We start from the raw sequence: 120,068 nt of genomic DNA, 5'->3' as shown, positions 1-120,068 counted from the left end.
CAACTCTTAAAAACAGAAAAGTGTGGGAATTGAATTTTGAACAATTTAACACTTGAAGTTACAATTTAAGAAAAAAAGTGATTTATTCCTATGTTATTGTAAATTTATTTAACACATGCACCAAACACTAAACAACTTGGGGTTTTTGCACTGGGTGATGTAACAACGAACAAAATGGTTGCTTTTGAAATAGCTGTGTCACGATGACTGCTGACCAACAAAGATTACAAAGGTAGTCAAACAATATTGCAATAGATCTTACAGATATAGGCTTTTGTTTGATATAAATAACATGACTAAACATATTTTATATTGCATATAGAAATAGAGACATCATTTTGAAAATCTTGTTACATTATAACTATACCTCTTACATAAAAACACGATCAATTGATAATAGCAGCTCCAGAAATGGATTTTTACATTAGTGATACTCTGAATTCTACAAAAAATAATATCCGCTATGGAATTTTTCATAGTTGGTGAATTCCATCGGTGTAACTGGTCAACTGCTGTAAATCTTGACTATAAAATATTGTAGTTTTTCTTTTACTATTCATAGTCAAGCAAAGATCACTCAGATGTTTTATAAATTAATAAGTTTAGCACATAATAAGTTTAGGGTGCATTCACAAAGAAAGCTGGTTACAAGCGCTTGCAAGCTCCAACCGGTGTGAGAAAAGTCTACGTTGTATCAAGCGTGTGCGTTCACAGACAAAGCCTGTCCCGGCTAGCAAGCGCTTGCTACAAGTTCTGACAAACACGCAAGAACGTTTTGTACTTGTTTTCCGGCTCTTGTTGACCAAACCAGTCAGTGACAAACATCTGTGCAGTATGGATGTCGATGAACTGACATCTCAAGTCTTTAGAAGAGGGGCTATTTGGGACAAACGCTTAAATAAAATATAAAATAACTAGCCCTTCTTCGTTATGGATAGGTTGTTAATGTCAATTTCCCCAAAACTTGACTAAAACGCTTTCAATTTTCTTGAGGATGTAACTAAACATGGTAACTCCATTCTCATATAAGAAAAAACCTCACTTTGTCAAATTTCAATTGAGGAAATAGATGGTGGTATTCCCCAAACCTACCTCTTTCGCGGTTAATTGCATGAACACTGATTTTCCTTCTACGAATTTTTAATTCGACCTTTTCAAGTAAAAATAACTCTTCATCACTTGATGAAGACATCGACTCAACGAGAGCTGAAAAAATACTAAGCTTGAAATGCAAGCGTTGTGTATACACAACAAAATTCTCAAGCGCTGAAAATAAGTACTTGTTCTTTGTGAACGCACCCTTACTCTGAAAAAACTGACAGTTTCCTAGAATGTCAAAAATATGAGACCACCAGTATAAGGTGAGTCAGAGAAAATGTGTTCACAGCGTAAACGAGCCATACTCTTTTCACTTGAAAATATTTGGTGTTATTAGTCGCTATGTGGTTGGCAATACAGCCTTTGAGCTTCTTCTTCCTCAAACATCAAGTCTAACCTCTCTCTTTGTAACGTATGATATTGAAGCATGTTCATTTCTCTTATCACTTTTTAACAAAGCAAAACTGTGAAAAGAGGGAAAAATCAATCAGGTTGAAATCGATTCTGATGAAGAAAATGATCACTTCTCACTGCAAGACAGTGACAATGACGACAACTTTTTAAGCAATCTTGATGAAGATGAGAAAAATGAAGAGGACCAATCTACTCAAGTCGCACTTAAAGAAGGAGAGTATTGCATCGTTAAAGTGTTTGGTAAAAAACCAGAAAACTCTAGGATGTACATAGCCAAAGTAACTGATCTGTGTAGCAATGGATATGAGGTTCAGTTTTACAAAAGATTCCTTCAAACGAAGAAATTAAAACTGAAGTATCATTTGTAAAAGCAGAAGAAATTGTTCAAAACTTACCAAAGCCTTTCAAACACAGTTTTAGTAGGTTTCAAAACATGATAAGCTTCAACACTGATATCTCTGAGCTGTGTGTCAATATTTATTAGAAAAAAAATTAAATTAAAAGAAAGCATTAGTTTCTTTGAAAGAATTTTTTTAAGTATTACAAAAATTCTTTTATGGAGTTGTGTGTTTATGAATTTTTGTTTATGTTAAGCAAAAATAAATTAGACCTCAATGTTTAAAAGAGGAAACTGGAACTATGTTACACTGACAGGGAGAATTTTTTATAACTTCTCTTAAATATTTTGTTACTTTTTTTAGATGAATAAGGCGTAACTTAATTTTATTTTTAGGCTATGAAGATCAAACTTTTCTTGATTTTCCCCTAATTACATTTTTATAAATAAAAATGAATTTAAGCAAATATAATGTTCAGTTTTGTGTAATAACAAAAAGTTTTCTTAGTACAGTATCAAGGCTGTTTACTAACTTCAATATATTAATAAAAAAATAAGTGATAGTGTACATTTTTGAAACTAAGTAGGCTACATTAGGGTTTACACCCATTTGCCCCAGACTGCAGAGTACTAGCTTTTAAGATATATTGAATACCCTGGTCCAGTTACCCCTTTTTCACGGGTAACTGGACCCACGTCTGTTTATAAAAATATATAAATTTTTAAATATATTCAAGATTTTATAAATTGCTTGGATCCTCACATATGTAAAGTTTATATTTGTAAGTACCAATTAAACATAGTTAGAAGTCTTAAATCCAAAATTAACAAGGAAAATAGGGTAAATACTTAACTCTTACTTAGACATGTTGTAAAATTATAGCCCATTGGTCCCAACTATCCTTAACACTTGTAAAATAAATGTTGATATTTTCACATAGCAGTGCTTGTATTTCATTATAGAAAAATTATCATTATGCCTTATCATAGTGAACGCATATAATGTAATATGACGAGAGTCTTGTGACAATTTTGAATGAGGTAGATATGTTTAAGGCACATATTATTTCAGTGTTCACTGTAAAAGAGGGTCAAAAGTTAAACAAAATTGCCACTGGCTCTTATTTCAGGTTTATTGTGTGACAAAATGTTTCTGGTTTGATTTAATAGTAAATTTCACATGACATGTAGTTTGCATTATTTTCATAAAAAAATACACATTTGATCTAAGAAGCTTGCTTTAACCAAAGATAATCTTCTGGTGTAACTTTTTCCCACTGCCCTAGTAGGTTTTACTTTGTTGCCCTGATCAAGAAAGTATATATGTACATTCGTTAGTCTGAAAAGTCTACTGCGATAAAAAAACAATTACTTCCTGTCTATGGTATTTCTGGTGCCGGTAGTCTGTTGAGAGCATAATATACATGTGCGTAAAGTTTCACCTTTATAGGACATTGACAAGTTGAAAACAAAATATAGTTCTTCTAATGGTTGCAACCCTCATATGAAATGGTTTGATCCTAATGAAAATGATTTTGTTTTTCTATTTAAGTCATAAAGCATACATGTGCTAAATTTCAACTTTCAGACATGTCACGAAAATTCAGCACCTTGCCTTTTATGTATATAGATTCTCTACAACACATTTTGGTTACATTCCTTTTTAGAAATGTCATCTATTAAATACATTTTTGATGAAAGAATGAAGTACCATATTTTTATGGTAACAATAATTTTTTAACATCACCAAACATGGCATGAAATTATACTGTCATATATTAGACCTCATTCTGTTTCTTGTATAAATGTAAAATGTGTTGATACCACTACTTTAATGGATTCATATTATGTAACAAATTACAATGAATATACTTATGAGACAAAAGTTGCAGAGAGATGTTTTTTATCATTCTATTAAAATTAAATTAAAATGAATTTAATTAAAAATTTACAATTTAATAGAACTCTAAAAAATCTTCAGTTCAATGTTATTAACATTGACTTTTTATTGTACAAATTAAATTTGTATGTTTTTAAATGTACAATTTTAAAATCTTTTGGCACAACATAACAAGAAAGTGACAGGCATTATAAATGATCTACTCAAGATGGAAGTCTCTGAATTATTTCTTTATTTTATAAATGATAAATCAAATTAACAATCCAAATTATAAAATAATATATGGTTTATTTTAGACATTTTGTATATTTTAAAACAATCAATGACTTCAAACTGGGTGTATATAGATAATCCTTCCCATAGGGATTCTTGACTGAAAATGATTTAAATAAACCAAAACTTATCTTAAATACTCATAACTACATTTGATGTTTAAGGTGAGTAATCATTTATATGTTTAATTATGAAAATGAAATGTCTCTGTTTAACAAAATTAAATCTGTAAAATCAAGGTTAGTAAAACAGGAAAAGATCAGAATAACACTTTACTGACTTTGAACCATGTATCAATCACAGTTATAACTAAGGCTATCACTTATAACAATAAAATAAACTAAAATTAACTAACAATGAAAATAATTATTCTTTAGAACTAATTAAATGTAATAACAAATAAACTTTCTATCTTTGGCAAAAAAATGCTTACTCAATCACAGTTGAAATAATTATAAATGGCACAGTACATATTGGAATTATAATGGCACTGATTTAAAAATAGCTTTTGTGTATACATATATATATATATATATATATATATATATATATATATATATATATATATATATACAGTAATGTCTTTTACCTCTCAACATATCATAATAAAATAGTAGGCTACTACACCATTAGATCAAACATTGCATTTCACAATGTTTATATTTACAAGCTAAAAAATCAAGTTACAAAGTTCTTCTAAATTTAACACAACAAGGTGTTTCAATAGATGTCAAAACTCTGGAAATTGATAATCAACATGGTAACGCATAAACAAGACCTTATAGACAGGTACAATATATAAGACCTAGGTAGAAAATTTAATAACTTATTATTAATAGTTTAAAGTGACAGAAGTATAATTTTGTATGGTTATTAACATTGATTAGGGCCTAACTTGTATAAAAGATTTAAAAAATATTTAAACTATTTTCAAAATGCCCTTTAAGACTTTGATGGCACACTTTATAAAAACCAAATACTGCTCAAAAATAAATGATGTGTAGAAAGGAAAAGTTTAAACCCTCATTTATGAGACTCGATTGAAAAATAACTGAGGAAATAAACATGAACTATGTGAATTTTACTTGAAGATTTTTTACATAATCAGATTATGAGATTAGAATTTTTAACAAAAACAAAAATAAAGTAAGATAGAGGGCATATGAAACATTATTCTTATTCTTCCGTCACATTAACTTTCAAATTTCTCATTTTACACTCTGTACATAATATTTTAAGCTCTTTTATATTACTCAAGAGAAAAGAGTTGTTTGGGATTTGTGTTTTGACAATGTTTGCTATAACATACCCTCAGGACGTTTACAAGAGTTAATCACCCCTAATCACTTCTGCCTGGCTTTCACTTTGACACTTTCTATCTTAATGAAGGTCTCAGGAGGGATGAATATCAAACTGAATGTTTCAGTAAGGTGACAAAGTCAGAACTGTCAATACTCAAGGTAAGCTTTTAAATTAAACTGGCAATATTTCACACAGTGCAAAATAAAATTTGCAAATAATTTTATTAACTTTAATAATTATTTTTGGCATGCTCTAATATTTAAATCTTCAACATGTAAATTATTCTCATCTTAAATAAAATCATATGTTTCCTTACATTTTTAAAGAAAACAGACATTTTCTAATACATCTCATATCAGCAATATTAAAACCCACTATAACTATTACCTGCTGATGGTAATTAACTAAAAGACAATTAACAAAAAAAGCAATAAATCAACACAATTTACTGAACTATAGGAACCACTTGATAAAACTAAATATATTTTAATAAACATATGAAAAACCAACAGAAAATTAATAACAATCTTGTTAAAATAAATCTTCTATACTTAAAACTAATAGTAATTTATTATTAAATGAACATGGTTTTGTTTCTTGTTTTTGCTCTAATTTGTACTTAATGGTGTTGTGCTTGTTTTCTTTGTATTTTTCCACCCTCTGTGTCTTGCCAGATGGCACTGCAGTGAATCCTTCCTTTGGGTCCTGAAAACGCAGAAAGAACACTTGAGTGGCTTTTCCATCAAATGTTTCAATGAGTGCCGCCTGAGACGGGCTTTATTTACTGTAGTAAACTTGCAGTCTTTGCACTTAAATGCTCTCTCTTTGGTGTGATGCATGGCAATGTGGTATTTTAGGTTGATTTTGAGCCGTGCCTCATACGCGCACTCTGTGCACTTGAAACGTTTCTCAGTTTTGGTGTGTGTCTCAATATGTGTCTTCAAACGTCCTTTTGTGAGAGATGTGTGGTCACAAAAAGGGCACCTGTAGAGATTCTCATATTTGTGGATCAACATATGAATCTTCAAGCTAAAGTTGTTTTTGCCGCTGTAGCTACAAACTGAACACTGGAATGGCCTTTCATCTGTGTGCTTGAACATGTGATTGATGAGGCGTTGTTTACTAATAGCACGATAACCACATGTTGAGCAGATGAAGGACTCCTGTCTTGCATGAGTTCTCAAATGGACCTCTATTTCAGATTTCGATTTAGCTCTGTATTCACAAATGGAACAGTGGAATGGGCGTATGTTTGTGTGAACCAGCATGTGCTTCTTAAGTCCCGCTTTTGTGAGAGTGCCAAAGCTGCACTTAGAACATTTGAATGGTTTGCCATCGCTAACATGCAGTAGAAGGTGGCTCCTGAGGTTGGTTTTCTGCCTGCAACGATAATCACAATGAGAACACTTAAGAGGTGCATCACCAGTGTGCGTAAATATATGCTGTTTCAGTAAAAATTTAGTGTAAGCACCATACTCGCAATGGGGACACTTAAAAGGCCTTTCTCTTTTTCCAGTATGGGTTGTCATGTGTAAAGTCAAGTAGCATTTACGGATTCCACTGTAATCACATAAAGAGCACTTGAACTTCCTGTTGTTATTGTGACGATTCATATGCTTCATCAATTCATTCTTCACCTTAGCCTTGTAATCACAGAGAGTACAGGTGAATGGCCTTTCATCACTGTGGTACGCCACGTGATTCGATAAGTTTTGACGAGTTGCTGCTCGAAAGTCACACATGGGACATTTGAACGGACGGTAGCCTGTGTGTCGCATCATGTGCGGCTTCAATTTGCACTTCTGTTTGCACCGATAATCACACACTGGACATTTGAAAGGTTTGTAATCACTATGTGTGAACATGTGAGCTCTCAGAGCAGAGTTGAAATTGGAACTGTAAGCACACAATTTACATTGGTAAGGCCTTTTTCCTTGATGTAACAAGACATGCTGCTGAAGCAACTGTCTGTTTACAGTGCTGTAGTCGCAAGTGTCACACTTCAGTGGACGTTGGCCGGCATGAGTCAACAAATGCATTCTCAAACTCTTCTTTTGCTTGGCAGAGTAATCGCAAATAATGCATTGAAACCTAGGAGGCCCTATGTGTTTTTTCATATGAGATACCAAATTCTTTTTCAATGAGGTTGCATAAGAGCAGTCATTGCATTTGAATGGAAGCTTCTCAATTGGATTACCTTTGGACTTACAAAAGTATTTCATGTGACATATCAAATTTTTTTCTACTGTGGTACCATAAACGCAATTCCTACATCTGAAGGGAAAGTTTTCCATTGGGTTTCTTTTAACAGCTTTTTGTGAGTTGTTTTCATGAGATGCAATTTCTTCAGCATCATCAACTATAATGCTACCAATCATGGTTTCCAATGAAATTTGAGCATCTTCATTCTCTAATTCTATTTTGACAGCTGTAAAATTATTTTCAATATTTTCTTTTCTTCTTACCTCAAAAGCTTCTATATTTTTGGCAGTGTCAACAAGATTTCCTTCTTCTCTAACAGTATGTACGTTACCATTTTTATAAGCCTCTTCTCCCTTAAAGGTTCCTCCTTGGTTTGAGTTATTACTGTTGCGCTCTTGTTTAACAATTGAATTTTTCAAATCATGTTCTTCCTCCTTGATTTCTCTTTTTAATGAATTGCTATAATCTATTTCTTCTTTTGATATAATTGGTAAAGGCCACTGAATTTCATCATCTTTTTCTTTCTTGATATTAATAACTGTCTCCATTTTTCTTTGGTATTCAATTAATAAATTATTTATATGAAGAAATATTTTACTTCAAATTGGGTAACTATATTTATCATAAGAGTAAAGAGTAATGATTACATTTTTAAATAAAATATCTTTGTCTATAGTTTGTACTATCTATTTACAGTGATCAGTTGCATCAAATTCATAACTTGCTACTTGATATAATATGTAATTTAATTCAATACTTATTTCATAATTTATAGTTTTCTTCTAAGTTACCTTGAAAACTTGCTAAATTTCATAGAACCAGGATCTGAAAACAAATTTAAAATAAGATTAGACCTGTATTAAAAATAAATGTGAAACATTTGTTTTTCAAAGTAGTAGCAAAAACAAATTAGTACTAACATTTTCCCAAAATATTTAGAATAACCCTGATTAATGCAGGCTAACTTGAATAAATTGTTTATAAACGGATGCTCAATGAATGTTAATAATGGGTTAATGTTTTTGAATTATAAAGCTTTGATCAACTTTGATACTCATATAACAAAAAATGAATAGGTTCAGATTGCTTTCTCTAAAAAGTGGTGATGAGATTAATGACTATAATCACTAGATATCAGAAATACTAAATACATTGACATTTTCACAAACACTCATCTTAGCTTATAAGTGACTATTAAGGAACAGTTTCACAAGGAACAGTGAGAGGGTTTGATTTTTGTATGTTTGCTTGGCAGCAATGAATATCAATATAATCAGTTACTATTAATGTCAACACTGTGTGAAATGTAAATATTTAAATTAATAGAAGATCAATCCGACTAACCCTTGGCATATGAGACCTTCTCGCCACCAAGTAGTTTGTTGTTTACTCACAAGATATCAAAGTGTACTTAGTCTTAACTTCATTTCTGTGTTCCATAAAATGATGAGAATGGAATAATTTTACTTTGCAGACTGGGAACACTGCAGTTGAGAATGGGGAAAATAAACAGATATAATCAGTTTAATGACAGCTGACTAAAGTAAACGAACAGTTAGTGTGTAAAATTCTTATAATATTGTGTGACTACTGTACATAATGTTTTCAGCTGAAGATATTCTTTTAGGAGTAAAAAGTTTATTTTCTCAATTTTCAGTATAGTAATTTGTCAAAAATATAAACATTATGATTTGTCAACAAAAACAGCATTTATTTAGAAACTAACACAAAATTAACAATACTATGTATTTCTAAGAAACTCCCATAATATATTTCAAAGCATACAACTGAAGAAACAAATATTTTTTGCTAAGAAATTGATTTTTATTTTAAAATTAACATTATTTTTCCATTTTTAAGTTGTTACTAATTGTATATTTAAAAACTATAACTAAGTTTATATTATTTGTGTTCTTACAGGTCTATGGTGTATTTTATTACATTTTCAGTTTATTTTACATAAAATTCGATTAATTTAACACTTAATGCCATGAAAACATCAGTTTCGCTTTTTTTCAGTCCTTTCCCCGAAAATCGGATGAAATCTTTTGCTAGCCGTAGTTCACAATGGGCATATGTTTAAATGCAACTTTTTCATTATTTTATTGAGAGGAAACAACCTGAGAAGTTGGTTGAGTTACTTGTTGGACACCCTGTATTATAATAGTGTATATTACAACAGTTTAACCCAAATTGTCCAACTGGTACCTATATAGGATAGTAACTAAGGATATAAATTTCTTTATTGTTTCATAAAAGCAGTGCAAATACATTTTCTTAGTTATTTTTCATGTGATCTCAACAAAATAGGACATCAAAAATTGTCTTTTATGGATGATTTTATAATTAATATTTTGTGTTATATCTTTTTTATATTTGTAGCACTTGCTGTGACATTGTTAAATATGAAGTTATAAATGGCCTTTTAAATGTTCCTACCAATATTACAAACATGGATGGATGGGTAGATGTTTGTTTCTTCTTCCATTATGCAAACACTACTTTTAAAACCTGTCAAGTTGAAATTGTGAATGAACTCTTTATGTAACATAGATATACTACACAGCTCATAGACCTCTGTCACAATGGCATTTAGATGCTTGGAGGTGTAAAAGAAGCAAGAAAAAGACCTAAAACATTTGTTAAATTTTAGGATTTAAAAAAATACTTGTTTCCCCCCCCCCCTTTATGACATGAACATGAAGTACAGTAATAGTGTCATACAAAATTCAAAGAGAGTATGTTATTACACAAGTAAAAATGTTAATATATTTTAAGTCATTCAATATTAGTGCAGTTCTTTCTCAGCTTGGCGTTGTCAGGAACTCTTCAAGGGTGTATATTGGTCTTTTCACTACGTAGTCTTGAAGTCCTTTCTTGAGTCGATTTCCTGAAGGTTTCTGATGTTTTCTGGGAGCATATTTTTGAGTTTTCTACCAATGTATGATAGTTTTTTTTACCAAAAAGAGCAGTGTGGTGTTGAGGCAATATGTATCTGGAAGCATTACAGGTATGGTAGATGTGGACGTCACTGTTGGTCTGGAGGTTCAGTCTGTCAACATGTATGATTGTTTCAAATATGTAGAGAGCCGTCACTGTTAGTATACCCAGAGACTGGAAGGTGTCGGCACCTTTGAAGTGGTTCCAGTCCAGCTAGAGTCTTAACTGCTTTCTTTTGTAAAATGAGTACTCTATTAAGGTTTCCAGCAGAGCTGTCCCAGACAACCAGTCCATATCTGATATGTGATTCCACTAATGTGTAATAGGCAATTTTTGCAGCTTCTAAAGTTCCAATCCATTTGATACGTTTTACTACGTAGAGTCCTGTGCTAATTTTTTTGCAGGTGTTATTTACTTATTCTGTCCATGAAAGCTTGTTATCTATTGTGATACCCAACAACTTGACCTGATTACCTACTGATGTATTGGGTAGACTTGGTGTTTGGTCTTTTTCCTACTGAAATGCACTTGAGTTGTTTTGTCGGGGTTTAGTGCTTGGTCATTAAGTTTGCTATACATGAGAGCATTTTGCAGTGATGTTAAAGAGTTTAAATAAAGTTCTTCTGGATGATTTATTTTTTTAGACTGCACATTACAGATTTTACCTCATTTATAGTTGTGGGAGTCAAATGAAATGGTTGTGTTATAAGAAAAACTGTGAGAGCTTGTTCTTCTTGTAGTCTGTTATCTCTCTGTTGTTGATTGTTCTTCTGTAGAGTAATTTCTGCTATCTGGGCAAAGTATGAATTTAGATATTCAGCTACTTCCACTGGGTTGTTTACAGTTTTATTGTTAATGTTAAGTTTAAGACAGAATTGGCTCGGTTGTCTGGATTGTTTCTCTGAATTGATTAGGTTCCATAATGCTTTAGACTTATTATTAGATGTTTCTATAAGCTGAGCATTTGAATTTTGTTGTAGGCTCTGTAGTTTTTGGTCATACAATTTTTTTCTGCTCACCATTGTAACTTTGTCTTGTACACTTCCTGTAGCTTCATGTTTTTTAGGGCATTTAAATAGGAGGATTTTAAGTCAGATGTTTCCTTGTCATAATAATTTCTTGGTCTGCTTTTATTCTTTTTCTTGGTCGTTCTTTGTGGGCAGGAAATGTCTAAGGTTATCTGTAATACTTCTTGAAATGTGGTAAAAGCTGTTTCCGTATCCACTGCATGATATACAGCATCCCAGTTTTTGATCGAGAGCAAGGACTTGAGAGTATCGAGGTTTTTTCTGCTCAGTTGTTGTATAAGGGTTTGGGTCAAGTTTTTATCTGTGTTGCAGCTAAGCTTGCACGTTTGAGCCATATGGTCTGAGAGACCAGACTGTATAACTGTTGCAGTAATGTCTGGGTCAATAAAATTAGTGCAAACACAGTCAATAGACGTTGATGTCTCAGATGTAATACGGGTTGGAGGGAGGCGTAATCTTCTCATATTATGTGTAGCTAGTTCAGTGTTAAAAATCAGGCTCTCTGGGCTATTTTATTTTAGATTGTCAATATTTATATCCCCAATACGTATAAATAATTTATTGTGAGCTTGATTATAATCCAGGATGTGTGATAATATGTCCATACTAGTTTCCTCCAGGTGGTCGATAAACTCCAAGTATGTGAAAGCGTTTTCCTTCAGTTTTAATGCGAACCATAGCTGCCTCCAGTAGAAGTTCTTCGCAGAGGTGAGCTATTTCTATAGCTTCTATGTCATTCAGGAGACTTTCCCTGCAGTAAATGGCAACACCTCCCAGCCTGTGATTTTTTCGGCAATATTCAGTCACCAGTGTATATCCTTGAATTGCTGTAATTTTAACTTCTTCTTGTTTGAGACCATGTTCTGTTAATACTATAAGGCTGGGGCACACTTCATGCAGTAAATGATTTAGCCTGTCAACTTTTTGTGCCAGTCCTCTTATGTTTGTTAAATTGTTTGCTTTTCCTGTTTCTTGGGGCTGAGATCTAAAAAAGTGCTCATGTCTGTAGAGATGTCAGAGTATATTTGTGGATTTGTGCTTTGAGAGGTGTAGTTCCCATCTAAGTGTGACTGATGGCTATCGGCCTGGTTGTGTTGAACACTAACGGGGATATCAGGATAGTTGTCATTTTCTGTATTGGAGTTGGAGTTTTCAGCTGTTGTAGACAGGTGGGCCTTTCCTGGGCAATGTTCTTGTCCTGATGTAGCCTCATGTTTAGGCTGGGTTCCCAAAGAAATTATTTTGTACTCTTCTATGTACCAGTTGAAAAACTCCTGAACACCCTTCCTCTCGGATCTTGGCCCAGGCTGGTGGAGATCTTGGAAAGCCGAGAAGCAACTTTATTTGCGTGTTTTGGCCCAACTGAGGATATACTGGGTGTGTTATGTTAACTTCCAGTACTGGAGGGATTGGCACCTCCGCTGAGTATACTTGCGCTTTACTTTTGGCAACCTGCAGTGACACGCTGAACATTTTATCCCTCCTCATTTTGTTAGCGTTTGTGTTTGTAAATGAAGCAGTGGGGTTTGTTAACATGTTTTTAGAGTTTTCCAGTTTTTAGTCGGAGTTTGTCTGACTCTCCCTGTTTGTAATGAGTTCAGTTTTTTTTATGGAGTTTGACTGACATTCCCGGTCAAGTCCTCATTGGGGTTTTTAGTATGATCTTGTACTAAGTGGTGTGGGATAGTTTCTCCACTACTATGGAATTTATCAGTCTCAGATTTGGCCAGGCACAATGAATTTTAAACCATACCATAATATTTCTGTTGTGAGCAGAATTTGCCAGAATTGCACCAAAATTATTAAATAGTTTCAAAATTAAGATATATATATATATATATATATATATATATATATATATATATATATATATATAAATGACTTAAACAGGATAACAACTAAGCAGGTTATAAGGGGAACGGGTATCAAGGTCTTTTTGGATATCTGATCAACATTCACAAGACGATTTGAGCTGAAAGAATATGTTTACCAATTACATTTGAAGGCGAGTTTTTCAGCACTTTTTCCTGTTTTTTATCATTTTGGTCACAGTTTCTACCTCCACAGTGAAGATAATTGATCAATTTTCTTTTTATTTTAATCATGTTACTGCTTAACTTCTTTGGGTATCTTAACATTGCTCTTCCTGATTGGTTAGATATTGTTGTGTAGTCATTCACAGTAATAGTCATTGTTATTCTTGTCAGTGCATTTTAAAATACATTAGGCCTCCTTATTATTGTGTCAGAATAGACAAAAATACGTTTTGTTGTTTTCATTTGATAACTTGTTTGTCATTTGATTTGTTCAGCAGACGTCAGTACTTACGTGGTTACGACTTCTATGGTCCACTTATGAGAATGATGAGGTTGGGAAACAGTTTCTGCCATACAATTGATTTCTTCAATGAAAGTACCTCATCAACTTGGAGAATAGTACTAGCTGTCTGCAAATATGCTGCTGAATAAAAATTTATATTATATTTAAGTCAAATTATGTTATATGTAATTGGTTGTAGGTCGCTGATTCCCACTGTTTTCTTTGTATGTCTTTTTCAATTAACATTGTTTGTAGTTTTTACTTTTCACCCATACAATTCATTTAAGTATTTATGTACAATTTGCTACATATTTCTGTATATTCTTATTAGATTTTTATTTATTTGTTCTTAGTTAATCAAATGTTAGTGTTTAGTTTTATTATTAGTAATTTGAATTTTTTTTACTTTTATTGTAGCTGGTAATGAACATTGTTGACCATAGCCCTGATACGTAGAATAATATGGTTAGGTGATGTAATATTTTTAGTTCTCAAGCATTATTTCTCAGCCTTTAGGAATTTTATATTATTTTACTGATCGGTACTATCTCAAGGGATATTTTTATTTGTTACCATCTGTTCGATTGCCGAAAGCATTACTATCAGCCTTTTACAATATAAAAATAATTTCAGCTTTTCCAAAATTTCAGTAGGCTAAATTGATTCAGATAACTTATTTGATCAAATTTTAACAAATGGCAATGTGTAGAATCCTCCTTGCTATAATATTGTATAGTTCTAGGGCAGAGCTTGATAAGAGGGCTCAGTTTTTATATCTCTTATTACAGTCATATATTATTGATACTTTATATATCGAGTAAAAGAACCATCAATCCACATTAATATATCTAAAATACTAAATTAAAGTCACATGTTTAAAATTAAGGGTAGGGTACGATAAGCGGACCCGGTTTTTTATATTGAAGAATATAGTCATCGATACCTAGGCCTAATTTCGCATCTCAAATCCTAGACCATCAATCAGTATAAAAGTACATATAGTCCTCAATAACAATCATATGTTTTAAATTAAAATATGAATTTAACCCTCCGAGTGGTGAAAGACGCTGCAGCGTCTATTAAATCTCGTTCGCGAGAGGCAAAGACGCTCTAGCGTCTATTAACGCAAGCCTCTCTTGTTCCGGTATTTCCGATGTTATGCCGCGACTTAAACGCTATATATTAGGTATGGTTAGAAAGACCAGATTCTAAACTTTAATTTTATATAGTATTTAGATATGCTGGTACTATTGGAACTCTTACAAACGGTTCATCCACCTACTGTACTACCTCCTGGACCAAGTGTAGGTCTTCTTCACGGGATTGCTTATTTAGGCCTACCAGACTTTGTGCAGTGTGTGTACACACCAAAAAAGGGGGTAAAAGTCACTTCTGGTGCCCAACTTGTAATTTTGGGGTTCATAGAGAGTGTTTCCCTTACCTGGAACATTATTGGAGGCCTCTCAAACCAGGAAGAATGATGAGGAATGAGGTTGGCTCTGATACTGACTAAAATGCAGTAAGAAACGTGTACATAAAAGTTTTGATCAGCAAATAGTGCGTTGTTTTTAGGAATAATACATATAACGGATACATATTTTTGTTCAGAATTAAATTTTAAACAAAATGGCTATTAATTTTGGATTTGTGTTAAAAAATTAAGTTTAGGAACATTTACTCAGCCTAATATAAAACAAAAAAATTTGAATTTTTATTTTTGGAATTCAACCCATTGGTTTTTTACACCAATCCAAGGTAAGTGTTTCATATTATTACCATTCTACTCTGTGTGTTATGAAGTTTAAATCGATGTATGATATGTCATACTTATATAATATGCAGGATTTTATATAAATTTTCTTTTGCGAACATACAAAATCAGTAAAAATGTCCCGCCACTTGGAGAAAAAAGTACCGCCACTCGGAGGGTTAATATTTACAGTGATCAAACAAATTATTATAACCAAAATTAGGAAAACTGAAGGACCATATTTGCTCCTCTCACAGTTAAAGTTGTTTCTTTCCTACAAATTTCACATAATATGGGTTTTTCGGTACGAGTCCAACATGTTGAAGTTACAAAAAACATTTCTTATCATCTTTCAAAGCAATGTAGTTTAGTTTTCTAAAATTGACTGTCATTTTTAATAATAAAATGTTATTATAAATAATTGAAATATTACATTAGGAGTATTACTTGAAAGTGTTTACAGCTGTTGATGTAGATTATTATTATTTAAAGCTAATGGTTCAAAATAATTAATCAGTATGATTGATTATATCGATGGTTATGATTAAGTAATATCGTTTGCCAATTTCAATATAAAAAACTGGGTCCGCTTATCGTACCCTACCCAAATGAATATTGATGTGTATGATAATTAAATATCATTTGATAATTTTGATTTAAATACCGGACACACTTATCATACTCTTCTATAGTTCTATACATTACAGTTCATATTTTGGTGCTTACCCATTTGCATTAAACATTCATTTGCAATAATCTAGTTTAGCCTGCCTAGGCCTAATAAATCAAATTGAATACAATATATATTTTAACTACAAACTGATAAGTATACTATAAGATTGTATATCAAAGGTAAACATTATCTACAAGCTAGTTTAAGGTTAATCGATTTTTGGTTTAGCATAAAAACATTTTAAGGTAGTTTATCTATGCTTTAACACACCTTACTGCATACTTGGAGAATATCACTGTCCACTTCATCATTACACTTCATTATCTTATCTACATAAAGCAAGAAACCAAAGTTGGCAGAGAGCACTACTCCGTTATCACTTTAATTTATGTAAATATAGGGTAAACTTGTTTTAGTTGGATAATTTATAGTACCTGTAAAATACGTACTCCGCTTCTTCTATATCAAGTATCAATAAGCCAATCACATTAATAATACACGTTTACTACCCTTACTACCAGTCGGTATTGTAATTTATCTGACCACTTCCATCAAATTTCATATTTTACTTTTATATGATTGACATAGAGTAAGTACTAGTAGTAGTAAGTGATAATAAGCTCATTCATACTGTACCACTTGATAACGATTTAGTTGTAAGAAAAATAAATTTAGTAACTGCATACAATTTGAAATTATTGCAATTAGCAATTTCACAATTAGTTAATTGCACGTCTTGTATATTAACAATACAAATTTTTAATAACAATAACGTTTTAACAATGAATAAAGGATGGAGAAAGACAACAGTTTCCAATGTAAAATGTCATGAACATTCAGTGTTAAAGCCTATTTCCTTACTCTATGCGTAACGCACGCTTTCCTATCAATTGACAAACAACCAACCGTCAAGAATTAAATCAACAATCAGCTGTTTCTGTTTGATTCCGATTGAGTTTTCCATCAGCTGTAACTGAACATGATAAAATTGAAACGATGACTTGTGTCAAATTGAATTTGTATGACGGTTCGTTCAGTGTAGGCTTGTTATTGTGACGGAGTGTATTTTTTTGTGTTGTCATGAATCCACTCTAGAGTATAATAATTCTTTTAGTTACAAATTAAATAGAAATAAAATCAAGTTAAAGAAATGAACGGCTGAAAATTTAAGTAGTTAGGGGGTATAGTCCTTGAACCTTTCGGAACCGGTGACTTACAACAAAAACAATTTGGGTGAGTTATTAATATAATGAACTCTGTACTTTTCAAGATAGGCTAATAACCTTGTACATAATTAAGGTTTTGTATGATGTAGAGCTGCATTATTAATTGAAGCACTTTTAATTATAAAGTTTTTTATTTAAGTTATTGTTATCACTCTTAGATATATTTTATTTCAACTTATTTGGTCCTATACTCCATATAGGATTCCAGTAGGGTACAATAACCAATCCGGTTTTTTATATCGAAGAATGTAGTCATCAGTCATCGATACCTAATATTCGCATCTCAAATCCTAGACTATCAATCGATATAAAAGTATAGTACTCAATAATAATCATATGTTTTAAATTAAAATATGAATTTAATATTTACAGTGATCAAACAAATTATTATAACAAAAATTAAGAAAACTGAAGACAACCACATTTGCTCCTCTGACAGATACAGTTGTTTCTTTCCCACAAATTTCACATAATGGGTTTTCGGTACAAGTCCCAACACGTTGAAGCCACAAAAATAATATATTTTATTTATGTCTTATCATCTTTCAAAGCAATGTCGTGTAGTTTTCTAAAATTGACTGCCATTTTTAATAATCAAAATTATTTATGTAAAATTGAAATATTACCCTACGTGTATTATTTTAAAGTGTTTACATCTGTTGATATAAGTAGACTATTTAAGTTAATAGTTCAAAATAATTAATCAGTATCGATTGATTTCATCGATGGTTATGATTAAGTAATATCGTTTTGCCAATTTCGATATAAAAAACCGGGTCCGCTTATTAGGGGATAGGGTACGATTTTAATTTAAAACATATGATTGTTATTGAGTACTATACTTTTATATCGATTGATAGTCTAGGATTTGAGATGCGAATATTAGGTATCGATGACTACATTCTTCGATTTAAAAAACTGGGTCCGCTTATCGTACCCTACCCCAGGTAGGCTATATTCTGTAAATCTTTATTATAATTCGATAGAGTATAGTTTTTTTTTCTTCTTAGTGCTGTATTACTTGTTGTTGTTTTTCGGTAGGCCTATACTTTTTTATGTTACTTTAATGTTTGCAAAATTAAATGTAAAAATGATACTTGCCAAGTTTCTCATCACATGATTTGTGTTGATTTTTTTTAGTGGAAAGTACTCTAAGTGTTAAGGATTGCAATTTTAACCCTTGCGATGTGTGAGGCGCATCTGTAATGCACTTAGAAAAAGTTTGTGTTGTAAGGAAGTGCATCATTAATGAGGAAAATGTAATAAAACCTTTAGAGTTGTATAGATTTAAATTAAAAAAATCTATTCAAAGATGAAGATGTAATACATCGAAAGAATTGTCAAAAAGGTATTTTATGTTGCGGGGTCAGCAACAGTTTAAAAGTGAAGTTGGAGGCAATTTCTCTCTCCCACAACAGGAATCAAGTCATTTTGCCTCTTATGATTCTGGTGTTATTTATATTTAAGTTATGTTATATTATTGTTCTTAAGGAAAATAATGAATGGCATATAGGTCACTAAAGACATATACATGTAAATACTAACTTCATTTCATTAGTTATAAATTGCTTTTTCTCTTTCCAGAAAAAGAACTCTTTATGTTTAGGTTTCATATTATATCATGTATTTTTATTTTTAACCACATCACAACATATATTGTATTAATTTATTCACAGATATGTGTTCCAACAAAATGCAGCAAAAAATAAAATTTTTTAATAATTTGTTTTTACAAAAAGTGTATAAAATGTTTTAGTGAAATGTCCATGAGCTTATATATTGTGTTATATTTAGTTTATTACTCATAGTATTTTGGTTTTCTAATTATTTCCACTGCCTAATTAGTTTCCTATGTGGAATATACATGTCAATAAAAATATAAAAATATAAAGTATTGGCCGTAATCTGTAGCTTGTTTTCGGGGTTTTACTAAAAATTTGTGTTTGCATAGTATTTTTATTGGGCAGAGTACGATAAGCGGACTCGGTTTTTTATATCGCTTATTACAATCAACAATACTTTATAGATTGAATAACAGAACCATCAATCGATATCAATGTACTTAAAATACTTAATTAAAGTCACATGTTTCAAATTGATAGAAATAGTTTAATCAATTACGTAATGTCATATATAGTAAAATAAACCCGTAACCATTAATCAAATGAAATATTGAGACAGGTGACAGGAATGGCCCTGTTTACTGGCATGTAAGTCTCCCAATCTTACACTACTAATATTTTTCTTTTGGTGCTACTTTAATGATTGATTTACAAGACATCAGTAAATAGAGTTCGAAACACTCATGGTGTGTGTTGTAGCTGCAACAGTAGAAGCAGGAGAAAAGCCCTGATTCTTTCAAAATGTAAGTCTGTCATGAAGAGCTAAGCTATACATCGACACAAACAGGAGAAATTTTGAACATTTACTGTAAATAATAATTAGTTTTACATTCTTGTTCACTTTTTGCGGTTATTTTTGTGTTACTATGAAGGAAATAAAGTTCAGTTTCAGCAGCTTTGCGTTTTTTAGGGGGGATTAAAAGGGATAAACGTGATTACTAACGTTTTCACAAAATTAGTTACAAACGACAGTAAATCAACAAGAACTTAAAATTTAAAGAAGAATAAAATAATATTACATCATTAAAAAAGGCAACATGAAACAAAAATGAAAAACTAAGTTTTTTAAGCAGCTTCTTCTGAAGTAGTTGATATTGTTTTTGAAGTTGAAGTTAATATATTCCGATCAAGAATTTGGCTGATTGACACATTTAATTTACAGGACATTTTCAATTTTTGGACTTCAATGTAAATTTTTCATTCTAGATAAAATCTAGACTAAATTTATTTTTATAGATCTATTATAGATATTGCTTCATACAGATTGGTTTTTATGTTTGTTCAATGCTTAACTATCTGTGTAAGTATAGTAAACACGAAATTGTTGTTGGTGTGTAGGATGGCTCACAGAGAAGGTTGGGTGGTTGTGAACCAGGTGCCCACGCGTGTACAGACTTGGGGCGGCTGGATTGAGGATCCCCTCCCTGATGGGGACTCTGTCATCGTCTGCATCCCTGGGAATCCTGGGCTGACCTCGTTCTACAGGACTTTCCTAGCCTCCCTCCACCAGCAGCTGGGTATTCCTGTGTGGATTTGTTGTCAAGCTGGTGAGTCTCTTTTCACTTTCTTCTTCCATTAATAGTGGTGTAATTAATTTTTTCATTGTTACTATTGAAATGTGATATTGATTAGAAGATCCAATTGAACTTCTATATTAAACGATGTTGGTAAAGAAACATGTTCTTACTCAGTATGTTTCAGTTACATTTAAAATTTACCCATATAATACCATACCATACCATTCAAAATAAAACTTTCTGTCAAGAATCAAAAACTAGAACTTTCATATAGCTAAGTATGGAATATTGGAGAACCTAATTCTTTTACAACTTTTAAATTCTAACTAGAATTGGAAAGAAGTTGAGTTAGAGTATGGATATGTTATAAATAGATTGTTTGATTAACTTCGTATAGAATTAAGAGCATTGTAGCAAATTTTGTTATGATTTCAGAAATGTTGAATATAATATTATAAGATTTTCTGTGTAATATAGTATAATTGTAATAGTATAACAATGTCAACTGATGATACCAACAAATGATGTTTATAAAGATATACCCGTTCATTACTATAAATTTTGAGTTTTATTGTTCTCTTAGGACAAGAAAATTGCACTTAGTCCTGAAAGGACAGGGAGGCTTCCAGATTGACAGGATATTCTGGATGGGTAAGGGTGGGGGAGGGGCACCTCCTGTCAAGATCTATGAGGAAGGATTTGGGGCATTAATATCAGTCATATATCCTTGGAAGAAGGGGAAGCTTGCTCTATAGCAGCCTCTCCAGTTAAAGCAGGCAGGGGGCTGGCACGGCTAGCAACAGCCCTTAGGTTGAGTTTGCGTCAGTACCACAAACTCTGACCGCTAGATCGCATGGACAACATTATTTCCTGTTTATACCGTCCCTACGAGATAACGCAGTCCTGCTGGCCTATTCCCCCTCCACTCCAAGTACCAGGAATTAGTTATCTGTCCCAACTGCTTATCTTTCTCTGTCTCGAACCCTGAAACCTAGATTTGGCAGTTACTAAAATAGCAGGATACTTTTCTTGTTTTGCATACAGTCTTTTAGAAATTCATAACAAATACTTTTATACTCAATACATCAATTAATTGGTATTGCTCTCTTCATAAAATTCTGAAGTTTATTTATGTAGGTACCAATAAACGTACACTTGTCTTTTATATATTATTTTTATCAGGTTGAACGTACAAATGTAACATTTGTAAACAAAAAATGTTGGTTTGGCAAAACAATGTTAGATAGCAAAATGTTGCAAAAATTGGGTTTAGAACTTAAGAATAAAACCCGAACAAAACTTGTGTATGTATATATAAAATAAACCATTCCTATTCTAAATTGTGTGTATGGCGTAAGAGTTATCGAAAAGTGTAAGTGTAATAAAACTTCAATGTAAATTATTACCTAATATTAATGTGTATTAACACTTTAATATTGTGTCTGTATTGGTAAATAATTTAATTAAAACTGTGCAGTTATGAATAATATACAGTAATTTTGCGGAAATAGTAGTGAAATGTCATAATTTATAGCCAATTCAAACTAAATTAGTACTAAGACAATACACACACGGATAAGTTACAACACATTACTCGGATAAGTTCTCTACCAATAAGTCTCTCAACCAATAGAAATTTTGAAAATCCTTATTATCTACATTGTACAAAATCACGAAATAATTAAATTTTATGAACATGCATTCTATAAAACATTAAGTTTATATTAGTATCTAGACAAATGACTAGTTAAAAGCATCAAAATCTTATTATCCTTTCAAATCTTCCATTGACCATTGTCAATCATAAATTTGAAACAAACCGTTTATATGCTTATTTTATATGTTTTATATGGTTACGCATATATGTTTTATATGCGTATTTGTATGTTTCAAGATGATTAAGTAATAAATATGAACTATTTTACCAGATTAATCCAATATATTGAAAATTATTGTAATGACAGCCGTAATACAATTTTTGAAACATGGTAAGAGGTCTAATTTCCCTTCTGGCTTAGTTGAAAGAACAGTACATTTCACACGTGCTGTTATCTCGAATTAATATAAAGATTGAATTTTGAACTTTTGAACATCCGCTTTTATAGAAAAAATATTAAGAGTAACAGGAGGTTTAAATTGCTTAAAAATGTTATCTCAATTCTAATTTATGTTGTAAAATATCTCAGGCCGAAATTTCGTATAATTGCGAATGATAGCCAACCCAAAACTTTTGTATCGGTTTAAACTAGCCTGAGAAATTATCCAAACATTACAAGGTGCGACAATAAAGTAATGAGACTGGCGTGAAAAAGATTTTGCTTATCGTTATTGTCAAGTTTAGTGTTGTCTCCTTCAAAGTAGTTCCCTCCTGATTGCACAAACTTTTTCCAGCGCTTCTGCCATTGATAGTAACATTTTTGAAACTCATCTTCTGTAATATTCTCGAAGCTCCTTGTCACAGCTTTTTGGACATCTTGTGTTTGAAAATGGTATTCCTTCACGGCCGTTTTGACTCTTGAAATAGAAAAAAGTCGCATGGAGCAATATCTGGTGAATAAGGTGGCTGTGGTAGTACTGAAATTTGTTTTGAAGTTAAAAATTGCTATACTTACAGAGCAACATGGGATAGATCGTGATGCAGAGTCCAATTATTAGCAATGTTGGCACGGTCACGCAAGAACTCTTTTACAAAGCTATTACTAGACGAACCGTTTATCGTTTGGTGTTCAGTTCTTCTGCAATAATTTTCACGGACAATCTTCAATCAGATCGTACGAGTTCACGCACCCTGGTTAAGTTGACATCCGTCCATGAGGTTGATGGTCGTCCACTGTGGTCTTCATCTTCAAAATTCATTCTGCCTTACTAAACATTTTATGCCAACGAAAAACTTGAGCTCTTAACATAAACTCCTCTCCAAAAGCCTTCTTAAGGTTACCATAAGTTTTTGTTGAATTTTCACCCAATGTAACGTAAGAAGAAATAGCATACCGTTGCACAATATTATGCGGTTTGATTTCCGTGATGACAGACACAAACATGTGTTAACTTTTTACAGCACAACTCACAACTGAGCAGTTGCATCGATGTGCCGCTTGGACTAGAAGATATTGTACCTATGCAAGCCTGCAGGGTTGCTACATCTTGCAAAGGAAATCAGTCTCATTACTTTATTGTCGGACCTCGTATATTAATTCAGTTTGTATTGGCTATAAAATAATGCCAATCATGTGTTCAATATTATTCTCGTAATTATACTGTATATTAATCAAAAGTTTGTACCGTCGCAAAGTTATTTTATAAACTTTACAACAGAATAAAACACGTAACAAACATTGTAAATTACCTGAGAATAAATTGTAAGAGTCTTGTTTGTGTTTTTACGATGAAAAAACTTAAATATAACATTCCTTTGGAAGAATACAAAGTATCTATTTATCTAGACTACAGAATGTAACACAGTGCTATATTCTACAGCAAATCTTTTTACTGTTCTTTTGGTTTGTCTAATATAAATTTTATCACAGTCATCACACCCAATTTCATAAATTCCTGATTTATTATCATTTGAATAATAACCTCTTTTTGTCTTCAGAGTTTCCTAAAATTTGGGAGTTTGTTGCTTATTCTGGGAGTGACAGTTTTATTTGTATGTTTTTTCAAAGTTTTCCATATTTGGTTCGAGAAAGTGCTGTATGTTGTACAAATAAATTCTTGTTTTTATAAATGGTATTTTAATATTAATTGTAAGAAAAATAATGTAAGTATTTATTTGTGGAATCGCCTGATGATGAAACGTTTGGTTTCGAAAGGCCTCGTCTAAAAAATAAACCATATTGGAACGTTTTGTTTTATTAACACTTAGAACTATTCTAATGGTTACTCAATTGCCTAAATTTTCTAATTTACAGGTCTATATTTCTGTTAAGTGATCAAAAACATGTATTACTAGATCACTTCTCAAAGAGAGTTATTCATTGAAAAGTTAACCTGAGCTTGACAGCCTACCCTCGAGGTGTGTCACTATTATGTTTTGTCTACCTGCTGTTCAAACACTATCTCAAAAACACACTGACTTAAACACATGAAATTTTGCATTAACTTCCTTTTTATACAATTATTATCCTTGAAGTATTTCATCATAGTCTTTTATATAAGGCACATAGCTGAGTCTTGTTGAAAAATTGATGTCCCTTTCTCTTGGACTTTGTCAAGCTTTATAGCTAAGTGTTGCCCCAGGAATTCTTTGGACTTTTCACTGTTCATCATACCTTCAATAGGAATAAGAGTGCCAGTTCCTGAGTATGAAAACCAACCCCAGAACATTTTCTTGGGGGGATATTTAACTGTTTGGTTAAAATGGCCAGCAGAAAGTGATTCATTGACTGCTTTTCAAACAAATTTTTGATTGCCGGCCCTGCGCAAAGAAGTGCAGAAAATAACACAGTGAGCGTATTTTTTGGCCAATTTAGTTATTTTTCATCAATGTGCTATCAGAAGTTGTTTCCTCTGCGGTCTCACGGCTCTTCTTCCTTCTTCTAAGAGTCGTTTGCATACCGTTGAGTTGTGAAATTTTACTCAAGTCTTTTCTATATCTTGCTGGAGGTCATAACTTGTTTTTCTGGGATGAAGTTTGCTATCACACAAAAAAAGGCTTCATCTTGAGGAGTAGTCTTCCGTTTTCTTTCACATTTTACTTTCCGCTTCACTTCAATGGATCCTGTTTCCTTTTTTTGTTTAATTATTTTGTTTACAGCACCCAAATTTACACAACACTCCTTTGCAATGTCCCTCTGAGTCATTGGTGTATACTCACTAAGTGTTATGAACCTTTTTCTTTTCCTAGATGTGATATCCATATCAACAAACAGTTAAACCTGATTGCAGTTTTTTACCAAATCAATAAAAAAAAAACACAAACTTGCATACATAACCTAAGTTACAACGAAATATAATACTAATGTAACTCAAAGTATGTGTTTAGGACAATATGTCAATAAGGTCTCAAGTTATTTTCTTCAACAAAATAGCTGACAGAATATGCATAGCAGTTGTGCCAACATATGAAAACTGAATTTTAACCTCTGTTCACATTAATTTGTACAATATGTATTTGTTTGTCCTATGCTTTGTCTGGGTTTGCAGTTTAGCTAAGCTAAGTTTTTGCAATTTAGCTTGTCTGTTGTCTATGCCATCTTGAACTATTCGTGTATTTCTTTAGTTTCTGGTGTTACCCTAGTTATTGGTATCATTTATCATATTATGCAAATTGTAATGGTGTATGAGCCATAATATGTGTTAAATATACTGTGAGAACTGAATCCCTATAACATTTTAAAATCCAACTGTATAATGATAAATTTGAATCCTAAAATACAAATGATATACATGTATTTTACTTGTTCATATGAATTAACAGTTATAATATTTCATATTTATAGAAATTTAAGTTTAGAGATGTTCTCAAACCACAGTACATTTTCCTTCCTGCCTTATTTATTGCTGCAATTTTATTAATGGGTCAAAATTATTTGTTTTGAACTCAAGAAAATGACTGATTAATTTGGAAAAGTAAGGCATCGGTTTGTACTATGATAAACAGAAACCAGTTGTGATAAAACCAAGACAGTTCACTAGATGAAAATAGGTTCTCTAATCAATAAATAGATCAACATTTTTCTATTAATCCAAATTATTTATTGATATAACAATAGATTAAAGATTAATCAACAGATAGTTGTCTATTTTGAGTTGAACTTGTATGAAAACGTTGTAGGCCACGAATTGCCTCCTCCATCAACACGTCTCAAGTGTCCTACAGACCCTGCTCTCTACACGACATCAGCTCAGGCCGCCCACAAGGCTGCATTCCTACAACAATACCTCCCAGCCAACCGCAAACTCTACTTGATCGGCCACTCGCTTGGTGCCAAGCTGGTCTCTGAATTGCTCAGGAACGAGTTGATTGCTCGACACACACAGAAGTGCTATCTGCTGATGCCGACACTGGAAAGAATTGCTGATACTCCTAATGGAAGATTTCTGACTGGCATTCTTGACTGCTTCATGACTATGATAATCTTTTTTGCATGGGTAAGTCAGACAGACATTGTGTTCATTTCACTGGCGAAAGTGTGGAAAATGTCATTATTAGGTGAACCTATTGGTTCACATCTAGGTCTAATGTTAAACAAAATTTTCCATTCAGGATATGAAACACTTTGTTATTGTACTTCCAATTAAATATAACCCATATTAAATGTTTAGTTATATAATTGATTATTTTGCAAATGAATTGAAACAGTGCGGAAGAGCTTATACCTGGCTCAGATGTGACATTGCCCATTATAGTGCAGTCATTGAAGCATTATTGGTCCGAATTTTTTTACTGTGAACTGAATTGCATACAATTTTGGAATTAGGTCCATCTTACCCTTAACTTCAAAAGTGAAAATGATTTGAACTCCGCAACCATAATTCTTAAAATTAAATTATTTTTAAATATATAATCATATATATTTACTGTTTTAATTTAGGGGTAGTTTTAAGGGTAGAAAAGCTTAAGAATACGATAATCATTTTGAGAGTGTGGAATAATATTTAAATCCTTTTTATTTTACAAAAAAATTTTTTTAAATTTTTTATCAAGGGGTAGTTTTCAAGGGTTGAAAGGGGGTTAAAAATTTGATAATTATTATAGAGAATATAAAATATTACTTATTCTATACTTACATCTTTTTATGTCATACCAAAGTATTTTTTTGTGATTTTTTCAATTTAGGGGTTGTTTGCAAAGGTTGTAAGAATTTCAAGGGGTTGAAAATGATTTTAATATGAGGTAATTGTGTTAGAAAACACTTTACAATTTCACCACTTACTATTATACATGTTTTCTAGCGATAAAATGGCTCAATTTCAATTTTCCCATTAAGGGGTTGTTTACACACCTTAAAAATAATAGGCGGAGTTCAGATCATTTTCACTTTTGAAGTTAAGGGTAAGATGAGCCTAATTCCTAAATTTCATGCAAATCGGTTCACAGTAAAAAAATTCGGAGGTAAGACCGTATTTTTCGCTTCAATGACTGCACTATTAGTTCTGTTGATCCAGAACAGTAAACTTCAAAATCTATCTTTATACATTTTTTCAAGCATGTAGGATATTATGAACTATTCTTATCTGAACTTATTACTAGCCTGCATTCATCTCAATGACAAGTATTTAATATATTCACTATGACAGAATTGAGAGATCAGCAATTTTCCTTCTTTAAACCCTTAGGTGATCCGAGAGTGGTGCACACTGAACTTGCAAAAACCTTTCCTTATAACACATTTGTTTTAAAAATTTGTCTTAGTTTCACATAGTACATTGGATGGTTGTCTCTTTACAAAGAAGTTACATTTTGTTCTATTAATAATTCATATAATAAAGGTGTATAGTAAAATCCAATTTCTTTTTAATTTAAGGATTTCAAGAGTGCTTGTTATAGATAAAATAAATATAAACTGTTAAAGTTCTTTATGAAATACTAATGCATAAAATTATAGCAGTCAACACATATTCTAAGTTCTTTATTACATCTTTTACAGTAATAGAAGTATGTTTTCCATTGTGGACATGTGAGGGGTAATGTTAATATGATTTGATGGTATACAGCTTAAAACACAATATGCATCTAAAATATGTCAGGTTGTGAACACTAGCTCTCTTGTTAGCCTGATCTGCTGTAGAATACTTTGTTTTATCTGGTTAAACAACGTGAGGAATGTGTACAACTAAACCAGTGTAAATGTTATAACATTGGGCATTGAGGCATTCTGTATTGGATTTGGTAACTTGTTGATAAAACAAAACCACTGCCTGTGTCTCCCAGTTCGGTAGGTGTCTCTGCCTCTTGTCTCATATCCATGTACATCTCGGTCTCTTGTCAGAGTACATTTCGACATATAAAATAAAATTGTCTCTAAAATCTACAGACTAGGCAGAGTCAACTGATGTAACTTTTTGAAGTCTTCCTTGCAAGATTCTTTGAACTTCAGTTGGACTATTATCTGAATTGCTTACTTTTGCGTTTTAAAAACTTTTAGCAACTGACAGTTTGCGCTGCCAAAGAACACAAAGCCGTAGGTGTTGATAAATCAAGCCGTAATATGCCGTCGTCAGAAAATTCCTTTCGTGATCCATTTGTTACTTGTCCTTTTGGGGCAAGCTTTGATTGTTTTTTGAGGACAACATATGAGACATTAAGACAGTAGTCCAAACAGCATGAAAAAGATTTAAACTACTGCTCTATTGACTGAAATGATTTCAAATTCAAATGACTATTTGTATCATATATACAAAAGGGAGAATTTAGGGCCAAAAGGCCCTGTCTTACAATTAACCCTATGATTTGAGGAAATTCCTATTTTCTTTGAAAAGAAAAGCGTTGATGAGAGCAATATTATTTGGCTGTGTGTCCCTTATTATTTTTAGAATTTTGGGCTACCTTTTGATTTTTCCTCCACTAATAATAACCTCTTGGCCATCGTGGTCGGAAATGGCTGTGTTGACCACATACACTGCGGCACTTGGAAGGTTAGTAATTATGTTATCAATTGCTGTCTGTGATGTTGCCATTGGTGTTTTGACTGACAATTCCTGACCAAACGGATTGTTAATAATTACCACCAGTTTAAGATTGGTATATCCGAGTTGTACATTTGATGCTTCTGTAGACAGTCCAAAGAGACTGCTATATACATAATTTGTGACTGTGAAGCGAATGCCTTGATTAGGTAAGAGATACTTTTACATGTCATTCCTAAAACCTCCTGAAGCGGGAGTTTTAGCTCCTGGAGACGTCTTGAGGTTCATCAAGAGCCTCAAAATGACCTGGGTTATCTAGATTTCAGGGTTAAGTCACGATAGATCTTCAGGATCACAGTGGTAGCGGATATAGACTCTTCCTATTGATATATTCAGCCCTTTGAGCTCTTTAATATCATATTGTATTATATGAAAAATTGTACACTCTAAGTACACATTTTGGTATCTGTACGGGACATTGGAAAGAGGTTCTGTGCATTTTCAGTACCTATTAATAGCGTGAATCCCACCAAGTGCGTGGAGTAGTCATCTTCCATATCGTTGACTACTTTCAGTCGTAGACAGAAATTGCCATAAAGGAAAGCTTTCAATTCAGTGACATTTATAAAACTCAAAACATTTAGAAACAAAATAATTCAGCTAGTTTTGGCCTAATTTTCAAAAACAAAATCAGTGAGAATTTTAACAATATACCGCATAATGAATAATAATTAGCCTCTATGTCAAAATATTTTATTTACACATAACCCGTATTGTAAACAAAACAAGTTTTGCAGTTTGAGTCTACACAAATGTTATTAAAATATGCTAAAGTAAACCAAGTTTCCCATCCCAGAATCGAAAATGTTAAACATTGGTTGTAGTAAATACTCAATATAAGCAGAATAACATACCCACACTAAGTAGTGTTAAAAAAATAAACTGGTTACTGAGATTTAGTTCAAAACAAGCTGTCTAAGAACAGAATAAAAAAGGGCAAAGGTGCATGACAAACTTGTCAGCTTCAGTTACTTGTACAACATTGACGATGAGTTAATTATATAGAAGCCATTGAGGAATTAACAATGAATAAAATTGTTGTTTCAGATATTTTCACTATTTCCAGACGCGTGTAGAGAGTTTCTGATTGGGTGCTGGTTTTTCCTGTCGAGACAACACGGGGTGGACCAGGGCTGTATGGAGGCCACTTGTCATCTCACCAGGCCCAGACAACTCAGGAGTATTTTCACCTTAGCACTCAACGAGATGAAGTTTATCAAGGAACTGGATATGCAGGTGGGTTCTGGTAACACTCTATTGCAACAACTAAGCAGTCAGAGAATCAAGAAGCTACTTAGGTAGCGTCATAATACAGACCCATATCTATTTTGGAATGTTTCTATTGTACACAAAATTGCTCCACATTCCTTATTAGTTTTCTCTCTTGTTGGTTAGAATGCAGTGGTGATCAAACATCTGCTTTGACAACTACTTTATACAAGTAGTTATCCAAGTGGGAAAAAACATTTAATTTTAAAACTAAATTATAAGGTACTAAATTGTAAAAAGACTAAATATATCATACTAATATTTCTAACATATATTCTTATCAACCTTTTAACCCTTTGCACGCCAATAATAAATCCATTAACCTTCCTATAATGCCAAGACAAGTAAAAAACTGTTGTTTCTGTAAGTTAAAAGATAATTTTTATTATAAATAAATTATAAAAGGTAAAAGTAAAAAAAAGTATAAAACAGTTGCATATTTCTTGGTAAAAATAAAAATGAACTGTTTACAAAATTGTTTATTTCAAATAAATTTTACTATAAAAGAAGATAAATACTCGAAACTAATCACACGATGAAGAACAATAATGAGTTACGTATTAGTATTAGAAGCGAGCCTGAGCACACCTTCTTGACAACCGAGAAAGCAGTAATACACACCATAGATATGTTTGGTTATGGCTCTGTAGGAGAGGAGCAGGTGGTTGGAATTAGAAAAGGGCACTCCTCTCCCCCTGCCACAGAGTGAAGGTCGTTTATAAATACTTTCTTGGATAAGCACATGCACTGTATTTGGCATTTTGGTCAAAGTCTACCATTCTAATATACGGCTGGGAAGGGTTAAAAAGCTGTAGATAGAATTAAAACTAAAATAAATTCAGTCACAACAATAACATATAACACTGAATCTTGTAAAAACAATATTATTACTGAGATTTTTCCAAACACTAAGATGTTTCACTGAACTCTCAGGCCATCCCAAACCATGTAATTTAATTTTTTAGACACATATAAAATGAACACTTAGAAGCAAAAATCGGAGCTGTAAAACATAGCAATTTTATAAAGTTTGAATTCAGATTACAATCAGAGAATTGATACATTATTTATGAAAAAGATGTCAACAAAAGTAGCAAAAGTTTGATGACACCATATTTTAGTATTTTAACATCTCATGCTCCTTAAAGAAATTGAGAAGAAAAGAAAAGAGGTCACCTAACAAAGATGGAAAATGAAGAATGAATGCAACACCAACAAATTATGACAAACAGTTACAGTTTTAGGAAACATAAAAATGTCTAAAAGTAGGAAGTGTACTAAGAGTTAATGGAAAGAAATTCATAAGGAAATATATTCTTAACACCAAGGCTGTCTGGTTTGAGACAAATAACAAAGTAAAAGAATAATGAAAGATTATTAACCTACACTGTGACACAATTAAACTTTAGTAAAAAATTGAAATGATAAAAATATATTCAACTAGCCGTTACCCGCGGCTTCGCACGCAATCTTTGGAACTGGAATCCTCATAATTACTTAGTAAAAGCAATTATGATGTAATATGATGGAAGTCCTATAAAATTTTTAAAACTTAAATAATATCTACCTGATGTATGCCTACTTAAGTTCATGATAAATAGTATCAGAGTTTTACTTAATTATTATATCATGTTTGGCACGTGTAGGAGCATTTCTGGTTCTAATTAATTATATACATAACGTCACAGCTGAATCTGCCTTGTCATCCTGATCAAGAAAACACAAATTTCGGATCACACAGGTCTCGGAAACTTACTTCGATCAAAAAGCGTATATTTCCAGCCCTTGTCATATATTTCAGGTCTAAGATATTTCCAGTACCATAGTAGAGTTTGCCTTGTTGTTCTGACGAAGAAAAATATATATACTTACGTAGGACCGAGATGCCTACTTCGTTAAAAAGTGCCTACTTAAGACCGTTAAAATTCACTTACCTACTATGTCACAGTTAAGCTTGCCATATTGCCTCGATCAAAATATAATATACGTTTGATTATCTAGTTCTCGGAAATCTATTTTGGTCAATATCGTGTTGACATAGTTCAGTTTGCTTTGTCCTGATGAAGAAAATACACACATAAGTAGGGCTAAAAAGCCTATTACGACCTAGGGGGAAGTCCTACCTACTTCTTATGTACTTCCGGTATAAGGGGGAAATCCTTATTAAGGTTATGCAACATTCCAAAATAATCGTTATTAAATTTTTGCGTTACACTTGTTTTTTGGACTGTAGCCAGGGAAAAAATGAATCGTTGAGGCATGTTAGTATTCATTTCTCTGTTTTTCTATAAGCCATTGTTAAAATGTAATATTATAGTGTCAAGGAAGTCCACCAGTTTAAAGTAACTTATGTGAAAACATTCATAACTTTTTTCATTAAGGTTAGTTTTATAACAGTATTTAATGCATTAGATGATTTTAATTTGTCACTGGCGCAATCTGGAGTAAAATTTATATATTAATGTTTTATTTAGTATCTGCAATACACTACTGATCAAGCACTGTTTACTTATTATTGATAAAGTTTAAATGTAAACAGGTGTTTCAGAAAGTTTGTCAAACTATAGCTGTCAACAGCTGTTTAGTGCCAGTTTAATTTGAATTATGAAACGTAAAAACTACATTTTTTTCTGAATTTCAAAATATTCCAGGTAACTTTTTCTTCATAAAAACCTTCATCAGATTTCAATGGAGATTTTACAAAAAGAATTAACCGAATTGGTCCAGCCTTTCTTGAGATTAGCGCTTACCAACACATTTAACGATTCATTTTTATTTATAAGATTAACATTGAAAGAAAATGGCAATGTTTGAGATATAATAGAATGAGGTAATCCGTAATTATAACATAAGAACTCATTTTGTGTAATCTACCTTATCTTGCTGCTTCAAGCCGGAGCACAATATTTGCCAACAAAAGGAGATAATCCAGAACCATAATATAATCTTCAGTATCCCTAAGGTAAGTGGCACAAAAAAGATAATACACCAATAAAGAGGTGTGCAGGGGGATGTCTTGGAAATTAGGGTAACACAGGAACACACACACACACACACACACACACACACCTCTATCTATATATATATATATATACTTACGTAGGACCGAGATGCCCACTTCGGTTAAAAAGTGCCTACTTAAGACCGTTTAAATTCACTTACCTACTATGTCACAGTTTAGCTTGCCATATTGCCTCGATCAAAATTTCTCAGAAATCTATTTTGGTCAAAATCGTGTTGACATACCTCAGTTTACCTTGTCCTGATGAAGAAACTACACACATAAGTAGGACTGAAAAGCCTATTACGACCTAGGGAGAAGTACTACCTACTTCTTATGTACTTTCGGTATAAGGGGGAAATCCTTATTAAGGTTATGCATAATAACTACAAAATAATCGTTATTAAAGTTTTGCGTTACACTTGTTTTTTGGACTGTAGTCAGGGAAAGAATGAATCGTTGAGACATGTTAGTATTCATTTCCCTGTTTTTCCAGAAGCCATTTTTAAAATGTAATACCATAATGTCAAGGAAGCCCACCAGTTTAAAGTAACTTATGTGAAAACATTCATAACTTTGTTCATTAAGGTTAGTTTTATAACAGTATTTAATGCATTAGATGATTTTAATTCGTGACTGGCGCAATCTGGAGTAAAATTTATATTGTTTTATTTATTATCTGCATTAACACGTTCGCTACCACCATGTTAAGAAAAGTCGTATACCCACAGACCAACAGGCTCAAATATGAGCCGCACGGTTTCTTCCCGTGCACCGGCGTCCCAAATATGCGCCGCTCGGGGCACCTCAAATAGACTGACGTCCCATATTTGCGCCGCTGTTTGCATGCCACTATTATTGCCATGAAAAATCACTGGTCTATTTTAGAGGCTTGATACTTTTGTATTGGTCTATGGGGATGTCTGGCTCACATGTGGGACGCTTGGTCTCTGGATATCTTAAAAATTACGTCCTATCATGGCCTATCATGCCAACTTGTTATAACCAGTGGCACAATAATTAGACTATGAATATGTGAGCACTTAAATATAATGTAGCGTGGAACATTCTGAATATAAGTGTAAATTTAATAACTTATTTAATAAATGTTCACTTATTTTGTTAAATAGTTATGACATATGGGTTAACAGTCATGTATTATGTCTTGTAGAGTAAAAAGAACCCCATTTATGTTTTTGTACCTTGAAATAAAATAAACTTTATTTCTACTTAATTTTCTTATATTTTACTTTTTTAATTTCTAAACTTAAAATTATTGTAGGCCTACAGCCTAATAAGATATGTATAATAATACATTCAATGAACTTGTATTTATGACTCTGTTGATTGAGCTTTTGTACCATGAATTAAAATACTATCATAATAAGATATGCATGTTTGATTGAAACTTACCCTAAAACCTTCAGTAATTGAGCAAATAAATAGTGGCTCATATATGGAACGCTTGGTCTATGTTAAGATTTTGATGCTATAGACCGAGCGTCCCACATATGCGCCGCCGTAAAAATTACGCAAATCAGCAATATATCAAATAAGAACAGTACAGACGTACATTTTAGGTTATTTTGTTGAATTATAGCTCAATTCAACAATATTTTATCCTTGGTCTATGGTTAGTCTCACACCAATCATTCTCGGTCTGTGTAGAACAACCACATTTTGTAACGTTGGTCTGTTACGGTGACCCGAGCGGCGCAAATATGCGCCGCCTGGTAGCGAACGTGTTAACATTATCGATCAAGCACCGTTTACTTATTATTGATAAAATTTAAATGTAAACAGATGTTTCAGAAAGTTTGTCGAACTATAGCTGTCAACAGCTGTTTAGTGCCAGTTTAATTTGAATTATGAAACATAAAAACTACAATCTTTCCTGAATTTCAAAATATTCCAGGTAACTTTTCTTAACTTTTTCTTCATAAAAACCTTACTCGAATTTCAATAGACATTTTACAAAAAGATTAACCGAATTGGTCCAGCCGTTATCGAGATTAGCGCTTACCAACACATTTCGCCATTCATTTTTATTTATAAGATAATATAAAATCCAAAACCTAAGGAAGTCAAGTCAAAAAATTAGTAATATTCTGAATCATCATTATCATCATCTGAACCTTAGTAATAAATTAGTAATATTCTGAATATTACTAGAAATATTAGATAGGAATTGGGAAAATATAGATAGAAACTATAAATGAAAACAAAAATATGAAAGATTTTTAACCCTTAGCACGCCGTAGACGGAATAATCCGCGATGTTGTTTGGTCTTATAACGCCAAAGACGAAATAATCCGCCGATCGATACAAATATATTTTATTACTGTTTTTTAAGTTTATAAGTTCAATATATAAGCCACAATACAAAGTATTGTACTGGCTTGACCAAATAATCCAGTTGCAGCTGTCAGCTGGCCGCAGTAGGTAAACAGTAAATTGTTTGTTGCTGGCAGCTGTTCTCCCACTCCCGTCTGTACGCCGATGACGATACTATCCGCCATTACCGACTGTCAGTGGAGCACGCATTGTGCCTTTGGGAAGTGTTCTTGCGTTGTCATTCCTTATACAAACAGTTGTAAAAAGTTATTGTTACCATGTTTTAGTTGTTATAATAAAGTTTTTATTGTTTCTTTTCTGTTGTGTAATTATGGCTGCAAGTCATGTCCCGAGATCCCATGGCTTCATCCCGATTTTACCGTAATTTACCGTACAACTGCCTAAATCTATTATTATCAGAACTTATAAAACTAATCAAGTTCAGCATATTACACTTTATTTGTTTTCTTATCCTTGTACACAGTTTTCATATTTTTTATCACGTGCATTTGATTACTCTGTAACCTAAATTTGATTTTGATTGAAATATTCCATTATTATGAAAAAATGTGATTATTTTAATGCAAGTATTATATTATTGTAAAATTTATTTTTTTTGTGTGACTATTAGTCATTAGGAATGAATAAAAAAATTAGCTTTAAGGAATTTTCATTTTTATTTTTCACCTTAAATGAGCGTAATCTAAAAAATTACTAAATTTATATCGGCATTCAAAGGGTTAACTTTTTAAACACATTAATACAAATGAAATCCTAAATATCTACTCAATTTTAAAGTTAATCTACTCTACATATTACAAATATTCTACTCGTAGTCTTTGATGGGACTGGATAGACTTTGAATAAAATCCATAAAGAACTGCAAAGATGAATTAAAAAATACCACTTATTGACCTGTAAATGCCTCTACCCATAATGGTATTGTTCTGAGCGGTTGCAGGTATTCTAAAAAGAGGATCAGTGAGAGGTGTGCAGTATCACCTGAAATTCCTCCTTCCATTTTTTTTAAACATATCAAAAAGGCTGTGGAGAGAAAAACAACAAAGTTGGCTTTCATTGATTTATAAATGATTGTGTTGATGCGGTTAATACTTGGGAGATTCTAAAAAGCTGCTATTCTGATGACTCCAAGGACTGTATCGATTCAGCCATTCAAAACTGATCTTGGGCATTCCAAGTTCCATTTTCCACATACTTTGAGCTAATTAATTATTGGCCATAGGAGTATACTAGACTTATAGATTTTTGGAAAGTCACACACAAGTGAGATTTTGGAATCAGTAGAGTTAACTGACAGAGAGATCTGAATTTATCTGAGAAATGTTCTTTTTGTTTGAAGAGTCATTTGACATACTGTACAGTTCTATATTTTGTGCCTTTACCTCATATATTTGTATGTAAGAAGCTAAAAAGTGTAATATGTTATTTGATTTATTAAAATTAAAAGATTATATGTTAGGTTTATAAGAGAAAGATGTATTTTGTTAAAATGTTGATACCTTACTCAAAGAAGTATTCAAAATAATATATTTTTGTGAAACCCTTACAAAATGCATTATGTACAAGGTTTTATTCATTTCTATAGAAAGTAAAGACATCCAATTTTATAACTCTCAGGCTTATTATCCGGCCCTGAAAGAATCAAAACTTGTGCTTTTAATGTTCTGCATTCATTAAAATTCAATTAATAAAGTCTAACATGATATTAAATATTTTCAGGTACTGAACACCCACTGCCCCAAACTAAAAGTGTACTTTGCCCGCAAGGATGGCTGGGCTCCTCTCACGTATATGGAGAGCCTGAAGAAAGCAAAACCGGACATCGATGTCACAGTCTTGGGTGAACAGTTCCAACATGCTTTCGTCCTAGACAATCCAGAGGAGATGGCAGATATTTTAGCACAGGAGATAAAAATAGAGAGGGCCAAGTGATTGTGCTGCTTGGTTAGCAACATATGATGGTTAAGGGTGGTAGAATAGGTAAAGCCAAGATCAGCACAGTAAGCCAATATAATAGAAATTGAATACCATTGTCGTATTTTCTTACGAACATGCACTTTTCAAACTGAGAATAGGATAGAAGGGGGGTAGATTGTAATAAAAAATAATGGGATGAAAAAATAAATTAAAACTCCACTACAATAGGCTTTGTAATATATAAATTTATTAAACCTTTAAACATTGTGATCCTGCTGTTTTATAATATCAATTGTTCAACATCAAGTATTGACTCTAGGTTTTAATAACCCTGCAACTGGTAGTTAAAATCCTGCATTTATTGCTTTGTCAATATAACTTTATCTAAAACGAGTTAGGTTTACTAGCTTATTTAATATTGATGCAAGAGAAAAATTACTATACTTAGAAAACAAAAAGCTCAATCGGAAAGACTTCAGTTGTGTTAGATTTTAGGATCTTTAAAAATCATAACCCTTAAATTGTAATCCAAAACTTAAAATATTTAGATACAATAAACATTATTTTAACACATTTTATGATAATTAGAGCAGCTTTATAAAACTGCAAATGAGTTCAAATACCAACAGAATTTTTAAAATAATTTAAAGGAGCATTATTATGCTTAAAAAAAAAGTAAATAATGTCTTATTTTACCAGGCGAAGTTAGGGCTAAGAAGCCCTCTCTAACACTTAACCTGTTTTTATGTTTATTACATCATAATAAGTTTTTTAGTAACCAGAGTCTCTCTATTATCCGCTGCTGTAGCTACAATGTAAACAGTGTCTTGTTTATCGTCATAACATATTGATAAATTAAAAGGTTAAACTCACTTTTCTCTTTTTTAATGACTTGTATTTGTTTCAATAACCATTAAATTGTGTTTAATTTTGTAAATCACAATAAACAAAGAAATGTGAATAACTATTTACAGTAACCAATTAACTTTAAAAGTTGAAAATTTTAAATCAGTTAAAAAAAAACTCCTCAAGGTGCTTGGGTAAATTTTCTTGGTACAATATGAGCAAAATCCATATTGTGGGTTAATATAACCAAGTTTTAGTAGAGAAAAGAGTTGTTTCCACACTAAAACAAAAAAGAATTATTCCTAATTGGAGTTAGTTAAAACACCTAACACTACATAAAACTTGTAAAGGTAATTATTCTAGCTTGTTTTTTTTTTCTTTCTGCCCACATTCTGTCACAGAGGAAAAAACTTAGGTAAATATTAGTTAATTAATGATAGCGAGCTGATGACATACATTAATTTTCATGGTGAATCTGTGTTAGCTCCTCCAATACATTAAAATCATTCTAGTTGATGTTAGTTCCTAGATGGGTGTTAATTAAGTAAAAGTTACTTAGTTTATTCAAATATATTTGTTGAACGAAGTCTCATGTTATTGTATGGTAGTGTGTGTGATATGATTACTTATTTAAGAATGTAAGTGGTACTCACTCTATTATCCAGTGTTTATGCAAGGTTTCTTACATTCCACACTTCAAGAGTTATAGAATTTTATATGTATGTTTTATAAATAAATAATTGTTACAGAATGGTGTATATTTCTTCCCTTTGTTAATAATAATAGTTGTCTGGCATCGAAGGATTCTCTGAATCTGGTTATAATTTTAAATGACTGTAATGAGGTATGTGGTAACATATATTGCACATGCACAGGATAGTTATGTGACCTTTACATCATGTCAATTGGCTACAGGAAGTTAGACATCAAACTAGTTATTTTTATTTTGTGCAGTATGACAAAATATGTGGAACAGCAATATTGAAACAGATTTTGTCACAAACTTGGTTATTCCCAAGCTGAAACCTTTTGAAAATTTTCAACAACCTTTCAGAGAAGATGCCTTGAGTGTGATACAGATAAAGGATTGGTACAACAAGTCTAAATATCGCTGCACTTTAGTGGATAGTAATCTTGTTCTGGAAGACCAAAAGCAAGTCGAAATGATGAAGTTATTGGAAGTAATGTATTACTCTCCATGAGCTAGGTAAACAGGTGAGCTTCTGTTAAGTAGTGGTTCAGTTTATTTAATTTCAATAGGAGATTTGGCTATTTCTAAAAAAAATTTTCCAGCAGAACTAAAGCAGTTGCTGTTTGAAATTGCTCAGAACAGGTGTACATAGGTGCACTCTGACCCTAATTTTCTCAAATCAATAATTACAGGTGAATCATGAGTGTATGGGTAAGACCCAGAAATTAAAATCTACGCAATAGAATAGACAATAGACAAATTCTTTATTGACATATTTAATTGAGAATAGTACGTTGCGTCATATAGTAAATATAATGTTTCTAATTAAGTTAAATTATTTAAGAATTCATCTTCTGAATAAAATGGTCTTTCTTGTAGCCAGTTGGTTAGTGCATTTTTAAGACATTTTGGTGGTTCTTTTCTTAGAGGTTCTGGAAGTTTATTGAAGTAAAGAGCTCCTTTGTATGACGGCTTCTTTTGAGAGAGACTCAGGTGGTGGACTGGAAGATTTAAGTTCAAAGCATTACGAGTGTGATGCTGGTGGAAGTCTCTGTTTCTAGTTTGTCCTGAGTTGACAGCATGCAGGATCACTGCTTGAATGTAGAGGTTTACTATGGTGAGGATCTTCAATTTTTTTAATGCTTCACGGCAGCTTTCTTGAAACTGGAGTCCTGCTAGGCATCTTATTGTTCACTTTTGCTGATTAATTAGTACACCAATATGTTTTGTTTGATTTTTTGGTTCTAGATTGAGGGTTGGAAAATTTGTGTTTTGTAGAAAAATTTATTTGGTCAGTTTTACTATTGTTTAATACCAAATTGTTTGAATGGCAGTACTATTTAGCTGTGTTTAAAGTGGTTATCAGGTTTTCAGAAAGTTATTGACTACTTTTGTTGGTTATTGTAATGACTGAACTGTTTCCTGTCCTTTAGGTAACTCCAGAACCTGCTGCCTTTCCTTTTATACCCAACTTCATTAGTTTTTTAATGAGTACTTTGTGGTTTAGACAGTCAAATGCGTTTGTATAATCAAGGACTGTTGAAGTCTAGTTGTTTCCTCATTTGAAAATGCCTCTTAACCCTACATCGGGCGCTAAACAGAGTTTTCCTCCGTGTATTTTTTATTATTAAAAATAGTACTACTTTTCTGATGTTGGCAGTCGTTTCCCGCGGTGTACTTCACGAGCATCTTTTGGGGAAGCGAAACAATAGCCTCCCGCTTATCTTTGTCAAAATCTGTCAGTATGAGGTCTACTTCCGTGTGAGACTGGACGATTCCTCTGTGAGCGCCCGATGTTGTGTTTGTAGTGCTTGGACGAAATCTCCGTGAGCGCCTTATAGTGTTTAGTTTTTATGGAGTAATAATCCGTGTGCACCTAAATGTGTGACCTGTGATGGCTTCTTTTTAAGTTTTACAATATATTTTATTTGAATTTTGTGAAATGGAGAATGAAGACGAGAGACTTGTCAGTACAGTACCCGTGTGCTAGGAAACATTTCAGTACTGTTTATGGAGTGAACATTGTCGTTATAAGAACCAGAAGGAAAATGTTTTTTAACGTTGTGTAGTGTTTAAAAAAATTTTTAGTAAAGAATAAATTTTGATTTTAGAGTAATAATTGAGATTACAATTGTATAATATCTCAAGAATTGAAGTAAGTTGTTTTTGTAAGAAGTTAAAAACTAAGTTAATATCCATATATTATTACAGTAGGTTAAACATTTTTATAATTAATTGCATTATTCCTTAAAATAAATCATGTTGTTACTATACAATAACATTTTTTTTAATTTTGAATTTCTTATTTGAAAAATTCATTACATAAGAGAGTAATTTTTATATAATTTCTAAAAATGAATATATTACATTTTAATTAAATCAATATGAATATTTAAACAAATAAAAACAGTTTAAACGACTATGATAGCCATTATTCGCTAACCTGGAGGAAACCTCCGTGAGCGCCTGATGGCGTTTCTAATTTTAAGCGCCTGATGGAGGGTTAAGGTGGTGTAATCGATTTTGGGTTGAGTAAACTTTTTAAAATATAATAGCCACAATACTTGAAGATTCCCTTCCTGAAGTACATCTAGTGAAAAAGAACAAAACAATTTTTGGGTCACTTCAAGAGATATTATAGACATTTGAAGTAGTCAATTTGGGTCTTTTTATAATCAGCCCCAATTAAAAACGTCTAATGATAAGAATTTCACATTTGTGCAGTAAGTATGTGAAATATGATCAGAAGGAGTGACATATTTCTTATTTTTAAAAACACGACTTAATTTTTTCACTATGTTCAAAATGTTACAGAAAAAATATGAATTTTTTATATTTTGGAATAAAAACTGTTACTCCCTCTGGGAGAATGATATCTGAAATTTGGGGTATTTAAATTTAAAAAGTGCATTTATATGGGATCTGTGTTGATTCTTAAAAAAATACCATGCACCTCTGGATTTTCGGTCTGCTTCCTGCCGCGCTTCCCCCACCTAATGGCAGTCCCCTTATGCGGCTTTACCCCTCCAGCTCCTCAATTAGTTCCTTCACTCTGCACTTGTCTCCATTCTTGGCTCTATCATAACTTAATGACTCTTTCTTAAAAAAGTCACAGGAGTGCTGGAATAAGGGTTTGGTTGGAGTTTCAAGGAGATTATTTTGAGGGGGATCACTACTTAAAACAAGTTAATGTATAATATTTTTTTCTGATTATTTAAAATGTTTCATATGCAACAATCTCAGTGCAGTTTTATAAAATTCAAAGGCGGAAAATAAAATGTGTAGACTTTGTATAGTGAGAATGTTTCTAAAAAATTAAAGGAAATCTCATTTAAACATGGTCTTATTTTTTTTAAATAATTCTGTCAGAACTTGTATGGTAAGATATCACGAGGCATACATTAGGTTTGTAGTAACTGTTAGAATAAAAACTTCAACAGGTCTGAAAGCATGTGACTCCCAGACATTGTATCATTAGGAACCCTTACACTAGCATCACTTGTGAATTTCATTGTCAAACTTGTTAACCACGTTTTATGATTCTTTGTAGTCAGCATCAGAGAGCACAGATTAATCTGAGGTTCTAAAAGTGTTATAGAGGTAGCTCATTACAACCTGACATCAGAAATCACACTAGTTATGTTAGTCTGTCAGATTTTAAGTTCACAATTTTGTGAAGTAGCTTTTAAAATGTTGGAAACTGGAAGTACACATTTCAGCTTTAATTTTACAAGTACTTAGTGTTTTTATTGGATCTATGTGGTTGGCCGCTATTCAGAAAGGAACATCAGTTGTAAATTTTTTTTAAAGATTTATTGGCAACACTTTTCACTGATAATTTTTTTGCACCTCTGGTATCTGATTTGGAGAGATGTACTTGCAAACCTTGCCCTCCCTAGAAGTATGCTTTCAGCAAATAAACTAATGCAGTATATTAACAGTGATAGGTCAAGCGGAGTGGACGTATGGTAGCGTGGTTCCCTTATCACAGTTTCCACATGATAGTAATAGCTACTTATCCTCATATCCATTGTTCATGTACTGTATCTGTGTTTTTAAGACATATTTAAATTAATTAGGTACAACTGTCAAGTGTGCTTGCCTGATTTAAAAAAGTCATTTGAAATTGATGTGTAGTGACTGTGAGAAACAGTTTCAGGGCATATGTGTGAGCATGAACTCGGCTAATACTGCTTTTATGGAGGAGCAGAACTCTCTGTTGAGGTGTAATCCGTGCAGCTAGACCAGAAGAAAAAGTATGAGATGTGAAACTAGATAGAGAAAACTAACACAGGAAGGTAGTCTAGCTTTGGAAGACATAATGAAGACATTGATTGAAATATGAGAGGAGCAAAGAAAAAATGTGTATGATTTCAATGAGGCTTGTGGTTTGCTTCATGGAATCCTGGAGGAAAAAACACACACTTTGCAGACTGGTCTGTCTAAAATTGAAAACTTTGTTAAACAAATTGAAGATCTAAAGACTGAGAATAAAGATTTAATAAATAAGGTTGCTGCCAAATTTAACATTTTACACTAAGACACTTAATTATATAACTCCTAACTTATTTTACAAACTTCCACCAAACATAAAAAATATTAAGCATGTAGGAATAGTCTTTAGAAATATTAATTTTTTTTATTAAATCTGGACATAGAAGGAGTACATAACCTTTTTGCAATTCTCCATTAGGATGGATAGCTTTCAATGTGTATTTGAAAAGATTATATTTAGAATGAATGATTAATAACAAGTAACATAATAACGTAATAATTGATATTTTTAATTTATCTTATAACTGTTATATAAATGTAAATTCTCAAATATTGATAAAAAATGTTTTGATATTTGGTACATTCACATATAGGCAGATATATGTAGGATAAGTCTTAAGCTTATACCATTTAAATATAGTCTTATCTCAGTCTTAAGTAATAATTTTGTTATGTTTAACAAAGTGGGAGAAACTGTTCATTTTGTCCTTAAGTCTGCCACCGCAAAAGAACTGTTTTTTTATTTATGTTATGTTTAGGTAATGAAATCCCTAAACTCAGGAGGGATCACTTCTGGCTAGTTTATACCTTCCAGTTAAACCTACCACTGGGCACAGCAAAAGTGATGTATCACTTGAATCTGGGCAACTGTATGGATGTCCCAGGAGCAGCACATCACTAACCGCAAATGTCGAGATTCTGGTGTGCAAGGGCAATTTGATAGGTCTAGTCTACTGTGGGAAATGACTGTTGGAGTTTGATGATGTTCATTCCCTAACTAGCAGAGGTTCTTGCTAGCCTCAACAAGAGTGTGCCATCCCCTGCCTGCTTTGACTGGAGAGGCTGGTTCAGTGCTGGCCTCCCCTTCTTCCAGGGTGACATGACTTTGAGATTCGTGCCCTAATTCTTCCTCATGGGTCTCGATAGGAGGTGGCCCCTACACGCTATCCTAACCCTTCCTGAATATTCTGTCACTCCGGTAGCAACGCTAAGAGTGAATGTGAATAAATTTCAACATTCTCTAAAGTTATTGAAAAGATTGTGCTTAATCGTCTCCTAAACTACATGACATACAATAATCTGCTTACTGATCAACAGCACGGTTTCACCAAAAATAAATCTACATCGACAGCTTTAATTAGTTTTATTGAATACGTAATAGATCAAATAGAAGCTAAAAATACAACAACAGCAATATTCTTAGATTTAAGCAAAGCCTTTGACACCCTTGACCATGAACAACTGTTGACCAAACTAAATACCATGGGAGTACGGGGCACTGAAGCTGAGTAGTTCAGGAGTTACCTAACCAATAGAGAACAGGTAGTTGAAATCCGGCATACTCAAAACAATAAAATTGCAGAAATCAGATCCAGTCCACTTCCAGTTCTAAGGGGCGTCCCCCAAGGATCAGTCCTGGGTCCTGTACTCTTTACTCTATTTACGAACGATTTACCTAAGTACTTAGATGAATTTGCTACAACTCTGATGTATGCAGATGATACCGTTCTACTTTTAGCCGATAGAACCCCAGAAAACCTGGAGATAGAGTCATTCACTCCAATGAACATGTACAGTACTGCCATATTAATAACCTGGTAGTTAATGAAGCTAAAACCCAGCAACTCATATTGGGCCCAAAAAAGGAACAAACTGTGCACCTGTCTAACGTCCAAGCAGCATCAGAGGCAAAGTACTTGGGAGTGACAATAGATGAAGATCTCAAATGGACAACACACATTGACAACCTGTGCAGGAAATTAGGTACTGGACTGTATGTCGTTAAAAGAATAAAATCAATAAGTGATGTACTCTCTGCAAAAACAGCCTACTTTGCTTTATTTGAATCGAACCTTCGCTATGGTCTCCTGGTCTGGGGTAATTCATCTGCAGGAAATCTCCAACGTGTGCTGGTAACACAGAAAAAAGCAGTGAGAACACTTGCTGACTTACAGCCAAGAGAGAGTTGTCGACCAGCTTTTATCAACCTCTCAATTCTGACGGTTGTATCCTTGTACGTGCTGGAGGCAGTAACCTGTGTGCACGAGAGAGGTTTTCCCAGAGGATGTAACACACATCATTGCAACACAAGACAAGCGACAGATTTTCACCTTCCTGGGCATCGACTTTCTCTGTTTGAGGAGAAGCCCTCTTACATGGGTTTAAAACTGTGGAACCACCTGCCAGAAGACCTGAAGGAACATGGTTCGGCAAAATTCAAGAATTTCTTTTATTTGTTTATCATATAGTATTTATTAACTTACTGTTAAAATGAAGGAAATAAATAATATATTCATTTATCATTCATTTTTGTTATTCTTTATTACACCTTATCAGTTGCTCCTATAAATACATACATAATTAGTCTTATTGTCATTGGTACATTTGGTTTAAAATGTTTTAACTTTATTTTTTTTAAGTGAGTATTTTTAAATGTATCCTTTTTAGTGATATTGTACACACAACTCTGCTGACACATAAACTCTGTAAAAATGTTTTTGTTAACTGCTGAAATATGCAAATAATGCAAATTGAAAAGCAAATGCATTAACCCTAAAAGACATTTAAAATACAAATTTGATGGAGTTGTGTATCTAAATGATGTAGATATTTGATCTGTGCTGGTCTAACTATAAAGGATTGTTTGATGATCAAGCTTTACAAATTTATTACATTCTTTATTTTTTGTACCATTTTCAACAGTCTCACTTTTTCCAGAAGAGTTCAGTTTAAAACTGAATATACATACGAGGTGTGGCAATAAAGTAATGGGACTGATTTTCTTTGCAAGATGTGGCAAATCTGCAGGCTTGCATAGGCACAATATCTTTAACTTTGATCTATAAGCTGCTTCTAGTCCAAGCGGCACATCGATGCAACTGCTCAGTTGTGAGTTGTCCTGTAATAAGTTAACACGTGTTTGTGTCTCTCATCAGGGAAATGGAACCGCATAATATTGCGCAATGGTATGCCATTTCTTTTTATGTCAAATGGGTGAAAATGCAATGACAACTTACGGTAAGCTTCAGAAGGCTTTTGGAGAGGAGGTTATGTCAAGAGCTCAAGTTTTTCGTTGGCATAAAATGTTTAGTGAAGGCAGAACGAATGTAGAAGATGAAGACTGCAGTGGACTACCATCAACCTCAACGGATGTCAACCAGAGTACGTGAACTCGTACTATCTGATCGAAGATTATCCATGAAAATTATTGCAGAAGAACTGGACATTAATCGATAAACGGTTTGTCTAGTAATAACTGAAGATGTTAGTATTAGAAAGATTTGTGCAAAATGGTCCCCAAAAATCTCACACCACAACAGCGATTTGTTCAGTATTGCCACAGCCCCCTTATTCATCAGATATTTCTCTGAGCGACTTTTTTCTATTTCCAAAAGTCAAAACGGCTGTCAAGGGACACCATTTTCAAACAATACAAGATGTCCAAAAAGCAGTGATGAGGGTCTTGGAGGATATTACAGAAGATGAGTTCCAGAAATATTATAAATTACAGAAGTACTGAAAAATGTGTGTACAATCAGGATGGAACTACTTTGAAGGAGCAACGCTAATCCTGACTATAACAATAAGCAACATTCTTTTTTCACATCAGTCTCATCACTTTATTGTCGCACCTCATAGATCTACCTAGATCTTTATGACATAATTCTTGTAAAACATGCCTTGTAGTAATTTTAATCATACTTTATTATCATACATCATTGGAGAGAGGCAATAATAAGGATTTATGTGCAGAGCATATCCAAAGAGCGACACTGTCTTGCCTGTATTAATTTGAAACTTAAGGTAGAGTTTAAAGCCATGTAACAAAGCCATCTACCATCAATTAAATCTCTTTACTGCTCTATAAACATGAATCTTGTTTCAAAATGTCATCATCAACCAGATCAACTACCAGTTTTTCGGCCATATCCTGTGCAGTGTCAAGTGTGAATGCGTGTTTGAATTTGCTATCCAACACCTCTACTGACAATTGTGGGATTGCTGTCTTCAGGGTTTCACAATGTGTCAATGGTGCCCACTGGTCCTCCATTGCAAAGTACACTTTCATCTTGTTACTGTACCTTGTTAAGATCTGGAACAGTCAATTGTATCAACTTATAATAAATGGTGGTTATTTGTGTGTATAATAACAATTTTATAAATAAACACACCTTAAATAACTTTACATAAAAATTACTATTTATCAGCTCTTTCATTCCATAAGAAAGTGGTATTTACATGTAATGTGTCTATATTCTCATTAAAAAGTTATGAAATGTTGAATATTAACTTAAGATAAACTAAAATTGAAGCTGTAATAAAAACCATGTGGGTTGTATGATTCTTGTAAAATATTTGTCATGTAAGCCTGATATTCCTAATTACTTCCATAAGAAAATTTGTAGAACATTTTTAATCAATATATTATTTTGAAATAAAAATTGTATTTTTGGAATGAATATATGAATATATTATAAAACTCTGTTAGTTTGATAACAATTTCCACTATGTATTGTATAAAAATGGTTTATAACCTGCAAAAATCTACATGAACTGATTAGTCAACTCTACAAGTATTTTACTTGCACCATAAAACTGATTTAAATGTTTAATCTTGACTATGTGCAAAATTTAAGTTGAAGTCAGGGCAACCAAGAAATATCCATAGACTTTATCTTGGCTCTATTAGGTTCCAGAAATCTGTTCTAATTGCCAAATTCCTAAAGAAGGCTTGGCCTCTGGTACAATTAAAGCTTAACTAACAAAGACATCATTAAGGCACTCTAGCCTTACCAAACCATCCATCCTCAATGTATGATCTCCAAGGCATGCATTATAGGATTTTGTCCAATTACATCAGTATGTGTCTTTTGTAATAAAATTAAAGAATCTTAACTTCCTTGGATGTTGAACGTTATGTGAACTACCTAGAACACTAACACTCATTAATCGGTCAGAAGTAAGTTACCTCTGTGTCCAGCTTCTGTATGACCCTGAGCTCGTCCCAGACCAGGGTGCGCACATTGTAGAAGACTGTGGGTTCACAGAACTGCAGCAGGGCATCTTTGCAGCACTGACTGACTTGGCGTAGGCCACGCAATCGGAAATAAAGATGGGTAATTGCTATTCGCCAGGACATCGGTAGGGTAGATTGCAACTGCAAGGGGTAAGGATAACACGAATTTTATAGTTATATAAGCTCTATGTTCAATGTAATCTTAAATGATCTATTCCTTATTATCTATAAGTAAAGCATTTGAAAGTTTGGCATATTTAATTCGACATGACGTAAAATTTGATATTGATGTAAAAATACACTATTTTTTAATAAAATATTGCAGCAGACTTCTTATTATACAATAAAAGTCAATTAATAGTCCTGCTATAATTTTGGTGCCCTCTTTAAAACATTAAACTGCCTTGTAATGTAGCCTATTTCATTACAAATTAGTTTTTGTAATAGTTAGAATTTTTTGGTCACAGATAATTAGGCCAAGTTTTTACACTAATTATGTTAATCATTAACACATTTGCATATCTATAATCTAAAAGAAATCAATTGTTATTTTGTAACTGTGGAGAAAACTCATGTTTTACAGTGGAAATGTTTGTTCTAGAGTCTAAAAACAATCTTGTGAACAATTTGTCTATTGTGTTCCCTACTGCTTCCTTAACTGCATCACAATTATTATGAGCTTGGGAAAATTGAAATAGTTGAATTGCTCTCAAAGGTGTGTCCAGTGGAGGTGCCACCGGTTCCGTGGTACCACCACTATATTGAGATTCGTCTGTGCAGAATGTAATTTTTACATACAAACAGGAAATTGTAAGATTTTAATGGCAGCACTATTTAAAAGTCAATTATATATTGATCTAAGTATATTTCATTTTGTAAAGCATTTGCCACATATACAATATGTGCTATGAGCGGCCACAATGTTGTGAAACAGCTACACACGCAGTGTAGTTGCCGCAGGTCTCATTCAGTACAAGTAACTTGAGATGTTTGTGCATGCCGGTGCGTCGGACTGGTGGTGACTATAATTAGTGTGACATATCATAGATTCAGCCAGGCATATGTGTTTTTTATTTATTTATTAACGGAAAACTCCATTCATAAAAGGTACAACATTAAGTTCATGGAACAGGAATGGTACAACCATAGTGTTAGAGAAAACATTTGTACGTACACTATGACAACAAGCCAACAAGATAGTAATAACAATATTAATAGTAAATTATGACAATGGCAGTAGATAATATAATAAATTTAAAAAATTACAGTAATATATAAACATACAACAGTAACAGAATAAAAATGACTGCAGTAGATACTATAGCAAATATGAAATATAAAAAGTAGTGTTCGGATTAGTTTTTTCATAATTTATAGCAAAACATTCTTTAATTTCTTAGTGATCTTGGTGTAATCCACTTGATAGATGATTCATGTGGATCTAGGTAAAAAAAACTAAGGAAATAGTAAGAAAATGTTGTATTAATGTACAACTGTGGGTCAGCAAAATGCTTCTTAGAATCCTAGGTGAATTCTCCTCTTTATTATTATGTTAATTCGGTTAAACAGAGTATCCATTTATTTATGTATTGGAAAGATTCTTGAAAATATACAATAAAATAACATGTGAAGTACAGAAAAAAACTTAAACTTATCAAGAAAGAGTGTCATTAAATAATATAAAAATTAGATTAGTTTTATACCGTTGCATAAACAACTGTCATAATTAATTATCAGCTGAGCATTAGTGATGTCTACCACTTAGGAAGCTGGAAGATTTTCTTCTTTCTGTCTGTTGTACAAATAAGCCTCTGACTATGACCGGGGTTGAATGAGGGAACTCCACCGTCGACCTAACATCCCTTTTGTCTGCAGTAGATTGCAGATCTTTAGAGCGAACTGAGCTAGAGACTTGAAATTTTGCCACATATGACAGGATATGTCCATGACCTCCAGGGAGACAGCAGTCCTCTCCTCTGACATGATTACAGGACAACTTTTAATACTTTTCAGCAGTAGTTAGGTCAAGACAACTTTTCATACAATGATGAATTTTTCTAACCAGGATGCCATTGAGAAAGGTCCATGGCTTCTAAACTAAAAAAGCCTGTTACATGGCATGGTCCTTTTTAAAAAAGGAATAAAATAGTGTAGTTTGGTGGTAGAAGTTTTTAACTGAGTTTGTAGTCAGTGTAAGTTTGCAAGTAAGCGACATGGACTCACCCAAACAAAGAAAGCAAGAGGGTAGATGAATCCCACCTTCAACATCATCAGCCAGAATTGTGCCCTTGGAGTGTCCTTGAACCTTTCCAGGGTTGGCATTAGCAGGACACATTTCTGCATCTGCTCACTCACCTGTAAGAGGAGGGGTGTGTATTACACATTCATGAATAATGAAAGTTAGATTCATTCAGGGGTAGAATTAGAGGTGACCTGTACTGGTCTGCAGACCCCTTATCTTCCACAATGAGGAATACAAAAATAATATTTTATTTTCAATTGTAAAAATCATTGACTTCAAAGGACTTAATTTGGTGAATGTTGTACCAACACTTCCAGGGGATTGGGGAGTGGAGGACTAAACCTCTTCATAGACAGATATGTATCCCTACTTCCAAGACTTATTGGTATAAACTCCCTGTGCATTAATGGAATAAAAGATCTACCACTGTATATTTAGGACTAGTGTATCTGTAATTCTTACGGTAATTTTAACTAACTTGTATTCTTCAAATACACTCTTTTCTCTATTCAGAGAATTAAATTTTTCTATTTTTACATAAAATAAAACAAATCTAATACAAAAGGTTATTAAAGGACCTGAAATTACATAACAAAAGAGGTATGTATACATGAATTGACAGACAGACGGACTGCCCTTTATGTTTTGACTAAAATCAGTAGAGCTCAACCTTAGAAGAAGAGGAACATACATATAAAGATTCAAGTCTTTAGGATCATTCTATTTAAGTGTTATCACACAGATGGGCAAATAGACATACAGAAAAAAAGACTGTCCCTTGATCTTTAGAATCCAAAATCAATATCGTTCTTCCTTGGATCAAGATTCAAGCTCTTGGACCCTTCTGTCAAGAGTTATCATATAGAAATAGCTTCAGAATTATTTTGAGCTATCATCTTGTTTGTGGTAGCCAAGCTCAAGGAAAACGTTTGTTATTTTTGTGTAGAACTAAAACAATTAACAAATTAGATGGAAAAGATATAGAAACAAAGAAAAGACATAAAATTATGTATTTATTGTTCCAAAAACGTTATCTGAATAATTTGGAGACTACTAAGAAGGCATTCTTGCCTTTCATCATGATTGTTAATGTCTATTTATTTTGGAAACTAGTTTACGTTTTTAAGAGGATGCATCTTGAGAAATACATAGTGATGTATCATAGAAACAAGAAATAATGTTCTTGATTAAAATAGACAACAATTTTCAAATTTCAAGAGAAAGCTTTTTGATGGTTACATGTTTGTTAAAAATTTTATCTATATAAAAATGAGGTAAATGTCTTAATTTGTATGTTTTTTAAAAATATTGAATATCAGAGTTATTTTTCAAATTTCTTATGACAACACGTTTGTGTAAGCCTGTCTTTTATTTAAAGTAAAAAACACTCAGCAGTTTCAATGGTGTGATTTTGGTTATAGTTAGGTTTTATAAAGTTACTACTATTAAAGGGTTATTTTTAATTGGTGGAAATTATACTGAATGAGGTATAGGATGAAAGTCTCCTATCACAAAATTGAAATATGTTTGAATGACATGATTTTAAGGTTTTTTAATCTGAAAATTCTTATGTTTTTCTTATTCAAATGATTTTCTACTTATTTATGTGACTTTTAACTATGAGATTTGCCCAGAAATAATCCAACCTTTTGGTAAGAATAACCTTGTACTTTAATGACTCTCCCCTTTAAAATTTTGCATTACCTTCAAACAGGTTGATAGTCCATAGGAATTAGCAGAATAAGGGTATTAAGAAATAAATTGCTACATTTTATGGGAAAATTCTTGGTTGATGGATTCAAATAATTAAATCATATGAAAATAATACAGTGACAATCAAAACAAATTCAAGAATATTTTCACAAGAATGACTACCTGTTCATCTTTTAAAAGTTCTGTCACCATTTTGGCCCCGAAAGAGTGACCTATGAGGTAGATTTTCTTGTTCCTAGGCACATAACTCTTGATGAAGGCCAACTTATGGTCGACCTGTGCCTTAACATTGTTATAGAGCTTAGGATCATCCGGAAGTCCCATGTTGGAAGACGAGGGCGGAAGTTCATGACCTAGATGAGACATCTGTATTTGAGATTATAATCATCAGTGTATAGTTAAACTAAGTTACACAGTAGGCTATGGCGAGTCATATGGTAACTCAAAATAGATTGATACATTTTATGGATTCCAATCCAATACTAGTACTTTAGTAACAAGTATTTAGACAATTAGAAACGTATTTATATGTATTTAGTATTTAGATAAAAAAATTCTTAACTCACTTTATATTGATGGGTTTTAAATGTAACTGTCCACAGTAACTTAACAATGATAGTTTGTTGTTTAGTGCTAAAAATTTTGAAATCATGCTGACTTTGTTATGTAAGAGTGAAACTTTGTACAGTATTAGATGTTGTGTCACATCAGAGATGACTTTGAAAATCTGCTGCCCATGGGTAATTGTGATAGCGCCAACCTCCAACTGATGTTCATTACCGTATCGCCCTCCTCAGCCTACTAACTTTGATAATGCAATAGTGTACGGGAGATATGTCATAAAACACTAAAATTGCAGAGATGGCATAGTTTGGTGGATAAATAATGTATTAAATGCATGATTTTTACTCTTGTGTAATCATCTTCAGTAAAAAGTAGAGAATAGTTATTTTAGTTAACACACATTATTCCGTTCCATGTTATTCCACACAATACTTGCCACCCCCCAAAATCGGCCACCTTGAGGTATATCTTTGACCCCATATGTAAATGCAGCTCTGATCACCACGATCTATTTATTTAGATTTTAGTTGGCCCCTTACAAAGCCTCATCTAGCATTAGTGATCTCAGCAGAGATGATTTATTACATTCGTCCATTTAAAGACAATTGAATCAGTTTTGTCATATAAAATATCATACATTAAATGGTGATGTAAATCTTCAATTTATAATGGACATTCTCTCTTATGTAACTTGATCTTGAAGTGTATTTTAAATCTTGGACATAGGAGCAATTTCTGGAAATTGTGGAATGCTACAAGACTGCATGTTTATGAAACTTGTTGCATTCTCTCTACCTGGGAAAGTTATTTCCAGACATAATATTATTTATAGAAGAAAAATACAATTTGAAAACCTTCACATTATAAGGCATTCTATTATACAAAATTATTTATACAGCTGCTGTACCTGCCACACAGATAGTCCAGACAGGGATCTTCAGTATGTTGTAGAGTTTTTCTAGGAAGTTGTGATAAAACAGTGTGATGCCAGGGACTCCACACATGAACAAGATTAAAGAATCACTCTCTGAAAAAAGTAGGACATTACTTTTCTCTTTATTTCTCAGTAAAAAATCAAGTAATCAGTTTGTGGTAAAAAAAAAATATTCTTAAAATTACAAAACGATTGAATTTTGATTCAGGACTATAGTAACGACCCCACATTATAGTAGGTATTGTTAGAGTAACAGTAAGGAAAACCCATTCTTCTCTTTGAAGTTATACTTATCTAAAAGTGCTATAAATGAAATTCAGGGCAATTTTTATTCCTCCCCAAAATCTAATCATAAAATGGCCTTATACCTATACACTCTACTTGATATGTTTTGCCAGTTCCTTCAGTATTTGGTGACAGGTAAGTTTGGTATCATACTTATAGGCTTGTAGTCTTTAGAACTGATTGTCTGTCTGATATGATACAAATCTCTGCTTTTCTTTACTTCTGTACTTTTTATGTAATTAACTCTGCACAGATCTGATGGCTCTATCTTCTGCCTGAAATTACAGTAGTATAAATGCCTACTTGTGTAGCCATAAACACAAGCCCATTAAAACTTACAGCTTATTATTATTAGATTCCCACCTCAATGATTAATTTTATAATGACTTAAAATTAAGTGAATTCAATATGCTATCAAACCAGTGAGTTAAAAAGTTTACTTTGCAATGTCTGATCATCTTTTGAAATATAGAATTCAAATCTTAACAATCATTATCGTACCTGGAGGGAAATCTTCTACCCACCCTCCCCATGTAAGGATGTGACTTGAGACTCCATTGATGGTTAACCAGCCACCTTTGAATATGGATGGGGTTGGGGGAGAGTTTCCTGGTTCCGAAATGCCATAACCAAAACTATCTGAAAAGGAGTTGTTTGTACCATCTTCTTCCTTCGAAAAAAGAAACTCTATTCCTGTAAAAAAACATTTTTATTGTATAAAATAATATTGGATAGTTTCTAGCCAGGCCCTTACTTAAACTGGTTTTTACAGACAATTGTACCAGGGCCCAAGCCTTTAGGGGGTCTGGGCCAGGCTCCACCACACGTCTATTTGAAGGGTCCATGTGAATGGACGAGGTAGCTCAGTCTAATAATTGTAACGCTATTATAGACTAAATTTGTAATATCGTTCATTACAATTTAGGAGAAGCTGTGACTATTACTCTTAAAATCACTACAATCACGTTGAAACCCTTAGCAGTGAATTTCTGTATTCAATGTATTCATTGCCCTGCATCCTGCATATCTGTGTGGTGGTGGTGGTTGGGTGGAGAGATGGCAAGTCAGTGGGGGAGGAGTGAACCAGTTTGATGGAGACGTGTTGGTGGGACATGGCGGGGCCTGGGCGAATATCTTCCGGGGCCTACCAAAGCTGAGTATGGCCCTGTTTCTAGTAGTAATTAGTAATTATTTTTATATTCAATAAACTCCAAATTAAACTGAGTCTATGATTCAGACATTGTGATTCACATAGTTTAATAGGATGAATGGATAGTATTTGAAATGACTATCCAAAATATTGTACTTACTCTAAGAGTTGTTTGGAATCATTTAAATTTAAAATAAAAATTGCTTTACTTAATAATTATTTATAGTTATATCGTCGGCATAGACCAATCACATACATATTTGTCCTTTATTCCAACCAAACATATTGTTGGTTTATCAATTTATTTCATAAGAATTATGATTACGAGATCATTAAAATTTAGTATTTCAAATAAACAAAAAATAAAAGATAACACTAATGTATTGATTGTGGAGTATTATGGAATATTAAATAAGTAATGTAGTTTAAATATAATGTAACTAAGATAAAAATAGCTAGAAGAATTAATAATGGCAGTATTGTTTAATTTTATTCAATAACAATAATAAATATAATTAAATATAATACAATCAAAATCTCTTTTTATTCAAACTGGCTTGGGTTTCAGATAATAATTATTATATACTGAATATCATGCAAATCAAGAGAAATCTTTCTACTAAGTGTCTTCCCTTTAGGATCTTTGTGCCAGGAATTATTATGAAACAGATGGTCAGACACACTGTTAGATTGCCCTTTTTATACCAATCAATAGGGGTTTTCCTATGACGAAGAGGAACCTACGTACCAAGATAGAAGTCTTTAGAATGTTCTTCTATCAAGAATTATAGTACAGACTGCCCGATGTACAGACTGATAGATAGACAGACTACTCTTTGAACTATTAATCCCGCAAACAATAGAAACTTTTTGACTGAACTTGAAGTTCAAAAACTTAACATCTACAGTGCTATATTAAAATTTTTTCATGTTTACAAGTTGGATATTAATAATAGAAGATAAAATGAAAAGATGCATAAAGTAAGTATTATCCTAAATATTCTAAATATCCTAATCTCTGACTAGCTGAATTATAACATGGACAATGACACAGAGAAGAGGTACAATAAACTGACAAGCTTCATTATTTTCAAAACGAGTATATGGTTGAAATGATATGACATTACTAAGGCAGTTTTGAAAGAAACGCTTCCGATCATTCTTAAGCCCACTGATCCTCCCACTGTCCTGTAACACCTGATCAGTAAAACTCCCAAAGAATGAAGTGTTGTAAGCAGTGTTGTAAGGTTCAAGCACACAATATTTGAAAAAGTGAGATCTTAAAACAACTAACAATTAGTCATTCTGTAACAGTTTATGTGCCAAAAGCTATGTACCAAAGTCATTGCTGAAGGAATCAGACTCATGAAAAGCATTTCTGAGTATGGTATATGTCATGGTACAAACATGATGCACTTCCCCTACTGTAGGTTCTGCAGCCACTATACAGGTACAGAATCTAAAGAGGGATTAGTTTTGCAAGTAAAATTAACAACCTGCCTTGTGAGTGAGGATTGTGGCTTGTGGTTGTTTTCAGTTCTACAGCAAAAACATTCCACCACTCCAATTAGCAAACCTTGTAACTCCACTAGTGCTTTTGATACTAACATGTAGATTTAAATACTCCTAAGCCATGTTTTAAATAGATTACCTGCACAAGTTTATTTAAATAATTCATTAGACTTTTCAAACATTGTATCCTATGTATTAATATCACTATTAGATTTGGCAAGTAGCTATCTGGCGAGAAAATTATTTTGCTATAAAATGTGTCACTTTGATGTTACAGGGTTTAGTATTGGCTGACTGAAAAGATAAGTGAATGCAACTCCTGCAATTTTTATAGTGGTTTATTATCAGGATATATTATTGGTAGATGTTATATCATTGATGATAAGTAACAAGAAAAATAATTGTTATTGTAAATTAATCACAAGACCAGACTTGCCTGATTCCATGAAGTACTGCACATATGAACAAATACCATGGACAAAAATTATAAATCGGGGCAGATTTAGTAAATAAATGTATACAGTAAACAATAAAAGAGTTTCATCATCCATGATGAAATTTGAGCTGTTAGATCATTGAACTGGACTTCAAGCACTGATTTATTGAAGGAATAAGGCACAATTTTGTTCATGAATGTGTTAGTGTGAGTGTAAAGTAATCAGTGACTGTGTATGTGGTAGTGTTCAATGTAAGGTGATTTTTGTTTTGACCTACTCCTTGTTTACTTTAATAATAATCAGATGATTATATGACCAATTGAATGGTATAAAAGAAAGTTGTTAAAAACCAGGCATCAAATTGTAAACAAGTTTTAGGAAATAAGTATAAAATAAAAAAAAACCTTTTTTATTCAATTCGTAAATTATCCTGTACTTGTTTTGGATGAGTTTACTATGGTTTTCGAAAAAAAAACCTTGTAAATGTTTGTAAATACTTGTAGACACACAGGCTAACAACAGGGCTGATTAAAAGTTTTGTTTGATCATGTAGCCTACTAATGTCTCTAATCTATTTAATTTTAACTTGTAAATATGTTCTACAAGAAATAATGTGATACAATTTTTTCTTGGGTTAATTTCCAATGATAAATATTTCCATATCAAGGTATTTAGACAATTAACAGCTCAATTTTATTAAAATTATGATCACAGTGATCACTGTGAAATTGGGTGCAAATGAAAGTTGATCAATTGGTTAGCACATAAATGTTCTTGAACGGATATTGTCTAGATTTCCAAAAGTAAAAATGAATAAAATTTATCTGGCCTAATAAAAAGTCTTTGATAATATAATTAACTTGCTGCTTAAGGAGTGATACATTTATAACAAAAATATAATGACTAAATACTAAGAGTGGTACGGAACAGACTTGAGGTGTCCAAATAAGATTAAATTCTTTTAAAATGATCAATCAAAGTAATTTATACAATTTATTTGATAAACTATTATTTAATGTATGTGTAATATTTTTCATAAAATTAATTTAAGATTATGATAAATTGTCAGTGTTCTTGCTCTAATATCAACCACCAGCAAGATTAGCCACCTCTGACACCTCTCGGCCTCTGGCAGACTCTGCACTCGGCAAGTTCAGGCTTCTAGCAGGCTCTGGGCTATGGCAGCTCTAAGCCCCTGAGACCTTTCAGCCTTTAGGATCTCCTGGTCACTACAACCTACGTAAAAGATTCATATCAATTTTGTCGAAAACCCATCCAATCAAAATATATGCAGATTAAAAATCCGTAATTGCAAACATTACGGATTTTAATCCTTAGGGCTCCGTCCCCTTGAATCAAAAACGTACCAAAACATCAAAAATAAAATTTGTCACATAGAACGTTCATTAAAATTTTGACTAAAATCCATGCAACCTCAATGTGTTAATAGTAGTTATATAGAAATAAGGTTTTGACCCTGGGTTTCCCCCCCTTTTGATCCTATAGCCCCAATGACGAAATTAACCTTATCACTGTAGACGTTCACATCAAGTTTCGTAAATATGCGTTAAGAATCGAGGCCGTAATCGTGGTAATACATAGATAAAGAATTACCTTTACACACTGCAATAAGTAGATGAGAAATCTACCTAAAATAAAGAGGAATACAAAAGCTTATAGTTATCAAAGACATGATTGTAATAAGCAATACAAAAACTTATAATTATCAAAGACATAATTGGCTTTTTAACAGGTTTGATTCAAACGAGGATTATCTAATTAGAATATCTAATGATAGTCATAATTAATATCTTTCTATCCGGTTATGGGCGCTAGTTGAGTTGTTGGGTACTATAGCGAGAGGAACACTAGTCAAGGTACTTCGTTTTCGATTGGCTGGTATTTCAGTATGAATGTCAAAACTTCACCTGAGAAAAATTAATCATTGCTTAAGTTCTTTACAGTTTACATTAACTGTTGGTATTGTATTGGTTTTACCATACTTATTATAGCTTTCATAATATCTATTGTAGGGTAATATACGTGTTTATCCTAAACAAATTGTTCGCTGAAATTCTCTTAAGTTACAGATATTAATTTACGAATATATTGCATTTCAATGTCAGGTAGGACTTTAAGGAGGCGTAATACTGAAGTGACATTAAAGTTAGCTCAAACATTGATAATTGCTGTGAACATTGAAGGACACGATTTCATTTTGTACGCTTGCAGTCAACGAAATCCCACATAGTGAAATTTTTGAAACAATCCAAAAAGAATATAAGTTTAATAAATAAGAAAACATGAAAATATTGAAAATACAATAAACACTGAAATCTGTGAAAAAGAGCCTTAATAGCCTAATCACTGTCGGCCATACTGGTCGCTGATTATTTTATCTTCAGCCAACACGTCACAGCTCTGTTACTAGGTTGTGTATTATTGACTACCGTAACGAATTGTTAGTTGAAGTTTGTTCTCCAAATAAAGACAGATTATTTTAAGAATTGAAGAGGTGGCCGTAACAACGTTGTAACTTCCATTTTTCAACAAATTGATTTAGTGGAGGAACAACGTTGTAAGTGTCTAAATGCAGGCTTCCACTACAAAAAAAACCTCCCTACTTTATATTTTAAAGGTTATTTCAGCTGTTGAATGTTGGTCACCCTGCAGGAGTTTTGAAGACGCTCGGGGAACAACGTTGTAACTTGCAAAGATGGCTGACTCCAATACAGTCCATTTGTCATCTAATGCAATAAAACATCTAAACAGGGCAAAAAAACTAGAGTTAATATTTCTAAATGGAAATCTAATGTGAGGAAGAGGAAAAGAGATAGTGGAGAGGCATATATTTCATCCCGAAAAAAAAACGAGTGAGTGCTTTACTTCCACCAACTGAGGTAAGTGTCAACAACGTTGTAACTTCCTAGGCTAAACGAATTTACTGCTTTGATTACAAAACTGTTTTGTCGTTATAACAGTAATAAATTATTGTATATTTTACTTTTATTATTATACTAGCTGTCTCCCTTGGCTTCACTCTCTACTTAATATTGAAATTTCCAAGATAACTTTATACCATGACATGGAAACGGTATGTCTTCATTAATACTAGGTTATGTAATGTAAACAAACGCTGTACTTTCCTTGGCTACTTAATTTTCATACTGGATGTATCTTGTTTTAATGAAGTAGGCACAATTAAATATTTATATCTATTTAGGCTGATCAAAAACATGTTTATTCCTGAATATATTAAATTTAATATAATTTTAAGTTGATGTTAGAAACAAGATGAAGTTAGCTTAGGGTAGCTTGTAAAATACCTTGCATTTTAACAATGCCTTCAATGATTATTGTCCATTCATTATTAGCCTATTGTTAGTTTTGTTTTGTTTCAGGGTCCTATCTGCAAATGCCGTGGGAACTGTTATGCTCAAAACTTATCCACAGAAAAAAAACTGGAACTATTCCACCAGTTCCGCGAGAAAACCTATGATGAACAAACTTCATATTTGGCATCAAACTGTATAATACTAGATGAACCAAGAAAACGAGTTCAACATAAAGATATATCACGGAGGCAATGCACTGTAAGGTATTATATACCTTCAGAAATCGGAGGAGAAAAGGTAAAAGTTTGTCAAAAAAATGTATGCAATATTTTTCGTGTTACTCCACGAAGAATTCAAGTACTAGTCGAGAAAATAAAAAACAATGAAGATCTGACTGACCAACGAGGCACACATAGTAATAGGCCTAACGCCATTTCTGATGAAGTTATAATGAAAATTCAGGAACATATCGCATCCTTTCCTCACCAAGAAAGCCATTATAGTAGAAAGAAAACCTCTAAAGAGTATTTATCGCCAGATTTAAATTTGAACAAGATGTATGACATGTTTACCGAGAAATATCCTGATGTAAAACTGTCCAAAAAAACATACACTGATGTTTTTTACTGTGATTTTAAGCTGAAGTTTGGGCTGCCCCGCAGTGACACGTGCAAAACATGTGATTCATTTTTTCTGGAAATGAGTCACACAGCAGATAAAGAAAAACTGAAATCTTTAGAGTTTGACAGTAAAATGCATCATATGAAAGCTGAAGCTGGTTATGAAAATCTTAGATTAGATCAAGAAGCTGCCAAAAACAATGATAATCTTGTTGTATTATGCACTGATCTTCAGCAAGTGTTATTTTGTCCAACTTTAACACATTCTTCAATGTTCTATCAGAGGCAGTATTCTACATACAACTATGCAATCCACGATTTAGGTACAGGCCAGGCCACAATGATGTTGTGGCATGAATCTACTCTTGTTGGAGCAAGAGGGTCTACTGAAATAGCTTCATGTTTTCTAAAATATGTCACTACAAAGTTCAGTCGTCTTGAATGCCATGAAAGTAGGAGGCTGATTGTTTGGTCTGATCGTTGTGTTGGGCAAAACAATAACTGGACAATGTTAATCATGTTCCAGCTTTTATTAACCTGTAGATATTTTACAGAAATTAATCAGAAATTTCTTGTAAGTGGCCATAGTTTTCTTCCCTGCGATAGGGATTTTAGTTTAATAGAAAGACAGAAGAAAACTGTTATTGTACACTGCCCTATGGAGTGGAAAGTTCTTCTTGCTGCTAGGCCTAGTAATCCCTTTGACATAATTTGCATGGATCTGTCAGATTTCAAAGATTTCTCCCCTGCAGAAAAAATTATGAAGAAAACTGGAGGTTTGAAAGTAACCAAATTTCTATGGCTTAAGATAACTGCTGATGATCCAACCACTGGGATGGCTCGAAAATCTCACAATATTTTGCAGCCTTGGGAACATTATCCTCTTACGGAACCTCAACTAGATGACTGTGAAGAAGCTAGTTCTAGCCAGAAGAGTCTGAAAAAACGTAAAAAGAACTTTGTAGGTCCATTAGTAAATAAATCTCCACATTTTAAAGATGTACATATGTTAAAACCAGCCTATGACTCTCCCTAACCAATTAAAAAAGGAAAGAAAAGTGATCTCCTTGACATGTGTAAATATTTACCGCCTGATAAGAGAGTCTTTTATAAAAAACTAATCACTGAAAACTAATGTTTTCTTATATTTACACAACATGGTTAATTTTTTAAACAATATTAACAAAATATTCATTTAAAGTAAATTTTGTTTGTGATTTTTAAAACTGACCATTGTTAAATTATTTTAGTAGTACTATAAGTATTTGAAACTAAGATAACCAAGCTTTGTTGTGAAGAGCCAGAAGTAATCTGTGATCTAAGACTATCATATTATTATTTTACATTAATTTTTCTTCTACTAGGATAAGATATTAAATAAGAAGTATAGTATTAATAAAACTAGATCTGTTGTAAAGGTTGTATGGAATAAACTAAAAATGTTCAATGCCTCTTGTATTATCTAAACTCAAACTCATTATTTTTGTTTCTAAGTCTGCATGTAACAGTGGAACAAGGTTGTAACTTTTGATTGAACTGCAACAACGTTGTAACTTCCATGATGTTACAACGTTGTTGCCTGTAAAAAATTCCATTGTTACTTAAAAGTGTTGTTTAATGTTTTAAATGGCAATAAGCATGTTTTTTATGTACAAAGCAATTTGTTTGAATTTTATAAAAACAAAAATAACATTGTTGCAACAAATAATAGGTTTTAGTCTTTGTTGCTCTCTCCTGAAAAGTTATGAGTTTGGAAGTTACAACATTGTTATGGCCACCTCTTCAATTTCAATTTTTCTAAGATGTGAAAATCGGAAAATGTTGATGTAGATAGTACTGACCGCGTAAGCCTTAGAACTGGGAGTAAACCATCTATCACTAGTGTGAAATGTCTAAAGTACACTAAACACATGAGTAACTTTAATAAAATGTTGAGATAAGATGTCAAGCTAAGTTCAAGTCAAGTTAAGTTAGGATCTATCTGGATATATGTGCGGTCAATGTGTAGAGATTCCAAGTCAAACTAGAATCCATCTTTATGAGAGTAATAATTCTTACAGACTCAACTTTGGCGAGAACATAGCTAGCAAGCTTCTGATGAAAAACATGAATGATTAGCAGATTTTATGTATTTATAGGCAGTTCGTTTTTATAACACAACCAAAGAATTCAGAGATCATTACACTCGTGAAAACTGGAGATTTTAGTAAATCAGCAGACTAAGAAGGGTAGTGTAATCAACATACTGGAAGGAAACTTCATTTATAGCTTTATTGAAATCAATAACAGTAACAAGGAATAACAAATTCAAACTAATGGAAGCCTATGGACACCAATTTCTACTGATTAGGGGCCAGATACATTTTTACATAAAACAGTTAAGACCTTAACAACCAGAGAACGTTCTAAAAGGCAGAACAAGTAAATATGTCTTATTTTACCCGGCGAAGTTAGGACTAAGAAGCCTCTCTTCTCCAATACTTATCATGCGGACTAACGGCATAAAAGTGACTTCCGAACCACCAACAATGGTCGGGTAGCGAGCTGCTTGCAAGGACAGATCACTCAGCGGTCACATATCCCTACAGCAGCCAAGCTCGACGTGGCTTGATTCAATTATCTTACGACAACCACTGTATCCGCTACACTGCACCATAGGCCAAAAGGTATGAACGAAATGAATGAAACTATTCCAGTCCGATGCATCTGAGCTCGTGTAGCTCAAGGAAACCATCTGAAGGAGAAGCCGATGATTACACACTATTAAGAATCCACCCAACAATATTATTCCAGAAGAAGTCACAAAGGCATGATCGGTGAACTAATAAAACATTTAAAACCATCATACTTTAAAACATTTGAGGTATAAATAAGCAAATGAGAGGGAGGCTGGATTCAAATAGAACATTTCATTCTGCCGTATTAAGTTGATCTCCAGTCAACACGAGAAAACAATTACTTCTCTGTTGCTCGCATTTTCCGCAGTAAACGAGGCCTATCGATCTAGACTTTTATCCTAATATTCCAACATTTGCAGTCAGTGAAGTAAAGAAAACGTCGGTTCTCGCGGTATCCAATGTAGATTCTACTGCATTATTCCGCGAATTAAGTGCCTTAGTCATGTATCAAGTGCTACTTGGATCCTCTCTGCAGATATATACCTATTTTTATGTGGAAAGAAAAAAAAGGAAAGAACAATAAAGTGAGTGGTGGAGACGGGTAAGAACAGGTTTGCCGAATACCGACGGTGAGGTAGGCGAACAGAGGTGGGCTTGGGTACGTCACGATCAGGTGACGTCACGGTGACCCTACCCGTGCCTCGACGCGGTGCCCCAGTCTTGTTCCCCAGTAGTAGGTGTGCGACCGCCGTGGATACCACTGCCATACAAGGTAACGACTCAACGACAACGTCCGTTCTCGTAGTATATAAGGTCACGCTATTGACGCATCGTCGTTTAACGAATATATTTTTGTTTTTATAGTTTTTTTTATTATCTTATAAATAAAATTTACTATTAAATTGTGCCACAGGTTTAATTTTCGATTTATTTACGTTTTAAGAAAGTATTGATCTTTTTATACGGAAAACAATGCACAAAGTGCATATGTAAGCTATGAAACGTACGTTCATTGTTTTATCGAATATAATATGAAATTAAAGTAATAAACAATTACATTATTGTATTAAATAAATAAGCATACAATTAATAAACAACGAATTAATTTTAAATTTTAATTGGTTTTGGTTGGTTACGTTGAAATTTCATAATTTGGCTATTTAAATAATGGACCAACATACATTCTTAAAAATCCACAAAATAAAAATTGTATTACTCATTCAATTTGTTTTACTTGGCATCCATGATTGTAAGATACTTTACACAGAGGAGGAAGAAGGGATGGTTCTAACTTTTATTTTTAAAACCATTATAATTCCTCAATATTGTTGAAATTAGTGTCAACTGTGTTTAAATACACTTTTAAGATTGATTTTAGACTTATTTAAATCTCAAATCCAGGTAGAATAATGGACAGAATATAAGTCCATATAGAACTATATAAAACACCAACTGTTGAAAACGAAAATAAATAGAATTAAAATATTTCTGACGTGAACATTTGTTACGGTTTTAAAAGGTTCAGGAATGTATTATGTATTAATCTAGAATTATAATTTGGTAATATATTTTTTAGAAGCAGTATATTTGAAACTTTCCATTCAATATTAAGTATGGCGTTTTAGAAAGTATTTTTAACGCGTAATGTTGATATCTTAATTTATTTTTAAAATTGCATAAAATAAATAGTTGTAGTACCATATTCTTCAGAAACCACTTCACAAAACCCGTTATGTCTGATTACAAATGGTATTAATATTCAAGATATAGTAAAGAACACAATACATGCTGATATAGATGATACGATTTAGTTCTTGATGACAAAGAACAACGATCTCCGTATAAACGACCTAGTTATTAATTCCAGGCCCAGGTGTTGTAAAATCCATCAGCTGACATTATGTCTAAAGGTCATCTTCATTGTTGAACTTTAAGCAGGCTTCATCAACTTTTAACATCCTTAATCTTGTAATTTCTACATAACGGCTTCATTTTAAAATGGTTTCACTTTTACAGTAATTTTTGCACCGAGAGAAATATTTAACTTTTTACAGAAATGTTCAACAAGTAACAAGTTTGTGATAATGTGCACACCAGTTGGTCCGGGGGGAGGGGGGATTTGTACTCATAAAACAATGTCAATGTATCAAATCCTAAACATTTAATTAATGAAAAATCTTTTCAATCTCACATAACCTAAAATATATAGCCTAAGCACTCAATCATGTAGTCATTTTGAATTAAATGTTATTACAAACTACTGTAATTACAAAAAAAGTACAAGTTTGATTATATTAGACTATCATGTCAATGCTGCATCGAGAAATAATTTAATATAGCTTATTATTAATGAATAATGCACAAATCATGTTTTATACTTTAAAATATTCTATAGCTGTTCGTTTCTTTTAAAACTGAACACTTTATAAAACTACCCGTATGTGCATACAATCGAGTGCTTTAACACTGTCCTTGAAGACTAAAATAAAATCACGTTAATCATAAAATAACTGAGATTTGAACAAATGTATATATACTGACGCTTATATGTTTAGCTCAATAACTATTGTAACAACTGAAAACAAATTAAAACCCCACTTGAAGGTTTAAAAGTATTTCCTTAAAAAAGAACACGAAAGATGTCTTATTCTGAATGAAGAAGAATTTAGAATATTACTCTATGGTATGTTTTCAACAAGTTCTTCGCGCCAAATGTTTTCACAGCTGATATATGTTTACTGCTGCAGGGAGTTCGTGACTCCTGCAACACACAATACCATATTTCATAAGTCCCGGCGCGGCGTCGCAACATGCCTGACTTCACTTTCTTCGTTGTCTATACGCTCCCCTTGTCTGACTGACTCATTTTGAAGAATTCCTGGCATACGGCAAGAAAAACGTTATCAATAGCTCTTGGGTGAATCAGTGCATGCCAAACTGTACAAATACATTCATGTACGGTGACGAAAATGATATACGTTGTAAGTTAATTTAGTTACAATGATAGTTGAAGTTCCTTTTACTCCGGTCACTCGCATACAAGTAGACTCGAGACATTTCTTAGTGGCTGACTTTGCAGGTACAATACCAAGCATTCCAACGGTAATAACTGTCTACACAAAGTTTAAAACAAGGACTTCATTTTTAAATAGTACCATATAAAATCAAGATTTTGTTTAATACAGTCTGTCCTTTTACTTGTGGGTTTTTAGGTAAGATTTTGAAATTCTGGGTCTAGAGTGATGTAATGTTAAAAGATTTCTAGTTTCAAGAAAGGGAATGCGTAAAGTTTTGTGTACGAAAACTTGTACAAAAATCATGAGAACAGTTTTAAAGAGTAAATATAGCGCATGAAAAACATAATATAAGGGACTCAATTTGTTATAATTGCATAAAAAATGTAAGATAAAGAGTTTTTATTAACACGTACTTACATTTATGTAAATTTAATGCAACGAAGCTTGCAGAACAATTTAAACATACTCGATCCTATTGAAAAATAAGATGAAAAATAAACTTTACACTACTTCACAAACTATGTCATACCTTATGGTTTTTATGTTGTTTTTTTTTTTTTTGCTTGAAAGTACTGTTGTTCTTGTATAATTGAAGAGGAATTATGTCAGCCTATTGAGCCTCAATGACGCTCAGCCAAATTTTAAACAATGAACTTTCACTGGATTATGTTTTTTCTTTTTACTGTGTGACTAAGCTATTATGTGTTAATTAATACATATCACATTAAATGTCAAATGTTTTTACTTAACTTGATTACAAACTATCTATTCAGCTATTTTCTCGTCGCAATCATGGTTACCCATTAGATTATTTGTATACAAATTTTCTAACGCTCAGGCAAATCCTATGGAGTAATATGAACCATGATCAAATTCAACTGTTCTTCTATAGAAATGAAGCTTCAAGCATAATTTAAAGTCTATAGCTAAGTTCGTTTTCGAGATATTGTGTGGACAGAAGGACAGATAGGCAGGAATAACCTTTTCCAACCTCACAAGTTTCTTCACTAACGCTCAGCCAATAAGAATCTTTGTTCTGAAGGTATTTTAAGTAAACCTCCAATAGTCTGGAGCGCCGGGTTTATACCATGTTACAATGAGTCAGGTGTAAAGGAAATCTTCACCGTAGTTTTTTGTAAGTTTTTTAGATACGGTTGGGATAGATGTGCAAAAGGTGCCTCGTTCTTGTTCTATCAGTTTATTTTACTGCTAGAGAATTATTGTTTTCCTACAGAACTCTGCAGATTCAGCAGATAACTGGAGAGTCGACATGACCTATTACATTGTACCTTGGGACACCCAACTCAAAGAAGTGCGAGTTCAGTAAAGGGACCGTATCCATAATTTCGTTTCTCGGGGAAGAAATCAAATACCTACATGTTTACTATTTTAAATAGCACATTATGTTGTTAATGGTTATTATTTATAGAAAAACTATACACTAACAAAGGTCGTTGACAGCAGAAATACGTATATAAATGGGCTGTAAATTCATTGTCTCGTTCAGTTCCAAATGTAGGAAACAGATTCAACAGAGAGCCTATGTTAAGGCAAATCAAGTAGGGCTACACTCAAGCAGTAATTTGGAGAGCGATAATTTAAAATTTTACCGAACAAAAGATATAAAATAAAAATGAAAACGTCAAGAATTTTGAACATCATATCCATAATCAGATCACATTCTAAAATCAATCTTGATTGTAGCCCAACTTTTTAACTTTAAATTCATAACGGTATTCTTTCTTGTACCTAATAATCGTTCTGTAAATTTCCAATAATCAAAATAAATTTAAAACGCGTCTCAAACTCCTTTTGTTGTCCAAGGCTTTCTACTCTGTTGATGAATTCATGATAAGCCGTTGGGATATTTGAGAGCACTGGATTTGAGGTCAATACGATTGCGTCTTGAATGATTGTATGAATTGTGAGTATTAAGATGTGTGAATGTGTAGATGATGAAACTCTGTAAATGGACTAAAGTCATTGATAATTGCGATACGATGAAAAGTTTTTTTAATTAAGTAATAAAAGGACTATTTTTATTAATACCTAACGATTGATGTTATTACTCTATACAGTTTTGGGTGATTGATCAAGAGAGTTTTTTGTTCAGTAGGGATAAGCTGATACTTATCCTAACAGTCGTATACCGTATGAGGATGTGTGGAAGCGCGGGAATCGGTCGCAAAACCAACGGGAAGGAGGAAATTTCCGCGGTCGCGTAGTAGGCCAGCTGACCGTGCATTGTTGTGGTCAAGGTCAAAACAAGGTGAACTCCTCTCGCATCATGACGTCATGACTAACTCGCGCATGCGCATAACGGTCATGTATCTGCGCTATTTATTTACTTATAGATGCAAAGATTTTTGAATTTTTTAATGCTCACTATTTAGTGGTGCAATCATTATATTAGTAATGGTTAAAGAGCCACGGTGTAAAAATGCAACTCTTCTTATAGTTCTGAAGAAAACAAACATATGCGAAAGTAGAGGAAGTATCAGGTGTGATGTGGATTTTGCCGAGAAACGTAACATCCATAAAGCGTCTAATTAATTGTGAACCAACTAAGTTGAAAACCACCGATAGAAAACAAAACAAAACAAAACAATAACTATGGCAAAATTAAACGTTACTATACAAATAATAAGTATAAAAACAACAAGGTAGTAATACTCCACATCAGGCAACAAGCTTCGCTGATGTTGCATGCAGAATATCGCTCTATAATATAACTCTATAGCTTATTCCATTCTCAAGGTGTCCTGCGGACAGATAGACAGACAGTTGTAATACAAAAAAGACAATTTAAATTCTCGTAGCAGACAAAAAATAAAGTGAGTCTGCCTTCTGAGTGATAGCAACCACTCATAACGCAGCCAAAACAGCAGTTGGCAGTGGTTCTGGTAACGCCCACATTATATTAAAAATTATAATTTTTGAAAGTAAAAGTTATTTCAATCAATACGGAAACATTTTACATTGATAACACACGAAAAAGTACAAAGAGAACATTGGTAACATTTGCCAGACTTGCAAAGCGAATTTAAATAAACTTTGGAATAAACTCTTGTTAAATTGGATGTCTGCTCTCAATCAAGAGAAACGTCTGTCACAGTCCTCGTCAAAGGTTAAAACCAAAGACAATGCTAAACCAGACGTCTTACTGAGGTTAGTAGCTAGGACCAGACAAGGGGATTTGCAGATAATGCGCTATGTCGCGCCTTTGGTAGTTCATAAGTATGACCGTCGAACACGCTGTGAGTAGTGTTCCAATGAGACTTGCGGGTTCTATCTTTTCTGAGGGCAAAACTCAATCAAAGTCATTCGTAGTTAATAATCGAATTTTCGTACAACCCATTTTTTACAAAGATTTTACTCATCAACTGCTATCTCTGTGTATCTTATTGTATACGAGATAATTATTAGGTGTACTGAAAAAACAATCCTAAACAGAAAACACAAGTTCTTATAGATTTGAAATCAGGCAATTGCCTCTCATGTCCGTTTTTGCAACAATGTATCCAAATTCGATACAAATTTATAAAAGTGTTTTAGAAATCCAATTCTTGAACCATTACTACATATACCAAAGTGTTAAGATTTTGAAATTAATCCTGAATTTTAAGATTTTAAATAAATACACCCATAAATAAAGTTTAATGTCAATGGAAGCTGGAATTGGAAATGAATTAAACCTAATATTTTTGTTCAGCTCATAATGATAAATTTGAACCATATTTAAAAACCACTATTCAAAAAGCACTTAACGTCCGCCTTCTCTACGTAAGATGTTTTAATGCTGTTTAATAGATTGGTTAATATATATAAGTAATCATTATAACTGTCATCGTTATACTGATACTCTAGCGTGTAATCTCCAAAGATGGAACCCTCCAAGTAAACATGGGCGAAGATTAAAAGGTTATTATCCTTCCTGTTATCAGAGGTAAAGGGTCGATAAAAAGGTTACTAGGGCGCCAACGCCCTTCCGTCAGTTCTCAGTAACTCTTTATTGAAACCACCCCAAAATACACCAGTTTTACTTTAAAAAATCACTTTTTATTTTCGCTCACAAAAACACTTGAGGAAATACTGGTGCTTGCCATTTCAGTTTTTGGACATAAAATTATTTCCTCCTACAATCTACCTACTATACATTAGAAGAGAAAAAAGTACGTAATGGAGATAATACGATTTACAAATGAATTTATAGGCTACGTTATTTTCGAAACATTTAAGTCGTGCCAGTCCATCGTTTCCTAAATAGCATAAACGTCTTGTCGACTTAATGGGGCTCCGTGCGGACAGAGAGGCGTGAGAAATGGACCGCCTTGACATCTCTCATTAATCAAATATGATGGATCCATCTACGCTTGCACAATGTGTTTTGTTAATTTTGATCCTTCCTTCCCGCATATACAAAGCAGGGATCAAACTCTTTCTATTCTATTATCTTCTTTATTTGGATTATATGTGTAATATGTGCATGTATATAAATGGTATTGATAGACTGAACTGAAGTGCAAAATTGTTATTACATGAATTAATTTGTTAGGAGATATATTGCAAGTTCAGCTTAGTGAAACTTTGTAATAAATATAGTTGTAATAAAGATTTAGTTGCAAATGTTTCAATATGAAAAAGTTGCTTTGGTATTAAACTAACGGTTTTCGTAATTGAAATAAACTCACCTTTAAAGAGTAAAACAGAACAAATTTTATTAAGCTGGATTATCTAAAAAAAACTCTATTTATATTTTGTTAAAGCCTTTCAGTGTAATTATCAACGAGATCTTATACCTGTTTGGATAAAAGTGTCACTACCTGGCCAAGAAATGGATAACGAACAATCCAGCGAGAATCTCTAAATCATTGGCTATATCAAGCAAACGTTACTTTACAATTTGAAAACAAATAATTTAAAATTTTACCAACGGCGATTCTCCGAATCTCTCCCTATCCTGGGGGAAGGAGGAATATTCCAACTCTCCAGATTTCCTCGATATCGCTGATATTGCCCCACTCCCCCCACTCCCATAACGAAGGGCCCGTCCTTGTCAACGGGAGGGTCACACGTTTAAACCTAAGATGTCAGGCTCTTTTCACACATGAAGTACTGTGACCAGTGTATACGACATGATCCAAGATTACATAAGTCAATCTTGTTCGATCACAATGCTCGATCATTTTTGTTTGGCAATTTGTTAGTTCTCAAATACTCTAAACCTACACAATCCTGAATACCTAACCTAAGCCTCCAATAGCAATCCTAGTACGGTTGTATTTCGAATTTTTAAAGTTTATGAAAGACAAGGATGGATGTTAAATAAAACAAACATCAACATCAAAATCCTCAGTGCCTGGCGCCAGTGTGACCATTTTGGAGTTACATTCTTGGACGGTTGCCGGCCTGCGAGTTGCATTCTCAGCTATATCGGGTGATTCTTGGACAGATGGAGCCATTAACAACTCTCTAGGGCTCTCAAGATGACAAGATGCATTCTTTTGTGGTAGAAAATCATTTGGATCTTTGTTACAGTGCAGTGTATGTTGCAATAATCGAGTTGAGTTAGTTTCATTTTAGCATAAAATATAGTTAAACCTTTTCACTCATTATAAAAGTAGAAAATAATTAAGGTGATAAATTTTCCTTTAGTTTTTTATAAGCATTTAAAACTATTGTATTACCTAGTTTTTAGGCTACAGTTGAATATATGTTGTTAAAAAAATATTATATAACAGGCTATGTGAAACAGTTTTGATATAGGTACCAAGTTCTCTCTTTTGTATTTTTACAAGGCATAATTTTATACGTTATAATATATATGTATATATATAATATACAAATTTAAACATAAACAATATCAATAAAGAATGTGTGATAAAAATTATAAATCTAAGGAATGGCAATGTTCGATACATACTGTATCGAAAAGTTAGATTCTGGGAATTGCAAAGATTTATGTTGCTCACAATAACTGCAAAAATGGACCAAGAGAAGCATACAGTTGACGATATCAGGGGCGGATCTAGAGTATATTATCCGGAAGTTTCAGAAATTGGGCCCCATTTTTACCTAATGTAATAAAATTAGTTACATCTACAAATAACGTCGAGTGTTATTCCCAATAAATTGATAGAATCCAAAATCAGTTATTACGGCTTACACGAGCTAAAATACTTTGAAAAACTAACATACAAAATCAAACCTTGAGCAATCATACTGGCCCAATTAAATTCGGCTTATTTTTGCCTAGCCCAGCTGATCTATGAGGAAAAGGTGGCGGGGGGAGGGGAGCCAGATATAACTCGTGACGTCACCAGGCATACAGTTCTGTTTAGCCCAGTTCGCGTCCGTCCGCATGTTCGTGTACTTGGCGAAAGTGAAAAGTGGTGAAGAGTCCAAGCGGTGGTACTGGTCGCAAAAATGTCGCAAGCTTTGAAGAGGGTACTGAATATGTGATACTAACGAGTGTTTAATACTGTAATAACTTTTCGTGACATTTACTGTTCACCTTATGTTAGTATCAAATAAAAATATGAAACATGTTCAAATTAAAACCTAGCAGCTGATCTATAATAAATTGAATGTCAATCAAAATTAATTTGACTAAAACATTTTCCAAATTACTAAAATCTGACATTGTAACTGAAACCTATTATGGACATTACATTTTTAGTTAATTGTAGAGTTACAATTCTTATTGTATTGAAAATGACAGTGTTATTTTTCGGTCTTGAGATTTTTATAGAATTATATTAGAATTCCATCATCGGGAGAGTTATATTACAAAACGTTCTCTCATTCCAGAAACTTTTGTTAGTGGTAATCACATCGAAAGAACACGTCATATATTAAAATGTCAAAAGCGTTTACATGACTATCGTTTAGAGTAGCTTTTAATAATAGACGTTAATAATACATCTCTTAAGTAATGCTAAACGACGACAGGAATTATGGATGCTAGGTTACGCCTATTGTCCTGTAGATGTGCATGAGATGAAGTATAATTGGCAAGACCGGCGTTTCCACAAAAGTGATTTAAGTATAGCCTGGAATACGATTATTGGATATAAACATGATTTTATGGCTTGTAAGATAAATATACTCCTTTGGAGTACCTTAAAGATTTTTATAAGCAGCCATTCTGAAATTAACGTTTGTCAGTTTTTTTTGTAATTAGGCGTTTGGATTACAAAGATAGATAAAAAATTAGTTTATTAAAACACTCTTCTCAAATCAAATTGTTGAGTTCCAAACGTACAATGACGGCTGTCTGGGTAATTATAGAGTTTTCGAAAATTTTAATATCATATTTTGGTTTCTTTGGACCAGGTATAATACTTGAAAAGTTTGCTAAATTTTTCGGGAACACTCTGTATGACACAATGCCTAGTATGGACCGGGAAAACGTTATGTACATGTGCACATTATTTATTCTGCGTTTAATGATAACTTCAGAACCTAAACTAATATAGTATTTGTTGATAGAAGATACGTTGTATGAACCACGTTTTAAAATTCTATTTCACATAAAATAACGTAATTTGAAACCTATAACCCCAGTGCGTGCTCCTGATCACACCTTTCTTTTCATCTACTTTCACGTACTACAATATTTTAGACCCGGATTTCTCCCTGAATTGCATCATGACACATTATTTTATGTTATTGTCTGTACTCCACTATGTCATCGATATTAGACAGTGGTGACCAATAGAATATCACGTAAAAAATACATCAGCGTTCAGGAATGTACACTAGTGCGGAGTATGCCCCACGGTATGTCGTGTAGCAGTCTTCGGTAAGGCTGTTTGTGAAATTTCAAATCTACAGCTTATTTCATTCTAAAGATATCCTGCGGACAGATAGACAGATATACAATCATAGAATTCTTACACTCCCCTGGCAGACAAAAATGAAATTCTGTCTACCTACTGAGTCTATTCAATGACGCTCAGCCAAATTTCATGGTTGGACATGTACTATTATAGAACTTATTCTTGTCTATGTAGAAATTAAGTTTCACTAATAATTTAGTCTACAGATAAAATCTTTCACGAGCTATTTTGCCACATAATATATATTTACATAAGTTAAGTTTCATATCAGTGTTCAAATTATAAAAATTCACTACACTAAAAGGTGAGCCGAAATCAAATCTTGTGACAAACGTTTAACATTGACTCTAATATTTTTTTGCTCTACGAATAAATTTGTCAAATGTTACAATCTTATATGTTTGTACCCAGCTTAATTACAAATTTATTTATTCTGAAATTTTCTTCTCGCCATAATGGTTACTAATAAGACCAATTTAAAAGTATTCGCTAACTGTGAGCCAAATCCTATGGAGTGACATGCATTACCATCGAACTCGGTGTTGCTAATATATAAATGAAGCTTCATGCAAAATTTCAAGTCAATAGGTCAGTTCGTTTTCGAGATATCGTGCGGACGGATATACAGAAAAAAGACGGAGACAAACAGAAATGATTTCAGCCCCACTTATGATGAGCTTTGCTAACGCTCAACCAATTAAACATGAAACAAATAATATCGGACTATTAAAGTAAAATATATTTAATTCCCAAAATAAAAAATGTCATAAATTTTGCACCATAATCCGAATTATAATTTACACATTATAATTAGGCATATTGCATGTTTTCCTTAGTTGCAGCAATACTCGTATTTTTGGACAATATTTCATACGACAATACATTAACACCGACAATTTTAGTAAATAAAGGAATTAGCTCTCCGAATATTAAGTAATTTGTGTCCTAAATACAGATCTGTAAGGTTTTTCTTGTCCTATGTTTTCTTTGGTTTGTTTTTCAACCGAGCAGCGCATTCATGAGTAACATCAGATCTGATCATTGTACCTTGTCTCTGGAATTGATTTTCCAAGTACCGTTAAAGGAGCTAGTTGGCAATTTTTAGTCCCTTTTTTAAGAGTTCTTCTACTTATATTTAATATTATTGAAATATTTTGATTATAATTTTTAAATTACCTAACTTGTTTATATATGGATTTAATCTCAGCTTTCTTAAGCACGTTAATATGTCGAGACCTTGTGGATAATTTTTAAATAAAAATTTCCTTTATGTGTTCTGGTTTCAGCCACTGTGTTGATGGATTATAACAATAAAGAAGACTCGTTAAATATAGTTCAAATCACATAGTTTTGTACTGAAGTGAAAATTTTTTCAGACCAGACATATATCACAATTTTCATAAAAATGGTGTATGAAGTAGTCGTGTTGCTTACGAAGCCTAAAATAATAGCAAAGACCTTGGAAAGTACTTTTCTTGACCTTTAAAGTTAAACACCAACACAATAGTTGAAATACTCCATTTTATCACTACGCAGCAATGCTTTTACTATCTTCACGTTTGTTGCGACACAGTCTCAGAGTCCGAGAAGGAACACAGAAGTTGTCTGTTTATGTAGTAGGTGGTCTTTGGGTGGGGTGGGGGTGATATGGTTAGTGTTGGCAAACTCACTTAGCCACGAACAGCTGCTAAATATAGTGTCAACAATGACGAGATCTTGGTGGCCTTGGTTGCGCGCGCAACTCGTCCCATGCTCTGTCTAGTTGATTTGCATACAGTTTTAAAGCGTCAAAGGCTTTCCAACAATATTGCAGTATAGAAGTTAAAAATTTTCTTCGGGATTGCGTGTAACCTTTGTTTCACATGCATAAAGTGTCAAATGGGATATCTGAATACATATTACGTGTTTGTTGACTGAGCTATTTACCAGACTGATTTATACGCTGTCAACTACTTGGTTTACTCATTGTTAAAATCTGGACTGGGCACAATTGTGTAAACACATTTCTTTTCAATTGATTATGTATATAAAATTTCTCATATAATATAATAATGGTAATGGTTTAAATCCAAATTTTCATTGTGTATGTTTGTAATTTTGTATAAACCAATCTTAATCTTTAAATGGTTAAGTAGGTTTTTGATCTATTCAAAAAATTTTGTTAGGCTGCTATTTCATAGTTGACAAGCAAAATTGAAAATTAGTTTAAATTTTCAATGCTAATTTTGTTAGCCTATTGGTGTACAAAAGTAAATAATGTTATTAGCAATAAACAACAAAGTTGAACGGGCTAAAATATTTTAACTGAACATTTAAAAAATAAATTAAAATGATAGAATCAACATTAATTTATAGCAACAGCTAGCTCAACATTTTTGAAACGCACTATACAGGGTGTTTCCAGTCTTTATTTTGAACATCGATTCATAGCCAGATACAGAACTATGAACAGAGTCTTACAGAGCTACTGCTTACGACCTTCAATATATCATCAATGAGTGCTAATTTTGTTCATGACTGCAAGTTATCATTGTTAGCAGCTCATTGACTGTTGTTTCTGATTGTACTTTTGTAAAAGGCTATTGCGTATAGCTTACTGTATATTGAATGTCTTCAGCTGCTGGCAATTTCTCGTAGAATGTGCAGAAGCATATCTTTTTCCTAGAAGCATCAAAGTTACTAACCAATGATATTAGTTAGTAAATCAGTTGTGATGATTCCACTTAGCTTTTTAAAGCTTCTGATCCTCTTCAGCCCTCAATTTATGTGGACAAAAATGGATTTTAAATAGTGGTTGCTGAGGGTTGGTAGAAAAGCTTGTTCGAGGCAAGGTCAGATAATTCATACGTAAAGAAAAGAATTCTCTTAATGTTCAGGTTTACTTAAATAGTTTTCTTTGGGTCGGTTTGGATGCTCTCCGACAAGGGAACTTTATCTCTTTGGTTAATGGTGTTATTGATGACCAAAGTTGGCTTTTTAGATGGAACGCCTTTGTTCAGATTCATGCGACGTCTGGTAAATGCTTGTATGGAACTGACTGATAGGGTTTGTTAGGCACAGAAATGCTTTACTTTGGTAAAGGTGAAGGGCGTGGTTGATGGTTGACTTGTATTGCGCTTGATTGCTCCAGGGCTGGAGTCAAATTACATAGGAAAATTAAAATTTAATTAATAAATAATTTTAGGAGAAAATATTAAAAAACATATTGTAGAATATAAGTTGATTTATCAAAACATAGATAACATTAAAATGTAATTTCTCAAGAAAGGGTCCGCGAAGTAGTATTTTTACAGAAAGACGGCTGATTGTCTGGAAGTCGAGTACGATAACTGGTTACAATGGGGGTTGAACAGCTGAAAATTAATTTCTATAGCCTTGTGACTGGGTAGTTGGAGGCCAATCAGGGCGTCGTTGATGCGGTAGTTGTGGTTAGGCAAGGTATCGGTATAAAAACTGTTTTCAACTAATGTTAGCTCTCTGACAACAAATTTCTCATACAAAAATCGTAATTGGATCATAAACATTTTCATTTGTGCAAAATCCCTCGGAGAATGGGTTTGAAAAAAAAGATTGAACGGATGCAACACTGCTGAACACTGAAAAAAGACGCTGAGATTCGTGAGGTCCGAGTTTTCATACCGACCCCTTCCTTTTCAATATTACCTTCGCGGATCCTTTTTTGAGAAATTACATTTTGATTTTACCTATATTTTGATAAATCTACTTATTATATTCTAAAATATTTCCTTATGTATCTTATCCCATAATTATTTATTAATTAAATTTTAATTGCCTATAAAACATTGTACAACAGCCTAGAACGTACATGTATTTTCAAATTTTGTTAATATGAAAAAATGTAGAGAAGGGTAACGAGCGTGTCCGTTATGTATTTACAAGTGTTAGATATATAAATGCAGCAGTTAATGAGATTCGTTTGTGTTCGCTGCATCTGTCATTTTTTACTGCAGAATCGAAGTAGCGTCGTTGAATTTTTTATGTGTTAATCTAGCAACGCCATAGCTGTGAATTATTTATGTTGGACGTCAGGATGGTCTGGGAAAATCTGGAAATTTTGGACTACGACACCAATAAGATATAATAGAGCTGGCTGCTAGCAGAACGACACCAACATTCTGGGTGAAGGGCTGTATAAGCCCCATCGGGTGTTGACTTCAACAGTGCGACCGTGAAGGAAATGAGACGAGTATCCATTTCAGTTAGGATACAGAAAATAGAAAGAAAAAACTAGAAATAGATACCAGAGGAGCTATTGGAAGATTTTTATTTATTTATTTATTTTATTTTTATTTTTTATTTTAGAAGAAGCTACCATTTGATATAACTCCAGAGGAAGGAAATACCAGAGGAAACTATCACACGAAGCTATCAGTTGACTCTACCACAGGATCAGCTGCAAAAAGAGGTCACTGTATCAAATGTGTTTTTGAAGATTCATAAGGACTATGAGTGGGTTTGTGTGGAGGGGGATTAAATTTCAATTAGGTAAAACACATAGCGTTTTGTAAATAAAAATATATTGTTTCACAAATACTGTTACCTCCTATGTTTAGCAAAATTCTTATAGTAAATTTCATAAAATTGATCCAGTTAATTCCTAAAAACAATTTAAGCGACGTGCCTCCAGATAGAGTAAACAAAAAAAATACGATTTGGTTGTATGTTAGAGTACTGATTCCGACATTACTTGGGATCGATCTAACCTGGGATTTCCAATTTGCGTGTGTTCAGTATTATGTTTACCGAATTTAAATAAATATATTTTATTTGAGGACAATTTCTGGGTTGTACGAGAAAATGTTACATAATGCAACACATATCTTTGTTATTATTTAAAGCAAAAAATAACACATTAGTCTAACTTTAACACTGGGCGTTATAACAGAACGTTTACGCTCATATAATTCGTGTATTGTTATGGTAAGTTTTAATCTTGCATAAACCCTCAACATCGTAAAGAATAACTTTCTAAATTGGCCAGGCATATAATCCGTCAAATTATATTCTGTATGGGGTTTCGTACCTGGATAAATTGCGTATTTATTCAACATTTATTTATTTTGTATTTTATAGGATCAATACTTATATAATATTGTTTTTGTGCCAAGTTTAGGTACCACTCAAAGATATGGTTTTAAATAGATCACACTTCTCAAGATATTAAAAAAATAAAAAAGAACTCTGATGATGTCAAAACGTAATAAATTAAATGATTGATTTGTTTATAACTTATAACGTTACGACAGCGCATAGTGGGATATTTGGTAATTATAGCCGGCGATTTTGGAATGTTGGGGAAGGTAAAATGTAATCATAGTTTTCAATAAGCAGATAGTCAAATATAAGTGCTGCACCTTTTCATTGTACTGGCATTGCCCATTGGGTATTACCAGTACTGGAAATTCTACTGATAATCTAATCAAGGGTTTTCACTGATCAAACACTTGCATGACCTCCATGTGTTGAGGCCATTATTTTCAGAGCAGATTAATTAATCGTGAAATCACAATGGATTATGTTTCTTTAGGAAATTACAATTACGTTATTGGGATATTAAGCTATAATTAATTATAGGTTAATTATTCGGTTAGGTAGTTTCACGAATCTGGATTATTTTTTCCAAAATCTATTTATCTCAAATTTAAAAACAAAATGAGTTTTGTTGTGCTTTCCGGCGTTTAAAAATTTAGGCTTGTATTTTAGCCAAAATGGTCTACTTTTTGATGATAGAATGTTTCGTTGTGAATCTTTATGGCTGGCCCAACACATGACATATCAAGTGACTACCTCTGCGTAAAGAATTAACCAGTTTAGCGCGAAATATTTTTATACTCGTCATATATTTGGCGTGCAAATAAAAGTATGGTCTAAATATCTAGTAAATCGTAATAAATTTAATGTTTGTTATTTAATTGTAAAACTAATTTTCAAAATCTGTGGATATGGTATGAAGCAAATGTAGGATGAAATTGATGTTTGGTTTAAATTGCCATTTAATACAACCTGGACAATTTTTCAGCCATTATTTATTCTTAATAAATTACTCGTAGCAATTAATAACTATATTTCCTTCAAATAATCAAAAAACACGTTCATTGTTCCACTAGCGTGGATCTGCACAACGGAACAAAACAATACACAAAAATACGGTGGAATAGTATCGGGATTAACACATTCTCGTACCTTCAGGTTACGCACATAAGTGTTGCTATTGCTTACAGCCTCTTTAGACTCATGTTTAACTATTCATTACATGGAGAGGAGGATATAGAAATATAAAATACAAAAGGAACATCTGAATCTATACAATTCAATTGTATTAAGAAACTATCAAGATATTTTATATTTACACTGTTATATATGAATATATTACATTCATAACGTTATATTTTATTTGTGCTCAATATTTTCAAAACAGATCTCATCCATTACTTACTAGAATTCTTAGCACTATAACTGAAAAAGTTGGTTTGTAGTTTTTAATTATTTCCAAAACATTTCAACTATTCAAATTTCTATTTCCGTGGAAAATATTAATCAGTGACTTATGTTTTTTAACAGTATCGATGATAAGTAGTGTAATTGTAATATTTAATGTGATAATAAATTAATGTCATACTATGTTGTTATAGCATTCGTGTTGGGGTTTTCATACAGTATATTATCAAGAATTCCGTGTCAAAATGAGCCCCTCATATGTGTTTCTATTCCTTTTATAATGTATAAACCTATTCTTAACTCTGGAATATTAGTATTAAGAAGCTTATAGGACTTGAAGGAATCATGATTGTTATAACATTGGTTTTAATCTAATTATCTCACAATCATTGCGGTAAATATCTAACATTTTGGATTCTCGTATATATAACATCATAATATGAAAAATATTTTAAAACAAACTTTTATAACATTTGACGACACTGTTTGCTAGTCAACACGATTATTGAAATATTTTGTGCTAAAATAGTTTTGTCTGGGTAATTCGGGCAAATGCCCCACTGTGCGACGAGTACACGCGATCTTTCACTACTGCCGCCGTGTACCCGATCTGGTGTGGCACGAGGCTTAATTAAGAAAAGCGCGTCCAGCGCTCGATGGTGTACACGTTGCTATGCATTTCCTTATAGCGTGTTTATTGTCTGTCTGTCTTGGTAGCTTGTTAAATGTGATCCCGCGCTTACATAAACACCTTAGACTATCCTGTACTCTATCGGGCGAACGATTTCTTAATTTTTATGGTAAGCTAACTTTTTTGGTACCCCTTGGGGTACACGGAGAAACATTGAAAAAAAGCCTTCGTCGTGACGTGAACGTGTTAAAATCAATGGAACACACCAAAATGATTGTAAAATAAAATACAGCTGTTTGAGTTTAAGATTTGAATCTGTAGATTTAATTTGTGTGTGCGTGTGCGCGCGGAGTGCGTGCGTGCGTGTGGGTGTATTTGTTTGCGCGCTTTCACATGTTCAAGTGCTACTTTTATTGCCCCGAATATCAAAGGGACTCCTTAACTCTCTAAAAGAAGATACAGCCAAACATTTGCATAAGAATGTAATCTCAAGAGAGGTTGCCTACCTTATTCTATTGTTGAACCGACTTTCGCCTTCGGGTGTGTCCGGCAAGCGTCGTCTATTTCCGGACGGACAGAAATAGTCGAACTATAATAATATGCGCACTTTCCTTCCTCATTGTCGGATAATGTTGGAACAGTAGCGTACGATAAACCATGGCCATTATAAGAAACCGATTTATAACAACGTTATTAAAAATCTCTGTATTATATTTTTCTCATAGTATTTATATTTAAAATACGTTTAGTAGTTTTTGGTAAGAGCAAAATGGAAATACATGGCAAATTTATTATGTTTTAAAGAAACTGACAGTAGGAGACTGTGCATACCATCATGATAGTTTTCTTTTCTTAACAAGGTCCACATTACATAATTACAATACAATTATTATATTATTAGTAACAGCAAGGTAGGAGTACGCCATACTACGTGTCGCGTAGCAGGCTTCGCTGAATATTCCTCCAAAATTGAAAATGTATACAGTTGATTCGTTTATCGAGATATCCAGAGAACAGACAAAGGGACAAAAAGATAAATGTTACCAGCACGTTTACAGAAAGCCAAACATATAGGACAGACATTTTGCCAGTCCCCCGACTTTATTCACGCTCAGCCAAATCTCGTATAGATACACGCTTCATCATCAACTACGTGTTGCTTATGTAGAGATTAAGTTTAATGCTTAAATTTCTAGTCCATAGTTCAATTCATTCTCAAGATATCCTGAGGGGAAAAGACAAACAGATAGAAGAGAAAGTTTTACACAGAGTTCAGCCAAAATACTAAACTGCTCTTTGTTTTGGTGTTCAAGCCGTTCAACATCCTTAGCTTGAGATATAAATTTTTACAAAAATAACTAACACGAGGTTGTTTAAAACCTATTTCGATAAAATATATAAAAAATAAAAAAAATATTTCACGAAATTGTAATAGTAAACGCTTTGCTGATTTCTAATAACCAAAGAATTAACAATATTACTTCAATACTACTAGCTTTTTTAGAAAGTATTGGTGAATAACACTTTTGTTTTCGTCGCTAAATTACTGAATTAAATTAAGTACAGGTATTGCAATGATGTTGCATGGTCTTTATGCCTCAATATTTTTAAATATACATTTTAAAATTTTCCCTGTCAAATACATGGGACCTTGTACATAATGATTTACTTTGAAAATTAAGGTATTCAAGGACGAAAATGTGAACATGTTAACTGATATTAAATTGTTAACCACTTTCAGTTTGAGGATAAAATGTGTTTCTTTCACAATAAGTTTTCACTGTAAGAAATCTATTGTTAATTTTTAATACAGCCCCGATATTTGATGAGAGAGTACATTATAAGGCAGTAAAGTAGGGGTTGTGCAAGCGAGCGGGGCATTTGGAGTCCCGAGACAAAAATACTCCTCTGACAACTTGCAAGAAAGCAGTAGACAATGAAAACGCTGTTTTTAGTAATCTTTCATTTCAAAGGACGATTAAGAGTAAAATTTAAGCAAGATGAAATAATACTGCATAGTTTATTTGTTAGAAATCAATTGGGAACAGAGAAACATTTCTGGTCTAGATGTCAACCAGCTATTTAATGAACATCAAACGTTTTATCTAGAAATATAATATGTTATAATGATTATATTATTTCCATATTTTACATTTCTCTTGATAGACATCTCTTTTAATGTATTGTCCATTTTAAGTTTATATACATCTCCACACATATTTCAGCAGATAGGCGTTCCAGTAAATTAGCATGTCGCGGCAATTCTAACCCAAATGCAGAACATCCATTCTGGTGCAAAACACATGAACGTTGTCCCATATTTATGTCACACACAGCCCGCGCTCTAGATGTGTCATCAGCTGACATAACAGACGGCCAGGCGTACCAACTGCGAAAAGTGAAATATCCCCATTACTAATTTGTTAGTAAAGAATACCATTGTCAAAACTGCTGGTTAAATTAAAAGGAATTTTGTATTTTAGTACTACACATATATGACGATAAGTATCAAAATTCTTAAAGAGATCCTCAAGTAGTTTTATGCTCTACTACGGCAGAAGTAATTGATTATTAGAGTAGTCACACTATCAGAACAGGCATTTTTGAAATGTAAATTAAATTGTTCGTAAAAAAAGTTGCAAATTTGTGTCATCACTATCCATGCTTTGGAGCACTGCACTTCTTTTACCTTTTTACTCTCAAATTTATACTACTAAACGCCTAAATATCCATGTTAGTATTTTAAGGGACACATGAATCAAGAATATTAAGTTGTACGGCACTGGCACATACCTTTATTGCTGGCACAGATAAATTGCATATGAATGCTACACTTCAATTTATCCATACAATTCAACTTATGTATTGCAAGCTGCATTACAGGACAAAGTTCAGTACCGTTCCTAAAAATGTAGATTAATAGCTTTCATAGACTTTAAATAGATGCAAATAACTTTTATCAACACAAATCTATAAACGTCTGCAGTGTTACTGTGATATCACAGGAACATTTTTGTCCCAGGGGCACTGGTTATAACGGGATTCGTAGCCTGCGTTTAATTTACAGATTCCTAGACGCAGTAAATGTCACAGGAGCGCTCGCTTTTAGTGTGATTAAGTTGGGAATACTGAGGATGTCTTTTGTGAGATTTACAGTAAGACAAAAATTCCAATTAATATGTTTATATTTATTTATGAATATTTATAGGGCGTATTTTAATTTCCTTTAATTTATTTTAAGTATTTTTACAATTCCAATGGAATAAGGATCTATAATGTATATGGGGCTTACGAAACCATATGTCCAAGGTCATCTACCTGTATCAATTTTCAGATTTCCGGAAAGGAGTAATAAAAATACATTGGAGAGTTTTTATTTTTTTCAATGCCAAATTTAAATAATCTAGTATAACATTGAAACAATGTGAAAATATTTGTTCCAATAGGAAATTAGTGAAAAAGTTCTTGTAAGTAGATGGTTTCACTCAATTTATTATTGTTTCAATAATAATTACAAGAATAATAGAAACATTATTATTACACAAGCGAGGTTATTCAGAGTTTGAGTAATTTTGATTAAAACTCTTTACAAGTTCTGAATTCCATAAAAACGAAGCACATTTGGAGTTTCATAGCTCACTAAATTCCAAATTATTTGTTTAAAAGCCTGTCTTATACCTTTCCGAACAAGTCATTACCCCAACTTTCACTCAGCCTCCACAATGCTACCGGCAATGGTTTACCGTAAATAGAAACTAGTACCACTTGATTAAACCTATCTCCAGTATATTATTTGTGATTACAAAATGCATTAGTGTAATGATGAAATTAGTCAATTACAAAATCGTCGGCCTTCTGAAGAAAAAAATAGAGTAGTAGCTATATCGTATTTTTTATAGGACATAGTCCTCGCCAATCAGTAAAGTTCTTTTTTATTTCATTTCAATACAGTTCCATTAAAATATCGGAATATATTTCAACTAACTGTATAAAAATACAGCCATGCTGAATATCGAGTAAATAATAGAGTAATAATGTTCATTAATCAGGCTTATTATAGTCACAGTAGTGTAGCAACAGAGTTGTTATTATATTTTGGTTTGTTTGGTTGGCAATAAGTATGTTTACATTTTAATTGCTTTTTCTTCCGTGCATATGTACAAATCCCAGACTTTTATTTATCCGAGTAAAGAGGCACTTGTGGGATCAATATTCCTTAGAAGATAGTATGTATTAATATTGCCGATAGTATTGTGTGAAATGTTGGACTGATGTTCAAGAGAATCGAACTCAGTCTAGATATTCTCAAGGCGACGCGATTGTTGCTAGATTTTATGGGACTAGGATCATAATGGATAATGGATAATGTCTCAAAGGACAGAGAAACCTAAGAAATTACCCATCACAGTCTGTAATTTCATGAGCATCTTCCATCACAAATTGGTGTCCTATTAATAAATTACCTCATGAATGAAATTAAATTTATAGTTAATTTTTAAAAAATCGTTAAGTTATAAACACTTTAAATATAATCATAAAATTAACTTTATGAGTTTCTATAGTACGGTAGCCCTAGAGGATATAAACCTAAAGTACTAAAATGTTTATCCTATACAGAGTGTATACAAGCAACAGTGTGTATAGTCTATAAAAGCAACTATTATTGACTTTTTGTTGGTGCTATGGCCATGATATATAATAAGCTTTGAATGGCTATTTAATAGTTGCAAAGAAGGCGAGAAAACTGTTAAATTATTCAATTATTTTTACTTGGGTGACAACAGCAACCACAAAATAACATGTTATTCTGTGGTCGCTGGTTGACAGTACCTATTTATTCAAGGGTTGTTATTTGCCATATTTTATATAGAAATAACGTTGTAGACAATTATTGATATTTCAAAATAATGGCACTTCAGACTCAAGTATAATGTCGAATAAATTGTATGTGGGACAAAAATATGGTACTAGAAAAGTGGAAATTTGGATAAATAGTTGTTGTAGGGAGTATATACTAATTATACTAATATTATTATAAATGCGAAAGTGCCTTTTTTGTTTGTTTTGCTCTCACGCGAAACTATTCAACCGATTGTACTGTGATTTTACATCCATATTCTTATGATCTCTGGTATGGGTATAGGCCTATTCGTAATTCGAAAATCCCTCCAGGCTACGCCCCACTGATCTCTAGAGCAGTGAAATATCCCATTTGGTCCCGTTACGATATATTAATTGGAAGAGTCTGTTAAATATAATAAACTGTTCTGTGTAAACATTTTTGTAAACACAACTGTATATTTAATTATTTTAACCACTATTCTCCATTTGTTTGCTTCAACTGCACATTTTTGCAATTATGAAGTATGCAGAGCTTGCGCTATTTAACAACCAACTTAATAATAATGTTCTTGTTATTTATAGCTACAATACAAATGGTTGGATTAATTAAGAAATTCGTAAGGAATTAATAAATTCGCCAAAAATTCAACAGAGTCATAAATTTTCTTTAATGAGATCGTAGATGAGACTATTTGCGATAGTGTTTTAAGATGATACCAAAAATCTCGTCCCACTCTATAAAATAAAAAACAGAGTTTTTAGATTTTTTTATTTTATCCTGCTAATAGTTAATACGAAGTAAAAAGTGCAGGCCATTAATGTAGTCTCAGAATAGTTTTCCATTTTTGTTTAAGAGTATTCCAAATAACCGATATATTTTGTTTCTTAAAAAGATGATTTATTTTGCTGTACAAATGCTTAGCGTAAGCAATGAGGAAGTTGTACATAGTTACAACATTTTAAATAAACCTGTTAACTATTTGTATCTCTTTGAACCTTCCATACGAAATTCGCTTAAATTATCGAAATAATATTTAAGGTAGCAATTATACTCTACATCGGAACGTATAGAACCCATAACATGTTTTTGGATATTTTAAATAGTTTTTACGTATTAGGAGAAAATAATAAGTTAGTAGTTTTTACAAAAAATTGTCAACACAGTGCTCGGTCAACAGGGCAAAATGTTGAATTTATGTCACAAATAATGTTGTTTACCTCATCGTAAAACAAAGATGAATTAATTTTGTTTACACAAAGGTTAGTGAAGTTTTCCATAACGCATTCTCTTATTATACAATCAAGAAAACGCTCATGCGCCCGGCTAGCTACTGATGAATGTGAATTATTATACATATAACAATTATTCATAATAACTCTAATTTTATATGCTGTCCAGAATGTCTCCGGACATGTCTACTGCTGGATATTACGAGTATTTCACAAGTTGAAAAGAGACAGTAGGTTAATACAAAGCTTATATTATATAATTATGTTGCTGTCTGTATTTAAAGCAGATAGTTATTATTGGATTATGTTAAAACTTTGTGATTTCATACATTTTTTAGCTCTAGAAATTATGAATAAAAAAGTGAAGAATATTACGAGTACACTTTATATTTTGTACACATAAAATAGGATTTACTATCTAAAAAAATATTGTTATCCTTTAGACAAACCAACATGTTTAGATAAATATTTTTCTATAAAAGTAAAATATATCTAAAAGGATTTTAAAACTATATACTTTGAAATAAAATTCTAATATACACAGGACGGAAACAGCTGTTTTAATTAATTTTTGAAACCGTATAGGGCATTTTTAAAAGTTATACTCAGAGCAATGAATAAATTGGACATATACTCCAGAAAATTAGTAATTGAGTTTTCGTTTAGTTCATTTAATATAAATTTAATCGGTTATACGGCAGTTAAAACCGCCAAGGTTAATGCAATCCATGTTTGGTTGGGATAGATTTAAAATTAAAACATAATCTTTTACCGTTTCATATATATTTTGTGAAGAGAGTGAAAACAATTTTTATCATTCCACGAAGGGTTTTAGGCGTATCAGGTACAACTTAGGGCTATGTTTTAATCAGCCGAAAGTTACGATTAAAGATAATAATGCATATGTTTACCGCATTTTTATGAAATCTGTCTGTTGGTAGTGACATTTTGTTATGTATGAAACTATTAAATTTATTTATATTTTAAATTATATTTTATTGAAAATATGACATAAAAAGTATATTTAATTGAAACAATTTGCGTAAGTAATAAATTATTGAAAAAACATGTTACTCCCGGAATAGAGTTCGAACTCATAAAAACTGTGAAAGATTCACTATTTTGCTTTCATAAGTTTTTATTTTGACATGGTTACTAAATTACTAAGAATTTCCTTTTTACAATACCTATGTAGTAATGAAAAAGTTTGCTTTTTTCTAATCCATGGAATCTATTCGATTGCGCTGTGATATGGAAAAAATCACCCAACCAAAAATTAATTGCATAATTGATGGAGACTTTCAAACCCGGAATTGTAGTGAATGCGCTTGCCAAACTTCGTGAACGGGCGAATGGTTGTGTTATATTTATCTCCGGAACTAAGCTGTTCTGAGAAAACCTCACTGTATGAATTTGCTAGAATTAGTTTACATTATACCTGCAAAACAACCGGTCGAACTAAAATGACACTTTGATCAAGGCATTTTCTTCCGTACATTTTTACAGTTTTCAATACATATTTAACAATATTTTCATAACGATTATAACTGGCTGTGTCATATAGATTGCCCAATTCAGTCAACAAGAGTTCATATTCCAGTTTTGAATAACAGTTATGAATAGCAGTTTTCATGTTTACAGTCATAGTAGAAGTAAACTATTTGATTATATTTGGATAAAAAATATTTTACAATCATGTTTCGTCGGGAACTATGCTATTATCTCTCATTCTAGACTTGTGCTTCAGCCGGCGGTTGAACTGTTCCGAATATTAAAGCACTTAGCATTAGTTCAGAAGCCAGCGGCAAGAGTAGACTGAGACCAGTAAATGAACCCTAGGTTCCAGAAACTTACCTGCGTAAAATGAGACCTTTCCTTGTCAAAACCACAGAACCGCAACACCGCACCGGACTCCAAGTCTGACCAAGTACTTCACCAATATTCCGTACCGTTAAGCCACAGAACCAGCTTAGTAACTTGACCACTTTTTACCCGAATATATCCTTACCGTACTTTGGTCGAAATCAAATGCAGATTACTTAAAACAATCCCACTTCGATGGCAGTATTTTTATAAAAATACATGTTGTAAACACCTTCTTTGTTATTATAAAATGCAATTTTATCTTATCTAAAATAAAATAAATTAATTGTATTAATAATTCGGGTAGGAATATTTTGCTATTGCACAGAAATGGGCCTGACAGAAATTATAAATGATAATAATAAGTTTGAATCATGTAATTTATAACAATAAATAATAAATAAAAAATTAAATTATTTTTATTATTTTAATATTATTTTTATAGAATAATGATTTATTAACAATTAATCATTTGAATTATCTTATTGTATTTTAATAAGAACCTGCCTCAGAAGTAGACTACACAGTCATGAACAATATTTTGTTCGGAAAAAAGTAACAAATGGTATAAGTTGCAACAATTTTAAACTTATAGAAATTAACCTACACCTTACAGACAGATCTATTCAGTTATTTAAGGCAGAATTCTTTCAGCACTAAAACAAGTCAAATATACACAATGATGTTTTAGTGACCGGAAGTCGGTGGTTACATTAATCAGAAAAACTCTGGCCAAATGTTTTATAAATGTTTGTACTCTGTATGTAGTGAATTGCAACTTTACATTTTACGGTGAGAGATTCTGAGAAAACACTCCCGGGTTGTATAAAACTTCCAAAGTTAATTGATTAATGATTGTATTTATGGAGTAGTTGTGATTTACTACAGCAGGTTACTAAGAAATGATTTTTTTATAATAAGTATTTTAATGACGGCTATTTCAGAAAGCGAATAATTAAAATTTTACCAACCCTCTTATCTTGGGCAAATAGTAGTTAATTTACAACCTATCAAAAAAATTTTGGCTTTAGATCTACAAAATCCTTTCTATCACTACCCGCACTTAATATATCAGAAGGTCTTGTTCTGTTTTAATGCACAAATTTTCGCACTCTTTTGGTTTTATCCGGCATAAATAGTAATAAAAATAACACAAAATTACTTTAACAACATGCTATACACATTGTACATACCTATTTTCACAGTTCTACTTTGACCGTGCTATCGCCTCTGCTAGGCCTTTTTAGGTTAAGTTGCAATATTGTAGAAAGTAAAAACTTACTGTCAAAATTGTGTTTAAAGATACGGTTTTAAGCGATGTATGGAAAATGAATATGATGAGAACTTTTGTTAACAAGTTTTGATCAAATCATGTTTTTTGGAAACGAAAGATTTATCGCTCAGCCGACCGACAATCCTTTGACCTTTGGACCTGAAAATCTATAGATATTTTCCATGGACCAAGACGAATCTATGTACCAAATTTCGTCTTTAGATCTTTTTTTTTTTAAAGAATTATCGCATATATGGACAGACAGTACGGGTGGACTATCCTTTGACCTTGAACCCCAAAATAAACAGAGTTCTTTCTTTTAGATCTAAAAGTTTTGTATCAAATTAGCTGATTTGGCTGTGGCTGATGTAATATTGGTAGTCAGATAATTTGAGTTTAGCTTACGAATAAATTAGTAATATTGAAATGGGCATTAGATCCATCTAGCTAGAACCTAGTCGACTTTGCTTAGGCGATGTTTAGAATTGTAACTTTCCATTCAGATTCGCTCATCTCTTGTTTATACTAATTTTCACAGTAAACTTCCATATAGATTACTTTTTAATTAATTTCTCCCAGTGTCTCATTTATCGCATGGCGAGAACTAAAGTTACTCAGTTTTCAAAGACTGAAACTTATCTGCTCCAAGGAACGTAACTAATCTCCTCTAAGAGGTTTGCAAATTAATAAGCGATAAACAAAGAAGTTTTGTCCTAGATTGGCGGTAACGCCGCCGTAGTTTAAAACTTCCCGCCATACTTCATAACCTCAATCTTAGTTACTTAAAAACCGGAAGCTGTTATGTGATTCAACTAATTAACGTTATATGGCACTTAGCCTGTGTTCTACAAAATGATAATCTGTTAACGTTTTGAGTGTCTTACAGCACGTTAAGTAATTAAAAATGAATGGAATTATTCAAAATAACATCTTAGTTTATTAATAGTATGAGATATACGTTATAGTTTTCGGTAAAAGAGTACAAGAAAAGGAAAGGTAACAGTGAGTATATTTTCACTTCAAATCATTGTTCCAAATAAAAACTAGTTTTAGAATAGCTATTCGCATGTGGTATTGGACAAAGTAGCAGTAAATAATTTAGTATTTCACAATAGAAGCGTAGGTTTTAATTTTTGATCATTTTGATTTCACCCTGAGATTTAAGACTATACAAATAGTATTTTAAAACAGTTAAGTTAGTTTGTTCTGTTGTAGTGCTGCAATATATCTCAGATGCAATTTAAATAATTGCATATATTTTTAGTTAATTTATATGATATTTAACATTAAAATCCGGACGATGGCTAAATGAATTCGTCGCTTCATAACAATTTGGACGAAACTAGAAACATTTAATATTTTTATTGCGTAAATAAGGAGTTTCACTCGGGCTTCACAAAAGTGTTAGAATTGAAAGTTACACTATCCTGTGGATATAAATAATATCTCAAGGCAACGTTTCAAGGGTCTTATTTATTATTATACCGTCAAAATACACAGCGGTCTGTAATGTAAATTGGAAAAAAACAATTGTTTACAAATACAAAAAGTCTGTACTGTTTAGAGATCATAAAGATCAGAGTTTTGGGACTGTAAGTCGAAAGTGCTGGAAAGAGAGGGAGGGTACTCTTTGGGACTGGTTGTTGAATGTTAGTGTCGCATAGTCGTGTTAGTGTTGTTGAATGTTAGTGTAGCATAGTCGTGTTAGTGTTGTTGAATGTTAGTGTAGCATAGTCGTGTTAGTGTTGTTGAATGTTAGTGTAGCATAGTCGTGTTAGTGTTGTTGAATGTTAGTGTAGCATAGTCGTGTTAGTGTTGTTGAATGTTAGTGTAGCATAGTCGTGTTAGTGTTGTTGAATGTTAGTGTAGCATAGTCGTGTTAGTGTTGTTGAATGTTAGTGTAGCATAGTCGTGTTAGTGTAGCATAGTCGTGTTAGTGTTGTTGAATGTTAGTGTAGCATAGTCGTGTTAGTGTTGTTGAATGTTAGTGTAGCATAGTCGTGTTAGTGTTGTTGACCACTCAGTATAGAGCTGCAGTGTCAATTCCTACACAATACACAAATTATAGCTAAATAAGTATTACTATTTTATACTTATTTGGTTGTTAATAACGCCTAACTTCTGGATAAAAAATTATTTAAACTGGTCTAAACCGAGCCCATGTAAAAAGTCAAGTGTCAAATAAAAACACAGATTTTGTGTGTCAAGTAAAAAAATTTACAGATACGGTAAATATTAGGCAACTTTTTAATAATGATCGGATGGAAATTTCTCATTACTAAAAATAGAGTTCTACTGTTTATGAGCAACTATATTTCATGGACTTTTCCTAGCATTTGTATCTATTTCAACAGAAAAAGTAAATAATTAAGTTTTTTCACCTAATTAATAAGAAAGCACTAAAAATATTGGCTTTCTGGGTCAATGTTAAAGTTATAACATTGGTGCTGTTATAGTGATTTACGATTTGATATGATATGTTATAATGTGAAGTACCACATGATACTTTAAAAACGCCCATCCTTCTGATACTAGAGGAAATAGTTTAGTAATTGTATCAAAAGTTAGTTTTAATACAACAAATAGTCATGTCAAATGGATATGTCATATATTGAAGCTGTGCTCTTCTACGAGTTCATTTGAAAACTTCCAACTCGTATTATAAGACATAGCCCAAGTATTAAACATTTCTGTAAACGGGAGTGTACTAGTACTAATTGGGGGGGGGGGGGCAAACAAAAAATATTTTCAAAATGGGGGTGCTCACCTGTACCCAAAGCCAAAATTTTGAAATGGTAACTAATATCTTGTGACACCTCGAATTGAAGCTTATAAAAATTGCTGTATGTTGTTAACAAAATTGAAATCGGCCAAGCCGTTTGGTATCAGCACCCAATAATGTCATTTCTTACACAACAATAATTATTAGTCTACAAACTCCTGTACTACTGCTAAAGACAACAAAATTACTCACTTGAAAATATTTTTTTGGTGTAATTTGAACACAGCCTAATGTAAACAAGATGGCAACAACGGAAATCTAAAGAAGCCGAGCCAACAGGTATTAAACATTACGGTATATTTATTACATTCTGGAAATCCTGTCTAGCAAGTGAATAATTCATAATTATGATTATGCTTTTTTTCTTTTAATAACAAAAACAAATAAGATATACTTGTTATTTTAGTTATACAATTTTTTTTCGAAAATAGTCTTAATTGATTGAATCTCGTTCTACTGTTAGAAAGTATTGAGTGGGAGAAATGGTACTGCAACGAGCAGTGTTCACACAGACAGTAAAACAGCTCGGATCACTGTCGGATTTTATTAGGCCTGTACTACAGTTCTCAGGCTTCAGACTTCGGCGGTAAATGTTGTATAAAGTGTATAATTTTTATTTTTATTGGGTGGAACAATGGAGTAACAACCATTGCAATCGAGTTTAAAGTTAAAGGTTTAATTGAGAACATACTCTTTCCTAACTTTATTTAATGTTCATATAACATGTGTAGAAGAAAAAATGTAATACTGAAAGAAATTAATTTTCAAATTTTTGTGGAATTTTTTTACTCTTTGATAAAAAAAATTAGGTTTCGTGAAATTGTCCAAATGTGTGTGTATCATACGTCAGATAGTCCATTTGCTGCTACGTAAAAGCCCACAACACTAAGTTCTTGCGAATTCAATAAAATTAGTTATTTATAAATCTTAGATTAAGTTAAAAGCAAATTATAAATAACATTGTTGTGAAAGCTAAACAAATTTTCATATCTCGTATCTGTACTGGAATACTGCTGTACTTCAGATTTTGTCTCCCAAAACCTTACGTGTTATAGTTATAACGAAAATGTTTAGTGAATTCAGGAACCTGGAAGAAATAAAAATTGGATTGAAAAAAGAACAATTTTCAAGATAAAGATTCTCAACAACTGATTTTGTCGTTATAGGCCACTAAATAAATTTGGCATTTAAAATAGATGGTTAGTGTTATCAAAATAATAATATATCGGTGCAGTATGGATTTTGAAAAGTTTTAGGCAGAAAGAAGTTAAAGGTCATAAAGGTCAGTTGAGTAGCTTATGTAACAGTAAATGAATATTTTTTAGTTGTAGTCATCTGATTAGAAATTTCACCACACGTAAGGAATCACCAGGAAGTAGATGCCACTTTGCAGCCACTCCTTGCCGGAAGTGAGTGCTACGGTTGAACGATCAGCTGAGACCGCGACATTTGTACAACTGAGTGATGCAGAAGTAGTGTGACATTTCTCAGTCGGGATTATAGTTGTACCGAATTATTTCTCATTTATAAATTGTTTGTATCTCAGTGTAGTACAGCGATATTGCAAGGAGGGTAAGATTGCGGCCAAAATTATGTTTAGTTTATGGAAAATACGAGAATGTTCGTATTTTTTCAGGTTACACCAGGCACTTGTAATTCTTCCCGTCTTCTTTCCTAATTATTTTTTCAGGGATGTTTTAACAACAAATACATAAGAAATAAAATTTGTTGAGAAAAAATAAGTGCACATTTGTGGATTTGATGAGTGTTTTCTCGGGTGAATATATTTCATGGGAGCTGGTTTAGCCATCAAATTAAATATTTTTGTATTTGAACCCCACTAAACAGTGAACATTTTAAAACAAATAATTGTATTATTTTCCATATTTTTACTATACAGTTTTGTACAACCTTATTTTGACTTAGTAAAATATTTTTTAGTTTCTTCTTAGACACCAAATATCTGTCTTTACTAATATATTTTTCAAAATGACTGTTTTAGAAAATAAAAATTGTATACTCAAATCGATTAATAATCATACATGTACAAAAAAAGTTTATAAAAAACTCTAGGAGTCAGGGACGATATTCGGAAATGATTGGTAAGGGATTTCTTATTTTATTAAGGAAGCCGAATTTCATTAAGAAGCTGTATTTTAATTCATATGTAGGAAATAAAATGTTCATACCCCTATTTTTACATTAGAATTAATAGTAAGCCAGTACAATCCAACCAATCGGAAAGTGTTAACCTACAAGGCACAGGTGGTGTTGTGTTTGCACATCTGGTAATCGCGTAGCTTATAGTTTCTCATGTTTAACACAGCTTGTATAAGCTAAAACCAGGGAGTAAAGTTCCATAACTCTCTATAACCTCTATGAGTTATCTTTTTCGTACAAAACTCCATGACAGGAATAGCCACTTCCCATTTCGACCAGCCCTCACGGCCAAAAGAATAATAACATTTTGATCTCATTTTGTTTTAAGTTCGATAAACTCTATAAGCGTTAAGAAAACACAATGCAAGATTGTTCACAACCACTCAATATAATCTCTTATTGAACGACTTAAAAGTCAAAAAGGACAAAGAGCAGAGATTTTGGTCTTTTAAACTTGTCATAAACCCTATTGTACTGTAACTGTCTAATTATAAACAGGTATTAACACCTTCGCTTCTGCTCTATACTACATGTAATGAAACATTATCTACTCGGTAAAAGCGCCGTAAGACGTCTGCCACAGTCCACACGTTAACGAGTGACAGCCTAAAGAGACGTATCAGCCTAAATAGAGACCAATACATGATAATCTCGCTCACAATAAATGATTTACGCAAAAGCCAATACGAACCCATATACGTATTGTAATGTGATCGGCTCTGCACTAGAACTACATTCGGTTTGTTTTCCATTATCGTCTGAGACCGAGCAGACAGCGATGCATGTTTGTTTGTTCACCCTTCTCGTATGTTTGCCCACCTGTCTGTCTCACTGTTTGCTGTTTGTTATGCTGTTTGTTTACGCCTGTCCGTCTGTTGTAGATGCCGATGCTGAATTCCTGCTGCGGGTGCGCTTCCCTCAAAGTCGGCACAATTATAAGTGGCGCTCTCGGCGTGGTAAGTAGAACATTTTGAGAAAGATCTTGTACAATGCTATTAAAGAGAATAATTCCATGAAAATCAGTGGCAGCTGAGTAATATAATTAGTTTTAAGAAAGATGATAAAAGTATCAGAACTGCTCAAGTTGTTCATGAGATTCAATTAGGAATTTTGTACATATTTAATAAGCTTAACTAATGTGTTATAACACTTCTACAATAAATTTAAACTTTTGTTCTAAATTTAGTTTTTTAATGATTTAGATTAAATAACAGATAAAGAAACCTTACCTATAACTCTTTGGAGGAAGAATTATTTAGAGAAATAGCCATTGTTCATTCAATAAGCTCAATAATAATAGTGAGCATAAACGTATTTTTAATTCGAGTCCATGAGCTATAAAATTATTTTCTAACAGATCTTTGAACTTAGATTCCACCATGTATACAACATACCTTTATCGAAACATGAGTAAAATAAATCGACTTAATTAAATCGCGACTAACAATGTCCGCTGAGCTGCACTTTCACAAGACTTTAAAAGAATGTCCTTGGATTTTTAAAAAAATTGCTAAGAAAATTAGCAGCGTAGTGCAACATGTAAGACATGTTCGTGATGCACAGAAGGGGCCATATGGAAAACATTTTGTAAATTAAAAGCTACTTCAAAACCGAGTCTTTATATTTGCATTCCTATTACATAAAACAAAATTAAGCTATGTCATATATTATTTTTAAGTTAGAATACAATAGCTTGAGTTAAAGAATTAAATGGGTTATTTAATTAATTTTATATGATGATTTTATTTGTTACAAGACTATAAAATATGATAGAATTTGAAACTAACTTGCTATTGTGCCAATAAATCACAAAAGTGTCAGTAAAAGTCATTTTTAGACTGACCTTGTCATATAATTTTCATGTTTCACTAAACAGTTGATTCAAACACTACTTGCATTGAAGTCGAGTATCAGTCAGGTTTACAAACCATTCAACTAGTATAATAATAATTCACTTCAAACAAACATAAAGACACGGATTTATACGAATTGTTTGACGAAACCCACAAGGAAATTATAAGATATATAGTGTTTTTGAAATCAGTACAAATCTATATTATTTTAATTAAGAAAAAATGGGTGGTCGTATCGAAAAATATTGACTTTAACTCTACGCCGCCTGCTTGCTGGTCTTGAAAGTTGTTTATTATAGCATTTAAAAACGTTTCATGTAAAAAACATTCCAATGTAGATACTATTATGAGAGCTATAACAGTTTGAAAATTTTGAGAAAAACAGTTTTTGAGCGCAGCGAGTGAATGACGCAACCAATAATCAACTTAACAACATTGATTTGTTTTTCTTGTTACTACGCACAACTTTGTCCATTTAATATTTGCTTTGTCTCTTAAAGTTTCCAAGATTCCGTCAGTGTGAATAAAATTTTGAATACACTGTATGGTTTGGCCTATAATTGAATGTAATTTTATTTCAGCAATCAGGTGTCAGGATGTTGCTAACCAATAAGAGTTATTAATTTCCAACGAATATGTATATTCAGTTTTAAAACTTTAAAAATACTAAAGGTCCTATTGAAAAATAAATATAATGTGTGGGTAATAAACAATATATTAAATATTATGGGTTTTCTTAATCAAAACCGTTTTAAAGAGAAAGTTTAAATTTATAAAATACTAGCGGGCCCGGCGCGCTTTGCTGCGCATTTCAATAATCTTTTGCAAAAGTTGCCCGCGGCTTCGCACGCAATTTCCCGTTGAAAACAGTACACTATATTCACTTATTCTTTTTCTATCACATTCTAAACATTGCTGAGATAATTGATAGTCGTTCCATCGTGAGCCTCTTGGGCGTATTATGAAGGTATGTACCATATTCCTGCCTCTATCTAGCTGTTACCCACGGCTTCGCACGCAAATCTTAAGAACCGAAGTCCTTATATTACTTAGTAAATTTTTTTTTTTACTATAATAAATTTTAGATTAAATTAGTTATATCTCCGATGCCACGATTGAGCTTGCTTTGTTGTCTCGATCGAGAGAATATGTACACACGGAGTTTTGAGAACCATACTTCTGTCAAAAAAAAACAACTAAGGTTGATTTTATAACATTCTTTATATTTGTAGCCAACGTAAGATAGTAATTATGATATCTGCATTGCTCTTCTGATCAAGCATGAGCATGGTTTATATTAAATAAATATTGCAGTTAAAGGTGAATTTTTACGTCAAATTTGAATTGTATTATCTGGATAGTAAAGTCTATGTTTAACAGTGATTGCAGAAACAGTTTAAACAAAATTTGTCGTTTCTCTTAAGCTTACTCTATGCTTTAAAACTATAAGTGTAATATATGTTTACAAAGAACAGCTGATTAAAAATTTGAAAAGACGTTAACATATGTTTGCTGCAATGCATTTCTTATGGGTATTTCTGTAACCAGTGGGGCGGAATCCTGAATCGGGAAAGGGATGGGCATAGCTTATAAACCTTCTCCGTGGAAAAATACATATACGTACAAATTTTCATCATGATCGGTCCAATAGTTCACGATTCCATAAAGGACAAACATACAAACATTCATTTTTATATATATAGATTTATTACTAGGGAAGTTCGTATTTTCTAATCCATTCAGTACACTTAATGCAAAGTTTAACAAATAAGTAAAGTAAGTAAAACTAACGCGTCGGAGTCGATAGTTTGACAAACTGTCGTTGATATTATGTAAATATTTCTATAAATCTTTAACATTGTAATAAATTACTAATTAAATTTTATTTATAATGTAAAGAACGGATTAATCGATACGTAAATGTCATGCAAGTTTCCAAATTATTACCGATGTGTCCTTCTATAATATTTATAGTAAAGTATACATTGTCTGTTACAGGTGATAGGCGCAGTAACGCTGGTCTTTATTCTAGTCACAGATGTAAAACTACAGACAATAGTAATTGATACGCTACCCCCTAATATAGGTAAGTAAATACTTCAAGATGTTAATAAATTTAGTTTCTGATAAAGTTTATATTTTGATATTCTGTTCTTTGTACAGTTTTTTCCAGAATATTGTTCATGTATATGCGACAATATTTATTGCATGGTGTATCTACCTGATATTCAAGATAGTTAGATTACCAACCGGTGATCACACTCCAGAAAGATTATATTTGTTCGTATAAAAATTAATAAAACGCTTAAAAGATACACGGAACTAAAATCTCTTCACTTTCATATTCTTTTCTTATCTATGTATTCATCGTGAAAAGAAATTTACAAACTCATAGATTTGGATATAATTTCCTTGTATTGGAATAAATGAAATGTAATAATAATTTATTGTAAACGGTGTGGGTGTTCTTTGAAATGCATTACTTAATTAATTTAATGGCTTATAAGAAGTGAATCGCCATTTGAAAGTTTAGATTTACCTCTACCTCATTGTAGAATCACTGGCACAATAATTAAAAACATCCTTGAAGTGGTATAGATCCTATAAGTATTCTGATATAATTTCGCAATGAAAAGGTGAAAATGTTATTTTAAATAATTAAGGAAAACTTTTCAGCCATTTCTAGATACTTAGTCTAAATATATCAACATTTTTACGGGTAGTTGATTGACAGCTAGAAAATCTATAGACTTTTCTGAAAATCCTACTGGTACCGTTATTTTTGCCTTGTGAAATGTATTATATGTTTTTAATCTTACTAGGCAAAATTGTCGTTTGCCCTTCATAAGTTGAAACTGGTTTTAAAACATACTAAAAATTGTTAGTCACTTACCAAATTAACTTCACATTTGTCGTACTTAAAGAAGACAGATATAAAACTTATAAATTTTAGGTGAGATAATCCTGAATGCTATTTTATTAATATATGTAATTTTTGTGATTTCAGTGAAAATAATACTTGCGATCAATTTGGTGATGACTATGTTGATATCAGTCCTTCTCATCATCGGAGCTCTGAAGGTAAAACATAATCGTACTTCTAACTTCAATAATATTTCGTTATGCATTTTTTCTGAGCTAGATGCCAATGGTAGTCCACAATAGCCGTTCTATCGCTCTGTATCTTAACACTCTACCTTCAACATCAAGCTCAACTCTAAAGAAACTCAATTCAGCATGATAAAAGATACTCTTCTATTCTATTCTAGCTGAGAATATATTATTAAAAAGTATATTATTTTTGTAAATAAAATTGTTGTCCGTAAATGTTTTGACGATTTCCTAAAACCACGCTACGAAGGATTAATTATGATTTATGTGTAAAGTGGTAAAGTTGCGTAAAACAGCAGAATAACACCTTTTAAGTTATTTATCAATGAAATTGATCGTTAAATATTTACTGTAACGAAAAATTGTTCTTGAGGTTAACATCATTACTCTTTAGCCGTCTATGAGCAGTTTTATAAGGAATGCAGACTAAAAGAGTGGAAGTAAGAACGAATAATTTATTGCTAATATAGTTATTCGTTTACAGTTCACTGATATATTTGTATCACTACATGCAAAGGCATGGCAAGTCTCCAAAAAGGGCCATATAATAGTAGCCCAGCAGTTTCAACGTCACGTTGGTAATAAAGAACGGTTTCCTACGAATGACAGTGTTGCTAAATGCGTTTCTTAGTAAAACTTGTTGGGTTTTCACTCTCCCTTTGGTGAACCACTAATAGTCAGACTTTCACTGAATGAGAAGCACTAACTGGCTGAGTTATTGGTAAAAATAATATCAGTCATGGGCTGCGTCATAGTATAGTATACCTTAGTACCTAAGATCACAAATTTGTTACATCCTTGGTTACTATGTTAGTTTTCTAGTCATTCGTTATATGATTGTTTCAAAGAGTCTAGTCAAGAATTTTCCAAGAAACCGATATTTGTAAACCGAGGCGAACAGATTCCACCATTAGTAATCGTCCTTGACAGAAAAAAAGATGACTTTGCAACACGAAAACAAATCGTTTCCTTAGTGTTATTACACCGAGTACTTCATTATCAAGTTCCTTATGCTATCCACATAAACTGGTCAAAGTTGGTCTAATGAGATATTTAATCTCAAAACGTTATTGCTAGAATCAAATGGACAAGTTAATATTCCCTATACCTAATACCAACAAATACGTTGTAGATTTCCTCGTAGATGCCATGTTTTAGACACCAGCCATAAACTCTTCCTCCAAGGGAACATACTGTTAGTCGAGAATTCAGTATAAGGAAAGTAAAGGAAAAGATTGAACGTTCTCTCTCTCAGTAGAGTAAAATATATTTTCCCTATGCCTGCCTGAATATTATTATACATTTTAAAAGTAAATAATCATGACCAAAAACATACGAATGTACATTGAGATGACTCAATAGTAAATGTTTGCTTTGGGAGCACATTCATATAAACATTTATGAATTTACCATTCGGTTACACCTTTCTAATTGTTTATACTCAATCTTCACAGGCTCCAGAGGTAGATTATCCACACGTACAATTATATGTCACATATATCAATCAATCTGCCAAAGGCTTTGTAAGAATACTTTGAGAGATGCAGGAATATGTTGATATCTCATATTCAATTTTAAATAGTTTAGTGACTGTGAGTAATATACTACAACTAATATAATGATTAAAACTAACCAAAATATGTTAATGTAACGTAACATAACTTAATGCTCAGGCTAATCTAACTAGACGTGAGTATCCAAACTTAATCTAACCTAAGATGACCCGAACTTTACTGTTTTAGCGCAACCGGTTCATGATGCTCCCATGGGTGATCTTGGCCATTATGTTGGCAATCGGTCTAGCCATCTCGGTCATCTACACGGCAGTCGTCTTCTACCTACACAACTACGTGCTGGGTGGCACCCTGTGGCTCATCATTGGACTCTCGTGTGTAGGTCAGTATAAGCTGGTTATATATGTAATCCGAACCACACAACTAATGGTCGGTACGTTCTAGCAGTGTAGCTATCGATAAAAGCCTATTAATCTTTAATCCAAGATCTTATGCCATTGTTCTAAAATCCATTATAAAGAGAAAGGGTAACTTGATTTCATAACGTAAATAATTTATGATATGCTTTATTTTTATTTAAAAATAAAAATTGGTAAACAAATGTGCTTTATGTTACATCTTTCTTATAAAAACTTTTACTATGTTCCTCTTATATTTTAAGTATTAACTAAAAAGGGGCAGATAACGAACTTGCTTTCACATACCACCCTGATACACTGAGGCGATTCATTTTAGACTACTTTAAGTTCATAATATCCGTATCCACATATTTACCAACATGATCAACATTATCAAGTTTTAACATATTGTTCCTTACAAATGGATACAAATCTATTTTGAACCACTTTTGTACTATGTATTGTAACTATTTGGAATTTATTTTCTACAAGGACGACTGAACTTTGTGAAACAGCTGTTTGCAAGAAACCCTTTACAACCTTCTCTGTTTTCACGGTCCTGCAATTCAACCGAAATCGATTCCTTACAAGTGATACATAATAAGCCAAAAGTTAATGAAATACATAACACAACCTAGGTACATTTAAGATTTAATGACGGTGCCGCTTCTTCGACTTATTGAAGATTGAAGCTGTGGTTGTGGAGTTGGCGGGAAAGTTTTAAACGACGCCAATATGGGACGGAACATGTTTGCGACAAACGCTTATTAATTTGCAAACCTCTTAGGAAAGATTAGTGTGCTAAACTTGTGTTCTCGAGGGTATTTTAAACTACAGTTTCTTACTCCTTGAATATTCTAGTGGCGATAAATATAATGTTTGTGGATTTGGTATAGGCTACTTTCTAACTCATCTAATCATAATCCTGGTAGCACTAATGATAATAAATTACATAATTTACATAAGTAATAAAAATAACACGGAGAAAAATAAAGAAGAATTTATTACATTAAAATTTATATAGTAAAAAGTACAAGTTTTATGTAAAAACCGACAACTTGCTATTATTCAAATGATTACAATTATATGAAAGTGATTTTGGGAAATATTTCTTGTCCAATGAAAGCTACTTTTGATAATTAGCAAGTTGTACTAGTCTTCATATAAATACCTATTTCCTTTTTAACATTTTACCAAGAGAAATATATTTACAAGTTTCAAGTCTCTAGGAAATTCTATCAAGAGTTATCATACAGATGCAGAACGAAGCGATTTTAATAAGGATCTGTCGTGTCCTAGAAAACTTAAAACTTACACTCATCTGTACCCAACTTTGATTCTTACAGAGTACTTGATAAACTAGCAGGCATTGCACAGTTTGATAATAGGTGTGTTATGTAGGAATTGTCCGAGTTTTTGTTTTGCGTAATGACATAAAAGGTAGCTGGCAAAAATTACCCTGTCTACTGATTGTTGGATGAACGATAGTTTAAGTGCAAAAAAATTTTGTTTTGAAAAGCCTACAAATACCTGTACGATAATTATAAAAGTGATAACGCATTCTACGGGTATAGAAGAATAGTTTATTCACACTAAAATTTTTGCACTATTTGAAAGTTTTATAACTATGTGCTCAAAATTATAGAACTAATTATAAATAAATTTGAGATCTTACTGTTCTTTGGCAAAACGTACAACTTTTCATTTGATTATTTTACCATATAAAAATAGTTATAAGATAAGGTTTGCAACTAAAAATCACTGACGGAGGTTAAACTTTGCTGTCTGCCTGTTAAAACTCTTTTTCGAGATTTAGGGTCGACATTACGGTACTTTCAGTTGACACCCACAATGATATGGCAAGCTTATGTAGAGTTATTGATCTAACTTCCAGTTTGAAGCAGTATAGGCTAAGTAAGCATGGTAAATGATGAACACAATGATTGATATTTTTGGATGACGTTTGGCAAAGCGTTCACAAAACTAATTCACAAGGTCGAAAATAGTCATGACTATCTGTGTGTATGCACGATAACTTCAAGAAACGTTTAAGGAATATGCACATTTATAATGGATTTATAACATCTCTTTCTTGAATATCATTGCCATTTGTGAGGATAACCGTATGTCGAACATTTGTAATAGCTTTATTTTATAAAAGAAGAAAACTATGAATTTTTCTATGTTTAGAATCTAATCTCTTCGTCAGGTGTCAAAAACTTTAAGAAATAATAATAAGCATAGATAAAAATACCCTATGTTTATATTACATCAGGAAGAATGATGCTGGATACAGTGAATTGCCCAAAGCAATCATTACTGATACCAGCAACGTCTAGAGTTTAATTCCGAATTAAGATACGTGCACTGACGAAACCCACATTAACAGGTCACGCATGAGTTAACTTGGAACTAATGAGAAGCGCAACATTGCAACTAAACCCCTTCCGGTTGTTGTCTCTAGATTTTCCAAGGTGAGGGTCTGAAAAACACCCTGTGTCAGTACGTAAGGGTCAAGAAACAATCTGTTTGTATTAATTTTTGCAGCATAACATAATAAGGTAAATATTTATTATTTTAAATTCAAGGATAAACGGTACACATAATCGTTAATCATAATAATTTATTAAACAACATTTTGGAGTCAGAATAAAGTAGTAAGTAATGTAATGCACACGAGTAGAGTCACCTTCTTCAATATATACAAGTATCGGCATTATTTTTAAGGTACAGTCTTCAAAATGTAATTCATTTCGCATATCCGAGTCTATCAGTACTAATGGTGGTTCACTTGTGTTATAACTCCATGTGCATGTATAGTTATGTGTAGTATTGATCAGGTTTTTTTTCCATTTCGATATCAAGGATTCCTAAAACTAAATCACAACAACACTACTTGGAAAAGACATATCTGCACGAGATAATTACTTTATCATAATCTATATAATTTATGGGGAGGAAAAACGTCTCAGTCTTTAGGCATTTCCGTTTTTAAGGTGTTTTAACCGATAACTCTTAAGATTGTACCAAATCCAATCCAAAATTATCTATTTCACCTCATTGGGCAATATTACTTAATATTTACCTATGTTTATTGAAAGCATAAACGAGTTAATTTCATTAAACGGTTATTAGTACTGTAACAAACAACCGGAATGTGAAGCACATAGTAGTCATAAGTGTATAAAACAGTAGTTCTTTCTTATCAGTAGTTAACTACCGTGATAACGAGAACAACACGCGTATAAATGCCGCTCTGACGTTCGCTGAAACAGTAACCGACTTGTGCTGCTTGAAGCAGATAATAACGACGTTTAAGAAATGTCCAAAACAACATATAAATTAACAAGATCTGATTTTATGGTGTAGATATCTCTATCTAAGTAGTCGGAAACACTGGTGGAAATTATTATAGATCCTCTTTAATTTGAAGTTTTAATACTCAGATAATGTGATCTGTTGCAGCTACTAGGTGAAATGTTTCATACTATTCAATTTACTTCAGTTTAACAGGAGTTACCCGCGGCTTCGCACACGATTTCGTAGACTTTACACGTGTATAAGCACTGCTGGAATGAGTGAATTATATGTCCGACGCCAATTTCGAGTTTGCCTTGTTACCACGATCATGAAAATACGTCAAAAAGTGTAAAATTTTCTTTGTTCTTAGTACTTTTTGTTCCATAGTTCATTTTTCGCTCGTTACCCGATCAATAAAAGATACATCTCAGAGAAGCCTACTTCTGTCAAAAGACAATTACGATGAGTTTTTATAGTAGTCTTTCAATTTATAGTAAAAAATAGATAATAAATTTGACTTTTATATCTAATGCTAAAAATGTACACGTAAAAGTACATTAACAATGTAATGTACGTGTTTCTTTCCATATAAACTAAAAAATGTTTTTGATATTTTAGAACACCTAGAGCTGGTACATTAGTTAAACACACAATCCAGGGATCTTCCATCCAGCATAGTTCTTCCCGAATGCTTCAAAGGGAGTTTTCAGAGTAAAATACAGATAATTTTACATACAGTATTAGGACATTTATCCTCACGTAAAAAAATATCCTAAAATAGACCAGCATGTTACATTTTAGGACATTTTTAAGTAGATGAGTACTTACCTAATCACTGCAATCTAAAAACGGTGTAGAAACTCATGGTTACTCCTTAGAGAATTTACACACTATACAATATGTAAACAAGTTGAAAATTGTGATTAAATTTATGAAACATATGTTTTTACAGAACTGTCGATTACATTTGACAGACTCTTTTAATTAATATTTTACTACTTAACTACTTAAGAGACCAAAATGGGATATTTCGCTACTTGAAAGACCAGTGGAGCGTAGCCCTGAGGGATTTTCGAAATACGAATATGCCTATATTCATCCCAGAAACCATAAGAATGTTTGTGTAAAATTTCAGTACAATCGATAGAATAGTTTACGCATGAAAGTAAAACAATCAAAGGCACTTTTCGGAGTTATAATATTATTAGAATGTAAATGATCTATGGAGTATTTCTCCTAAAATTTGTTCTGTCATGATCACTGTGATTGCTCCTTGTCGAATTCTTTGACGAACCAAAACCGTTCTGTGGTGAAAATAAAACATCATCTCGCGAATATTGCATTAATGATTTGATAACATCAACTAAAAGTAAAATATCATGATTATTTCAAAAACAATTCTGATGGTAGATGATTTGAAGGGGTTAAATCAGTGCGTAGAAAAACAATTATGGTGGTATGGAATACCTTGAGTAAAACGAGGGGTTCGGGAGCACTCCATAGACAAATTTGTTTAATATTATTATATTTAAACTAAACACTAGACTAAATTCAATAGCATATGCAATGTTTACACCAGGTTTTGTTCATATCAGCCGGTACATTTAAAACAGATTATTAATAAACCTACTGTAGTAATGCACATTTTACTTGGAAAAAAATTCAGACTGTTTAATCACCAATGCATTTCTCGTAGAGATTTGCTCAACTTTAGATGCCAGTGGGACAAAGCTGTTGAAAATGTCATTTTACCTATCCCAGAATGTGCCAACAACAAACGCAACGGAATTTTGAGTATGTCTTAATACAAGAAAGCTAAAAGAGTAATAAATTAAAATACTTCATACTTTTATAATGTGGAACCTATATAATTTAGTAATCATAGCAGTCGTGCATACATCTAACAAACTAAAGTAGTATTTAATACTAACATAGTAATAGTACTTATGCTCTGATTTCACTCGTCACTAAGGCGTGTTTCTTTACGTTTCAGCAATCTACGTGTATCTGTGGTTTGTGGTCTTCAGCTACTATCAGCTCTTGCAGGAGGAGAAAGGAAGAGGCCCTTACTCCAGGCCTGCCTACAGACGCTAAGCTATGTCTCCTCACGGGCAGTCAATAGACGGTACTTCACATTTGAGGTTATAAACTTTTGAGGGAAATATAAACAAGGTTCAAGTCCGGGAAGTGTAAAAGTAATGTAACAAATAGTTTGTTAATTTCAGAATAGTGAGTTTTAATGATATAAAAAACAACATGATTGATCTGTAACTAAACCAGATTAATTATATAATAATTAATTATATATTTTGTTTAATTTTTAAACAAAATATATCATTCTTTATGTTCTGACCAGTCATTTATTCATTTATTCATAATTAGAGCTAATAAATGGTTTAGTTCTATGCATTCTCATACTCAATTAATCAGAGATAAATACTCAAACCTTCACAAGTACGAGACATTGTAATCCTTGATTGTGGCAAATAAAGTGTAATACACTTAGTCCTGAGATAAATAGCTTAAACTTTGCATGAGTATAGATGATTAGTTTCTTGCGATAACACTATTATTAAGATTATTAATTGAGATTTCTTTATGTTTTTAATAAATAGTATAGCCAAACGGCTAGGCTTGAAATGATATGTCTCGTACTATAATACATCCAAATTTGGTACTGAACATAAATTATAAAAATAAATGTAATATGTAAGAGGTATTTCTACCCTCCTTCGACCCAAACCTTAACTTGACTACTCCTCATTCCTAGTGAACTGTCTAGTAATGTTATGTCCAAAGTCTGTTTGCCAAATGACATAGGCGCCCAGCTCTCTTGTCAACTTGGCACTTTTAGTATTAGTAAATCATTAGTAAATTTAATAATTTTGAGACTCTAAGTCATAATAAGAGCAGCATAAAGTTTAATTTACTCGGATTGTATTAAAAGGACATGAATCAGTATTAGACTATAATTAAGAAAATCATTCCTTCTAGTAATCTTTTATGTACCTACTGTAAAAATCATGTAATTTTACTCAACAAGTTATTATGGGCTCATTATCAGATTTCCCGTGTGTATACTTTAATTACCATAAACTTGATACAACATTTTGCCTGTCGTCACATAATAAGCTTTAAACTTCTATGCCTAAAACCTTTAAAAATTAATGATTTGGAATTACTAGATTAAACACAAGTGAGGCTGAAGTCAAGTTTGATGGGTAAGAAAAGATGTTAAACCTTGAACAAGATTATACATTTTTTAAATGATAAAAGATAAAACATTTCCCAGAATGTATTAACACAATAATTGGGAACTCAGAGAAGAAGATTATAATGAAGCTACATATTACAATGGTGTCATATAGAACTAGTCGATCTGATTGTAAAGTAGCTAAGTAAACATTTAAACCATAGGTCTATCTGTGTTGTTCGTAAATAATGCTTTATTATAAAAAGAGCGATATCTTTTAAGCTACAGTAGATGTCTAATATAAGAGCCTATTGTAAAAATCTCTTAGTTAATAATAAATTACTTTAAAATGTTAATATTAATTAATTGAAAAATTACTAGCATTAGTCATATATATCTACATTAAAACTACTTTACTGTTTTATTAGCAACTCAATTGCGGAGAAATGTAGTACACGTAAACAGTAAACTTTAGCATGCTACAAGTAATTGTTTATTTATTTACTGTATAATTAAACTACTACGTACCTGATAAAGTTACTAACAACGATATTCAACAATCAAATTTTATAAATAGAGAAAGGATAATTTGAAAATTAAAAAATTATATTCTGTATTTTTAAGATTGTAAATTTCTATGTTCATTTATACGCTTTCAGTATTACACTGAAGTAATAATATCTATGACTGATTATAAGTTTATTATTTATTAAATAGTAAAAATAAAGTATAGGTTCTTAACAAGGAAATATTAATTGGTTAGCCACAATAATGTCAATAGTGTTGACACTTCGAACTGAAGGAATGTCAGGCCGCCAAGTTACTGTATATTCAGCATTCAGAGGGTATAACATTTATATAAGACTTTATTTGATAATAGATATACTTAAAATTGAACCAGATTTTTCTATAGAACAACGAATCTCAACAATGCATTTTGAGAATTATTCTGGTATTTAATTTAAAATTCTTTCTCCAATGACATTTTGGTGATTTATCATACTTTTATGAAACTTTTAAACATTTAAATACTGTAAATTTTCATTATCAACTACAGTAGTGGACTAACAATTCAATTTAACAAAATTATTTTACTATAACAAGTATTCATATTTTGTTATGTCACATCATTCCGAAACATAATATGAATTAATAATATTTTAACTAGTTTCAAAGCTTTAACCATTGGTTACTAACCAAAATTAAATTTTTGATCATCTTGTGTATATAATTTTCTGACATAAAAAATAAAATCAAACATTTCTTAATTCTGCCTGAACAAAACACATTATTGTAGAAGGAAACATTACAGTTAGTTTTCACAGAATGTAATAACAAAACTAGAACTTTGTATAATTACAAAGTTTTATATGTGTTGGTGTATTTTTTCTTATTAGTTAAACAAGGAAAAAGTAGTTCTACTTTATTAGTAGCAACTGAACTGAAAAATGATCTAGAAAGCAACTAAAAGATCTTTTTGTTATCTGTGTGTGATAACAAAAAGATCTTTTTAGTTTAGTGTACTGTAAATAATATTTTGTTGTTTTAAACATTTTAAAATGAACTATTTTAACATTTTAATATATTCATGGATCTAACTGCTTTAAGGATTTTGAAATTAATGTTCAACGTTTGATAGTCCTAGTCGATGTATATTGTTATGTATTTTTTAATTTTGATCTTAGGATTCAAAACAATATAATTTAGTTGCATTTTTCTTATATTGTTAAATTTATTAAACTCTTGCCTTATCTTTCACAATTACCATTAGAAGTAAGGGAATTAATTGTAACATATTGTTATAAATATTGTTGATTATTTATTTTAATTTTACGTTACGAATTTTATTTTTATACAATTTACTTCAGTGTCACACCGCTGGTTATTGTTATTTAAACTATTAAAATTAACTTTACAGTAATAAAATGTGTTTCGTCTGTTTCTTATCACATTTCATTGTAAGTTCATATTCAATATTATGACTATCGCCAAAAATTCAACAGGTAGACCTGAAGCTTCAGGATACGGAAAACCCGACCTTAGCGGGAAATAGCTACGAAACAATTCTAGAAAACTAAACTAGTTGAACAATTCCATATCGATGTCCAAATATTTTGAGAGAAACTTTAGAAACAATGAAGAAAGAAAATATTTTAATTGCGTTTACAACGTGTTAACCAGGCGTAATCAAATTCAATTACACGTAGGTATAGCCGTAGTTACTATAGCCTATATTTTTTACTGCAAGATGAACTTTTAAAAATAAGTTTAAAACCGTAACACGTATTATGCTTCGTATATTTTTGAGGTAAACTCATAAAAATATATTCAAGAGAATTTGCAATGAAATCAATGCCACGTTATGGGTTAAGTTTAACTACGTTAAATTACAAATTACATTTTGTAGGTTTCCCATATAGTGGGATGGATTCTGCGGTTAGATTTCTAATACGGAGAGTTACAATTTAGAATAATAAATGATTATGTTCATACATAACTAAAATATATCATGTAATTGTACATTATCGCAGCTAAACAAAGACTTAATAACAAGGTATTGTAAAGTAGTATGTTTAAGAATTAAATTTCATTAATAAAGAAAAATATACATAAATATTAAGTGATAAATTCTTTTAATATTTTAATTTAATTTAATCCTAATTTTACAATCCTTATCAATAACGAGGCATTACTAATTATTATATAATATAACAATAATTATCTTCAAAGAAGTGGAAGAGCTTAAAAGGGGATGAATTAAAACCGGAGAAGAATAATTTACTACGCTTTACAACCAATTAAGTGGAAAGTTGAATGCAAAAGCTTTTAAGCAGATAAATATCCATTAGCACACCTAATGGTATTTTTATTCACCAAGAAGACTTAAAGTTTATGAATTTGAAGAGCAAAATAAGAAGCTTCATGAACGCAAAATTGTAAACCCTCTTAAGACTACAGTTTCAGTGCTTCTATACAATTACTTGTTTCCACTCAAAAAGTCTTTAAGCGTTTTGTGCGAGTGTAATAGAAAAAAGTTTGGTTAAGATGTAAAGCTTATACATTAACAAAATTGACAGCATGATTAATAACGACAGCTTCCCCTTTTATTTCATATTTATTTATAAAAGAGTGTGAAGAATTTCGTGTCCGAGTTGTACTTGGGATTCGCAAAGTTTCTAAACAATCATAAACTAACTGATAGTATTCTCCATCCTTTTTCAAGCTCCATGCCCTAACTTTTAAAAACCCTCAGTATCATAGTTGAACAAACTTTTGTCTGTGATGTTTTTCAAGAGTAATTCCATCTCTATGAACATCGTATACATTTTAGATCAAATAGGCCCGAAAACCGGTGGTTTACAATTGGAATTTGTTCGGGAACCCCCCGAACATCTCTTATATGGAGAGACGTCAATATAATCATACGTGAATAAAGTTCAGACTAATGCTTGATAGTTTAATCACTATCTCCACACCACATTCTATCTAGATGCCTTAAAGATCAGGACCTCCAACAGGGTTAGATGTACCCTACCTTACTTGATACTGGAAAGGATCTCTGCCTCCACCCAGTTCTATCTCATTGCACAAGAAACAAATGCTCCTAGACTCCTAATGGGTGTTACCCTACCTGGATAGCAACTTATTCCTAGAAATTCCAATAGTATCCTGATAGCAATTTCCTAAAATATTTGCACTAGGCTTAAGCTTGTGATCTTCACAGAGCATCATTAAACACCCATACTTCAGGCTTCCCTGAGGTCACTTAACCTTCAAGAATTTCAAGGAAGGACAAGAATTCCTATTTTCTTCAATCCAAGCTATCTGACCATAGCAGGTATGGAACTATTGGCTTTAAAGCGACTTTTTTTGTCGTCATCGTGAATCCTCCTTAAAGGGCATTTGCTTCGCCGCGTACAAATAATTGCATAATTCAACATGTGGGCACCACAATTTAATGAAGCTGAAAAGGAAATTATAAGAAGAAGGTTATCTTTTTTGTCATCTATTGTCATACATATATAAAGAATTCATAAGTCCTAAAACACAAAACTTGGATCCAACTCGTACTCGAAAATACATAAACAAACAGTTTGATAAACCAGCTACATACATTTGACTGAATACATTTAATCATGAATAATGGAATTTGTTCCATTATTCGAACTCTTAAATTTCTTCTGAATGAATGATCTAATAATATACAGAATAATAGCGTTGGCAATAGGATACGCTGTCAGTAAGTCACTACCAGCAGATGCAGGCCGATGCTGTTGCGTGAAGGGTACGTACCGAGACAACGTTACGCTTGGTGGACATGTCCTTACATTTTGTCAGTACAGTGAAGCGCTGAGCAATAAAAGTACAAAAATGAGGCATATTGTAACTACCTACAACACAAAAGCTGTGTTATAGTCGTACATTACACTAGCACATACAAGGTATCTACATTATAAGAGTTATGTACACGGCCTTATTATGAACATCAGATATATGACATTCTAAATCTTTACTATAGTTAAATTAGGTAAGATCAGTTCAGAAATAATGAATCTAACCAAACGAAATTATCATCGAACAATTGATGTATCACGATAAATAAAAACGTCACAAAGAAACACAACATTGGTATATATTCCAATAGTGGGATTTATTAATTATTGCAGCAAATGTTACAAAATGAACCTAATAAGTCTATAAAAGAAATTGTTAGTCGAGGTAGGATAACGTCTTTGTCAGTTAGCTGAGGAAATAGTTCTCGAATATTGCACAATTATTCCAGAACAGATTCCTAAAGGAAGAATTTAAAAATATTAATACGTGTCAATGTAATACTTCTAAAAGAGAAAGCAACATTTAATTAAAGATGATAAAAATTTCATTATATCGATAGCGGAATTTACTTTATTGTATATCGAGCTTAATTATTATTTTGTATTTTACACCAACTGGTATTCTGTTTAGTGTTTGAATTATAAATGACACTTACCTCTTACGGGAAGAATAAACACACTGAAAGAGTGAATATCTTTAAAATAATCTGAATTGTTTGCTTATAGAAAATTAACCGAAGAATAAAATGAGAATTTGTTCAATGAATTATTTCTTGTACTTTGTTACGGTTTTGATGTGCATTATAAAATAATCAATATACACTACTCTATTATTGCTTTTTATATCAACACATTTAGATCATTTAATATATATATATATATATTGAAACTGTTAGAATTAAAGCTGTTAATTTTAAATACAATAAATTAGACTATTTAAATGTCTCTTAATAAACTTTGCATGTGCATCAGTCAGTGCTTTGTCAGTATAGTTAGTGCCAATTCAAATCTTGGAATTCCTGTATCGGATTACATTAGACACTTTTATTTAATAAATACAAAATTATAACGAAGTACGTCATTTTTATAGTATATTATAGTGATCTCTTCTGTGTGATGCAATCTTGTTGGGTTTAAAGCGACGTCCTTAATGTAGCTACTTTAATTATAATTTCCGTTTCTTACTGACACAAAGTACAAATATACAAACTAGTACTAGTTTGTTTGTAGTTTTTTTACATGCACAATACGATGTACATAATAATAAAAATCCCATCATGTCGATAGCAGAAAATATTTTACTACATACTAAATCCAACTTAATTATAATTTCTTAGTTTAATCCAACTGGTATTAAGTATACAGTTTCCTTTGAATTCTTGCACAATCAATAAGCAAAAATTAACTTTCACAAATACAAGAATAAACAATGGAAGGGTGAATACCTTAATACCTTTTTGGTTCTGAGAAATCAACCACCGAAATAAAACAAAAATATTTTGCATTGAATAGTTTATTGTTTTTTTATTAATGTTGTGATAATAATTACAAATTCAATATTTATTTATATATGGTGGAGGGAAATTGTGATTATCGTTTAAACAAAGTTATATAAAATGTAGAATCTTGGAGCATTGGAAAAAAAGTTTATTGTACTATCACTAGTATAAACGAATACAACATTTTCCAATATAATTGTTAATAAATTTTGTTTTATTAAAAATTATATTAGAAAATGTATTCGTTTATACTAGTGATAGTACAATTAAGTTATATAAAATACTTATACAAATAAGATTTAATTCTGTTCATTTTCATTGCACTACAATTGAACTATTTGAAAAAGTCTCTTAGCAAACTTTGCATCATTCCGTGCTTTAGCAGTATAGTGATAGTACAAATCTTGGGAATTCCTTTCCTGGGTTACATTGGACGCCTTCATTTATGGATGCAACATTGTGTCGAGTCGTGTAGTGTTCTAGCATTTTCATATTTGTAGGCGCTTGTATGTGTTCAAGATACACATTTGGGATTGAATGGACTTCAATGTTGCAATTGTAACAGTAGTTCCTATTTGTTACTAGCAGTATAAAAAATGGCTACATTATGATAGATTTTTCAACAAACACATTTCGTTAATGAGAGGCTCAGGCCCTGGCAGTAATCAACTAATGTATCCTGCAGGACCTTTGTTTGGCGACAGGAACGAATGCACATTACTTCCAGATACACAATGACTTTGTGCACAGAGTTGAACAGAAGGCAGTATACAATTCTCTGGAGAAGAAAAGTACATTTCGCACAATGATCTAGCCGTTTATTGCATATTATACGAGTGACATTATTGTGACATGTCCTTTGAAAAAATAGTATTTCATCCATACAGTTATGAAACACTTTTTTGTAATAAAAAAATGGAAATATTAATTATTATAAGTAGTAAGAAGGTTCCATGAACAATTAAATTTTTTATAATTATTGCAATAGTAATATTGAAGGCTTTGTTTTATATTAGTTATATTTTTATATAATTAATAAGTCAATACTAAGACCTTTTACCTGATGCTTTAGTTGTGAGTGTTGGAATCAGTAAAGAAAGCATTCTTGATTTATTTCAGTGACTTAAACATTTTTCATTTCTAAGTTCATCAATTTCTATAAAAATAGTTAAGAGTGATCTACACGATGCTGGATTAAACTGAGTCAATGTTGTTATTTCGTTGATTTCCATTGAGTAATACAAAGCAGTTAAATATTTTAACCACAGTAATTTAAACTCTACATTCTTGGAGATATTTTATCCGAGTATTTGAAGGAGCATATGTTGATGACTTTGGTGGCAGTTGTATTTAAGAAGTAATAAGGATTTGGGGACTGGGGGGAGAGGCGCGGGTCTCATTTCATTCCTGGGGAAATTATTTCTCTACGAGTACACTGCATCCTCTCTTGACGTAAATCAGATTTATAAAAATTTCTGAGAGGCGAGGTTTATTTAAAATTACATTTGCATGTTTAAAAGTGTGTTAAGATGTGTACATTTAAGTATACAATTGTACCATATATGGTAAAATATACGGATTTATGTAAGAATTTTTTTATCGTACACAACTCCCTGCAGAATGACATGGATGCCATGGGCACATCATTTACAAACTGCATACCAAACACTCCTGAGATAAATAATAACTGAAAATATTCCAATTTTCTTAACATTTCAGATAAGTTGGACTTTAAGTTTGTAGAGCAACGTTTTGAAGCCCTTTAGCCAGAGAGTGAATCAGTTTTATAAACATCAACAAAATAAATTGAATTCTTCTGCACTATTGTATTTATTTATAGCTTATATATTTATATACTTATATATTTATTATAGCTCCAACAATTTTCGTAACACTACAACTATTCCAGACCAGGGAGAACTCTACACTTGTGGTTCGTAGTGTCCTCATAAGGTCTTTGTTATAATGTAATACGATGAAGTACTATGATATTTTTGAAAGGGAAGTTGGCATATATCACATATATCAGGTAATGTTTCAGTGCTCTTGAATTCTAAGAATATTACGAGAGGCTCTTACTTCAGGCTTTTCATTTGTAAAAACGCCCCTGGTTCCAATGAATTATATTTCCAACGCCAATTTGAGTTTGATTTTTAACTCTAATAAATTATATATATTATATACATAAAAACTCAAAATATAAATATATTTTTCTGTTCTTTTATAAAGAAATCTCACCGAATAATCATATAAAGGCATATACTCGTACTAATATTTTGAGCTTCCAAAGCCTTTTTTCAGAACATCATTGAATAAAATTAAACAGAACTCAAACATAACAAATTAGTTGACCAATAATAACAATAAACAAAAGAATATCAATAATTGTTACGCAGAATATAAAGTAAGATAAAAATAATATTTAAAAATGAGGAATAGATGAACTTGTATTTAAACTGGTCTGGTTGCCTTAATTTTAAAATGAGGTGATGTACGATTTAAACGTTCAATTTATAATATCTTAATTGGGTTTAGGGTATGGTTCTAAATGATACATAAATTTTTCTGTTAAAACAATTTTCAAAATGTCTTTCGAAATGTGAATTGCATGTGCAGATAGTGTGGGTGAACAATATCAAATCAATGATTAGTTATTCTTACTCTTAAAAGATTGATTGTTTTAATCATCTTTGGGACATACTTGACAGGATTATATATTTTTGAAATATATACATATACAGGGTGAATATAAAGTCAGGACCCCCCCCTCTACTTCTTTCTATAGGTAATATAAGGAGATATCCTTTGGGTAGTGGTGCAATATGGAAAGGAAGTTTCATTTTATGATCTTGAAAATGTTTTGTGTCCCCCAAAAATGTGAAATTTTGGGGGCAACCCAAAAATTTCGAATATAAACCCCTATCAAGTGACCCCTCATTTTAAAGAGCATGAAAAAAACTTAAATAGTGGTGAAAACCAGAGATTGCTATCATAATCCAAAATAATAGCCAGTATTACAAGAACAATTTTAATAACTCACCACGTCACGAAGTCAAATCAAATGTTCAAAACTATTTGGCAGTGAGACAAGCGTAGGGTGAACGCCTCTCTGACGTTTTGGAAAGTCTGAGGTGGTATTTGGTTGCAAGAATCAATAATCCTGTTTCTTAAATTTTCAAGGTTTGCTACTGGTGTTTTGTAAATTATGGATTTTATGTGACCCCATAGAAAAAAGTCCATGGGTGGAAGGTCCGGAGACCGTGCAGGCCATTCTATTACACCACGCCTACCAATCCACTGACCACGTAGCTGAGTTCCCAGGAAATGTCGTACAGCACGATGATAATGTGGTGGGGCACCATCTTGCTGGAAATGAACGATTTCTTCTTCAAATTCATATTGATTCTCCCTAATAACAGTATTTATTGCTGGAAAAATTTATTCTTGTGACATTTCCAAATACAGTTGACCACTGACATTCCCATTAATAAAAAATGGTCCTATAATGTGATTCCCAAAAATCCCGGCCCACACATTAACTTTTTCTGTGTACTGGGTGCGAGATTCACGGAAAACATGGGGATTTTCTGTGTCCCAGTACCTGCAGTTGTGTTTGTTCACATCTCCATTGACGAAAAAACTGCATTCATCACTAAACACAACGTTTCGAACAAACAATGGATGAGCAGAAATTAGTGCTTCCATTTCTTCACAAAATTGTAGATGACGGTCTGGATCGTTTTCGTTTAAATCACGGATAAGCTTAATTTTATAAGCGTGAAATTAATTTTTTTTCAGTAACTTTACCACAGACATTTGGGAAACATCACAAAGATTTGCTACTAATCTGGTGGACTGCTGCGGATCTTCAACAAATTGTGCAACAATTTGAAACTGTTTGTCACCGCCTAAAGGAGGCCGACCTGAGCGTGGGGCATCTTTGATGGAACCAAATTCTCGGAACTTATTTACTAAAGTTCTTAAGTATTTCCTTGTCACAGGTCTATCAGGATGTGCCAAATTAAACCGCCTTTCTGCCTCATGATAATTTTCATTCGAAGCCCCGAAAGTTATAAAGTTATAAATATTATTTCTACTTTTTCTTCGTGACTACATGCCATTTTTACTCGTAATCAGTATTAATTAGATAATATATCCAGTCACTCATTGACAATAAAATCCTTATCAATTTACTTTCTAGCATTGGATTCTTCGTCCATTGCATGCCTCACTCATTGAGAACACAAACAACCAATAAACCTGTTTCCACGCAGACGGAAACTGTACCCAAACAAAATAAATTTAGGTGTAAAGACTTAATTACAATTTTTATTGGCTATGTTGTTGGAAAAGAGGTAGCGATCTCTGGTTTTCACCACTATTTAAGTTTTTTCATGCTCTTTAAAATGAGACGTCACTTGATAGGAGTTTACATTTGAAATTTTTAGGTTGCCCCCAAAATTTCCCATTTTTGGGGGACACAAAAATTTTCAATATCATAAAATGAAACTTCCTTTCCATATTGCACCACTACC

The 120,068-nt window shown here is 32.4% G+C and overlaps 4 protein-coding genes across 8 annotated transcripts; 2 read left to right on the top strand and 2 right to left on the bottom strand.

The window, feature by feature from the left end:
• Positions 1-4,580: 4,580 nt before the first annotated feature.
• On the bottom strand, positions 4,581-17,020 carry LOC124354359 (gastrula zinc finger protein XlCGF58.1-like). 3 transcript variants are annotated; one of them, XM_046804748.1, is made up of 2 exons: positions 16,671-17,020; positions 4,581-8,351 (listed from the first exon to the last, which is right to left on the bottom strand). In XM_046804748.1, the coding sequence occupies exon 2, from the start codon at positions 8,072-8,074 to the stop codon at positions 5,933-5,935; it is 2,142 nt and encodes a 713-aa protein (XP_046660704.1). In that variant the 5' UTR covers positions 8,075-8,351; positions 16,671-17,020; the 3' UTR covers positions 4,581-5,932. The 3 variants fall into 3 exon arrangements, with proteins under 3 accessions (XP_046660704.1, XP_046660705.1, XP_046660706.1); XM_046804749.1 differs by lacking the exon at positions 16,671-17,020 and adding an exon at positions 16,507-16,660; XM_046804750.1 differs by lacking the exon at positions 16,671-17,020 and adding an exon at positions 13,823-14,058.
• A 117-nt stretch (positions 17,021-17,137) lies between these two features.
• Positions 17,138-39,372, top strand: LOC124354360 (lipid droplet-associated hydrolase-like). The gene is made up of 5 exons (XM_046804751.1): positions 17,138-17,469; positions 20,423-20,631; positions 26,378-26,694; positions 30,280-30,468; positions 37,578-39,372. The coding sequence occupies exons 2-5, from the start codon at positions 20,424-20,426 to the stop codon at positions 37,788-37,790; spliced, it is 927 nt and encodes a 308-aa protein (XP_046660707.1). The 5' UTR covers positions 17,138-17,469; position 20,423; the 3' UTR covers positions 37,791-39,372.
• Positions 39,373-47,641: 8,269 nt separating this feature from the next.
• LOC124354358 (lipid droplet-associated hydrolase-like) lies at positions 47,642-57,931 on the bottom strand. The gene is made up of 7 exons (XM_046804747.1): positions 57,660-57,931; positions 55,063-55,254; positions 54,250-54,369; positions 52,941-53,131; positions 51,047-51,178; positions 48,776-48,964; positions 47,642-47,899 (listed from the first exon to the last, which is right to left on the bottom strand). The coding sequence occupies exons 1-7, from the start codon at positions 57,772-57,774 to the stop codon at positions 47,669-47,671; spliced, it is 1,170 nt and encodes a 389-aa protein (XP_046660703.1). The 5' UTR covers positions 57,775-57,931; the 3' UTR covers positions 47,642-47,668.
• A 7,002-nt stretch (positions 57,932-64,933) lies between these two features.
• Positions 64,934-112,324, top strand: LOC124354357. Of its 3 annotated transcripts, none has more exons than XM_046804745.1 (6): positions 64,934-65,005; positions 97,213-97,287; positions 100,183-100,270; positions 101,192-101,265; positions 103,038-103,191; positions 108,501-112,324. In XM_046804745.1, exons 2-6 carry the CDS (start codon positions 97,213-97,215, stop codon positions 108,599-108,601), a joined length of 492 nt encoding a protein of 163 aa, XP_046660701.1. In that variant the 5' UTR covers positions 64,934-65,005; the 3' UTR covers positions 108,602-112,324. The 3 variants fall into 3 exon arrangements, with proteins under 3 accessions (XP_046660701.1, XP_046660700.1, XP_046660702.1); XM_046804744.1 differs by lacking the exon at positions 64,934-65,005 and adding an exon at positions 73,548-73,697; XM_046804746.1 differs by lacking the exon at positions 64,934-65,005 and adding an exon at positions 73,746-73,769.
• The last annotated feature ends 7,744 nt before the right edge of the window (positions 112,325-120,068 follow it).

The sequence above is a fragment of the Homalodisca vitripennis genome, chromosome 2 (assembly GCF_021130785.1).
Source record: "Homalodisca vitripennis isolate AUS2020 chromosome 2, UT_GWSS_2.1, whole genome shotgun sequence".
In the NCBI taxonomy this organism is placed as follows: domain Eukaryota; kingdom Metazoa; phylum Arthropoda; class Insecta; order Hemiptera; family Cicadellidae; genus Homalodisca; species Homalodisca vitripennis.
Note: the sequence above shows the minus strand (reverse complement) of the source record. Positions and strands in the feature narration are given on the sequence as shown.

What these genes read in the sequence shown, in the direction of transcription:
- LOC124354359 (XM_046804748.1), bottom strand. Translation starts at nt 8,074, where the DNA reads ATGGAGACAGTTATTAATATCAAGAAAGAAAAAGATGATGAAATTCAG.
- LOC124354360 (XM_046804751.1), top strand. Translation starts at nt 20,424, where the DNA reads ATGGCTCACAGAGAAGGTTGGGTGGTTGTGAACCAGGTGCCCACGCGT. An exon ending in GTGGATTTGTTGTCAAGCTG is followed by an intron (nt 20,632 to 26,377) that starts GTGAGTCTCTTT and finishes AAAACGTTGTAG; the next exon opens with GCCACGAATTGCCTCCTCCA. An exon ending in TCAAGGAACTGGATATGCAG is followed by an intron (nt 30,469 to 37,577) that starts GTGGGTTCTGGT and finishes AAATATTTTCAG; the next exon opens with GTACTGAACACCCACTGCCC.
- LOC124354358 (XM_046804747.1), bottom strand. Translation starts at nt 57,774, where the DNA reads ATGGATGATGAAACTCTTTTATTGTTTACTGTATACATTTATTTACTA. An exon ending in GGTAGAAGATTTCCCTCCAG is followed by an intron (nt 54,370 to 55,062) that starts GTACGATAATGA and finishes TACTTTTTTCAG; the next exon opens with AGAGTGATTCTTTAATCTTG. An exon ending in AACTTTTAAAAGATGAACAG is followed by an intron (nt 51,179 to 52,940) that starts GTAGTCATTCTT and finishes CTCCTCTTACAG; the next exon opens with GTGAGTGAGCAGATGCAGAA.
- LOC124354357 (XM_046804744.1), top strand. Translation starts at nt 73,677, where the DNA reads ATGTCGCAAGCTTTGAAGAGG. An exon ending in TAAGTGGCGCTCTCGGCGTG is followed by an intron (nt 97,288 to 100,182) that starts GTAAGTAGAACA and finishes TGTCTGTTACAG; the next exon opens with GTGATAGGCGCAGTAACGCT. An exon ending in CATTGGACTCTCGTGTGTAG is followed by an intron (nt 103,192 to 108,500) that starts GTCAGTATAAGC and finishes TTTACGTTTCAG; the next exon opens with CAATCTACGTGTATCTGTGG.